This window comes from Vicugna pacos, chromosome 7 (assembly GCF_048564905.1).
Source record: "Vicugna pacos chromosome 7, VicPac4, whole genome shotgun sequence".
Lineage (NCBI taxonomy): Eukaryota > Metazoa > Chordata > Mammalia > Artiodactyla > Camelidae > Vicugna > Vicugna pacos.
Genome location: NC_132993.1, coordinates 5,968,821 through 6,109,603, shown reverse-complemented (window position 1 = coordinate 6,109,603; position 140,783 = coordinate 5,968,821). Strand labels below are relative to the sequence as shown.

Below are 140,783 nucleotides of genomic sequence, written 5' to 3'. Positions count from 1 at the left end.
GGTTAGGAATTCAGGAGTGGCTTAGCTGACTGGTTCTGGCTTAGAGTCTCATGAAATTGTAGTCAAGCTGTTGACTGGGGCTTCAGTCATTTGAAGGCTTGACTGAGGCTGGAGGATTGGCTTCCAATATGCTCACTCACCTGCGTCGGGAGGAAGCCTTAGTTAGTTCCTCACAATTTGGACAGTGAGGGTGCTTGTTCATCATCACAGCAGGGCAGCTGGCTTCCCCCAGGGTGAGTGATCCAGGAAAGACAGACCAGGGTGGAAGATGCAGTGCCTTTTACTATCTAGTCTCCGAAGTTGTACCCCATCAGTCCTTTACTTATTTGTTAAGAGCGAGTCACTAAATCCTGCCCACACTCGAGGGGAATTAGGTTCTATTTTTTAAAGTAATTAATTAATTTTAATTTAAAAAAAATTTTATTTTTTATTCAAGTGTAGTCGATTTACAATGTTAGTTTCAGGTGTACAGCATAGGCTGTATTTTTTGAAGGGACTGTCGAAGAATTTGTGGACACGTTTTAAAACCTCCACAACCTCAGAGCTTCATGAGAATGTGAATTAATGTTGCTGGCAAGGGTTTCAATTCATCGTGGGCTCTTGGGCTTGCCAGATGCATTCTCTTCACCAGATTCAAGAAAGGCTCTTCTCTCAGCTCCTCTGTGCCTCTTGGGTCCTAGTAATCAGTAAGTTGCTTATGGACAATTCACGGGTAGTCTTTCTGTCCAGCTCGGCTGCAGGCTCTTGGCAGTCTCGAGCCGTGTCTCAGGCTCCTGCTGCGTCCCAGCACAGTGAGGTTTTTACAAAGGCTGTCTGTTTCCGCCTGCAAGAGTATCATTCTGGAGTTCTGACCCTCTGCAGAAATGGTAATGGGAGGCGGAGGAGTTGGTGTGTTGGAAGAGATAAACCTAGTTTGGGAGACCTTTAGTTTGAGGTACTTAAAAGTTGAGTAAATGAAGCCACTTAGAAGGCTGTTGAAATGTGAACTTAGAAGGGAGCAAGGAAAGTATCATCAGCGAAGAGGTGACCACTGAGGTTGTGAAGGGAATGAAATTGCCAAGGGAAAGGTGAGGGCAGAGCCTTGGTCTCGGCGGAGGGAGAGGGAGCAGTGAAGGATGCGCGAGCCGGCCAGGCAGGAGGCAGCACCGTTGTGGAAACCACAGGAAATGATTCCAGGAAGGTGGTCTGACCTTTCCAAGAGGTCCGAAAGGGTGAGGGTTAACAGCAGGGAGCCACCGATGACCTTCCAGGGTGTGGATCCAGAGAGCAGGGGTCAGACAGATTGGGGGTAGGCTGCGTGGATCGTGAAGAAGAAAACACAGAGCCTGTCTTGGGATGTTTCAGTGAAGGAGGAGAGTCAAGTCGCTCGAGGGGGCAGAGTTGAGTAGGTCTCCTCTCGGGTCGGGGTCCCTGAAGGGAGAGCCAGTGGAGAGACTCACGGTGTCAAAGATAGAAGGTGGTCTGGGTTGAGTGTCCCAGGCAGGAGGAGGAGAGGTGAAGGCCCAGGCAGGGGGTTTGGCTCAGCAGGAAGAAGGCCCTGCCAGCGAGGGGAGGCCGGAGAAGGTGGGGGAAGGCCCGGTGAGGGAGAGGGAGATGGAGAGGGGAGGGTTTGAAAAAAGCCTCCCAGGAAGCACAGTGAGATGCCAACCAGATCACCAGGAAGCTTCCTTGAGACAAGACGCAGGAGCACGTGGCGGGTGTCAGCAGCAGAATTTTGTGACTTTTATCCAGCAGTGGGGAGTTGAAATGAAGAAAGTGGTCTGTGTCAGTTTTCCCAGGTTGTGGACTTGCCCAAGTCTGGTGGCAGGTCCAGGAAATCAGAAGTTCTAGCTGTGTTTCTGCAGATGAGTGGTAAGCTGTCAGTCCGTACGCGGTGCGCAGGTGTGACAGGGCACCTGCCTGGATGCACTTGGTGTTACAAGCACCTGAGGTGGCGCTGGCACTTGTCATCTGTGTCCCGGCGCTGCCCACTCTCCAGGCAGGCCACCAGTGGGCCTGACACCGAACGGGCCACCTTTTCTAAGTCACACCAAGGTGCCAGGTGTGCGGGTAGAAAGGCGGTTGGACTAGGATTAGGGCCGTGGGGAAAGCTGAGGATTGGATGTCAGAGTGAGGGAAAGGCTGGTTCAGTTGGGATGTGAAAGTGGGGGCGGTGAAGCAGCGTGGGGAGAAGGGAAGTTCAGTTATTAAAGTTGTGGAAGTGAAACCTTGGATTTCACGATTCTGTCCAAGATGAGGCCATGCCCATGAGTGACTGAAATGAGTACAGACCAGCATCCTTGTCAAACTGAAATAACAGCTTTGGAGAGCGGATTAGAGCGCCCTGAGTAACTGGTGACCGACATTAGAGGATGGGTGACTCAGCCTGCAGTGGGAACTTCCTGGTGTCGGCAACGACTGTTCAACACATTCAGCAACTATTTATTGACTCCAGACTGTGCTTCTAGGTGCTTGGGATCTGGCAGTGAACAAAGCAGATCAAGATTCCGGAGCCATAGCACGTGCGGGTTTTAGGGACGAGAATGTAACTGTGTACGTAGGGGTGACCTGACCGGAAATACAAGTTTTATAACAGGGTTTTATTGTACTTGGCTCACTGAGACCCACCCATTCCACCTGCCGCATCTCTGTCACCTTGAACGCCAGAAGCTTTACCTTCAGGTACTAAGTTTCCCTAAAAGTGAAATTACAGAGGATGTGGTTAAATGTTTAATTTTAAAAAGGTAGTGGTGACCATCATTGTAACTGGAAGCACACGTAGGTGAGGGATCAAGTAGCCTAGCTCCACTGGAATGGGCCGGGCGGGGACATGGAGGTGGGGAGCCACGGAGAGCCGAGGCTGGGCTCGGGTGGACTGGCCCTGGGGCTCCTGACGGGGAGCCGGTGGGGAGGAGCATACAGGAGGTGCCAGATTAAAGCTCCTCTTGCCCCAGGTTCCAGTGACTTTTGTCGACATCGCTGTTTACTTCTCTGAGGACGAATGGAAGAACCTGGACGAATGGCAGAAGGAGCTTTACAACAACCTTGTTAAGGAGAACTACAAAACCCTGATGTCCCTGGGTAAGGGCGCCTTCCCTCCCTGGTGGGCGTCTCGGGAGAGGGGAGTGAAATGCTTCTCAACCCACATTGCAACCCCTGGGCAAGGTGTTTCATGTTGATAACCTCATGGAAACGCAAGAAATGATTTGCTTGTAATGCTAGCAAGTTAGAATGATTTATAACAGGATGAAAAGTAAAGCCCAGAAGCAGGGCTTGCCACTGTAGGATCGAACACTGTGCAGTTACCACTTCGGAATACAGTCAGGTGGCATCATTTGTACCTGCTACACCCTGCATCCCAGCAGACTCGGGTACGCCACAGTTCATCCACTGTTGGCTTTCAGGGACCAGCTATTTCTACACCAGAAGCTGGAGAATATTGACTTGTTTTCAGTTCCTCATAAGACATGATGTGGCACTCACATAACGGCCACCACCTAGAGGGGCCCTTGGGTGGGCGGGGGAGTTGGGGAAGGGGAGGGCTTTGCATCCCCCCTGATTGGGACTCACTGATGGGCTCCACTCAGTCCTTCCTTCCCTTCCACCTCATTCCAGACGCAGAGGGTCCGGTGCCCAAGCCAGATGCTCCATCCCAGGCTGAGCCCCGGGAAGAGCCTTGCGTGTGGGAGCAGAGGGACCCAGAGGAGAGAGAAGTCCTGCTGGATCCAGACACAGGTGATGGCAGCGGCAGGGAGCCCCAGGGCCAGGGCGGGGCAGGAGAGAGGCCCCGCCACCCCTGCAGAGGGTCAGGGCCAGAAAGTGCAGGGTGCACGTTTGACTTTTGGATTAGAGCCATGCAGCTGGAGACGCCAAGGTAAGCTGGAGAAAAGAGGAAGGGTGGCCTTGCAGCCTCCCAGGTCCGACGGGGGCCTGCAATGAGGGACCCTAGACATAAGAGCAGCCCTGGCCCAGGCAAGTGGGCATCTGCATGGATGTGTGAATGCATGGTTTGTGTGGCCTCTTGCTTCTTGCTTGGCTGCCATCTCCAGCACCCTCACCCCATTCTCACAGACACCCTATCACAGGCAGACTTACCCTTCAAGGCTTTCTCCTCATCTGAGAAGCATCTTACATTCCGAGGAAATCCAGTTCCTGGTAATGGAACCACCTGGTAATGGAAGGGGCCAGGGTTCTAGTCCCAGCTCTGCCCTCGAGGTCTCCTCTCGGGGCCTCAGCTCTCCTGAGCACCATCAGACCAGGTGAAACCTGGTACTTGCACTGCAGTCTCTGCCTTTTCACTTGAGCCTTCACCCGCTGGTGCCCTCTCCCCTTCCTCCTTTTCAAGTGGAGAGCACGTTCACTGAAACTTCCCTGAGGAGGTAGTTCGAAGGCAGCCCCCTCTTTCCCAATCTGTTTTCTTTACTGAGATATAATTCACATGCCGTAAATCCACTCTTGAAGTGTATCATTCAGTGGTTTGCAAAGGTGTGCAACCATCATCACTATCTAATTCCAGAACATTTTCATCATAGGAAACCCCACACCCAGCAGCAGTCACTCCCGTTCTCCATGACCCCCAGCCCATATGGATTTGCCTGTTCTGGACATTTCGTCTACATGGCTCCCTCCTCCTCTTCAAGCACCACAAGTGTTTGAGGCCAGCAGCTGTGCTAACCTCTCACATTTAAAACAATGTGACCTCAACTGAGTTATCGGCCATCTCTGTGCGAGACAGAACAGGGAACTCTATGCCCATTCTGTGGAAGGACTGAGCAGACTGAGAGCCAGAGAGGTCAAGCGACTCGTGCTGGGCTCAGGGCAGAGTTGAAACCAGGATCCGCGTCTTCTGATTCCTCATCTAGTCTCTCCTGCTGCCTGAGTTGTCTCCTGCCAGGGCTGTATTGTTCATCACACCACAGACCCTCCTAAGAGGACAGTGCCCCGTCGGCCATGTCCCGGGGTCTACCAGGAGGATGTGTTACTGTCTTTCATGCATGAGGGTGCTGCACGTTATCCATCCAGGAGTGGGGCTGGGTTGCTTCTCTTTGCCCAGTCTAACTCCCTGCTAATCGTGTGTGCGGGTGTGTGTGTGTCTGTGAGCACGAATGTGTCTGTGTCTGGCTCACTCTTTCCATCTCGGGTATAGAACAGGGACGAATGTTCTGCCACACAGAGCTAGACCGACGGCCTGTCCTGATCAGCACCCACCCATGGTGGGCTGTTTCCAGACCTCTCCCGGCCCTGTCACACCTCATTTTGTGGCTTGTCTTACCCCTTTGTGCTAAACATGGGTTGCCTCTCCACTCCAGGACATCCTGCTTCTCGGGGTTCCCCGGAGTGGCCCACAGGAACCCAAGCCCCCTGTGCTCTTCCCTGGCAAGTGCTGTCTGCGTGCTCCTGACCCCGAGAACGTCCAGGTGGCAGTCATTCAGAAAAAGGCTCTGAATGACGTGATTCTCTGTCCCCAGGCGCAGAGCCCCTGGTGTCCACGCAGGACGCATCCTCGCAGGTGAAGCGGGAGGAGGCCCTGTGTGTCCGGGGCCAGCGGGGCCTGGAGGAGAGAGCCATCCCCACAGAGTCCATTTCTGGTGCGTGAGCCGGCGGGGAGGGGAGGGCTGGCGTGCGCTGTGGGCGCCCAGCGTGGCCTGCCGTGGCCGGGGCCCGAGCTGAAAGCGGGTGGAGGGACAGGGCCTCCCTTGGGGCGCAGACCTGGCACACGCCCTGGATGGTTTGCCAGGGCTGAGCTGTTCTATTTTCTCTTCTTCATGATATCAGTTTTTAACTGTTCCTTTCTCCCCTTGGGAAGCAGCTTCTGCAGAAGTACTGAGTGTGAGGCACTTTGCAGGCTCCGTGGTTTGGGGGCTATGCTCCCCACTGCGAAGAGCTCCAGTTGTTTTAAACGAGCACGTGGAGGGGCTGCCTGTGGGCCTGACCCTGCCCGCTGCAGTCCCGTGGGTGGTCTGGGTGCTTCCTCTTACGTGGCATTCCAGCTGGCGCCCTGCTTGAGAACCCTGTTACAGAAGAGACGTATCAGTCAGAGTTCTCCGAAGAATCAACAGGGTGCATGTGTGCGCACCTGTGTAAGGAGAGGTTGATTGGTTGGATTTAATGAAATGGCTTCTGTGATTGTGGAGATTGGCGGGTCAGGAGTCTGCGGGGGGCCGGCAGGGTGGGGACCCAGGGCAGTCTGCTGGCAGAGCTCCCTCTTCCTCAGGGGATGTCAGTCTTCTAAGGCCATCAGCTGGTGGGATGAGGCCCACCCCACATCATGGAAGATAATCTGCTTTACCCAAAGTCTACTGATTCAAATGTTAAACTCCTCAAAAATACAAAACCAAAAAAAAAAAAAAAAAAACCCCACAAAACAACAAAACACGGAAACATCACAAATAACATTTGGCCCCATGTCTGGGTCCCGTGGCCTTGGTGAGTGGACACCTAAAATGCGCCATCACAAGAGATGTTAACGTACTGCAGCTCTTTACTTGTCCCCAGGTTAGAGCTCTGCAAACCTTATCCCCCTTAGTCAGAGCCTCATGCTCCTGGGTAAGTGACAATAGCCTCTGAGCAGAGGAAAGCTGGTTCCCAGTTCATCTGGCACCGTCCTCGAAAGCATTATGGTATTACTGTCTTCAGAGGGACCTTTAGAGATAAGGAGGCGCTAAAGGGTAAATGAGGTTTAATAGACTCTGCAGAGGAAAGAAAATGTAGGATAAACTTAGAAAAATCCCATTAAAATGGTGAAGGTGAAAGGCTCCTGGAAGGCGTCACTTTCCTGGAAAACCCCGCATGAGAAACACCTCCTTCCACAAGGTGCTCAGGCCTCGTGCACGAACCCTGCTCGAAGGGGCTGTTCCTGAAGGACAGAACAGCTCTTCTAAAGTCACTGCTCTGTCACTTCCCTGTAGCATCGCTTACTGGCAGCAAAAGCTCCATGAGCTGGGGCCCAACTGACTCAAAGCTGTAATTACCTGGAAGAATTATTCCTGACTTTTAGGGAAAAGAAATAATTGCATGACGTCAGAGACTTAAAGCACAATCTTGCAGGCGTTTTTGTGTCCTCTGACACCTCTGCTTTGTTCCCACAAGCAGACTCACCAGCTTCAGCCCAGGACCTCCTGTCCCGGATCAAACAGGAGGAGCACCCGTGCGTGTGGGATCAGCAGGATTTGGCGGAGAGGGATATTCCAACGGACCCCAACTCAGGTGAGCAGCTGCCAGAATGCATTTTAGAAAAAATTTTATTTAATGGAGGTACTGGGAACTGAACCCAGGACCTCGTGCACACCAAGCATGCGCGCTACCACTGAGGCATGCCCTCCCTCCCAGAAGGCATATTGAGGATGACTTTTGTAGCTGCTGGGGAATCAATCTGACCAAGTCACTTTTGGTCAAAAGCCAGTGAAAGGCTCAGGGGATAAAATACAGCATGTTCCTTTGTCCACATTTTGGCATATAACTGTTAGGAACATGGGGAGGGTTTTTCCAAAGAAATCATTAAATTGATAAATTACCATGTTGATGTAACCGATACTAAAATTACTTCACTGATTCCTGAAATAGAACCAAAAAGCCTTTTAAAAGTTGTGTATATTTCTGTAACAGAAAGAAAGTAATTTACATGTTCTGGAATTTTCCGTGAGTGAATACCAGTTATATGTCTCCCAGGAAACTTCTGGGGAGGGTCCAGGTGTAAAGGGAAGCCTAAAAGAACAATAGGAAAACTCCTCCCACGCAGATGGATTGCGCGCGAGCGTGTGTGTATGTTCGTTCACGTATGCTTGCAGAGCTGGAGAAGGCCAGTGTCATCTTGTTTGGTAGTTATGACCCCAAAGTCTGATCCCACCCCCCCATACCAGGAAGAGAAGCAGGTGTAAAATGTAGGATTCCTTGTAGTTTGTCAACTCTACAAGTTTACAGTGGGGAGGCTGAAAGGGTCTAGGACAGTTCTTATAAATGACCTTTGTTCACTGCTTCCCTGGTTGCTGGTCTTTAAACCCTACCCCTCCTTCCTCGGTCCTGTGTGCCATCAGAGACCAGGCTTCCACCCCGGAGACCTGGGTTCTGACCCTGGCTCTGCTGCCACACAGACTTTGAAAGACGGCCCCTTGCCCACATCGAATGCATTGAGCACCCCTGAGATCACATTTAGAGAGCTGTTGAGAAGGCAGGGTGACTGGTAAGAAATGAAACACAGGTACCAAAGCGGCCACATGCTCTCTGAGCAGAGCAGCAGCCTCTGCATGTGACGGTTTTTGAACCTTGGTGGGAAGCTCGGTGGAAACGAACAGGATCTAAGACTGCCTTCTTTTCATAAACAGAGTCTCTGATCTCCGCACATGACATTTTGTCGTGGATCAAGCAGGAGGAGCAGCCGTACCCGTGGGGCCCACGTGACTCCATGGAAGGAGAGCTCGGGTTAGATTCTGGCCCCGGTGAGTGGTGCGCCCAGCAGGACCCCTGGGTGTTTTGTCCAGAGGGATGGTTGCTCACCCAGCCTGCCCTTTACAGGGCGACGTTCTGTCATGCAGCCTTTCAAAGGCCTGTACCAAAGCACTGTCACCCTTCCTTCTGGAGGATAGCAGGTGTGTGAGTTTCCTAGGGCTGTCTTAACAAAATACCACAAACCGGCTTGCAACAACAGAAGTTTATTCTCCCATAGTTCTGAAGGACTGAAGTTTGAAATCAAAGGGTTGGCACGGCCATGCTCCCTCTGAAAGCTGTAGGAGAACACTGTCTCTCCCCTCCCTAGCTTCTGGTGCTTGCTGGCAGTCTTTGGTGTTTCTTGGCCTGTGGATGCATCACCCCGGTCTTCTGTCTCCACACGGTCTGTGTGTCTGCGTCTTCAGCTGGTGTCATTTCACTGACACCAGTCCGGGGCCTCCCCTACTCCAGTACATTTAGTTAAGTGACATCTGCAAAGAGCCTATTTCCAACTAAGGTCACATTCTGAAGTACTGGGGGTCCAGATTTCAACATATGTTTTGGTGGGGGATAGAATTCAACCCATAGCAATAGGGAATGTAGAGGCGGCTGGGAGAAAGCTGAGCCAGTGAGGCTGAACAGGAGTTGATGGCAGCAGGGGGCTTACTTACTAGAAAACACCAGCCAGGGTACCCGAGGCAGCCCCGAGCTGACATCCCAGAGAAACTGGGAAGATCCTAAAGCTCAAATAGGAAGAGGGGATTTCTTTCTCCCAACAAGTATGAGTCCAAACATCGCACCTGACTTGGGACTCTTGGGTCTTTTTTTGAAGCCCCACTTATTGGCCAATGACCTTGGGCCTGTGTTCGTGGACATGTGACACTTAGCATCAGACTATGTTCCGTGGCAGAAATGGTACCATTGAATCAGCTACCGCAGTGTCTTCTGGGTGATTGGAGTGGTGAAGGGACAGCTAATCATGTGTTCCTTGTTCATAGTCCTGACACCCTCTAAGAGCTTGAAACCCATGTAAGAGCTGAGGACATAGGTTATTTCTGAATCTGAAAGGACATTTTAAACTCGGGTGAACAGATCTCACTCCCTGTGGGACAAACTTAGTTCAGTCTGGAAGAGCAGGCTAGGGCTGGCGCAGTGGGCAGGGAATGGCAGAGGAACAGTGTATGCCCTTGTCTAAAATGAATTTAAACTGTCCTCTTTCAAACCTGCTGGTGGTGTGGGATGCAACACAGAAATCCCGGGGCTGCCTGTGAGGACCGGAAAAAGTCATAGCAGTTGATTCTACTTCTTTCTCTGCACTGCTAGCCCTGGGCCCAAAGGCAGGGATACCAGTTCATCAACTATTATGCCAGGAAGCCCTGCCCAAACCTTTGTCCCTCAGTGCTACCTTCTGATTTTTCCAAAGTGGCTGAGGGTCTATGGGCTTCGAGGAGCCTTTTCTGGGACCCGTGTGGTTGTGAAAACAGATTGTGGAAAGCCTGTGCAGAAATTGCAAGGTTTTGAAAATGACTTTACTTCTTTAGTTTGGATATGCCGAGCCAATGAGTCATAGAACAGTTTGCCTCATATTGTTTTGTCTCTGGGAGGCCTTAGAAACTTTGCCTTTGGGAAGAAATGCCCAGAATTTGGGAGATAGGAGTAGCTAGAAATGCTTCTCCTGCCCACCCAATTACTAAAGCCTCTTGTCTTTCTCCCAAAGTGAGCCTGCCTTCCACTCATTAATGTTAGAATGTGAAATTAGTATCTCACCTGCGATTTCCTTGAGGTTTAAAACCACCTAGTGTTGTGGCTGCCAAGGAAAACCAGCTGGACTTTTGGTAAGACATGGCATCACCTGGCAGTCTTCTGGAGAGGGCTTAGAAAAGGGAAGGGAGTGGGGTAGAGAGTAAAATGCAGAAATATATGACACCTGTTCCTGCCAGCTGCCTTCTCTGGTCCTGCGATGTACGAGAAAGACCTGTGTCCTGTTTGACTCAAAGTCAGATGTCAGCCTAAGTGGACATTACATTTTTAGAAAAAGGATTCCTGGATTTACATATTAATAAGTGTGTTTTACTCTCTGACCTCTGACAGTGTAAGACAGGAAAAAAATCTATTCACTCAAAGGTAATATGCGTGAGGCTCCACTGAAGCAGAAAGATGTTGGGAGTTTAGTGGTTACCAGGTGCTTCTGGAGAAAGTGGAGAGCCTCAGGCCAGACCACTGTACCCGGGGGCCAATGACTCAACACTCAGACTCAAACCCAGAAGAACATGGCATCACAGAGGCTAGGAGAAGGGTCCTTCAAGGGAGAGCAGGGCTTAACTATGTTCAGTGTGAGGAAGGGTTGAGTATGCAGGACCAGGAAGAGGCTCATTGAATTTGGCAGTTTGTAGGTTGTTGGTGACCTTGACCAAAGTTGTTTCGGGGCATGCTGGGACACATGCCTGATTGTGATAGTCTGAAAGAGAATGGAGGTGAATAAGTAGTAAAAATAAGTATAGCTAACTCTTAAAGAATTCTGCTATGAAAAGGAGCAGAGAAGTGAGCGAGACGGCAGCTGGAGGGGGGGAGCACATGGGTCAAGGGAGTGTTCTTTTTAAGTTGGCTGATGCTGCACCGTTGCGTCTGGTAGGATGCTCTCGCTGCTCTAGAACCCTGATTCAAACTCCTTAAAGAATAAAGGCATTTATTCTCTTATGTAACTAAGAGATAATTCAGTTTCAGCCTTGGTTGATTCAAGGATGCAGCTATATTGCCAAGGATCTAGGTTCTTAACTCTGCTCTGCCATTCTTGGTGTGGATGGAGCATGTGGCCTCAGCTGTTCCAGGTATCACCTCCAGAGCCAGAGGGAAAGGAAAGGCCATCTTTTTCCTGCACTCTCTCTAAGGAGTAAGGAAGCTTTCCCAGAAGCCTCCTGGCAAACACATCTCATCGGCCAGAACGATGTCATGTGCTTGTATCTGAGTCAGTTACTTGCCAGTGAGTTCTGGAGCGAAAGTCCTCATGTTAGAGGCTGGAGGAGGAGATGTGACATAATCCCCATGGAGAGTGGAAAAGTGGGACATGCTGGGCCATGAGCTGAGGTGCCAGGCTTTTGAGATAAGTGATTTTCTCCAGCAATCTTCAGCTGCTTGAATGCAATTACTGCATGGGGGTCCCCCAGGCAAGCCCAACAGAGGAGAGAGGGGCAGAGGGACCACAGGAGCTAAGCTGGGTCAGGAGGGGAGAACAAAGGTGGGGGGCAGGAGGGAGCAGGGCAGGACAGTGACAAAAGTGGACAGGCGCTCATGTTGTGTTTGAATTGTCAGCGTAGGATTATGACTGTTTGGGGTTCGATTTCTTGGGAAACAGACCCCCAGATGGAGGTGCACATGCACGTGGTTTCCTTGGGGGTCCTTTAGAGAATAGCACCTATAAAGGACTGAGAAGAGCAGGTCGGGGAGAGGGCAAAGCAAGGCCCACAGCGCAGCTGCGACAGAGGCCATGGCTGATCACACACGATTGAAGGCATGACATCCTGAATCGAGGCCAGGAGAGCTAATTTGGTCTCTACCCCTGGCCAGTGTCCTCTGTAGATGATTCTCTGCCTGGTCAGTGTTGACTGGGATAGAGGTGGGTGGGCCCAGACTGTTAAGGAGTGTCACATAAGGAGCACAGGCTTAGGTCACGCACTGGCCAGCATGAAGGATTGGGTGGCATATATGGCCTGAGAAGTGGCCTCCAGGAAGCAGACAGGTCCTGGGCAGAGGAGAGAAGGGATGTGACAAGAGGTGGGGGACAGAGCACAGCTTCGCTTCTTTGCTATGGGCTTCCATGGGCTGCCCCCCAAGTGGGGAGGGACTCCTCCAGGGAGAAAGACTGAACTGGGGATGGGGAGGTGATGGAGGGTGAAGGGAGAAAGATGACCCCTAAATATAGTCAGCAAGCCCAGTAGTTCCTCCATCAGAAGTCTGAGTCGTGGGCCTAAGATCACAGCTCTGATGCTCAGAGCTTGGACCTTGTGCCTCTCTGACCCTCAAGGCAATGGGAAACTGGACTGGGGATACTCAGGGGTGCAACGAAAGGGCATCATTGCAAGAGCAAGTAGGTGCTTCTTGGGGAGGCTGGCTGGGCAGGCACTTCTACACGAGGGTATGGAGAGCCAGTTACATGCGGTGGGAGTCCAGATGGGGTCAGGCACCAGGGTGGGATTCAACAAACCCAGCTGACCCCGCCGCTGTACCAGACTGAAGGCCACCCGCTTAGTGGAGAAACAACTGCAAACTGGAGGGTGGTGATGGTCCCAGCTCCCTGCGTTCTATTCCTGTAGGCCTTTAGACAGGCTTCTCACCTGGGAAAGGTTCTGGCAATTTCTTTCCCTCCAGTCAAGAGATTCTCCTTAGATTAATTAGCATTGAACATCAGACTACAATTAAGTCATTATTTGCAGGCAGTTCTGCCTTCCAAGGAGACTTACACAGGGTACCCAGTGCCCAGCATCTGGGGATGTTTCCTATCCTAACTGGGCACCACCTGCTTCACCGGCTTCTGGTGCTCTCCAGCTGGTAGCTTTGGTCAGGTCCGAAGGTCAGGAAGCCCGAGAGCCATATAGGACGTGACCATTTGCCTTGTTCAATCCGCGCATCCTTTAGAGAAACTGAGGCCCAGCTAGCCTGAGACTCGCAGGAAACTACCGAGGAAATAGTGAAGGACCCGGGCCCCCTTGCAGGGACGGTGTGGGTCCCGGACCGAGCAGTGTCAGCATGTCACTTCTTCGTGTCTCCTCCCCAGGTGACAGCCTGCTGATGGTGAAGAACCCGCCCCCGGCCCCACCGCCGCCCCAGCCCGCTCCGCAGAGCCTGCCCCCACTGCCGGCGGCCCCCGAGAGCGCGGGCGGCCCCCCGAGCCGCGGCGGGGGCGGGCTGCTGGACGACGGCTTCCCCGCACTGGCCGGGGAGCGCGGCGCGGGCGGGGCGCAGCTGGGCGGCGAGGGCGGCGGCGGGGGCGCAGGCGGTGGTGGCGGGGGTGCGGGGGGCGCGGGCGGGGGCCCGGGGGGCGGCGGGGGCGGCGGCAGCCGCTGCCCGGGCGGCCTCCGCCGGAGCCTCCTCCTGCACGGCGCGCGCAGCAAGCCCTACTCGTGCCCCGAATGCGGCAAGAGCTTCGGTGCGCTCAGGAGCCTCATCATCCACCACCGCAGCCACACCAAGGAGCGGCCGTACGAGTGCACCGAGTGCGAGAAGACCTTCAACTGCCACTCGGGCCTCATCCGCCACCAGATGACGCACCGCGGCGAGCGGCCCTACAAGTGCTCCGAGTGCGAGAAGACCTACAGCCGCAAGGAGCACCTGCAGAACCACCAGCGGCTGCACACGGGCGAGCGGCCCTTCCAGTGCGCGCTCTGCGGCAAGAGCTTCATCCGCAAGCAGAACCTGCTCAAGCACCAGCGCATCCACACGGGCGAGCGGCCCTACACGTGCGGCGAGTGCAGCAAGAGCTTCCGCTACAAGGAGTCGCTCAAGGACCACCTGCGTGTGCACAGCGGCGGCCCGAGCCTCGGCGCCCCGCGGCCCCTCCAGGCGCCGCCAGAGCGAGACTAGGGCTGGGCCAGGGCTGGGCCGGGGGAGGGGAGGGCCCGGCCACAGGAGCAGGGGGTGGGAGGGGCGAGCCTGGGGGCGTCCTGAGGACCCAACGATCCTGCCCTTGGTTCTCAGGCTCCTTCCCTCCCTCTACCCACGACCTGCTGGAAATCGGGAACAGGAATTGCACTCCAGACAGGGTCCCCTAGTGTCGGGCAGGGGTCGCCTAGACCTATCCGGCCGGGATGGACAGCCCAGCTCTTCTCATAGGGTGGACCAAGGAGCCGGCTGAGTGGCTTCCCGCAGGGAAGGTGCCAGAAGGACGGGGAGGAGGCGAGCACCCCTCTGTGGGCACCCCCCTTATCACCTAGCGTGCCCATTTGGCCTCTGGGATCACCGATTGTGATCCAGGGAAGCCATCAGCGTGTCTCGGAACTCTTCTGAGATAAATATGGTCCTAAGGTTAAGAGACCCTAAAAAAAGGAAGCAAAGGTGTGACAGTGAGAGGAGGGATGTGCTAAGGGATGGCATCTCTGTGATGACAACACTGCCTCGCGTTTGAATAGCGCTTTATACTTTTTTAAAACATGTTTTCTATCCGTTATCTATTTTTGCCCTTAGCCTATTCCTCTGAGGTAGGCGGGATAGGATTTTCCTGACTTGATAGCTGAGGAAAGTGAGACACAGGTGAGATGGTTTCCCCAAGATCACACAAGAAGAGAGTGGCAGGGCGGGGACCAGGGCCCCTGACCCCAGGGCAGTGTCCCCCACCACACACACTGCCTACCTCTGGTATTTGAGAGACCTCTCTGGCCTGACCTCCCCTGGTCTCTCTCCTCACTCTTTCCCCTGACTCTCTAAAAATAATCAGAAGCAACAGGGGGCCAACTCATGGAGCTACTGGGAATGGGGAACAGATTAACAACAAAATGCCCGGGGTTGTGCTTCCAGAAGTCTCTTCCTGGGAGCATACTCCTGGCAACCCCCCACCCCCACCCCCCGGCCCCCATTCCTCAATCTGGTGCAGCAGCCTTTTTCCACTGCACAGCAGAGACCTGGCCCTCCAGAGGCAGGTGGTGCCCTGGGTCATACCTCATCCTGATGATTGATTGGTTTACCAGGGCGAAGGGGTGAGAGAGAGGCTCGAGCTGCAAGAGCAGTCACGGAGGAAGTGGGTCTCTTCCCCGGAGGGCCGGGGGGTGCTAGCGTCTGAAAGCGTCAGTCTCTCTCCTGCCCTGAGCCTCCCAACTGGTGCTATCTGTTAACCAACCATGCTCGTGGACATGGACACAGACCCTACTCTGCTCCAGACCCTGCGGGCGCCTCCGGAGGCACCCAGAGGACTCTCCGTATCGGTGCATCGGCTCCATGGTCCTGACGGGCCGCGGTCTCCGTTTCTGCGTCTTGCATGGCCAGGCACTGGGGCGGGTGCATGCCCCAGGACCCTTGTTTGTGTCAAGAATGACTTATGCTTCTCCCATCGATTCCACGTTTCTCCCGGCCAGGGAGCACGTTTGTGAGCGCTCTGCTTCCGCCCCTCCCCCATCTGTGCCGCTCTGCTTTCCTCAGACCCCTTTCTGCTATGCAAAGGGGATCTTGACATTCAATAAAAGGTGTCCAGGTTGCAGACTGCATGTTCACAAGGCCAGAGGGCTCTCCAGCGTGGCTTCATACAGTAAACCCTTGAACTGGAATCCAACGAATCAGGATTTTTTTCTTCTGCTTTTTGGAGGAGGCAAATCTCAAGGAAATGAGATGAGAAATTAGACATAAACAAGCTCAGTGGAGTTTTGTTAGAGCAGAAGGGGGCCCTCTAGTCCATTATTTTGGTTGGGAGGTGGCAGTTTTCTGCTTTTCAAAAGCACATGCAGAAAATCAATTTTTTCTTAACCTAAATCATGGGAAGTAAGACCAACAAAGTTTGTTATTTGTGGGTTTTTTTTTTTTTTTTTGGCTGTTGAGCATATGAAAAATGGGAAGAAATCCCTGTTGAGATGGGTTTCAAACATATGAGCACATAGCTCGAGTCTGTCCGTTTATTTTACCTTCAAGGAGCTGACTCCCAAAGAGATTTAGTGACCGAGCTAGTGAGGGAGCTAAGACTGAGTTTCTGGCTTCTTGCGTCCTAGCCTGGCAGATCCCACTGCACCACGTGCCCCTCAGTTACACCATGAATCTCCCGGAGAGAGTCCTCAAGGGAGCCCTCCACCCAGAGCTAACCAAAGGTGGTGACACTCAATGTGGACCTCCCCCAGGCAGCAAGGATCTTGGGGTGGACCCTGCAGTCCATTTACTGAAGCAGGACGGTGGTCCTGCATTGGGGGTGGACTTGTCTTTTACTTCTGATAATGTATTAATTAAAAGTAACTATTTTAATTAAAAGATTAATGCATGCAGTAAAAAATCGTCTTTAAAAAAACGTAATGAAGAGGAAAACTTTCCTGCCAGATTCCCACTGAGAAGCATCCTTATATGTCCTTCTCCAGAACTGGAGGAATCAAGGCTTAAAGGATGAGTTGAATAGCGCAGGGGAAGAAAGAAGAGGCAATCTGGTATGAGGATGAACTGTGTCAGGGCGACAGGAACTGGGGTCATAAGGCAGGAGACTGGCCTGGCTAGAGCCAAGGTGCGTGAAGTTAAAGTGACGTAGATGCCAAGTGAGTCATGGCCAGGCCATAGGGGGCTTTCAAGGCCAAGACTGTTCCATAGACAGGCTGCCAAATGGTCTGCAATCTGCTGTGCCACAGGCTCCCTCCTGGCCCCTTTAGAACTCCTTAGAAACAAAAGTCCGTAGCTCTGAAAGGAGATCAGAGAGGATGAAACTGGAAATCTTGAGACAGCAAGTTTCAGCTAGACGCCACTGAAAATGAAGAGCCACAGGTGAACAAAGTTATCTCACGATCAAGGATTTGGCACTATACCTGGCTATCTGAGATCTGGTTCTGGAATATTGGAGAATGGCAGAGAGTAGGGGATAAAAGAGGAAACTACATGCCAGGTGCAAGATGAACCAGCCTGTGACTATGTTTTGTAATATTGGTGCATCCAATTGTTACTGTCAGAAAAACACGTAACAGCATTTTATCATCCTGGGGCCCTGACAGATTGAGGGAGGTTGTGGCTGTCATTCCATCCAACACCAACTCCTTAGGGAGCCACCACGGAAGGATATCTCTAAAAGGGTAATTCTTGAGAAGAGAGGACCTGGTATCAGACAGAATCTCACACCCTACCCCCACCCCACCCCACCCTACGAGGTTCCTGTAGGTCTGTAAGAATCATTCTTCTAGTGAGATGCTGGCTCTGTGTCCTAAAGGCTGAGAAACCTCTGCTCAAAACTCTTTAGACGTATTTTAAACCCATATCATCCCTCAGCGTGATCATCTCTGTAGCTTTACTATCTCCTTCATAAAAAAAAAGAAGACTCATTTAAGGGTCAAAAGGGATCCTATATCCAGTCTTAGAAGTGTAAGCCAGTGTTGGTTACCTGGGTTAGTCCCCATGCCTTCCATCCCTATGGGATCAATATCCTTTAATCATAAGGTGGCTTGAGCCCCCACCCCACATATACTGTCAAAACCAGCAGCCCCCGCCCCCCCTCAAGGATTTGGGGGCGAGGAGAGGTAGCTCATGCTTTCTGGGTTCTCCAGTTCACAAATATCTGCCTTCATACTGCTGGTCTCACCCCTCAGCTCCGCACTAACCCAGACAGCGGAGCTCTGTGTCTTCTTTGTTTTCCCCGATAAGACGCTTAAGTGCAGTAGACTTTTATACTTTGGAGGTTGCAGAGAGGGTCTCATCTCAGCCTAGCACAGCGAACGACCCCAAATTAGGCCCCAAACACCCACCATCTCCATTCTTAAAAGACCTTGAACTGTTCTCAACAGGAATTTCTTGGAGTTGACCATCTCCCCTTCTCCATTTTGTCTTTCCAGCCTCTAAAGAATAGCGCCCCTCCCCCTTCTGTGCCCCCTCACTCCCTGTCTCCCAGGATACTCAGAGAAACCCCCAAATCCTAATTTACTATGGAGAGCAATTTAGTTTTGTCTTTGCTCACCTTCTGCCTTCCAAGCCTTGCCTGGGGGCCTATTTTTCCACAATTAAAATAGCCAGTAAAACTGTCTTGTTAAACAAAACACTATTTTCTCCCTAGAAGGAATTCTGCACCAGTTTTTAATCAATCAAGTGATGAAGTTTTGAAAAGATTTTACATTCATACATTCAAAATTCAAAATGAATAAAAGGACGTGCAATAAAAAACTCTCCAGGTCACCCAGACACTCACTTCCCCTACCTGAGGCTGACTGGCCAACCACGGAGAAAGGGGAAGTTTCTGAAAGGAACCTGGAATCATTCACAGACTCCAAGGAACAGTTGAACAACCAATCTGGACAGAGACAAAAATGTGTCATCTCTGTTCCTTTCAGTGTGTTGGGATCATCCTTTTAAACTAACTTACTCCAAAAAATGGGGGACAAGACTATTCCTGACTCATATTTAGAGCTTCACCAGAGGGGAAATTAACCTGTACCCTCAGCTCTGGTTAGAAGGATCCCAGGGAAGAGCTCTGATTGGTCCAGCTTAAGTCATGTGTCTACCTGAGTCTCAATAATTATGCCAGGAGGCTAGGGCGCTATAATTGGGCTGGATTGAGTCAGATGCCTGCCCTTCAAACAGGCAGTATAACCAGGCATGGAACAAGATGGCAGCACCCATTTGAATTCCATGACTAGAACCCAGGAGGAGCCATTCCCCAAAGGGAAGGAGGTGCATATATGCCCTGAGGAGGGGAGAAGTGCTAAGCTGATGAAGTTAGCAGATGTTCACTACACACATATATACAGTGCTGGTAGGGGAGAGCTTGAGCCAAGGAGTGTTGATTATGGAGTTCTCGCTGACATGGAAGCTGAGTGGGCATGCTCCCCAGGGGGTTATTGCCAGGAGAGGAACACAAAAGACATGGTCTCTGTCATCTAGACACTTTCTGGATAGTAAGGGGAACAGAACAGAAAGAGTCTCAAAGCTGTGGCCTATAAATTTTCTTGAGTTAAAAAATGTTTGGGTGTACATATATGCTAATATCTATGCTATAAATCATATGGTAGAAGATTTAAGGGACAAGGTAAATATTTTAAAGCATTATTTTAAACTTAATTTATATTATTTGTGATGCAAAAAATACTTTTTTTCTCTGTCACTAAAAATGAGAATTTGGGTAAGATAATGTCTAAAGTCACTTTCAGCTCTCCATGTCACGTTCATGTTCTACAGATGTAGATACAACAGGATATAGGTACTAAGAGTATATTTTATTGTTTCCTCTAATACCCCCTGCCAACAATGGGAATAACTGTGAGCTTCATTTTAAAGTTTATTTAAAGACATGTGTCAAGATCTGAGTATCACTGGGAAAGGACAAATGAGTGGCTTCTAAGAGATGCAAAAATGTGACCTTTGGTGAATTCATTGCCGTTCAAGGCTTGGATCTTGCCAAGGCAAAGATATGAAATTGGGACTATCGTGGATTTTCCAAGGCATGTGATTGGTACAATTGATAGGCTTCAGTGAGTTGGCCTGGGCAACTCACCCACTGTTGAAATGAGAAGTGTGTTTCTGTGAAGGAAAAGCCGGGCTGGGCTAACAAGATGACTCACAAGTCTAAGAATGTGAAAGAAAAGCCGGGCTGGGCTAACAAGAAAAGCTGGGCTGGGCTAACAAGATAACTCACAAATCTAAGTACTGGAATACTGACCTGAGTTCTGCTGGACTAACTCATAAATCTAAGTTAATCAGTGTTGGTTTGCGGATTCCCTGTTTATGTTTTTTTTGCTAGCCAGCTGGATTTTCAAAGAGATATATCTGGCTTTGGAATGTTGGTTTGCTGCCTCCCTGCCTCCACTTTTGTGATACTGATGCTGCTAAAGCTGTTCCATGCCTATTGGCCAATACCCCAAGCTTGTACTTAACCCTGTAAAACCTCATGCGCACGTCTTGGAGGTGCTCAGAGCTTCGGAGCAGAAGCCCCTCTGAGCCCGCCGGCGTAATACATCTGAGTACTCCAACCCTCCGAGTGGTGCTTGTTTCTTGGCTGGCCTGTCGTTTCCGTAACATTTCTAGTTTCTAAAAAGCGAAATAACAGGTATACTTTTGGAATAAAAGCACTTGGCATTTGGAACCGTATCTCTTTCCCCCAACTAGATTACACGTTCTTCCCTCAGAGCAAAGTCTGGGTTTTATACATTTTTGAAGCCCCGAAAACACCTATCAGAGGGCCGGGCACGCAGGAGACAAAGGCCCTTGAATTCCGAACCTGCACTTGCCTTGGGAGGACGGAATTCTCCCGTCTCGTGGCAGCCCGGAGTGCTGAGCTGCTGTTCACCCTCCTGCCTCACGGGGGCGCAGGGAAATCCCGCGCGGTGAGGACGAGCGGCCGGCGCCTGTCTTGGCCTGAGAGGGCCGCACTCCCACAATGCACCTTGTATCAACACGGTGTTGCTGGCGGCTCTGAGGAGGGGCCGGGGGCGCCCAGCGGACCCGCGCGCAGCCCGAGGCATATCAGGCGGGGCCCGGGTGTTGAGGGGCGACTGGCAGCCATGGCGGAGTCGGCGCCTGCTCGGGTAAGAATCCTCCTGACACGGACCCGCGGGCGCGTTCGGGATGGCGGACCCCTGCCGGGGCGGGGCTTCGAGGTGCTGACCCCGGACGGGCAGGGTGTCCTCGGCTGCCGCTGGCGCGGGTGAAGACCGACCTCCCCCCGCGACCCCTGCGCTCTGCCCTCCCCCATCCGACTCTTTCTGCGTGCGGCCGGAGCCCCAGCGCCACGCGCCTTCGCCGAGAAACTTCTCGGAGGCTTGTTTCATGTTTTTGGATTTGCTACTGTCCCGACACGTTTTCGTCGAGCCCAAAGAGAGCCCGTTTCCAGGACGGCGAGGTGGTGCGGATTGGAAACCCTGGGTCCCCATCACTGCCAGCGAGCTCGCCCGGTGCTCCGGGGACCCCAGGACTCTGCCTCTTCGCGATCAGCTCGTTCTCGGCCTGATGGGTTTCCCTCGTTCCTTCTGCGATGCTCTCCTGCTAGACTTCAGTCCTGGGTTGCACCCACCGGTTGAAGTCTGGCTGGGCTTCCTCTCCTTAAGGACAGGTGTGACCTCACGGTGTAGTTGCTGGGATTTTTCTGTGAAGCTACCAGATCTCTTTCTCTCTAACTGTCCCCATTCACGGAATGGCGAGACGCGGAGCTTGGGGTAAGGAAAATCTTGGGCATGAAGTCAGGAAGCTTGGTTTCAGCCATAACTCAGCTCTTAGCTGTCCAGTTTAGTGATTTTAGGCAACTGTGTTCACTCTGGGTATCTGTTTCCTTACCTGTAAATTGAGTGTTGGACTAGTTACTAGATGATCTCTATGGTTCCTGCAAGGTTCCTCATATTAATCCAAAATTGTGGTTACTTTGATAGTAAAAGAGGATTTGCTAAGGAAAGGGCAGATGGAACTTCATTGTTTTTTAGTACCTCATTTCTTGATCTAGAGACACTTTCAGAATCATGTGAAATCTTTGTGAGAGGTAAGAGCTAAGGAGATCCTTTAGTGAAAACTTGACCATAAGCAGGGTGCATTGTATTTGATTTTTGTAGAAAGTGGTTAAGAACTAAGAGGGGAAGAATTAAAAGACTTAAAGAACACAGTGTTTGCTTTCAAAGAAGTTACAGTTGAATTATGAAGTCAAGATACAAGTGTTCATGGTGTTAATCTCATCTGACTCCTTTAAGCTAATGTGATGCAGTGAAAGACTTGCCTTTTCCTCAAGACCAAATTAGTAGTACTGAAGTTGGGCAAAAGGACAAGTTACTAACTCCCAGAGTGCTTCTTCCTGCTGGTCAGTGCAGTTACCTACATGTCTTCAACAGACATTGTTAAAAGGAAGTCTTAAAGATCCTTCAAAATCCCCAGCTGTGCTTTAATAATTTATGGATCTGTCCTTGCAGAATGTATTTAAATCATCCTTGAGCATATTTCTATATTCATCTTTAGATGAGGATTCTGTACGTCTTAGTTGATAGTATGGCTAAGTAGGTGCCCTGATGAAAGCAACTAAAAATGCTGGGGGGAAACACAAATAAGTGGAAATGTAGTTAGTAAAGAATACTTGGAGCCCAAAGACTAAGTGAAAGAGAGAACTCTTAAGAGGTAAACAGAGTTCTGAACCTGACTTTGAGGGCATGTGCTGAACGTTCATCTGTGGTGTTTATGACTTCAAGGGGCCTGGAAAATAGAAGACAAAACTCAGAGCCTAAGGTGGGGAGTATAAGACGCCTCCTACCTCAATCCTATAAAGCTGAGACTTCAAAGGGCAACATTCAGTGTGAATTGGAAGTTAAGCTCTTACCCCAGGGAGTGCTTGCAGAGAAAATCATGTCAAACCTTGGTGCTGAGAGATAGGTGCAAGGTGCCCCTTGAGAATTCATGGTGACCTTCAAGTGGGTTTATTGCCTGAATTCATATGATCTAGGTGTCTGGGAAACCTTAAGCTAAGAGTTTAGTTTAAAGTAGGGCCTCTGGCTATCTATCAGAAATAAATACACATCTTCTCTGAAGGAGTCTACACCCAACTCAGACTTCAAGTAATTCTCATAGATAAAATTCCAAGAAAAATGAATTTACAATAGAAATTTACCAAACAGGCAATGGAAAAGTACGAGAAAAAGCCAGTAAAATTAATGAGCAGCAAAATTAATCCTCAGAGATTTCAGATATCGCAATTCCAGAAGAAAAACATACTGGAATTCCAGTGGGAATACACACACAGTCTACGCTGGAGGCCGTTTGATGACTAGCTAATGGCAGAGGGTGTTGTAGGAATGATGCAAGTACTAATACCTAGAAACCCAGTAAATCCCAATCAGGATAAACACAGAGAAATCTTTATGTAGACACATAATAGTGAAGTACAGAATACGAGGCAAAGAGAATTCTTAAAAGCAGCCAAAGAAAGAGACCTTCAAATGAACCATTGTAAGACTAATGGGATTCAGCTTCTCACCAAAAACAGTGGAAGCCAGACAATGGTAGAATGATATCATTAATGGACTAAAAGAAAATAACTATGCAATCTCAGATTTTTATACTCAGCAAAAGTATCTTTCAAAAACAACAGTAAAATAAAAGTATTTTCAGACAATTTAAAACTGACAGTTTGTTACCAATACACTCTCCTTAAAGGGAATTCTAAAGGATATATTTCAGGTACAAGGAGAATTATCTTAAGTGGAAAGTGAAAATGTAAGAAAATATGTTGAGCCATGGAAATGGATAAACCTAAACAAATATTGAGTGAATAAATGTTAATCTCTTGTGGGGTTAAAAACAAAGGCAGAATTAAAATACATGGCAGCATTGATTTAAAAGTTAGGAAGAGATGGTCAGAATTCAGATGTTTAAAGATCTTTCTTTGTAAGTATGCTTCCTGTAATTTCTAGGGTAGTTGCTAAAAGACTAGAACTTGGCTGTATAACTTAGAATTTAAAAGAGGGATAATAGAATAAGAAAAAAATAATCTAAAAGAAGGCAAGAAAGAAGATGAAAGATGGGATATATAGCACAAAAAGTTAAAGTAAATAAAAATAAATCACAATTAAAATAAATGTAAATGGACTAAATGTCCTAGTTAAACAGCAAAGATTGTCAGAATGGATTAAAGTCCAACAAAAGGTTTGTTAGAGGTATAACTAAAATATAAAGCTATAGAAATGGCTGAATATAAAAGGATATGAAAACATATCAAGCTAATACTAATCAAAAGAAAATTGACTTAACTATATTAATATTGCTAGAGATAGAAGGCTGCTACTACTTTTAAAATGTAAGAGACTCAATTTACCAGCCTGATAGGACATTTCCAATCTTATGTGCACCCAATCATATGGCCTTAAAATATATAAACAAAAATTGATAGAACTACAAGGAAAATTCACTCTTATAGTAGAGATTTTAACACAAGCAGAAGAAAATTAGTAAGGGTGTAGTGCATCCAATAGAACTTTCTGAGATGATGGAAATATTCTCTCTGCCCTGTTCAGCATAGTAGCCACAAGTTACACATGGCTGTTGAGTACTTGCAATGTAGCTATTTTGACTGAGCATCTGAAATTTTAGTTTAATTTTAATCAATTTAAATTTAAGCATCCACGAGTTTCTAGTGGCTGTTATATTGGACAGTACAGTTATAAAGGATAATATTATTTTTTATTCACATATCTATCAACATGTGATTTCAATGTTTAGAGAGATTAATGAAGAAAAAAGAAAAAAGGCAAAAATACTCTGTTAGAAATGAAAGTGTATTCCGGTGGTTGATGCTGACTATATACTGGGACCTTAGGTAGGGTTGTTGAACAGATCACCATGCACCCTCTCCATGTGTCTTGGGCTTCTTCAGGTGACTCCAGCACCTGCCTGCCTATGGTTTGTTCCACTTGCCACAGACTTACTGTCAAACACCCTCCTATAATTGCGGATTCATAAGCAAAATGGACGTTGACTTAAGTGACTGAATTTTGGAATTATTTGTTATACAGCAATTGATGATTGGAACAGGTACCTATAAAAATGTTTAAATACTGAAAGATATTAAAAATACCTTAGAAAAGGAGTGTGTACCGTGTGTATGGATTGAAACATTTTATCCTAAAGATATCACTTCTCAAATTTATCTATGGATTTGATGCAGTTCCAGACAAAAATCTCTGAAGACATTTTTGTGAAACCTTTCAAGTTTGTAGACTGTCAACAGGCCAAAAGTAGTTGAGATAGTTCTGTAAAACAAGGAGGTGGAACTTGTCTTACCAGATACCAATAATTATCAAAAAGCTATGGTCATTGAGACAGTAATGTTGGTAAAGCAGTAGAAAAATTGACCTGTAGAACAGAATAGAGATGCTAGAGACAGATTGATAAGTATGAAAACTTGATTTATGACAGAGATTACAGATCAGTGAATAAATGATGGATTTTTCATTGTATAGTGTTAGATCTGTTGATTTCCCATATGAAAATTAGGGCTTGCCCCATACACAAATATTGTCTCAATTCTAGTTGAGATAAATACTTGTGTGAAAGGCTAAACTATCAAGTGTTTAGAAGACAGTATTGTGGGATTATAGATATTTTTTACACCTGCCATGAAAGTTCAAACCAAAAAAGAATTAATACTAAAAAAACTACATTAAAACTAAGGACTGTTTATCAAATGATAGTAAAGAGAATTTTAAAATGAGGCACAAATAAGGGAGGTTATTTGTAACACAGTTAACTGATAAAGATTAGTTTCCAGAATTTATAGAGAAATCTCATAAATCCTAAAAGAGGTGAGAGAACCCAAAGGATAAATGAATGAAAGACTTCAGCACTGAAGGGCAAATTTGAATGGCCAATAAACATAAGAAAGATGCTTATCCCTTGTTAGTAACCAAGGAAAATGCAGATGAAAACCATGATGAGGTATCATTTCAGATCTACTAGAGGGACACAGATTTTAGTTTGACAGTAACAAATGTTGATGAAGTTGTGGAACAACCAGGATACTTAAGAGTGAAATTGGTACAACTGCTTTGGAAAACATTTTGCATTAGCTGTCTAAGTTTAGGATGTGTATATACCCAATGAGCCAGCAATTCTCTTGTACCCTTGGGAAACTTGCCTATGTCCACTAGGAGCCAAGTACAGTTCTGTTCATCATAGCACTGTCATAATGACAAAGATGGGGAAATATCAGTAGTGGAATGGAAAAATAAATTGTGGTATAGTCAAGCGGTGGAGTATTATACAGCAGTGAAAATGAATTAATTACAGACACCTGCAACAACAGGCTATTCCCAGGAGTTGTGGAAGACTGACGGTTCATTTATACAAAATCCCCTAAAACATGCAAAATTAAAAGAACATATTCTTGAAACAAACCTGGTATAACATATGAAAAAAGGCAGTTAATCATGAAAAACCAAATTCAGGATAGTAGTTTCTTCAGCGAATTGCACAAAGGACTGCAAGGGTGATATTTATAAAACAAACACACAAATACAGGCAGGCCTTCTTGTATTGTGCTTTGTTTTATTGCACTGTGCAGTTACTGTGTTTCTTATAGGTTGCAGGTTTGTGGCAGTTTCTGTATTGAGTAAGTCTGTTGGCATCATTTTTCTAACAGCATTTGCTCCCTTTGTGTCTCTGTGTCACATTTTGGTATTTCTCAAAACATTTTGAATGTTTTCATTATTGTTATATTTATGATGGTGATCAATGACCTTTGATGTTACTACTACAAAAAGATTATGGCTCACTGAAGGCTCAGATGATGGTTAACACTTTTTAGCAAAAAAGAGTTTTTTAATTAAGGAATATGCTTTTTAAAGATACAATGTGCACACTTAATAGACTACAGAATAGTGTAAACATAATATTTATATGCACTAGAAAACAAAAAAATTCATATGACTTGCTTTAATGTGATATTTGCTTTGTTGTGGAGGTTTGGAACTGAACCCACAATATCTCGGAGGTATGCTGTGTGTGTGTACATATATATATTTAATTTTAATTAATGTTTTTAACTGGTGGTTACATGGAGATTTGTTAACTTGATTACCTCAGTAAAGAGTATCTCCATGTAAGATCACATTCTGAAGTCCTGGGATTAGGACTTCCACATATTTTTTGGGGGAGGCATAATTCAACCTATTATATATGAATGGACTATAATTTGTTTATCCATTCACCAGCTGATGGGCATTTGAATTATTTCTGTCATGATAGATAATTTAAAACAGAAGAAAAGAAGAAACTTGACTTAATACTCTTTTCAGACTTTGACTGTGTGGAAGAGGAGAGATGTTATTTCTCTGCTCAGATCCCAGCCCACCTTCCTGTTTGGAAAAAGTCCCAACATTAGCAGCAAAATGCTGGGCCGCAGAGAGGAAAGAGGAGACTCCCGAAGGCTGGAGACGTAGAGACTTAAAATTAAAAGTAGAACACGTGATGCAATGAATTTATCCTCCAAGCTCATATTTTCTTTTGTTCCATTTGCATTTTTCCCTTACATTAAACTTTTCTTTAAATCTTTTTTAAGAGGGGATATTTAAGTTTTTGACTCATATGCCCAATAATGAACCGAGTTGGTTAACTGGAGTAGTTGGCCAGACTTAGGTGTTCAGTTCTGTGCCCATTGGTTTCATTTTGTCCCCTGTTTCTCTAGATCATAAGCTCCAGCCCTAGCAGTTCTTTGAAAGATATTTCCTTTCAATGTCTGTGTCTCAGTGTCCTCCTTGTGGTTAGAGAAGCAGCCCTGAATGAAGTGTGTGCTGTATAAGAGAATACAAAGCTTTGTGGGTTTAGGACTGAAATGAACATGCCGTGGGACAGTGGGGGCAAGATGACAGCTTCAGGAAGACTTTACAAATCTTGGTTTAGTCATTTTGAGCTTCAATGAGAGTGATTTTTCTACTGTCAGGGACACACCATAAAAAATATGAAGTGTAAGGGAAATGTCAGAGGACTCAGTCAAATCATTTTAGAAAGTTAAAAGATGAAAAAACCTGATAGGAAATAGATCAAAATTCTAAAGCTTATTTCTGGATGGTGGTGTTTTGCATAATTTTTTCTTTCTTTCTGTTTTTCAGTATTTTCTTATTATAGTGTATGTGTATAATTTGCAGTATCAGAATACAAAAGCATGTGCTTTTTAAATTTACAAAAAGAAGTAGAAACTAGGTGGCTGTAAGTGCTGGTGGACCCACTGGACGCATTGTGTTTGTTTACCTGTTATTGGAAATGACACTGACTCTGACCCTGAGTCTGATTCTTCAGCACAGAAGGAAGCGCCACCCCTCCCCTTTGAATTCCTCCACGCTGCCCCCACAAGCGACAGAGAAGAGCTCCTATTTGCAGACCTCAGAGATCTCACTCTGGACCGTGGTGGCTGCCATCCAGGCCGTGGAGAAGAAGATGGAGTCCCAGGCCGCCCGGCTGCAGAGCTTGGAGGGGCGAACGGGTACAGCCGAGAAGAAGCTGGCCGACTGCGAGAAGACGGCCATGGAGTTCGGGAACCAGCTGGAGGGCAAGTGGGCCATGCTGGGCACCCTGCTGCAGGAGTACGGGCTGCTGCAAAGGCGGCTGGAGAACATGGAGAACCTGCTGCGGAACAGGAACTTCTGGATCCTGCGGCTGCCCCCGGGCAGCAAGGGGGAGGCCCCCAAGGTAACCCTTGAGGGTTGAGGGTGAGCCCAGAGAGGGTGGGGGGCAGCCCGTGTTAGTGAAGATTCTCAGTGTCTGGCTTGTCCTTCACGGCTGTGACTGGAGGGCTCACTGTGTGACATTTGTGATTTCAGGTGTCCAGGTCCCTTGAAAATGATGGAGTCTGTTTTTCAGAGCAGGAGTGGGAGAATCTGGAGGACTGGCAGAAGGAGCTGTACACAAATGTGATGAAGAGCAACTATGAGACTCTGGTCTCTCTGAGTAAGTGGCAGTTTTCTCTCTAAAATTCTCTCAGACATCCTGCAGTTCCTGGCCAGGTAGCTTGTGACCCAGGCTACACCTGGATCCTCTCCTGGCCTTAGCCAACTTGAGAAATAGGAGTCTCCAGGCCCTCAATTTATGAAGTCTTTGGAAAGGTCTCAGTGTTGTGTGTTTTGTCTTTCTGCTGTCTGGTCACATTGCTGGTAATACTTACTGACAGGTAAGATGTCATCGTATGCGTTAGAGTGTAACACGGCAAGGGTTCCTCATGCTGTTTTTAACACTTGAGACTGTTTGACAAGAAATCTTCTGTTACCTGGGATGAGGCGGGCAGCACAGACTAACCGAACAGTGTTTTTTGGCATTTAGCTAGAATTGCAGCCAGTCCTTGTTCATTTTGTGTTGAGTAGAAGTGTGCTTGATACACATCCTTATATGTAAAATACAGGCTATTACACAATAAATGCATTTCATTTAGTTGACAAAATCTTTTGAAATCTAGGTCCGTGGAGGATTGCCGAGAAGGCCAGTATGACTGGATGGAGCAGGGTGGAGGGGGAGGGACGTGACAAATGGGTTGAGAGGTGACTGTGGCTGGGTCACATGTTCTGCTAGTGGCTCTTCCCTTGTCTGTCACAGTGGGGCATAGCGGTGCCCACCTCCCCTTGCAGTGTGTAGCCCAGATGAAATTAGATGCCCTGCAAGGGGACCTTGTCCGTGTGAGGCGGGGCTGCCGATGGGAGCCTGACCGCCCACACCACAAGTGGCTCAGAAGGAGCGTCAGAGGCAGCAGGTAGCTGAATGGATCATTCGAATTGGCCATAATTTTCTAATTGTCCCAAACTGCTAGGGGAAAGTGACTGAATTTTTGAAGTTTTAATATCAACTCCTTGACATTGGTCACCGTATTCATCAGCAAATGACCCATACTCTCTCCTGGGCTCACACGGTGCTGTTTCCAACCCAGAGGTGCTTGGCCAGCCAGAAGGAGACTCGGAGTTGGGTACAGAGATGCTGGGTGACTTGGAGGAGGAAGGCCCTGGTCGGGTCCACCCAGGTGAGTGGCTCCAGAATATTCCATCCCAGTCCCTGCTCCTTGCAGCCTGTAGTGAGCTCTCCCACTGCTAAACTACCAAACACTGCTTGTCCGTGTCCTCATCTGGCATTTATTTACTATAGACTACTATTTACTTATTACAGACTCTTTTATGATTATTACAGACTCTTTTATGATTATCATTAGTTCACCTATTATATGTGTATCTTACTTCCTTAACTACTGTGGGGAGTCCTTAAGATTCATAGCCCCATCATCCTTCTTCATGCCCTGCAGAGCAGGGTGCCTGATAAGCGTTAGTCAAAACCCACTGGAGACTGAGAAGAGGTTGGTCAGATCTTCAGGAGTGAAGCTGACTGGGTAAGAGGCAGGAGAAGCATTTGTAAACCAGGCAGTTTGAGGAGAATATGCAGGAAGAACAGAGCTGATGCTGAACTTCTAAGCTATAGGTTTACTTAGTATTTTGGTTTTTTTAGATTATTTACATGTATCGTTTTAACACTGTGTAACACTTAAATTAGCATAGGTGTTACAGTTTATTTTGTCATTTTTCACAGAGATTGAATGCAAATTTGTGGACAGGCTTGGAGAATTTATAACATTGTTCTGTAAGAATAACATATTCACATTTCCAATCAGTATGTCTCCATCTGAATACAGGTTTAGTGTTTTAGGTCTTAGAACCCAGTCAGTCTCATCCTCTTCCAAATTGTCCTAATTCTTTTGATCCTGGGGTACTTTGATTTGAGCCCTTCTGAAGTTCACAAATGTTTGTTAAGCTCTGAAAAAACTGAAGGTGCTAGAATGTGATCTTTTTTTGTGGCACTTCTTTCTCTTGGCAGCAGGAGCAGCTATGATCAAGCAGGAGATACAGCACTCGCAGGAAGGCTCTGTGGATCTCGCTGGAGAGTTCTCAGACATTGCTGAAGAGCATGCTCTCCTGAGCCCAGAGCCGGCTGGGCTCTGGGATGGTGAGGGCGCTTCTGTCCTCTTGGAATCAGGTCCTGGGGATGCTAATCCAGAAGGGCCCATTGAGGGAAATAGAGATCCCAGTGGTGGCAGAACCCTGGGATGCCCCCTGAAGCAGAAGTCGAATAGGCAGCTGCACCTGGGTCAGGAGTGTGGGCAGGGCTTGAAGCTGCAAGGGGATACTTCTGGGCCCTACAGATGTTCTGAGTGTGAGATCAACTTCGGCTGTAAGCAGCAGCTGGCCACACATCTGCGGACCCACTCGGGGTGGGAGTCTTATCCAGCCTCGGAGCCAGAGGAGAGTGTTCGGCCCAGGCCCCGGCTGAAGCCCCCGTCCAGGAAGGCGAAGCTGCATCAGTGTGACGTGTGCATGAGGACGTTCAGCTGCAGGGTGAGCCTGGTGACTCACCAGCGCTGCCACTTGCAGCAGGGGCCCAGTGCTGGGCACTGTGTCCAGGAGCGGTTCTCACCCAACAGCCTGGTCGCCTTGCCTGGCCACATCCCTTGGAGGAAAAGCCGGAGTTCCCTCATCTGTGGTTACTGTGGCAAGAGCTTCAGCCACCCGTCTGATCTCGTGCGGCACCAGCGCATCCACACGGGTGAGCGGCCCTACAGTTGCAGCGAGTGTGAGAAGAGCTTTGTCCAGAAGCAGCACCTCCTGCAGCACCAGAAGATCCACCAGCGGGAGCGCGGCGGGCCGGCCCTGGAGCCTGGAAGGCCCAATGGCCTGCTTTAAGGGTGCCAGCCCCTCGCCCGTCTAGGGGGGGCAGAGGGGAGTGGCATTGGTCCCCCTAAAGAGACACTGCGGAGTCAGGGACTGACTGCTTCCTGAGGGGAGTTGCTTTGATTTGCTTTCCCTTGACCAGGCACCAGGCCCAGCAGCGCTCCTGAAGACTGGGGAAGAGGAGGCGTCTGGGGCCAGTCCTCTCCTGCTGTCTTCATTCTGCTGCCAAGTTTGCCGTCTCTTTGGCACCTTTGAGTCTGGTTTGCCCATCTGAGCAGATAGTCATGGTTGGGGTTGGCTCTCTGATCCCGTGGGCCCTGGTGTCTGGTTCTGGGGCCTGTCCCAGCATTCAGGTCTTCACAGGGGTTGAGTTGGGCCCAAGGAGTGAGCAGATGTGTAGAAGGGCTCTGGGAAGCAGCCCCTCTGTTTCCTCTTTTGTAGTCTCTTTGTTAATAACAAGTAGAAGAAATAATTTAAATGAACTGATTACCTTGCTCTGAAGAACTTTTTTTTTTTTTGGAATTAGATTTTAGTTGATTTAAAAAGTCTGACACTTTTTAAATTTCCAGAGTTGTAGGAGTCGTTCCTAACATGGGGACTGGGCCTACCCTCTAGGAGGGGATCATTTGTGGGGCTCTTTCAGCCCGCCTACAGTTAGCTGGGCCAGAAACTGGGGGCGTGGTGCTGGGCTCCCTCTCATTGGGGTCCTTGGCAGTTTTGAATGGGGCTAACTGGCCAGGAGGAAGAGAGTAGTGGGGTGGGCCCCAAAGACCCCTTCTGGGAATGAGGAGTCCTGGAAAGGAGCTGAGAGCTTGGGTTTCTCCCCACAGCCGCTCTGCTCTTCCATCCCGTCCTCACTGTGCTCTGCAGCCGCCCGGGGTACCAGACCACTTTGTTACTTAAGGTTGTTGGGCTTGTACCAGTGATTATTTGACTTGGTTCCTGTTACACCAGTCGTTTCTTGAGGTTGTTCAGATTACACACTTCGCAGGTTAGTTCCGGGCTTGACTCTTCCTGAGATGATACAGATGTCTCTCAGGAGTGTTGAATACCTGCCCCATTGATGTTGAGGAGAGGGGAGTGGGCTCGTGGGTCCTATGTGAGTGTCCCCTTGGATGATTTGCAGTTGCCTAGAATAAAACTTGCTACTAGCAAAGTTAAAAAAAAAAAAAAACACAGAACAGTGCTACTGTTTAATGTTTTTCTCCATTTGTTAAGAATACCCTCCTGAAGCCAAGGTGGCGGGGGTGCCTGACCTGGAGCAGTAGTGCCAGAGGGCCGATGGCACAGCCTTACCTGTGACCGCCCTTAGACCTAGAAAGATGGGAGAGAGCACGTATGGGGATAGTCACAGAACTGCATCTGTGGTGGTCGTGGGTTGCAGGCAGTCTGGGAATCATTGTTGGGAGGTGGGAGGTAGAGAGGACAGGGGAGATATGGTGGGTGCACCAGGAGATCTGGGGTGCAGTTAAAAAGACAGGCTTAGATATGCATGTAGCCTTATGGGTGGACCTTAAACATACGGTGCTGAATGAGAAATGTAAGGAACTGAATGAGATCTATAACAGTGCCATTTATGTAAATTTAAAATGCATGTACACAGAAATCATTTTGTAAGAACACACAGAAGTGAAAAGTTATATATAGGCATTACAGTTGCCCACAGGAGGAGTGAGTGGGATGGAAGGATAAAAAGGAACAAATTAAACAGATACAAATGAACTCGGTGGCTGTAAGGTATGGGATGCCCTTCGTGTAGAAACTGAACACACAGGGCAGTGGTCATAGGGCAGCGCTGCGAGAGGTGCTGAGCTTCACGACATGGGGTAAGCCTCGCGCATCTCTCCCAAATCCATTCTTCAGTCTCCTCCTGCCCCCAGGCTTTTTTGTGTTAGATACCCCTGTATCCCAGCCTTGAGTATTCTTACCTCCTCGTGAGTGTTTTCGTTTGAGCAGCCTTTGCCTTACATTACAGGAGGAAAGCAGAGTAGGGTCCTATTTCTCCAGCAAAGTTAGGTTCTTGAGGCAGGGAAATGATTGTATTAAGCAATCAGACTAGTGTAAAAATGACTAAGATCTACTGAGCACTCACGTGATAGTCACTGTCCTTCATGTAGAAATGAACTTAGTCTTCACAAGACCCTGTGTGGTGGGTATTAATTACCCCATTTTACACATAAGATGTGAGAAGAGACCTGAGCGGTGAGGCAGAGGTGGCTGTGACCCAGGCCATCTTGCTTCAGAGCCCACACACTTGACCATAGGCTCTGTTGCTTCTGGTTAACCACAAATAAGCACCTCGTGCCTGGATTGGATTCTAAGTCCTTGTTACCCAAAGTGTGGTCTCTGCACCTGCAGCATCGACGTCCCTGGGAGCTTGGTAGAAATGCAGACTCTGAGGCTCACCGGACCGGAATCTGCATTCTAACAAGATCTCCAGGCCATTCTCTGCACGCACAGAATGCACATTTTAAGTGATAAAAGAAATCTTGCCTGTTTCACCTGTCCTTCACTGAAGGTTTGCTCTGTTAGCCGATGAGAAGAAAATGGGCAATGCAGCTGTCTGGAGGACAGGAGTGAACAAGTTAGATTTAAATCAACACAGAGTGAAGAATGATATGCCAAACCTTACTGACTAATCTGTTGCTAATCTGTCTTATCTTCTGCCTGTTCCTACAGGTAAGGTCCTAATCATCACCTACCTAGTTTCTACTCAGTAACCCAACTGGTTTCCTACCCCTAATCACATCCTTTTTTGCTACCAGAGTTACTGTCCTGGAACACAGATTGGACCTGGCTTTCCTCAAAGCCTTGCGATGCATTTGGCTTCTGAGAACGAGTAAGCTCTGTAGTGCAGAACTCAAGACTTGGACAACCTAACCTCCTCCCAGTTTCTTCATCTTTCACACTAAATTCTGGATGCTGCTGCCACAGTGGTATTTCCTGCCATTTATCAATAAGCCGTATTTTCCCACCACCACATCTAGCTTATGCTTCCCCTCTCCCAAGAGTGCCCTCTTTGGGACAAATACTATTTATTTTTCACTGCTCAGTCTGTAAGCCTCCTTTTGTGACTGCTGCCCTCATCCATTTCTTTTATTCAACAAGTACATACTGAGCACTGATTATCTAGGCACTGTTTTAAATACTTGGGATGCATCTGTCCGAAACAACCATCTTTGCTCTAGTTGAGTTTTCATTCTATCAAAATGTTTCCTTTTTTAAATTATTTTTTAATTGAAGTATAGATGATGTACAATATTATATGTTACAGGTATATAGTAGAGTGATTCACAATTTTTAAAGGTTATATTCTATTGATAGTTACTATAAATATTGGCTACGTCACCTATATTGTACAATATATCCTTATAGCTTATTTTATACACGATAGTTTGTACCTTTTAATCCCCTACCCTTATTTTGCCCCTTCCCCTTTCCCTCTCTCCACTGGTAACCACTAGTTTGTTCTGTGAGTCTGTTTCTTTTTTGTTATATTCACTAGTTGTATTTTTTAGATTCCACGTATGTGATATCATACAGTATTTGTCTTTCTCTGACTTATTTCACTTAGCATAATGCCTTCCAAGTCCATCCATGTTGCTGCAAATGGCAAAATTTCATTCTTTTTTATAGCTGAGTAGTAGTCCATTGTATGTACATGCACACCACATTTTCTTAATCCACTTATCTGTTGGTGGATACTTGGGTTGCTTCCATATCTTGGGAATTGTAAATAATGTCACTGTGAACATTGGGGTGAAAATCTATTTTCTTCCTGTACTGCTCGTTTGCATAGCCTTAGATTTGGTTCACTCATGACTATCTGGGTAGCTTCCATGTGCAGAGTCTACAGAGGGAAGGATGAAATGTTAAATAAGAGATTTTGTTCTTGGGCTTACAGGCTGTCAAGGAAATCTAATAGAAGATAGAAAATTATTTGTCCTAAGTGAGGCTAAAAGTCTGCAAGAATTCAGAGAACAATTACATTCAGTTGTGGGACATTGGGGAAGGCTTTATGAGAGATGACTTTTGAAGTAGATCTTTAATGATGGGACAAAAGACATTCTAAAAAGGAACAACATGACCAAAATAGACATTACAGGGCATGTACAACTAAACACCAATTCATTCGACTTGGATGGAGGGTGGGATGTGAGGAGGGGAGTAGAAGGGGAGATAGTTGGAAAGAGGGGTTGGGGTCAGATTAAGGAGTTTGGATTTTACTGAGCTATGTGTTGCTGAGAGTTTTGAGCAGAAAGGGTGAACTGAATCTAGCTGTGATTTGGGAATATTAACCTGATAAGACTCATAACAGGCTTTTGTTGTTGGGGTGGGGGACATGTTAGTAGATTTTTGGGTGAGATCAACAAGAGCCAGTGAGGATCTGACTGGGCAGAGCTGCAGTGGGAAGAGAGCAATGAACAAGGAGAGATGGATAAGGTCACTGAGGTACAGTTAACAGGATGTGATGCTTTTTGAAGGTAGGGACTGTGTCTTAATTATATCTGGACTCCACAGCTCTGAGCACAGGGGCTTCCCACATAGGCGCTCACTGCACATTTTTTTGATTGAACAGATACAATGGGAATTCACAGAATAGGGAGCTCAGTGGTGTCTGAACTAGGGATGGCTTTGTGGAAGAAGGGGGATTTGGTTATACTTCTGGTCTCCCTCTGCTAATACTTCCCCTTCTAATGCTTCGTGATTAAGTTGGACGTCCACTTCCAAATCTAAATTACATGCCTGGGCATAATGTATACCCAAACCAATAGTCAATTTGGGTCCGTTAGAGGCGGTTAAAACGGCAAATCTGCATACACTTAGAGTTTATCCAGCAATGACTGCCCTTCTTCCTCCAAAGCTTCGAAGTTCCCTGCGGGTGTCCTTCATCAGCTCCCTGTCCAGATTCCCCGGTGTGCGACGCTGGGGTCCCTCAGCCCCAGAGCCCTGGAGAGGGGTTAGGGTCCCCGTCTGGGCCCACCTATCCGCCCCTGCGTGTGGCCCCCGCCCTCCTGGCCCGAGGGTCGCCGCCACCCGACGGGAGCCCGACCGGGGTGGGAGCCGCGGCGCGTCCCGCCCCGGCGTCGACTCCTGCGGCCCAGGAGAGGGAGGGCGGCTGGCTCCGCCCGCGAGACCTCCGTGGCCGCCGGGGCGGGTGGGCACGGAAGGCCGCGGGCCGCGGGCATGCGGTCCTTCGGGCTGCAGGGGGCGCTGTGCGCGCCCTCGGGCCCGGCCGCCAGCGCAGCTCTTGTTTAAAGGGCCGGCGGGGCACGTGGCTCGGACGCAGCTCGCGGCCGCCCGGCAGGAGCTCCGAGGCTGGGCGGCTCCGCTCCGCCTCCGCCGCCGCGCCGCGCCGCGCCGGGCCCGACAGGCCGGGTCGGAGAAGAGCCTCTGAGAGAGGGACGCGGGCAGCCATGGCCGAAGCGGCGCCCGCCCCGGTAAGCGCCTGGCGCGCGGACGCCCAGCCCGGCCGGGCCGCCGCACGCCGCGTGGGCCCGCGAGTGTCTGGGCGGGGCGGCTCGGGCGGCCCGGGCGGCCCCACAGCGCGGCCTCCTCGCGCGCCGCCTCCGCCCAGGCCCGCGCCCGCGCCCGCGCGTCGGGCCCGCTCGGTCCGCTTCCAGGCCGAGTGGCCGGGCGGCCCAAACGCCAGGCCGGCTGGGCGGGCGGCCCCGACGTCGGGGGACAGGCCGGGATTTCTAGTCACACTTAAGATGACAAGCCCTCGCATTTGAACCAAGTACCTGGTACCCCCGTCCATTGTCTCGCTGGAGGTCCGGCGGCCCCGGAGGCCGGCGGGGAGGGCTGGGGCGCCGGCCCCGTTCGGTTCTCACAACCGAAGTCTGAGGCTCTGGGTGGCGACCGGTCCAGGGTCGCCCATCTAGTCGAGGCCAGAGCCTGACGCCCAGGCCAGGACTCTGGAATTACAGCCACTTTAAAGTACCTAAGTATTCTATTTTTACCTAAGAGAAGATGTTTACTGGAGGGTTTGTAGGTGTTTGTTTTTTGTTTTTTAAAAGACTAGTTTGATAGATTTCTTAGAATGTTACCTGATAATGTGCAATATGTCCAATTTGGAGAAAATCTTTTGGCCTTTTTTTGACATACTGGAAGAACATTTGTAAAAAGCTCAATAAATGGTATCGACTATAATATATGTAATACATGTAATAAAGTTTTTGAAGCTTTGATTTTTCTGGATGCTTTTTAAGGAGGAACTTCTCTCTCTTCTTTAATTAGCCAGTTTGGTGTGTGCCTTTTTTAGGTTCTCTGAGTGCAAGGGAAAAAAAGAGGGTGGGAGTTCTTGGGGTTTATGGCCTTGCTCCCTGGGGGAAGCCCCCAGGAAGGCCTTTCTGTAGGGGTACACCTGACATCTTGGCCCAGGACCCCTTTCTCAGCACTCTTTCTGACCATTCTTGTCCAGTTGCTCCTTGCCCTCTGCTGGCCTGCAGCACGTGAGCTCCCAAGAAGCTCTCCAAACAGGACAGATATGCCCTCAACTTTTGTTAGCCCTTGGTATCACACTTATTTATTATGATTATTACCGTACGTAATTTTTCTCCAAGAGAAGGAAGAACCACAAAATTTTTTCTGTATCTGCATTGTGCCTTTACTATAATAGCTGTTCAGCAATTGTCCTTGAATGAATATGTTGTTTAATTGTTGAGTCATTCATTCAATAGGTACTTATTGAGCATCTGCTGTGAGTGGGGGGTTCTTTCAGAAGCTGGGAATGCAACAGCGAATAACACATACCATCATGGAGCTTATGTTCTTGTAGCAGAAACAAACCATAACATAGGCAGACACATAGCACGATCATAGATTACTAGTGCTGTGAGGGAAGGGACTGGCAGGGGGCCTATTTTAGATGTGTCAGCCAGTGAAAGTCTCCATGAGGCAATGGTTAAGCTGGAGCCTTCTATGACAGGGAGCCAAGCATACAGAGAGGTGCAGGAAGAGCTAACACAGAGGTAGAGGAGGGGGAAGGGTATAGCTCAGCGGTAGAGCACATGCTTAGCTTGCAGGAGGCCCTGGGTTCAATCTCCAGTAACTCCATCAAAAAAAAAAAAAAAACAAAACCTAATTACCTCCCCCAACTTAAAAAAAAAAAAGATAGAGGAGAGAGCTGGGTGCATCATAGGAATCCAAGGAGGTTAACACCCAGAAGAATATAAGGTCAGGGAGGTAGGCTGGGATACGATTAGTCATTCAGATTTTATTCTGGGCACACTAGGAAGCTATCAAAGCGTTTTAAGGAGAAGACTAACATGATCTAGTCTGTGTATTTAAAAGGTTACTGACCACCCTGTGGAAGGTGTACTGTGGGAGTGAGGAGGGAGGAGAGGAGTAGGGTGAACTGGAGAAACTGACTAGGCAGAGTGGCAGTGGTTCAAGGGAAAGGTGACTGGGACTTGGACCAGTGACAGCAGTGGAGAAGGAGGAAAGAGGATGGATTTGAGAAAGTATCAGAAGTCCACAGATAGGAGTTGATGGTGATTTGACCATGAGAATAAGAGCAGTGAGGGGATGAAATATTAATTCATCTTTCCAGCAAGGCTTCTAGCAAGATGGACTGGGACTGAGGCTTTGTTGTCAGGCACCAAGGTAAGCTGAGGACGTCACAAGCTCTTTTCCAAGATGCTGAAGGACAGTGTAATGAAAGAGATGGAGAAGAAAGGCCATATGAACTACTGCATCTCTGAGCCAGAACCATCACCATCATTAGCATCCTCATCATTATCATCTGAGCTGTAACAACATAGGGCTCACGGGTATTGGGTATTTGCCACGCGCTGGGCATCGTGTTAAGTGCTGTGTACAAAGATTGTGTCATTAATTCTCACATCCTATCATGTAGGTACTGTTGTTGCCCCCATTTTCTAGATGTGGGATTGAAGTTGAAATGTTTAACAAACCTCACTGAAGTTAGCCAGCTCGTGAGTTGAGGGGTTGCTAGTTGCTCTCGGGCTGTGTGACTGCAGAGCTCATGTTCTCGGGATTTCAGAGGCAGAGGCAGAGGCCTAGGAAGGGAGGTCATCTGTGAGACCACAGACACTTTCCATCTTTGGCCATGTTTTTCCTCCTGTTTCCCACTTGCTAACGTCTTGGTCCAGCCAGTGTCTCTGTGCTTGAGGCTAGATGTCCTCCCCTCCACGGCTGCCTGACTGGTCCTCAGAATCAAAGATGGGGCTTCACCTGGGCAGGTGCCATTCTCAGGTTTCGTTTTGAGGTGGACATTTTGACTGTAATTCTGATAACCTCTCTCCTTTCTCCTGTGGCCAGGCTCCTGAGAGGGACAAGCAAGCAGGGGGCGAAAGACCTTCGACGCCTTCCCCATCCCCGCAGCCGACTGCCGAGAAGAACTCATACCTCTACTCCACGGAGATCACGCTGTGGACAGTGGTGGCCGCCATCCAGGCCTTGGAGAAAAAGGTGGATTCCTGCCTGGCCCGTTTGCTGACTTTGGAGGGGCGGACGGGGACAACCGAGAAGAAGCTGGCCGACTGCGAGAAGACGGCCGTGGAGTTCGGGAACCAGCTGGAGGGCAAGTGGGCCGTGCTGGGCACCCTGCTGCAGGAGTACGGGCTGCTGCAAAGGCGGCTGGAGAACATGGAGAACCTGCTGCGGAACAGGAACTTCTGGATCCTGCGGCTGCCCCCGGGCAGCAAGGGGGAGGCCCCCAAGGTAACCCCAAGGCACCTGGGGTGGGACAGCCTGAGGCCGCGCCTTTAAGCGAGTGGGTGAGCTTGCATGACCCTGTGGTTCCAGGTGCCAGTGACCTTTGATGATGTGGCCGTGTATTTCTCTGAGCCGGAGTGGGGGAAGCTGGATGAGTGGCAGAAGGAGCTGTACAAGCATGTGATGCGGGGCAACTACGAGATGCTGGTCTCCCTGGGTAAGGCTCCTGTCCGCGAATTGGCCTCCAGTGGTCTGTGTCTTTGCTCTGGATTCTGTTCCTCTTGGTATGTCTGTGTCTCCCTGGGCAGGTGGCTGGAGTTGACCCAGCTCTCTTTTCTGTACGTAGATTATGCCATCTCCAAACCAGACATCCTCACCCGGATGGAGAGGGGAGAGGAGCCTTGTCCTGAAGGCCCATGGGGCCAGGAGGAGGGAAATGAGAGAGAGGAAGCACGTCCGAGGAGGCCGGGTGCTGGTGAGTGGCAGCAAGATGGCAGAGTGGCCACACAATAAGTCTAGTTAACATCCATCACCATACAGTTACAGAATTATTTTCTTGTGATGAGAACTTTTAAGATTTCCTTTCTTAGTAACTTTCAGATATGCAATACAGTATTATTAGCTATAGTCACATTCTGTACATTACACTCCCATGACTTATTTATTTTATAAGTGGAAGTTTGTATCTTTTGACCCTCTTCACCCATTTCACCTACCTCCACCCCTCACCTCTGGCGACCACCAGTTTGTTCTCTGCATCTATGATCTCGTTTTTGTTTGTTTTTAATAGATTCCACTTGTTAAGGTGAGATCATATGGTACTTGTCTTTCTCTGACATATTTCATTTAGCTTAATGTCCTCATGGTTATTGCAAATGACAAGATTTCATATTTTTAATGGCTGAAGAATATTCCATCATACGTATAAACACCACATTTTCTTTATCCATTCATCTATCAGTGGACATTCAAGTTGTTTCTGTATCTTGGCTTTTGTAAATTATGCTGCAGTGAACATCAGGGTGCAGATATCTTTTTGAGTTAGTGTTTTTATTTTCTTTGGAAAAATACCCAGACGTGGGATTGCTGGATCATATGTTAGTTCTATTTTTAATTTTTTGAGGAACTCCTATACTGTTTTCCATTGTGGCTGCACCAATTTACATTCCCACCTCCGGGCATGAGGGTTCCCTTTTCTCCACATCCTTGTTATTTCTTGTCACACATTCTAACAGGTGTGAGGTGATGTCTTACTGTGGTTTTGATTTGCACTTCCCTGATGATTTGTGATGTTGAGTATCTTTCCACGTGCCTGTTGGCCATCTGTGTGTCTTCTTTGGAAAAATGTCTATTCAGATCTTCTGCCCATTTTTTAAATTGGATTTTTTTTTTTTTTTGCTATTGAGTTGTATAATGGGGATGTTGTATAAGGGGATGTTACCCCCTTATCAGATACATGATTTGCAAGTATTTCCTCGCATTCAGTAGGTTGCCTTTTCATTTTGTTGATGATTTCCTTTGCTGTGCAGATGCTTTTTAGTTTGATGTATTCCCCCTTGTTTATTTTTGCTTTTGGTGTCAAATCCAAAAACCATTGCTGAGATTGATGTCAAGGAGCTTACCGCCTTTGTTTTCTGCTAGGAGTCTTCTGGTTTCAGTCTTAACCCGATTGCCTTTTTGTGACTGTCAGCCTTATCCTTCTATCATAAATTTCCTCATCAACTTTCCACCTAATGATTTTAATAGCCATTGAATTGTTACCCAGATTCATTATTTTATTAGGGGTTGCAAAATGATGAAATTCTGTCATTACTTCTATATTTAATAGCTGAAGTTATGTTATAAACAATAATTTCCCTAATCAGCTCTTTCAGTTCCTTTGAAATACACTCTGTACAGAAAAGGCAAGATAGATGCGTAATTCTTTCCCTTCATTAGTTTTCAGAATGAAGGGCTGCTGCTTTAGAAGCCTCCAGAGGTGACTGATACTTGGGCTTGTCTTTTCTTTTTTATTCCTACTATGATTTCACAGATTGTTGAATATTTCATACAGGCGGTTCTTGCAGCCATTATTTTCATACTTAAACTGTCCCATTTTTAGCTCTTGGGAACCCCTTCAAGTTGACCTATAGGTCATTTTGATGTGACTTCGATGGTGTTCAGACACCATAAGATGTTCTAGGTTCATCTTGTGTATTTCCTTCCCCAGATCTGGAATAAGAGTTTCTCCAAGGATTTTTGATTTCTTTCATTGAGGAATGATATTCAGAGACTACAGTGTGAGTGCCAGTAATTGCTAATTTTTGGTATTACTTCTAGGCCTTTTAAGAAAATGTGTATTTTTGAGAAGAAAAAACCATGAGTTCATATGATATTTCTAATTCCAACTTAATGTTCTTTTATTTTATAGCTGTATGTCACTTTTACATGGAAATCTTAAATTCCTAACTATATTAGCATAATTACTCATCTACATTATCTTATACCCAAATCCTAATATTTCATTATCCTATAATATCTTACATCTTGAAATAATTTGAAATAGTTGAGTCAATATTACTAACAGTTACATTTTTAATTGAAATTTGAGATTTCATTGCAGCTATTTTTGTCATCTGAATGCATTTCATTCAGGACTTAATAGACAAAATAATGCCTTTTAAAGTCACTTGGAGTAATTATTTTCTCCATGTGGTTATGCCAGCCACCAACTTGATATACAGTTAAGTTTATTTGTTTCTGCTTATTTTTAGATTTTTAGGGTCGGCTCTTTTTACTCTTTTATGTAGTTTAACTTTTTGAACATATAAGCCATGTTTACAAAGTCAGAATGATTTAACAGGTTACATTCAGCGAAGTCTCATTTCTGTCCTTGTCCCCACCCTCTCCCTGTAGATAACTATTTTTATTTCTTTCTCGTTTATATTTCCAATGTTTCCATTTGAAAATATCAGTAGCACATAGATACCTTTGTATTCCCCCATACTATGTGTCTTGGAGATACTTCACAGCACTATATATAGAGATCTTCCTCATTTCTTCCGAGAGTGTGGCATGTTCTATGCTGTGATATACCATTCTTTATTTAACCAGTCACCACTGATGGATTATTTGGGGAATAGCCAGTATTCTGCTGATATAAATAATTCTGTAGGGAATATTTTGTGCATAACTCAGTTCATATTTTTGCCAGTGTATTTTTGGGCTAGAGTCTTAGAAGCTGGACTGCTAGGTCAAAGGTGAATGAATATGTAATTTTTCAAGAATTTATCACCAGATTCCCCTTCATGGTGGCTGTATCATTTACGCTCCCATCAGCATTGTGAAAGAAGGCCTCTTTCCCCACAGCCTTGCCACCAGAGAACATGTTCAGACTTGAAGGATTTTGGTCTGCTTAGTAGATAAGAAGTATTTCAGTAGACTGGGAGGGTATACCTCAAGTGATAGAGCACATGCTTAGCATGCATGAGGTCCTAGGTTCAACCCCTGGTACCTCCTCTAAAAATAAGTAAATAAATAGACCTTCCCCTACAAAAAAAAAAATTAAAAATAAACAAAGAAATAAATAAAATAATTTTAAAAAGAAGTATTTCAGTGTAGTTAAAAAAATAGCTTTATGAGATGTAATTCATATACCACACAATTCACTCATTTAAAGTATACAATTCAGTGGTTTCTAGCATATTTATAGGTAAGTGCAACCAACACCATGGTCAGTTTTATAACATTTTCATCACCTCAAAAACAAGCCCTGTATCTTTCATTTGTCGCCCCAAACCCCCTCCCAACCCCCCTGCACTAAGCAACAACAGATCTGCTTTCTGACTCTATAGATTTGCCTATTCTGGACATTTCACATAAATGGAATCATATGTGGCTTTTTGTGTCTTCTTTCACTTGGCACAATATTTTCAAAGTTCTTCTCTGTTATACTGTGTATTAATTAGTATTACTGTTTTTTCTAGCTGTAGTCAAATACATATAACATAAAATTTACCATCCTCACTATTTTTAAGTTACAGCTTATTGGTATTAAATACATTCATAATGTTATGCAGCCATCACCACATCCATCTTCATAGCTCTTTTCATTTACTTGTCAAACTGAAATTCTATATCAATCAAACAGTAACCTCCCCCATTTTGCCCCCTTTCCCAGCCCCTGGCAACCACAGTTCTACTTTATGTTTCTATTATTTTGAGTGCTCTAAGGACCTCATATAAGTGAAATCATACAATATTTGTCTTTTTTGTGACTGACAGGCTTATCTCAGCATAGTGTCATCAAGGCTTATGTCTGTTGTAGCATATATCAGAATTTCCTTCCTTATTAAGGCTTTGTTATATTGAAGTAGTTTCCTTCTAGCCTTAGTTTGTTGAGTGGTTTTTTTCATGAAAGGATGTTGAATTTTGTCAAATGCTTTTTGTGCATCAACCAAGATGATCATGTGGGTTTTTCCCCCCCTCAGTGTATTCTGTTGATCTAGTTTCATATGTTGAACTATCCTTGCATTCCAGGAATAAATTCCACTTGGTCATGGGGTTTAATCTTTTTCATATGCTGCTGACTTCAGCTGGCTAGTATTTTGTTGAGGATTTTTGCATCCGTGTTCATAAGGGATATTGGTCTGTAGTTTTCTTGTAGTGTCTGGCTATGGTAAGTGTCATTTTAATGGTACCTCTCATTATGAGTATGGTTGAGTATCTTTTATTTGTTTATGAGCCATTCTAGTTTTTTATTCTGGGAAATATTCATGTCTTTTTCCCTGGGAAGCTGTTTAAAAATGTGTACTTCCTAGGCCCACCCAGAGCTACTGATAAGAACCTTGAGGGGGGTGCCCCCCAGGGGATCTTTATACATCAGCCTGTTGGAGGACTTGGGATTGGGAGCTACCCTTGTACTGTTCTGAGCTGGGAGTCCCTAAAAAGCCAGCTCCTTGGTCCTGCTGTGTCATGACCTGTCTGGTGCTATCAGATAACTTACCATGCTCTATATACTGTTTCCTTTTCTCAGACCTGGAAGCTTTAGTCTAGACTTTAGTCACTAGATGATCAGCAAAGTCCACTTAATTTTCATTCCCTTTATTTGACCTGGTGCCCCAGGTGACTGCATTTAGCCATTCCCCAGAGGCTCCTGGCCACCTGGGGACCTCTGTGTTTTCCTCAGTGTCACTGATTTGCCTTTCCCAGGTCTTCCTCCTCATCCAGAGCACATCGCCATCCCCGTCAGCCCTGCCCAGGAGGAACCAAAAGATGGTCAGGTCTGCAAGCAGCAGCAAGACCTGGAAACAAGAGTAGCCCCTCCTGGAACAAGCACCGGTGAGTGAGGGCCGCCACGCAGCCATGTGGACAGTGTCCCAGCAGCAGTACCAGGCGTGTGGTGCTGAGAGTAAGCGCTGAAGCTGGAGTGTGAGAGAGATGGCTGGGGGCTGGGCTGGGCTCACAGGCTTCCTGGAAAGGGACCACTGAGACAGGCCTTAGAGGTAGATTTTGCTGGGAACATAGGATATTTTCAGCAGGAAGAGACAGTCTGAGCAAAGGTGTGGGTTCCTCATATGTGTCTGGCTGGAGTGAGGGGACAGGCACAGGAGGTGGGTATGGGCCTTCTCAGGGTTCTTAGGACGGTTGCGTTAACGGGCAGTGTGTGTTGTGCGGCTGGCATGTGCCAGCATGTGTATTCCTCTGGGGACGAGGGCCCTGTGGCTTCAGTCACTGCTTCCAGTGTTCTCTGTCTGCTTTTGTTTAAGGGACATTTCTGCCTATCCTATAACTCAGAGGGCATTTAGCATAGCATTTGGTAGATAACGCAGAGCCTCGTTTTCTGTCTCTAGGCTGCACTTTGCTGGCGTGGCTTCCCCCTCTTGCCGACCTGACCCTTCAGTCTCTGGGTTGCTTTCTCTCCAGTTATTTCTGTGCACCTCCCCCACTGAACATGGGCCTCTGCAGTTGCGGTGACACCCCTCCCTTCCCTGTGTCCATCCTATAAGAGGTCCTTCTCGTTGTCCCTGCTCTGTTGCAGACCTGGCGCTGTGCCCTGGGCCTCCCCAAGCACCCTGTCCTTTTGAGGCCCTTCAGGGTGACACCCAGATGCTGAGGGGCCAATTGTTAGCACCACCCACATGGGGATGGCGGTGTGGCCTTCACCCATCTCCTCCCCTCTCTGAGGCAGAGGCTGTGCGTTAGGCACCAGTAGTCCTTGGACAGAACCCCATGCTCCCTCTTCCTCGCGGACAGGCGCTTGAGCCTATCCAGGGCCTGCTAGAGAGTGGCTGTGTCTCTGGGCAGGACCCGCTGTTGGGAAAGGCCCTCACGGGACTCTCTCTCACAGGGCCCCCAGCCAGCACCAGCATTCTGTCTTCGGTTAAACAGGAGGAAGAATCTTCAGGTGGGGAGTCACCAACCTCCCCGCCCAGGGACACCCTGCCCAGCATGGGACCAGGTGAGTGAAGGGAGGAGGCCTTGTGGCCACAGCAGAGCCTCAGAGGAGCGTGGGGGCCCTTTGGGAGTGGGGTGGGGGTTGCATGAAGGGACCCATTGAGGGGATCCATCCCTCACCCCCAGGTGGTGCTTCCCTGGGGCTCTGGGGACCCAAATCACCTATGGTTCTATTCTTCCCTCATTGTGGTCTGGTCTGGCTGGAAAGGTGCTGCTTGAAAACAAGCTGCGTGCTGCCAGGTGTGTAAGTCTGGTGACAAAAAGGCTTCCTCACAGCTGCCCTGTGAAGTGGCCCAGGCTCACAGCCTCTCTCTTTTACAGTTTGAATGTGGTGGCCTGCAATTTAAATTTAGCTCTTCCTGCTTAGAGTCTGTGTATTTTCTGTAAACTGGCCTTACACCCTGATGAACAGGGAAGAAAAAAAGAGTGAATGTTGCCTATTCCAGGCCAATAGGAAGGAATCCAGCTCTCCGCACCCCCCTCCCCATTCCATCCTGGTTCCTGCATCAGTGGGAGGCAGACGTGCGGTCTGGGTCTACCTCCAGCTTGGGACGTGGCTGCAGAAGGGCTTCAAATGGAGAGATCTAGGAGCCTTGGCCTTTACAAAGAAGGCCTGACGCCTTCAGTGATTCCTAGGCCCAGGAATACCATGGCGGCCTACTAAATACAGCAGGGTTTCACCTCAGTTTAGATAAGTCTTACAGATTCTTAATGGTTCTGTAGCTGGAGGACTAAATTAAAAACAGTGGGTCATTTCTAACAGAAGTGAAGTTCTGCCGTGAGTGATTTGTGAGGACTACTGGGTGAGCGGTGAGCAGAGAACCTCAGGTCTGGCCATCAGGTGCTGTCCTGGAGGTTCACCAGTTAAGGGCTCTCCTCCGCAGCGGCCTCCTGGCTGGTGGTTTAAGTTCATGCGTCAGCAAAAATAGGAATCACTCCTGTCCTGGACCTTGGAAGTTGTCTGTAGCGGGCTGAAGGTTTCCGTTCTGAAAGGGAGAGGGCGAGGTTCGCTGTCACCTGTGGAGGAGACTGTGGTCTGATAGCTGGGGCTGCCGGGGGCTGAGGGAGATCAGAGGAGAGAGTGGTTGGGGGCTGAGCAGCAGCTGGAGGATTTGGGAGACTGCACAGTGTTCCTGGCAGGGCTCCGAGGCCAGGAGCTGCCTTCCCAGCCTTAGGGACCCCTGGGAGCTACTGCTGAGACCAGCCTTTGCTGCCTCAGTCCCACCTCAGAGTCAAGTGTGACCCACACTGAGGCCCAGCCAGGAAACTCAGGTCCTCATGCCTGCTTTCTGTCACCTGAGAGCATGGGACTAGGCAGGTGGTGGATGCTCAGTGTGGATTTGTTATGTGGCTGGGTAAGCTCTGAGCTGGTGGAGTCACCCATCACCCCCAGGCCTGACACCTCTTACCTAGTCTGGGGGCAGTCAGAGTCCTCAGGGCTCATTGCCATTCATAGATCGGAACTAAATCTGAGGGTCCTGCATGGCCAGTGTGTCTCAGGCCAGGATATAGGCCTCACTTTGTCTCCCCTGGTCTGCCCCCTGCCCCCCAGCTCCCTGGCTCCTGGTTGAGCAGAGCTGTTTCCTCTCTCTTGACGGCCTTAGCTGCCTCCGAGAGTGGGCCATCAGAGCCTCTGGGCTGTGTGACAGCGTGAGACCGGATGTGTTAGGAGGCAGTGCCTGCTAGGTGGGGCGAGTGAGCAGGACCCGTACCCAGCGCTGGAGCACTCAGGGGAGAAAGGGGTCTGTGAAGGCAGGGGCAGGCGGGACTGGTGTGGCTGGAGCCCTGCCTGGAGGCCAGGACTGGCTCTGTGGCCCTGCAGGGGCGGTGAGGCCCGCTGGAAATCAATGCAGATTCTTTTCGCCAGGTGACAGCGGTGATGTGATCGTCAAGACAGAGGCACCATCTGAGGGCCAGATGGTGTCTGGGCAGCTCTTCCTAGGAGAGACCCCAAGCCAGACCGAGTGCAGAATCCCCAAAGGGCCCAGGAGCAGGACTGGGGGTTCCGGCCGGCTCCACGCTGGGGGAGTGCCCAGGGTGCGGGCAGGGGACCCTCGGCCACCAGGGGCGGTGGGTGAGCCGCCCCGCATCCTCCCTCGCCGGCGAGAGCGGGCCTTCCCCTGTCCCGATTGCGGCCAGAGCTTCCGCTTGAAGATTAACCTGACCATCCACCAGCGGACCCACGTGGAGGAGGAGCACCGGGAGGCCCGGGTCGGCTCGCCGACCGGGTGGGGGGAAGCCCACTCGGCACTGGAGCCGGGGGAGGTGGTGGTGCCCGGGCCGGTCATCCGCTGGCTCCCCGAGGAGCCCGAGGGCCGCCATGCCTTCCTGGGGCGGAGGCCGGCGGCCGCCAAGGTCTACCACTGCAGCGAGTGCCTGCGCTTCTTCCCGCAGCGGAAGAGCCTGCTGCTGCACCAGCGCCAGCACACGGGCAACAGCCAGGGCTGGCCCGCCTGCCCCTACTGCGGCAAAGCCTTCCGCCGGCCCTCGGACCTCTTCCGGCACCAGCGCATCCACACCGGCGAGCGGCCCTACCAGTGCCCTCAGTGCGGCCGGGCCTTCAACCGGAACCACCACCTGGCTGTCCACATGCAGACTCACGCCCGAGGCCATGTGGGCCCGCACTTTCCTGCTCTCTCCGCCCGACCCGGGAGCCCACCCCTGCCCCGGCCCAGCCGCTCCGAGGAGGGCTGACCAGGCCGGGGCCAGCGGGGGCCACCCTCCAGCTCTCCTGGGGCACCGGGTCAGGGCCTCCTCTACACCTGCAGGGCTTTCCACTTGTGCCTGATGCTGGTTCCTCATTCTGGGATGGCTTTAGAGAGATTTTTTTTTTCCATTCAAATGGGAAGCAGTGGCCTTTTTGGTGACAAGTGTGTGTGTATGTGACCAGATGCCTCAATTTCCTGTTTCCTAAGCTTGTCACTCTTTGCTGCCTTTTCTACATTCCTGACTTATAAAGGATCCATTAAAGCTTAGAGGATGCCAAGCTTTGGTGGGGGCCTTTGTCAGGCACCACAGACAGGCAAGAGGACCAGAGGCTGTGGCCTTTCCAGTAGAGGGTGAGAGAGACATCCAGGGTCTGGGGCTTGATTTTGTAGACGGAGGTCTTCGCTTCTGTCAACATGAGAAATAAGAGTGGACAGACAGCCTGCAGAATAGGTACTGGAAATCTGAAACTGTTATTTTGAAACTTTTTTTTCTTTTAATGGAGCTTTTCTAAATGCTTTTGTAAGTATTGTGTGTGGTTGCAAAGGGGACCAAGAACTGTGGGGGGCGGGAGGGTATTATCCTGCCACCTCCTTGTGTGTGGGGATGGCAGAGCGGCTGTCCAGACCAGCCTGGTGTTGATGGGGATGCCTTGGCTGCCGCCCTGGAAACCAGGTGTCTTCCCAGGCATATTCCTTGGCCCAGAGTGATTCCCAATATTTCTAGTCATTCCCCCAGTGGGAATTCACATCCATAATTGACTGGATATCAGCTGAAGTGGCAGGGGGACTGAAGCCTGGAGTGGGTGACATTTCCCACAAGGTCGCAGTGTTCCTGGGTGTGCATGCTCCATGGACTGGACCCCATCTGACACCTGGAGGGCAGAGGGGATCAGAAGCACAGCAGGCCCAGGACATTCCTCCCTAAGAGGAAGGTCCTGGTGTAGGGGAAGCTGGTCAGCCAACCTGGACTGTGGGGTTGCCAGGCCAGATTTGTCACATTAAAGGAGGGGGCTGTCTTCAAGAACTTGGGGCTCATGGCAGAGTTAGGCCAGGAGATCTAGGTGAATCTTTTAACCACCTCCAGCCTCACACTCCTTGTCTTTCAGAGGTGGTAATGATCCCAGTGCTTTCTACCTCACCTTAGCTTTGTTAGGGTCATGCTAGATTTAGAGGCAATGGACAAACAGGAAGCCTGGTTTTGTCCTTCCTTCCAAGTTCAGTGCCCCCTTTCTCTTCCATGTTGATCTCCAGCCCCTTTCCCAGTCAGAACCACTCGGGAAGGACTTTTATTTTCTGGAGGAGTGGAAGGTCCCGGGGGTGCAGAGAGAGGTAAGACTTTCCCTTTGGGCCGGATCCCCCAGGAGCCCTTTGTACCTCAGTGGAAAAGATTCTTACCAAAGCAGTGAGGCTTGAACTGTGGACCTTCGGGCAATAGCATCAGGTCTCACGGAGAGTCCTGAGGGCAGCTAGCTTCTTGTGCCTCTTAAGTCATTCCACTTTGGGTGCTACCTACAGACCAGCCCTTGGTTTGGGTGATTTTGATGCTGGAGTGGTGGGTCCTCAGCTATTCTGATTGTTGTCGTATTTGCCTGGCACCATGTGAAGTGGCAGCATTCAGGCCTGCTTCCAGTTGCCTGGGTTCCTGGTTGTGCCACTTCCCCCTGCCCCCTCTGATCCTCATACCTCTCCTCAAGTCATGAACAGAGTTAGGGCAGATGGAAACATTGCCATCATCTCGGGGGTGAGAATGAGTGTATACACGTCAGTGACAGCTCAGCCAAGCTCCCTTGGGCATGGGAGCAGTGCCACCCTTCCCTTCTGTGGATTCTGCTTGTCTGCTCTGCCATCCCCAACCCTTCCAGGGGCCCCACAAGCCAGGGCTGAGCTGTCAGCAGGAGCTCAGACAGGATGTGGTGCTAGTGTCACTGCTGAGAGCTTAACCCTCAGCTGCAAGTGCTAGTTTCAGGTGTTTCCTTGGGGATGCCTCAGGGCTGAGTTTCTAGGCCTTTCTAATGCTAAACGCCCTGTGTAAATACCGGTAACAGAAGGAGCAATCGCTGTGCACTGGCGTTTCTTTTCTTCAAAAGCATTCAATGTGCCAGGTTCCTGGCTGGGCTTTGTGGGTTTCCCTGGCACTCAATAGGTGTTCAAAGAACGTTCTTTAACCTAAAATGAGTCAGAGGAGGCTACGTGGTGCAAGAACAGAGCAGTGCTCCCGAACCTGGGAGGCTGGAGCCTGGTTTGGCCCCAGCTTTGGGTCTCGGCTTCCTCATTTGTAAAACAATGTTGGGGTTCTGGTGTTAAAAGGCCCTTACGAATTGTGACGGTGGAGGATCCTTGGCCCCATCAATGCTCAATAAAAATATGCTGGACTCAGTGCGTACATGTGACCTGGTTCCTGCTCTCTGGGAGTCAGCGGCGGTAGGGGGAGTCTCCGCCCACCACGCCGGTGGGCTGCTCCGCACCGGCCCGGGGCTACATTCGCGCAGAACGCTCTCGGCTCACAGGGGCCCACACCTGCCCCGCGTTCGCGGGGCTCCGGGGCACGCCGTGGAGGCGGGGCCTCCGAGCGGACCAATAGGGAGCGGGCTCCAGGCCGCCAGGATCACTAGCGAGCAGGGCGAGGGCGAAGCTTCCTGATCTGGCCAATGGGGAGCCGCCTGCGGGGCGGGGCCCAGCTTGCGGGCACCAGCCTGCGCAGCTGCTCCCGCGGTTCCGACGCTGATGCGCGCAGTGAGCAGCCCTCCCCGACGGCCGCCAGATGCCTGAAGAGCCAGCAGAGAGGCTGCGGGCCGGCCTGCGTGGGGTCCCCCCGGAGGCGGCGGCGGCTGCCGCGGTGGCAGCGGCGACTCCCACGCCCCGCCGTACGGTGCAGGGCCATGGCCGAGGCAGCCCGGCTCTGGTGAGGACGTTCCTCATGGAGGATGTGCCGCCTCCCAACCCTCCTGGAATTGGGGAGACTCAGCCTACTAGAGGGATGAGGAAAAGGATGCTTGAGGCCGAAGGGCCTGGGAGAGCAGTCTGAAGTCACACGATAAAATGCCATCTTTCTTGGCCGCAGCTTGCTCACCAATAGACTTAACCACATTTCCGAGGTTCCCGCCAGCCCTCACGTTTCTGTGACCCAGCTCGGGGTCGGGGTGTGGGGCGGAGGGACTGTGAGCATCCTCACGCCAGAGACACCCCAGCGCCTCCTTCCTGGACCTGTCCTTAAGCCCTCATCCCCTAAACTGATGGTCTCAGGGAGACTGTCACTCCATTCTCATCCCCTTGGCAAGTTAAGATCAGTGCCGTTGATTGGGGAGGTTATTTTCACTCCAGTCTAGGCCCTTGGCTTCCTTTCTCTGTCAGCAGTCTTGCCTCTGGCTCTGAGGGTCCCATAAAGCTCTTCCTTGTCTGAACTCTGATTTCCATCAGAATGTATTTGGGTACCTGCTCACTCTTTTCTGTAATTCCCCAGGATATCCCTCCTACTGCTGTCAGGAGGGGGTCTGCAGGTGACCTGTACTTCCAGGTGCAGGAAGATGGGGACGTTTGTTTCTCAGAGCAGGAGGCGGGCAGCCTGGGAGACAGGAGGGGGAACTCTGCAAGTGAAGGAGCCCTGGGAAGAAGCTGACCCTGGGGGGTTCCAAGTCCTTGGTTTTATTCCTTATTGAATCAAATAAGCCTCTTGGATCAGAGAGCTGGAAGCACATTGAGATAAATTTGATTAATCCTTCTGTCTTCAGATATGTATGAAGTATCCTTAATTCTCATTCTTAGGTTTTATGAAATGACATGCAGAAAGTTAGATGTCCTGCCCAAGGTCTCATGGAGACTAAACATGAACTGGCATCTGCTCCTCACTGTACTGCCCTGCAGGTGGCCACAGGCAGCTCTTACACACACACATCTCCTCACTTGCCGGTCTGTTTATTTCTGGTGAGCTATGGCCCCATCCTAATCTGTATCTGCAGCCCTAGGTCTCCCTGAGCTGTGCTCTGCCCACTGAGAGTTCTCCAGAACAACTAGCGAATGAAGGATTCATTGTGGGCATACTTTTAAAGGTGCCCCAGGCACAGAAAATGAGGTTCAGTCTTAGAATGTTAAGTTCTTCAGTCTGTGGATAGAGAGTAGGTGTGTGTGAGCACGCATGCTCACGTAAGGCATACTTAGATCTTAGTGTTCGTAGCTGCCCCACCCCCATCCTGTCCCAGCGCACACACCCAAATTCTCCCACTGCTTTGAGCAGGCAAGCAGCTGGCTTTTGTCCACTCTCCCCTCCAAGGGAGGCCGAGAACCAGAACAAATGTGCTACTTCCCTTCCCCTGGCCACAAAAGTTCCTCTTCCAGAAGGGTGTCCAGTGGGCTGGGAGGAAGGGTGCAGGCCTCGGGAGGCAGGGGAGCGCATGGGAAGGAGGGCAGCGGGAGGCCTTGCTGCAGAGTGGGCGATGCACCAAGCTGACTTCCAGGTGTGACTGACTCCTCATCCTGGGCCTCAGTTTCCCCATCTGTCAAATGAGGTGGCAGGACCGTGACTTTGGGTGCCTCTTGGGTTTCTTGGATTCCACTTCTTCCCCTGTGTGGTCAGCAGGATGAGAGCCTGCTTTCGGGCCTCGTCACCTGCACTGCCATCTGAGGACACCTCGCCACCATGCCCGCCGCACATCTGGAAGGGGGGCAGAGCCTGCTCCAGACCCCCGGCAGGCAGGGTGCCCTCTCCCTCCAAGGCCTGCAGACAGGAGCCCCAACATTTCCCTTAGAGTAGACGGGACCCCTTTCCTCCCTCGTAGACTGTGACCCCATGAAGCCAGAGCCCCTGCGGGGGGTGGGGAGGAGGCGACAGCTGGAGACTCAGGATGAGGACAGGCCTGGCCTCCCACCTTCGCTTGCTGAGGGCTGTCTGGTGTCAGGAGTCCATGTTTCTGGAAACAGGCAGAGGAGGATGGGACGAGCTGCTTGATATCACACAGCTGACTGTTTGGGCAGGGCCTGGGGTTCTGGTGCCCAGGGAACGCCTGTGCCACTTCTGCACGCACGTCAGTCTGGCCTGAGACGGTCCTGGGAGCTTGAGGTAAGGGCAGAGGGCAGACCAGACCCCGGAGCCCCAGATGAAAGAGCTGCTGTAGAGCAGGCTGGGTCCTGACAGCAGACGTGGACTGGAGGGTGGCCTCCTTCTGAGACTTCTGACCCGCCTGTGTCCCCGTCTCTGTCCCCATGTCCCACAACACCTGCTCTCAAGTCCTCCTCACTCTGAGCTCCAATTCCTGCTTCCTTCTGTTCCTTCTGTTCTCTCCTCAGCCTCATGCTCCTGGTGGGAAGGAACTGAGTCTTTCTGGAATGTCCCCAGCACCTAACACAGTGCTTGGCACATATGTGGGTAATAAATAAAGAGCGATTATTAAATAAATGGTGAACCAAATGGAACTTAGTTTTCTCTATCTCTCAAATAATAGTGTTGGATCTGATACGCAGTTTTCAAGGCTTTTTTTTTTTTATAATTTTTTTTAAGGTGAGGAACCTTTTATTCAAGCGACAGCTAGAAACAACCCAGGGCAGGAGCCCTGTTCTCTCAGGATACAGGATCATGCCAAGACACCTGTGCCTTGCTTTCTAGACGCTGACATTTCACTGGGGGAGAAGGTCTCACCTTTAAAGCAGGTTCTTTTTGTAGATAAATTAAGTCATAGTGAGCTCAGAGCTGGGAAGAAGGCGGGTACTGACCAGGATACTGAGTGGCTGGCATGTAAGGCTGATGCAGAAGTGGCATTTTCAGACTCCTGCGGGGGCGGGGCACAGCGGGGGGTCCATGTGCCCAGCACAAAGGAAACAGGCCGGCTAGCAGTGCGGCTTTTGTGGTTTCTGGCCTGATTCTGTGAAGGCTGGCCCTGCAGCAGCCTGGGAGGCGCTTCCTCCCCTGTAGGGCAGGGAGTGAGCTGGGCCCAGCACTGCAGTCAGCCTGCAGCCATGCGGCCTGGGCCCCAACAGCAGATGTGGCAGGGCTGGGCTGTTTGGAGGCTCCCAGGGAGATGCGGAGCAGACAGGGCCTGGTCGAAGTGCCCTGGGGCCAGAAGCCCCCATCCGGGGTTGGCTCCCCAGTGGGCTCGAGTGAGCGTCGGAAGGTGGAGGAGTGAGGTCCTCGGGGGACCTGGAGTCCACCCTGTGGTCTGCCAGGCCCTCGATGTTTCAGCAGTTACCTTCTTGCATTGCACCCTCTCTGTCAGCGTTTCCAGATTTATCAGGAGAGAGCTCTGCTTCCTGCCCTACCACCAGGACAGGACCTGCTCCTGGGAGCTGTTTCCACACCCTCTGCAGCCAACCTGCAGGCTCGGCCAACAGTCTGTGCAGGTTGCTTTATTTACTCCTGTTGCTACCGGCAGGCTTCTTCTACAGGAATTCTAGGAGAGGTGTAGACTGCGTTTTCCTTCAGGAGGTCTGGGCATCAACGTTTTAACATGTTCCTCAGGGCATTCAGTTCCTGCTGGTCCACATTTGAGAACCAAGGTTGAGCATCCCCTGAACAGAGACTCACCAGTCTCTAACCTTTGAAAGTGTTTGCTTTTTGACTCTGCAAATGCATTCTTACAAGAATACCTTCTTACCAAGCAATGAAGGCAGATGCAGCTGGAGGGCTCTCTGTGCTGGCCACCTCCCACCCCCTCAACCCCTCTCCGTGGCCCCCACCGCTGTCATTCTGGTGTGTGGCCTTTCAGGCTCCTTCCTCATGCATTTTCATACCCGGCGGTACTGCAGAAAAACACAGGGTTTAAAAAACACGCACACCGTACTGTGTGTATCATTCTGCAACTTGCTCTTTTCATTTCAGAATATGTCTTAGGGACCTTTTGTTGTTGGCACATTTTGATTGGCTGTGCTGTCTGAGAGCCTGGGCTTCACTGCGTGATAGGAGCTTGGTTTCCAGGGCCCCTGATTAAGCATGGCAGCTGGGAGCAGGTGGCTGAGCTGGCTGTCCCCCAGTGTGACAGTGTCAAAGTTGCCTCCATGCAACACAAAGAGAGAAGAGCTGTACCCTGTAGTCCTGGGGATAAAATCTGGCACAGTGTTGTGAGATGTGGGTAGCCATTGGGTATAGGTGGCCGAGAATGGTCTCCATTCATGCATTTATTTAACAAAAATTGTGCCTACCCTGTGTCGAACCCGGGCCAAAGAAAGGACCAGTAACTATTCCCTATTCTTAAGCTGAGTCTTAGAGATCGCTGCAGATTGGTGGAGTCACCCCTCCCACCAGCCTTGCCATCTTAGAATGTCACTGTTAGATAGCAAACAAACAAACAAGCAAACAAAAAACCCCAAACAACAACAAAATTGCCTTACTGATCAAGAGACGTTTTGGAAGGCAATGGTGTGACCAGATTAATTTTGTAGATGTTATGGGCTGAACTGTGTGTCCCCCATCAAAATTCATAGGTCCTAACCCTCAGTACCTCAGAATGCGGTTGTATTCGGAGATAAGACCTTTAAACAGGTGATTGGGTTCAATGAGGCCATTCAGGTGGGCCTGGATCCGCTAGGACTGGTGTCCTTACAAGAAGAGGAAGAGGCGTGGTGAGGCACAGGCCGAGGAAACATCACATGGGGACACAGCTAGAAGGTCGTCATCTGTAAGCTGAGGAGGGGATCTCGGAAGAAACCAACCCTGCCGACACCTAGACCTTGGACTTCCGGCCTCCAGGAGTCTGAGAAAGTAAACTTCGTTGTTTCCGCGCCCCCAGGACGCATGCGCAAGCCTGTTCCTGCGCGTCCACACCGCCTCAGCTCCCACCGAGAAGGGCGACAAGGGCGACAAGGGCGACGAGGGCGTCCTGGAGACCGAGACCCGGGAGGGAGAGGGAGCTGGAGTCATGATGCTCCAAAGTAAGGACACCGGAGACTCCAGACTCCAGGGAACCGTGTTCGCTCTAGGCCGTAAGAATACCGGCAGTAGCTACTATTTTATTAAGCATTTGCTATTCATGCGGCAGACCTCTATAAAGGCTTGAAGTCAGGAGTCAGCACTTACTTTTTTTTTTTTCTTGAAAAGTACATATTTTTAGTTTTGCGGACTGTAGGATTCCTGTGGCGACCACTCAGCCCTGCCCTTGAGGGGGAAAGCAGCCACAGATGGGTGGGAGCCGCGGTGCTCGGGTATGACTATTCATGGATTCTGAAATTTGAATTTCATATCATTTTCACGTGCCATGGTAGATTATTTTTAGAAATAACAGCTAATATTTACTCAGCACTTGCTCTGTACCATTTCCCACGAGCCACTTGAAAAGGCCAAGCCCATTCTTTGCTCCTGGGGCTGGACCCTGGCGGTGGGCTATAGTTTGCTGATTCCTGCTCTAAAGGATCTCATTGAATCCACACAATTGTAGGGCCTTTTATAATTCCCATTTAACAGATGAGGAAACAGAGGCACAGAAAGGTTAAAGATCTTGTCTGCCAAGTGGGCTATGATGTGAATAAAAGGAGAGGACGTTCAGATGTGAAAGCCCAAATTGGGAGATGGTATCTGGACTTGAACCCCAACCTCTTGACCTGCCATCAAACGCTCTAAACTCCAGTCTCAACATGTTGGTGGGTCTGATGATGACTTCTCTCCCCTTGGAGTTACACCCAGGGCCCACATGGCTTATCAGTTCCCCTGGGGGTCCTGCTGCTACAAACTGCCCTGGGATGGCGCCACTCCTCTCCAGGGCCCTCTCCCACCTCAACCATCACGGCAGGACACAGGCATCCTTGAACTGCGTCAAGAACTTCCCGAAGTCCTTTGTTGTTAGTGCCATTTTCACCCGGAATTCCTTCCCTGTCTCCCCCTGTTTATTAAATAAGCTCCTCAGAATGCACAACCCATTTCAAATAGGGAGCATGTCACCACCCCAGCCTCTGGTCAGGCTTCTAATTAGTGCTCTCTCTCTTTCTCTGTCTCTGTTCCCATGGCACCCAATTCACACCGTGTTATTATCCCTTGTTGCCGTGTCAGGCATCACCACTAGGCTGTCAGCTCCTGAGGCCAGGAACTGGGCGGTTGTTAGGGTCAGACACACAACAGGCACATACGACGTACTTGGATGAATGAATGAAAACCATCAAGGAATCTGTGGCTGTGTAGGGCTTCTGATGACTCAGTGCTGCAGAAGCCATAGGTTGCTCTCCTCTGTAAGATGGTAGACTCAACTGGTGAAGCCTAGAGCTGCAGTCATGGCCCCCTGGGACCACATCTTGGCTCCCCCTGACTTCTTTTGGAGGATCACCCTCCCTCCCTGCACTGTAGACCTGGATTCTGAGTGGGAGCAGATACATTCTTACATGACCTCACTCCTCAAGTGATTATATCACTCGAGCACCCTGTCCGCTGGCTGCAGTAGTTGGTCATGGATAAGCACAGAACCCAAGCCAGGCCAATTAGAGTCCTTCTCTAGGATTTTGCAGAATTAAGCCCTTTTCCCTTTGGCAACCAAGGTGTGGAGATGTGAGCTTAGAGATGTTGGAGGTGGGGGTCGCAGCTGCAATGGAGAGATTGGTTGGAGAAATTAAAGCCAATTTGAGAGGGAAGAAAAGAAGAAAGCTGGAGGGAGAGTCCTCAAGTGATAACACTTGAATCTCTGGAAGTCAGCCCCTTCTGTGATCTAAATTCCTTTTAAAATGTTGTATCAGTTGAAATTTAGCCTCTACCAGTGACTGCCAGCGTTACTGCAACATGATTCTTGACATGAAATAATATTAGCAGAGAACTAATTACAGCTGGGGGTATAGCTCAGTGGTAGAGCATTTGACTGCAGATCAAGAGGTCTCTGGTTCAAATCCAGGTGCCCCCTTATTTATTTATTTTCACACGCAGAACCAATCTTAGAGCTCACCTTTGAGGAGAGAGTATTTGGGGGAAAAGGTAAAGAAATGGGAGATTATTAAGGAGATAGAGATGGAGGCTGGCTAAACAGACTAAACAGATGTCCACTAGAGGGAGTGATCAGATTGAAACTTGAAACAACAAAACCTTGTCTGGCCCTGTGCTGTTTGGGTCGGAGGAGGACCAGACAGGGAGGAGAGACATGCTGCTGTAATGACATGATGAGCTGGGCTGAACATTGCTCCCCCTCAGCAATCTACCTCGCCAGGTCTCATCCCCCAGCCCGTGAGAGCTTCTCTTTCCCCTCCCTCTTGCTGTGCACAAAGGCATTTGCAAGGAAATCATTTCTCTTTGTTGGTCTGCACTTGCAGCTCAAGCCACAAAGGACCCTTGACCTTGGGTGCAGAGACTAACCCTGGTGGCCTGAAACCAGGACGGTGATCACGTTGTCCGTTGGCAGACATATCTGTAGTGGGGACAGTCCTCTGGACCATGAGCTCCTTGGGTGCCAAGATGAAGTCTTAATCAGCCAGGGGTCTTTAGCACCTGGCACAGATGGAAACATGGTAGGGGCTCAATAAATGTCTGTTGAAGGCATGACCTAGCCCTGGGCCCCTCTCCACTCTCCACTCTCCTTGTCTGGTCTCCACAGTCCCTTATATATCCTCTCCTGCCTCCCCCCGGCCTCCATCCCCCACCTTCTCCAGGTGCAGCTGTGAGAAGGTGGCCCTTGTGGAAGCAGCTCAGCGAGAGGGTGGGCACATGGAGACAGTCTAGTGTGTCAGCATCAGGCTCTGAGGAAAAAAAGCTTCTAGAAAAACACTTCACTTTAAAGGAGGTACCTGGAATTTTTTACTTACAGTCCGACCACTTGGCCTGGGCTCTGTCCTTTGTTCTGTCCTAAATTCAGATGAATTCCTATCCCACTTTGAGGTGGTAGGTGCCCTTAGCACAGCTGTTCATATAGGATTTATTTCCTTTTCATTCATTCAACAAATATCTATTAAATACTATTAAATATTTACTATGAACTAGATTCAGGCTCAGGGCTGAGCATCCCTAAGAAAAGTGAGGGGGGATCCCTGTTCTCAAGGGCTCCTGAACCAGTGCGTGGTAAGCGGCCCCAGACTCAGCACTGTGGTCTATAAAGTAAGTATCTGGCATGCACGCCTTGTGATAATCAGTGGTGCTTCCGCCTTGGAAGACTTGATTTCAAACTCAGTATCTGAGCGTCACCGCTATCCCCTATCCCCTGACCTCATCAGGTCCTCTTTCCAGAGCCCATACGGCATTCCATCCCCCTGCTCCCCTTCCTGTCCTCTCCTCCCGCCCACACAGCTTGGATTCCATGGCCCAGGGCATCAACCGCTCTCAAAAATCTCTTCCCTGCCTGGCCTTCTCTCCCTGTATTGAACCTACCTCGTAAAATCACACCCCAAGTATTTGTTTAATCCAGGTCCACATCCAAGGAGCCGGACACTGCTGGGGAAAATCACAAAACTGTGCTGCCGTGATTCACCTGTGACCCAAATCTCAAGTCAGCACTGAATGTAGCTGAACAGGCCCAACAGTCGTGTATCTACTTGCTTTCTCACTTTCTGAGACGGTGACTTCACCTCTTTTCAGCTCTTTTCAAATCCTCAACACTCCCTCCCCATCTCCTCTTGTAGTCGGACACCTTAAGTATTGGGGAAATGGATGCAAACTGATGAGAACCATCCCCACCTATCTTCCATCAGTTCCAACCAACCAGTCTCTGCCTGCATTCACATCCTCTGCCTTCCCCTCTGTTAGGAAGAAGTATTTTCATTCTCAGCTCTCAAGGCTGATCTATCACTTGTGAATTAAATTCGCTTCTTGCTTTCTCAAGGACTCCAGTGCAATTATATTTTCTCTTTCCTGCATCAACATTTTCTTCCTCTCTGCAGGATTATTGTCACAGGCACACAACATGCCTTGATATCGCCCACCTTTTAAAAAGCCTCTCTTGGGCGCATGACCCCTCTAGTTCCTGCCTAGTTTCTCTGCTCACATTTCCCAGCATAACTACTCAGAAGAATTGTCTGTACTCACCGACTCCACATCCTCACCTCCCACTCCCAGGCTTTCATATTACTTGGTCCATAGAAACAGCCTTTGTCAAGGTCATCAGTGACCTATCTTTGGTCAATATTTTGCTGATGCCAGAGGCCAGCTCTCTCTCTTCTCTTTACTTGGCCTCTCGCACTTTTGCAAGGATGACGTCCTCCCTGAAACTCATGAAGACCAAGCTTTCCAGACACCGCACCTCGCTGTCATTCCTACCCACAGGATGTGTTTCTCAACCTTTTTATCCAGCTCCCTTTCTCCACCAGCCTTGAAATGTTAGAGCACCCAGGGTGGCATCCTGGCATCACTTCTCATCTCTGACTCTTGGTCCCATGGCTTCCAATTCCTGTTACACGCTGATGACTCCTGGTCTGACATCCCTAGCCCGGACCACCCCTTACCCTCCAGACTTAAGAGCTACCTCACCTTGGATACCTAATGGGAATCTCTATCTTAATTTATCCAACAGAACTACTCATTTCCCACCCTCACCTTAATCTACTTTTCCTAATCCTACTCCGGCTCAGCAAAGGGGCCACCATCCACCCAGCTGCTCAGGCCAAAAGCCCAGAGCAGCTCCGGACTCTCCTCACCTTTCATGTCCGGTCTGTCAGTAACTCCTACCTGCTCTACCTTCTAAATGCTTCACGTGCCCAACCATTTCTTATCAGCGCCATGGTTCACCAACCATCTCCAGCGTCATCTCCTGGCCTGCACTCTTCTCCCCTCTCATCGGTTCTCCCTGCTGTGGCCAGAGTGATGTTCTAACAACGTGGATCCCATCATGTCCCTCTCCTGCTCCGAAGCTCCAGCAGCTTCTCCTCCCACAAACAGAAATAGGAATTTACCAGGAGGGGCTTGACTGCTAACCGGGCATCCTGCAGGGTGAGCAGCCGCCTGAGTGTCCAGCTGCCTGAGCAGGAGTGATTTTCATGTTTCTTAGCTGTTGACACAGATATCCTGGGACACGGGAGAGGGACAGGTAGAGACTGGTCCATAGACAAGGAAGAACCATGACCTTTAGATCTATGAGGAGGGTCTGAAAGCTCTGATGATGACATTGTGGGGGGCAGAGGTTTTATTGCATTTCTGCTCCCCCAGTGTCTTCTCAGGTGTCCTCAAGGCCAAGGCTTTGTTTATGCATATTGGCTCTATTTTGAAATGGACCCAAGATTTTGTTTTTATTCAGACTTAGTGGGGCCAGCAGATCAGGAGATGACTGCCATTGGAAGACAGTTTGCCACTCAGTTTCCAGGAGAAGGGGGCAGGCCACACCATACAGGGCCACTTGGGAAAGCACCAGGGTCGGGCAGGAGGCAGAAGGAGTGAAGGGAATGCATGAGGCAGAGTCTTGATTGTAGTTTTCATGGTATAGAAAAGGCAAGGCAAGGTAAGCAGGCTTGGAATTGTCAAACTCTGTCAAGCTCTGGGCTGTAGAGGTGGAGCTTAGTTTGGGTTGTTTGTTTTCTTATGATTGAGTTATGAGGGCTCTTTATATATTATGGTGCAAGTCCTGTATCAGATATATGGCTTGCAAATACTCTCTCCCATACAGTGGCTTTTCTTCATTCTCTTAACAGTGTCTTTCAAACAGCAAAAGTTCTTAATGACTAAGCCCAATTTATAGATTGAGTTCTTGGCGTTATATCTAAGAAATTTTTGCCCAACTAAAAGCCACATCACCTGCACTCAGTCTCAGAAAGAAACCAGTTTTCTTTAACTGTTGAAAATATGACATAGCAATAAGACAGTCTATGAAATTCGCTATGTAAAAGCCAAAAGATTTCTGCTTAATGGTATTGACAGTGTAAACATTGCCAGTTTTTCCTCAACACAACACAGCAGCAACAGCATCCTTGAACATTTTGTGCAACAAATGGGTAGAGGACCCTCCAGCCCCATTCTCTCCCACCTCTCCCATCACCCGAGCAGCTCCTGTGCTTATGGCTCAGTGAGAGCTCTCTCCGTCTGGCTGAAAAGGCATACGCTGCTTAGAACCCACATTTCTTGCTTTACTGAGTAATTGAAAATTTTGGCTCTGCTTAGTTATGGCCTTTTCCTTGGTAACCACAATTAACTAAAGCGTGTGGAGGAGCTGTCCCTTCCCCACCCCCAGTGTCTCAGTGGCTTGGCCTCTCCCACAGACTGTCCTCAGAGTATTTTCTCTTGGGGTCCTTTCTGCCCTACCTCCAAGGGCCAAGCCCAAGTGGAGGCATATCTCCCCTAGGGCCTGTCCCTCTGAGCCCAGTGGACACACCCTTGGCTACTTTAGCCCCTCAGGCCTGTTTCCTAGTAGAGCTGCTCAAATGAGTCCCCTTCCCAGGGGTATCTGGAGTGGCAGCTGGGGTCATGGGATGCAAGGGATAATGGCCAGGAGCCTGAGGGCTGGGGGTCCAATATGGAGCAGGGGCCGCCAGCGGCCTCACTGCCAGCTTTCTGCCAGGGAAGCTGCCCAGTGGGCAGGGCTGGGCTGACCTGGGTTCGCCTGATGAGGGAGAGGTTCTATATAGGTAGGTGTTGGGCCCCAGGACGCCCAGTTAGGGACCAATTCCAGCTCCAGCTGATGTGCTAGGGGGCTGATGGCCACCGTCTTCCCCTGCAGTGGATGAAACTGAAAATGTCATCCCCTTGGATCAATGGAGGAAGAAGGCATTGACCAGCAAGAGAAGTGTGCGATCAATTTCAGTGCCAGGAAAACTTGTCACAAATCAGCCCATGGAGTCTAGGACCCTCCTCAGTATTTCTGGACACAATAGCTACTTCCCTAAAGCCCCACGAGCATCGCAGGCTTTACTGGAGTCTGTTCCTCTGGAGAGAGAGGATGGGGTCCTGGGGAGGATTGACGGGGACTTGAAGCCTTTATTGGCGTCTCCATTAGTGGCTGGGGATGGCGCACTCCGGTGCTGTCCTGCACCAGCACCCAGCCTTCTGGATTAGAGGACAGCCTCCTCCCTGGCTGCCTCCCTGTTCTCGCTGCCCATGCAGAGCTGCCTGCCCTCTGCTGTGAAGCTTGCAAGCCATTGTCTTCCATGCCCAGGGGACTCACAGGCAAGTTACCATGGTGTTCCACCCCCTCCCCAAATCAGTTTTCTCCTTAAGAAGGAATCTGGAATGGATTCACTCTGTTTCTCTACAATATCTGCAGGTTGAGTGGGTGAAGGGAGTTGAGTGAATGCAGCCTATGGGAAAGGGAGAAGGGGTTCTCTGCGTCTTGGGGGGTGTTGCCCTTGCTAGGTTCTTGTCCCTGCTCCCCTGTCTGTGCAGAGCCCTCTCTGCTCCTCAGCGCCCTAGTGCAGGAGGGGAGGAAGGGACCAGGGCTTTGTTAGGCTGGGAAGGCCAATGATTACCCACTGCAGGGCAGATGGAAAGGGAATGACAGAGGTAGGCGGAGCCAGAGAGGAAGAGGAAATGGAAGGAGATGGAAGGATGTCTGGCACATAGAAGCTGGTTAGCAGGTGTTTATAGGTGGGTGAGTGAGTGGTGAGGCAGTGAGAGCCGTGCTGGCACGGGGCAGGCTGCCTGCTCCCGAGAGCTGGGCTGTAAGAGTCCAGAAACAGCAGACAGGTGCCCAGACCAAGAAGTGCAATTAGCCATTAGAGTAGGCCTCGGGGTATAGCTCAGGGGTGGAGCATTGACTGCAGATCAACAGGTCCCTGGTTCAAATCTGGTTGCCCACTTGCTAAGGCTACTTTTAACTGTGAAAATAAATATAAGCAAGAAATCAAATAAGGAGGCAATTTTCACCTTCAGCCCTGGTGGCGCTCCAGTGCTGGGGGACACGTGTTATAGTAAACACCATGTTCTGATGTTATCTGGACAAACCTGGATCCTCCAAATGTCTAGAATTAGACAACTGTGGGGTTTTAATTAATTGAGATTATGTGGTGTGTGTGTGAGAGAGAGAGAGACAGTCCCATTTGTTGCATTAGCAGGAATCCAGTCTTCCAAATTGTCTCCTGGGTTGATAAGCACCCTTTCTGTGTGATGGGATCAGTCTCAGGCCTCACTAAGTTCAGACACACCTGACCCCCTTATTTACCTGTGTTCTTATTGCTCCCTTGGCCGGAAAGCCTCCCCAGACTCCTCCTTGCCCATCGCCTCCAGAAGCCCCTCTTAGCTTCCCAGACACGGTAACTCCTTACTCCCTGCTCCCACAGCTCTCTGCCTGGGCTTCCGCCACTCTTTGGAAATACTTTATTCGTGGGCCAAAGACTTTGAGGAAGAGGGACAATGGATGATGGGGCCCAGCACCTAACATGCTGCATGAGTGTTTGTTGAGTGGATGAATGAGTGAAAAATGAGTACCTTCCCTGAGGCCTTAGAATGTGGAGGAGGCTCTCCCTGCCCCGAGTGTGAGGTTCACTAACCACCCGGAACCAACTGCTCTTGTCGTGATAATTATACACTGGCTTAGGCAGAAACACTAGTACAGACTCAAATGACCTTTCCAGATGTAAAGGGTGGTGTCATGACCATGACCTGAGGAGGAGGAGGGCTGGGGAGGGGAGATGGGGGAGTGGACTCTAGTGGAGAAGACTTGCTACCACCCGGGACACGCAGAAAGAGCTGAATAGACACGGAGTGAGCCGGGCACAAGACCCTGGGTGAAAAGGCACTGATGAAAGACTGGGCACAGGTTGGGGTGTAGCTCAGCGGTAGAGCATTTGACTGCAGATCAAGAGGTCCCCCGTTCAAATCTGGGTGCCCCCTCCTTCGCTCACATTTTCAATTAATGAAGCAGGGGCTGAAATTACAGCCCTTTACCCACTTCCTTTGAACACTAAATTAATGTGCTATGTCTTGTTATAAAAATTGAGGGTCCACACTAGAACCTTCTCCAAGGAGCCTCCCTTGACCATCCTGCTGACAACAGGTACTGGGGTTACCTTTCTGTGAAGAGGCTGATGACATTATCCCACCCCCACCTCCTCCTGGGGACTCGCCCTTCATGGCTAATGTGGAGACTTCACTTTCTCTTTCTCATTCCCTCACCCTCCCTGTAATCTCCAGAAAGGAGGCTCTCTTTTTGCTCTTGCTGCTACGATAGTGAAGGGTGTACATACATCTTCCTGATTTCCAGAGGTGACTGTAATGATTTGAAAACCATGTCAGAAGCAAAACCTCTTTCCCCTCTCCGGGAATTCCTTGGGGGTGTTGCCTCTACAACAGGTTTAACCAGCTGCTGATCAAAAATATTTGGAAAAAAAATTCCACATAGTTCCTCAAAGCAAAACTTGAGTTTGCCAAATGCTGACAACTATTTATATAGAATTTACATTGTATAAGGTATTATAAGTAATCTAGAGATGATTTAAAGTATATGGGAGGATGTTCATGGGTTATATGCAAATTCTATGTCATTTTATATAAGAGACTTGAGCATTCACGGATTTTCGTACTGTGGTGAGGGATCCTGGAACCAATCTCCCATGGATACTGAGGGACCACTGTACTGAAACACTGGAACTGTTAACATAAAATTTGGTACTCAGGTAACATATCCTTCATGAGTGAAGTAAAATAAAGACAATTTCAGACAAACAAAAACTGAAAGAATTCATCAACACTAGGCAGGCACTAAAAGGTATATTCTAATTAGCAGGGAAATGATCTGGGTGGAAGGACAGAGATGTAGGAAGGAAGAAAGGGGCAAAGGAATAGTAAACATATGAATAAACCTGAGTGAACATTGTATAAAACAATAACAACAATGAGGTTAAACAATACATGGAATAATGTAAGAAACAGAAACTGCATATAAATTGGGAGGAAAGTAAGTGGAGTTAAAGTGTCCTAAGATGCTTGTGATTACCTAAGAGGGGGGTAACGTTATAGATTAACCACAGACTTTGAGAAATAACTATGCATATTGACTTTCTAGCATAACCACTAAAATAGAAGATATAGCATTTATATTTTTCAGACTAATAGTGGAAATAATGGCATTACAAAAATCTCAATCAATCAAACAAAAAAAGAAAGGAGAGAAAAACATAAGTGATACACACCAAGGCACAAAATAAGGTGGTAACTGTGAACACAAATATGTCAGCAATTACATTAAAAGTAACAAAATGAAGGTTAAAGGACAAAGATGATCGCATTGAGTTAAAACAACCAGCTGACTATATTCTATTTACAAAAGACACATCTAAAACTTGGCATACAGAAAACTTGAAAGTAAAAGAATGGAAAACTATATGACTTGCAGAACATTAACAAAAAGAAAGTGAGTGTATATTATTATCAGGCAAAACAGACTTGAAGACAGGAGACATTACTGGAGATGAGGAGATCACTAATTAATGATAAAAGGCTGAATTTACCAGGAAGATATAAGAATTCCTAATTTTTATGTTTCTAATAACATAGCTATAAAATATGTATGGCAAAAACTTGAGAGAATAGCAGAGAAAACAAATCTAGATTCAGAGCAGGAAATTTTTACATACTTTTCTCATTAACTAACAGAATAAGACAAAAACATTTTGAATAATTTAGAATTTTGCCCCCTCAGATATACTGAGGTGCAGTTGACAAATAAAACTATAATCTATTTAAAACACATTCATCACCTCACACAGTTACCTTTTCTTTTAGGAGGATGGGAGAATGCTTAAGATTTGCTCTCATGGCAACTTTCAAGTGTACAATATGATATCCTTAACCACAGGCACCACGCTGTAACAGATTCTCAGAACTTATTTATCTTATAACTGAAAATTTGTATCCTTTGATCAGTATCTCCCCATTTTCCCCTCCCCCAAGCCCCTGGCAACCACCAATCTACTCTGTTTCTATGAGTTTGGTTTTTTTTTTTTCCCTGTCTGGCTGATTTCACTTAGCACAATGTCCTCCAATTCCATTCACCCTGTCACCAATGGCAAGGTTTCCTTCTTTCTCATGGCTGAATAATATTCCAGTGTGTGTGTGTGTGTGTGTGTATACACCATGTTTTTTTATCCATTCATCCACTGATGGACACTAAGTCAGCATTTAGAGGAATACTTATAGCTTTAAGCAATATATTAGAAAAGAAACATAAACATAAACAAAGAATCCATCTCAAGAAGTTAGAAAAAAACTGGATAAAAGAACACTAGGAGAAACAAAGGAAATAAAAGGAAGAGAAGAAATGAATGAAATGGAAAACAAATGAACAACCGAAAGGTTAACAAGATGGGAAGTTGACCTTTGAAAAGCAAAATAAGTTTGATTAACTTTTGGTGAAACTGATAAGAAAAATAAGAGAGCAGACAAAAATAACAACATCAGGAATTTTTTAAAAACTGCAGATTCTTTAGACTTTAATAATCATAGAATATTATGAAAAATAATCTACAAAAAATTTAAATCTATTTAACAAACCTATACAAGGAACTTACCATGTGGCAGGCACTATTCTATATACTTTTAAAATATTAATTTATTTTTCCTCACAACAACTCCACAAACGAGGCACTATTATTTTGCTCATTTCTATTATCATGCCCATTTTATATACAGCAAAACTAAGGCTGAGAAAATTATGAATCTTTGCCAAAGTCACTCAGATAAGATCCAGAATTTGAATCCATCATAATGTTTTAAGAGTCCAAGGACTTTACCACTATGTTAAGTGGAAATTGAGCAAGAACTTTAAAAACACTACAACTTGCCAAAGCTGGCAGGGGAAGAAATAGAAGAGATGAATAGTCCTGTAAGTTTTAATTGTTATTTTATTAAAACAGGTATTTGAAACTTTTTCACAAAAAATTCAGCTAAGATGGCTTCACTGGTGAGTTTTATCACACACTTAATGAAAAAAACTCAATCTTTACATAAAAATCTTAGGATAGAAAAAAATGTATACATTCTACAAATTCTTTTGTGAGGCTAGCACAACCTTGACACCAAAACCCAATGAAGACAGTATTAAAAAAAAAAAGTGTAGGCCAATCTCACTCATAATAATAGGTACAAAAAATTAAATAAATTATTATCTAAATAAATTCACAAATATATGAAAGTGATAGAACTTCATGACCAAGCTGGGTTTCTATCTGGAGTGCAAAGTGTGTGTAGCTCACCATGTTAATAGACTAAAGGAGAAAAATTGTATGATTATCTCAACAGGTGCAAAAAAGGGAGGTTTTGAGAAAATTCTACACTGATCGAGGATAAATTTTTCTTGCAAACTAGAAATAGAAGGAAAATTCCTTAATTTGATAAAGACCATTTACAAAAAGTATAGTCCTCAACATATACTTAATGGTGAAATTTGAAAGCAAAATGAGACAAATTATCTACCAGCAACACCTTTATTCAACATGATGCTGGAGGTCCCAGCCAAGAAAAAGAGCTCAAACAAGGATTGGAAAGAAGGAAATACAAATTCCAAATTTCTTAGATGACAAGGTCATCTACGTAGATATCTAACAGAATCAACAAATAAATTGTTAGAATTAATGAGTGTTTACCAAGACCACTAGCATACACCCTCCACTCTCTTACTCCCTTTTGCTTGGCAAAAGTACAGCTTTTAGAATGGTACACTGGAAACTTCTGCATGTAAATTTAAAAACTGAATTTAATCAACATCTTTGTCCTCTTCCCAAACTACATAAAGACATCAGCCCTTTTCCTAAAATGTTGTTAACCTGTATTTTAATTCTATCTTTAAAAAACTTTATAAATTTGACATAGTATTGTGTTATATTAGATCTACTTGCATATCTATCAATTTCTTCGTTCAATATTCCTTCTCGAATCTCAGACCTTCTACACGGGATCATTTTACTTTTCCCTAAAGTATCTATTTTAGGATTTTCTTTAGTGAGCATCTGTTGGCTGTAAACTCTCTGAGCTTGTGTCTGTTCTCAAAGAATGGTTTGGCTGGGAATAGAATCCTGAGCTGGCTGCTATTGCCTCTTACATATTGAATGTGTTACTGCACTGTCTTCTAGCTTCCTTTGCTACTGCTGAGAATTATTATTCCTCTGTAGGTGATCTTAGATTTCTCTCTGGCTGCCTCCAAGGAAAAAGTCCTCGTCCTCAGCCAGGAGATCAAAGTCCACGTTTGACAGCGTGGTAGACCAGGGGAGGGGAGGGTGAGGGGATCAGAGGAGTGGGACAAGCACGTCATTGGAGCAGAGCTGCCTTGTTTGGGTCAGAAGCATCTCCTCTGACCCTTCACCCGCTGCTGAAGCCACCATCAGTGACTAAAAGACTAGGGGGCACCCAGATTTGAACTGGGGACCTCTTGATCTGCAGTCAAATGCTCTACCCCTGAGCTATACCCCCTGGTGTGCCAGTTAGATCTAATTAACACCTTTCCCTGTGCTGCCATACCCAGCGCTTCTGCCCCAGCTGCCCCTGCAGGATGAGTTGGCTGAGTTGCCAGACCTGCTTTACTGCAAACTCATCTCCCTGCCTGAGTAGAAGGAACAGGGTCCCACCTCTCACAGCTCCACAAACTCTCCACTGTCAATCCTGGAGGAGGGCATAGCCCCGGGAGTAGTCCCCTGACAGCTGGAAGGATCTATAATGACATCTCCATTGTGGTTTTTGTGCTTAGCACTCGAGACTCAAAATGCCCAACAGCCCAGCCAAACACACAACGCTTCAAAGATAGAACACACATTAACTGGATATGGTCAGAGCTCTCCACACAATGCCGCACCCCAGGATGCAGGTTGACCTCTCTGCCGTTGCCCCAAATCTCCCTAAGCTCCCGGTCCACCTTTCTGCGCTCCGCTCTGTGCTGCGGGGCCTAGGACTCCATCAACCACACTCGTCCTTTGTCAGGTGGCTTCCTGGGCGGTCCTGTCAATAGGGCTCCAGAGGGGAACTGTTGGGAAGAGCAGGAGGAAGCACCTGTCCTTCCTGCCTGCTGGGTTCTGGTCCGTGTTGCCCGGCAGTGACGGTCCATCCTAGGTGGTTGCCGCCTGCAGTTTGGTGCTCACAGGGCCAGCTTTGTCATGTCTCCTCAGGGACACTAACACCACCTTAGGGGTCTGGGTCCCATACACACAGAGCCCCTCCGCAAGCTTGTAGGATGTAACAAGGTCATCCTCCTCCCTTTGCTCCCACAGCCCCGGTGTGGGAGCCACGTCTCGCAGGTACTGCCTCCATGATACTTAGTCTTCCCACTCGTGCTTTCTGATTTCTGTTTGTTGTGGGTTAAATTGTGTTCCCCACAAAAGATATGTTGAATCTCAGCTGCCAGTAGCTCAGAATGAGACCTTATTTGGAGGGGGATGTCAAAGATGTAATTTGTTGAGATGAGACCACAATGGAGTCGGGCAGGCCCTTAATCCAACATGACCGGAGTAAGAGAGGGACACACACAGGGACGTGGCCATGTGAACACAGAGGCAGAGCCTGGAATGAATCATCTACAAGGCAAGGGATGCTGAGTGTTGCCAACAAACGCCAGAAGCTGGGAAGAGACCAGAAAGGACCGTCCCCTAGAGCCTTCAGAGGGAGCCTGGCCCTGCCCACACCCTGGATTTCAGACTTCTAGCCTCCAGAACTGTGAGACAATAAATGTCTGTTGTCTTAAGTCGTCTATTTTGTGGCGCTTGGTTACAGCAGCCCTAGGAAATTGACTCACAGATTAATAATTATTTATATTAAATTCTCTCTGTTAAAATAACCAGCACAATTTTTGCCTTGGACTGGACCCTAGACAACACAGAAGTTGGACCATTGGGGTCTCCGGAAACAGACCCTCAAAGAGGATACTAAGTATGGATTTGGTCCTGTGCTTGATCTCCAGGACAGTGCTGAGTGCCTGACTGGACTGTGAGTCATGAGGGGTGGCCATCTGGGTGCTGTTTCACAGGTTTCAGCCAGCCTCCTTTATTTTTATACTCCTCACCCCCAGCCTCCTGCTTTTGAGGGGAGTCTCTGTAATAAACTCCATATTGTCAATTCAGCTCAATGAGGGAAAAAAGGACTTGAAAAGAGGGAACCTGGACTTGAACCAGGGACCTCTTGATCTGCAGTCAAATGCTCTACCACTGAGCTATACCCCCACCTGCTACTAATGGTTGTAATTAATGAACATCTTTACACTTCCACACACACAGACTGCCCATTCTGACTCAGTGGAGAGCTGTTAGTCCCATTCAATTGTAACGCTCCCCCTTTATGCCTTAACTATCTTCCTTTTCCAAAAAGGACCGTCGTTCTTGATGCCAGCTTGGAAGGTCATTGGAGGTTCCATCGGAGATAACAATGTCTGTGCCGGGCTTGACATCCAGGCAGAAGATGAAGCTCAGAGGTTCACCCGCAGCTTTTCAGTTGAGATCACGTCAAAACAGCCTACAGCGTGGGGCCGAGATGACGTTCTCTCCCACCTCACCTCCAGATTCTCCACCTGCTTAAGGCACTTGAACTTTCAAGTTGTTACTTTAGTCTGCCTCACATATCATTTCCTGCACTGCTCACTTCTTCCTGTCTTTCCTCTAGCCATCCCCTGCCATCCATGCTGACGTCTAAACTAAACTTTTCTAAACTTTTTGTTTCTTTGAATTTCTCTCCCAAAAGACAAAAAAAAAAAATCACTGTCTTTGGTATCATTTCCCAAAGTGGTCCAAAGGCTTGGCTGATTCTAGGGGAGGTGTCAGACTGATGACAGAAGGACTCTGCATTCGTTAGGTATTGTATAACATACTCCCAAACTTAGCAGCTTAAAACAACACATCTTCATTATATCATGCAGTTTCAGAGATTCCAGGATTTGGGGGTAGCGTAGTTGGGTGGTTCTGGTTCAGGGTCTCTCATGAGGTTGTGAATAAGATGTCAGCTGGGGCGGGAGGAGCCCCTCTAGGCTGGCTCACTCACACAGCTGTTGGAAAGAGGACTCAGTTCCTCACAGGCTGTTGGCAGGAGGCCTCAGTTCCTTGCTTGATGTATCCCCACATCATGGCAGCTGGGTTCCCCCCAGTGCTAATCTCATCCAAAAACACCCTCACAGACCCACCCAGAGTAAGGTTTGACCGAACATCTGGGCACCCTGTGGCCCGGTCAAGTTGATGCACAAAATTAACCATCATATGTACTAAGCACATACTTAGTTTTGTAAGAACGTACTAAACTGTTTCCCAGAGTGGTTGTACCATTTTACATTCCTACCTGCAATATATGAGTGGGCCAGATTTCCTGTATCCTCACCAGCACTTGACGTTGTTTTAGTTACGCCGATAGATGTGTAGTGACATTCCATTGTTGTTTTAATGTGACTTCCCTAATGGTTAGTGATGCTGACATCCTCTCAAGTGCTCATTTGCCATCTGTATATTCTTCACTGAAATGTCTGTTCATATATTTTTGCCCATTTTCTAATTGGGATTTTTTTTGAATTTTGACAACTTTATATAATCTAGATTCAAGTCCCATTTTAATACTTTTACATTCTGTAACAATATTTATTATTGTTCTGTGTATCTTTTTTAAAATCCAAGTGGCATAATGCGGAATGTATAGTTCTGTATCTTAAATTCTTTTGCACATGACAATATATTTTTTTCCATTTTTTAACTGAAGTATAGTCAGTTTACAATGTTGTGTCAATTTCTGGTGTACAGCATAATGTTTCAGTCATACATATACATGTATATATTCCTTTCCATGTTCTTTCTCATTATAGGTCACTACTAGGTATTGAATATAGTTCACTGTGCTATACAGTAGGAGCTTGTTTATCTAATTTATATATAGTAGTCACTATCTGCCAAATCTCGAACTCCCAATTTATCCCTTCCCACCACTTTTCCCCCCTGGTAACCATAAGTTGTTTTCTATATCTGTGAGCCTGTTTCTGTTATGACATATATTTTTGAGAGCTATCTATATCACTCTTATATTTGGTACATTGAATTTGTAGGACTCAAGAGGTAATAATAAAAGCAACTTCACTTTTGCCTTTCACTGTCCCTTTAAACTTTCTCAGTGAAATATTCTTCTTGCCCAAGTGACTTAAATGATCATTCTTAGGTAACAGAAAGTCCTGTGGTTGCAGTCTGAATTTGTAATTCAAATGTCCAGTTCCATGTAGTACTCAATACTCTGAAACTGACTTCCACTTCTCTCCACCCCTAGAAGGCGGACATGGTCCCTCCTCTTTCTCCTCCACCTAGCATTCATTCCTAGCGCTTAGGGTGGGGAGGAGGAAGGGAGGGAGGAGAAGATGGGAATAAGAAACCTCCTACTTGGTCAGTACTGTAGTAAGATGGATTTGCCTTCTCTGAGCCTTGTAAATGTTTGCAATTACATTTCAGGCATTTCCATGGGATTCCTCCGAAGCCTCCATTGGGAACATTTGACTGCTCCCATGATCTGGGAAAGCATTTTTCTCCTGGCTTTCTGGAATCTGTGTCACACAGACTCTCTCTGTTGGGGTCCATGACCCATCCTCTTGTGTAGAGTTTGATGTTACTCCACAATGGTGCTCTCCGGTGTGGCCTGCAGGGAATACTCATGTGCCTTCCGTTCCCACCCGCTCTGGTAGGACAGGCTGATTCCAAAGAGCCGCGGCTCCTTCCCACCTGCGGGGCAGGTGCCTCAGCTCAGCTTCATGCTGGACACACCTCGCTGCAAACCTCAGCTCCAGGTCCCCAGCCCTCTAGTGACTCTGTGAAGCCCCTCCGCTACACTTTAGGGGAGGATACCCCCAGCTCTTCTTCTCAAAAAGAACAATCCACCCCCTTCTCTCCAGAAAAGTCCTCCTCATCAATACTCTGATCTCCAACAAACTGACCCTCTTATACCTGACTTTCAAATATCTGCAGGGCACTGTTGCCCTCCTGCCTTTGGTACCTGATACCTATTTTATCTTGGACTCTCAGTTAAGACTTCCTTTGAACTATTTTATTACATTATAGGAATCCAGGAAGTTTTATTTATAGTCTACTATTAATGGACATACTAAAAACGTTTCCTGCTTTTTGCACATTAACAATACTGCTGCAGTGAACATCTTTGTATGTATCTCCTGATGCACTTATGCTAGAATTTCTCAAGGGAATATGCCCAGAAATGAAATTTCTGGATTGTATGCACACTTATAATTCTACAATTATAGTTTTATATTATTTTAATATTTGTTTTGACTATTTTTATTGCCAAATTTTTCTCCATAGGTGAGTGGGTCCGTCATACTCCCATCTTCAACAAATGAAAATACCATTTTCTCTCTCTTCAACTTGTGATCTAGTTAAATCTCAACTTATCCTAACTTTTGAGACAGAGGTAAAAATGGTGCCTCTATACTGTTTTAATTGATCTTCATTTCTTTGATTTCTAGCAAAGTTGAGCATCTTTTCATATGTTTATTTAACATCTTCTGTAAATTGTTTATTCTGTCTTTGTCAATTTTCCTGTTGGGGTAACTTTTTTCTGATTACTCTCTAGGAATTATCTTTTTAAATAATTAAAAAATTTTAAATTGTGGTTGAAAACATATAATATAAAATTTACCATCTTAGCCATTTTAAGTGGACTGTTCAATAGTGTTAAGTATATTCATGATGTTTTGCAACAGAGCTCCAGAAACTTTTCATCTTGCTTATATTCTGGTCCAAATATATTCTGCATCATATGCGTTGTGAAAATTCAGCATCTCTTGTTTAAGGAATTTTTTGTCATATAAAAATTTAAATCTTGGTGCAATCAAAGTTATCTTTTATAGTTTGTGATTTGGGAGCTGTGTTTAAGAAAGCTTTCCCTGAATTATACATATTTTATAAACAACGTTTGTGGTACGCCTCTTTCCCAAATTCATACACCAAAACTTAATCCCTAATGTGATGATATATGGAGGTGGGGCCATTGGAAAGTGATTGGGTCGAGGGTGGAGCCCTCCTGAAATGAATTAGTGCCCTTATGAAAGAGACCCCAGAGAGCTCTCTTGTCCCTTCTACCACATGAGAACACAGAAGACAGAAGATATGTTTGTGTGTGTAGCACAGTTAATATATATATTTTTTTTTAGTAAAGGGGATAAAATTTTGCCAATATCTAGGGTCACTATGTTGCATAACTCCAGGGATAATGTAACTGGTGGAGTTGTGTGATACACAACCCATGTGACTGTATTTGGCTGCCTTGGCACTAGCCATCATCTCTCTAATATTCTATCTATTAAGACTTATCATATGAATGCCTGCTGTTTTTCAGAGCTAATAAAATATTTTACTCGGTTGATGAATCGGTATGTTTTCACTGCCAGTTGATTACCAGGATGTGCAGAAATACATTTTGTGTTCAGCAGCAGTAGCTTCTCCTAACCTGGGCTCTTACGAATAATTATTTACATCCTCTCCCAAACGTTTAAATTCTTGTGCTTTTTTCCCCTTCAATTTTAAAAATTGTGGTAAAATACACATAGCATAAAATGTATTATTTTAACCACATTTAAGAGTACAGTTCAATGGTACTAAGTACATTCATAATGTTATACAACTATCACCACCATCCATCTCCAGAGCTTTTTCATCTTGCCAAACTGAAACTCTGCCTGCATTAATCGGTAACTCCCCATTCCACCCACCCTCCTCAGCCCCTGGTACCTACCAGTCTCCTTTCTGTCTCTATGATTTTGACTGCCTCATATAAGTCAGCCCTTGCCTTTTTAAACTTGCTGGATTGGTGGACTTTTATTGTATCTTTTATTGCAAGCTGCTTCAGATCCTATCTTTTTGAAGCAAGCTTGGTATAAACAAATAAAATCAGGATGGTGATAATTAGGCACAAGGGAAACACAGAGGAAGCTTAGGGCAGACTTCCTCTACCCCTCCAGGAAATGAAGATGGCTGAGGAGATAAAAATGTAACGTGTGAGAAATGTCACAGGAGGAACGCTTAGGTCTTTACCACTCGTTGGAAATTTAGATTCCATGCATAAGGAAAAGGTGTAACTTCCTCCGGAGTAAAGAAAAAAGAAAGCCTCATAATAGAGGGGGCACCTGGAGTTGAACCAGGGACCTCTTGATCTGCAGTCAAATGCTCTACCACTGAGCTATACCCCCACTTGTCTATATGCTCTTCATAAAATACTTTCATAATTGCAGGCTTTCCCAACCTGTGTTCTCACCATCTTGTGTCTCCCCGGGGAGCTGCCTGAGCTGCTTCTCTGGGCATCCACCCATCTGTCCCACTTGCTCTCCTTCCTGAGTCTGCACACCTGTGCCCACCCAACCACCCCTCTTCCCAGAGCACTTCTCACCCCTCCCTCATTAGTATTGTTATTGTTGTTGCTGCTATTATTACGGAGTACAGGAGGACCTCCACCCAGCCCCTTAGTATCCAAGATGCTTCATTTCTTTTTTCTTTTTCCCCATCTCCTGCTCTGTTTTGGTTTCCTTTCCCAGGGACCAGGGCATGGGACCTATCGGAGGCTGTCAGGGCCCTGGCTAACCCCAGGAGAGGCACCTGGCCAGGAAAGTTGCAGCCTCAGATTTCTAGGGGAAGAGGAGTGGGCAGGGCTAAACCTAGATGTCGGCACAGCGACAGGACCTGGGACTGGGCTCTGGACCTACTTCTTCTGGAACCCAAAAAGCCCGTGCTGTAGAGTTGTACGTTTTCTAGTACTGTGCCATCATTGCATTTCTGTTTTAGACTTTCTTGGTTATGTTGTGCTATACAATTGGATATGATTTCCTACTGTTTTATTTAAATTATTCTGAAGTGAAACTGGCCTTCCCCAGTAAAGGAGGATGGTTCTTTGGTCAAGAGTCTGGGAGTAGCTGAGCCCAGGCTAGAACCTTCAAACAAGCACTCGAGGTCCAACTGTAGGAGAATGTAGGCTAGTCAAGCGGCCAAGACTCCAGACACAAATGAGGCGCTGCATTCCGCAATCTGCCTTTCTTTGAAAAAAAAAAAAAAAGAGTTAAGAGTATTGGCAAGTGAATGATTTTTTCCCAGGATTATCAAACAACACTGGATGAACAGGAACACACATCTTGGCCCACTCCTCAGACGATTTCCCTAGGACCGACTCCTGAAAGAGAAGACGTCACTCTTGGAGGAACGGGCTCCTTACTGCGGCTCACAGCTGCCAGCAACATCACCGTCCCTGGGGTGCTCTGCGCCCCGCCCTTCACTTCCCAGTCCCCGCGGTGCTGCGGGCTTGTGGCGTGCACTCTGCGGGGCACTGAATCCTGAGCAGGCAGAACCTCGGTGTGGTCATCGATGTATGGACCTTGGCTTCCAGACTTGCAGACCAGACTCCTGACTTTGTGGATGCGACCCTTTCTGACCTAGCTCTGAAGACCTCCCTAGTCAAGCTCTGGAAGAAAGATGCGTAATAAGCCAGAATGGCCTCAATGTTACCCGGGAAACCAAATTAGCTCTCAGAAGGTTGCTTGCTGAGGCTGCAATCGGAGCTCTTGAGGGTATCTTCTCAGGCCACGGAAAATTATTACAAATTATTCCTGTTCCAAAGTACCGTCCTGTCTCTAGAGGCCAGAATCACAGCTACCATACTGGGAACCTCGGCGTGTCCCCATGCGCCCCTCCTGGGTCACTGAGCCGGGTCATTCCGCCTCCTGAACACGCATGCCCCTGCTCCATCGAGTCTCTGGGCTCCGGAATCTGCTCAGTGTGGACAGATCTTAGTCCCCAGATTGAAGGGTGGAAGATACTTAACTTTTTTCTACAAAACAGCTTAATCTTTATTTTGCGTCCCATCCTATTGAGTGGCAGAAATTTAATGAGATAACCTCGGGGCTCCCCCAAACCCTCCCCCACCCTGTATCACACCTAAGTTCTAAAAGCGCTTTCCGAGTACCACAGTGTTAGGGGTGGGCATGTGGTCCTCCATGTGGTCTTGACCACATTGTTGAGCGGGGACCTTTTGAGCCCACGCGGGTCGCGAGGCATCTCCTCCCGGCCACGCCCGCGCCGCGCCCCCTGCTGGCGCAGAGTGGGTGCTAATCGTTATTCCTCCGAATGAATAATTCCCTTCCCTATGTTGTTAAAGGCACAAGACCTACCCGCCGGAGGGGTGGGGGAAGAGCAGCCATGGGGGGCGGGGGACAGGAAACCATGGTCACCAACTCCAGTAAGACTCGCTGCACCTGAACTGTAGGAAGACCCAGCTTCCTAACTGGTCTCTGAGTCTCCCCTCCGGGACCCCTTTGACTCCATTACTTACTCTCCATCCTTCCAAGACATCTCTTAGAGACCTTCCTAGGACATGGTACTAAGCACTGTCCCTGAATTGTCACCTCTTCTCTTCATATCAGCCCTCTGAGATAGGTACGATTATTATCCCTGGTTTGGAGATAAAGGCACCAAAGCTTAGAGAAATCCAGTAACCCAGACAGTCTAACTCCAGAACTAAAACTGGTGACCATATTGCAAGAATTCTTTCTAAAACACAGACTGAATTGGGTCTCTGTCTGCCTGGCAGTGCTGGATAAAACAGCAGCCAATTCTTTACTGTCTGGTTTCTTTCTAAAATATTCGGGAGATAACAGCTCATCACCCATTGCTTTAGGCTGTGAAGTTGTGATACCCCTTGATTAGGTCAGAGCTCACTTTTAGTGATACACTGATCTGAAGAAGTCACTTTAAACCTCCTTGTAGACGCGCCTCCCAGGGGCAGCCCTGCTGATGGCCAGTCCCACCCATTGTCCGCTCACTCTGCTTTCCCTTTCACGGGGTGATGTTATGCTCAAGTTTCAGGGATCTCACCATCCGGAATATAAAGGAAAGGGGGGCATTCTAGAGGCTGGAGGGAGGCACGTTCCTCCCCTAAACCCAGAGCGAAATGAGCCGTGAAGCCAACCCCTGGGACAGGGACCCACCTGGCCTGACAGCTGAGTAGCGCGCTCTCTCTCTCTCTCTCTCTCTCTCTGATGTATATATGTAAGAGAGAGAGAGAGAGAGAGAGAGAGAGAGAGAGAGAGAGAGAGAGAGAGAGAGAGAGAGAGAGAGAGAGAGAGAGAGAGAGAGAACCATAACCCCCATAGAGACAGAGAAAGAGATTTATTTTAAGGAATTGGCTCACGTATCTGTGGAGGCTGAGAAGTCCCGTGATCTGCACCTGCAAGCTTCAGACCCGGGAAAGCTGGGACTGTAGGTCCAGACTGAGCCTGAAGGCCTGAGAGGCAGAGCTGATCGTGGAGGTTCTAGTCTGGCCAGGAGCGCAGTGCTCCAGCCCTGTAGTCAGGCAGAGGAATCCTCCCTTCTCCCACCCTTTAGTTCTGTTCAGCCCTCAGTGGTTTGGGTGGGGCCCACCAGCACTGGGGAGGACCATCTGCTTTACTTAGCTTTTTACCAATTCAAATGCTAATCTCATCTGTAAATACTCTCACAAACACCCCCCCCCAAAATTATGTTTAACCAAATATCTGTGTGCCCTGTGACCCAGTCAACTTGACATGCGAAATTAACCATCACATTTCCTGGAACATTTTCAACATGCCCAATTTGGTTATGTCTAGAGGCTTGGTCAGATCCATGTTCCATGCTTTTGCCAAGAAGACATCACTGGAAATTCTTCCTTTGTGTAAGGACACTCATCCAGTCTGTTTGTCTCTCTTTTTGTGAAATTAAGATTAACTGGTGTGTTGAGGTGTTGTTAACGTCGTTATAAAAGTCCCCATCAAATATTCATCTCATAGTTTTTTGGCAGGTAAGCAAGGTGATATTTGCTTAGGTCCATTATTTCATTAAGAGTTGTGAATGGCTTTATTCAAATTCTCTACATTTATTAGCTCAAATTCTTTTATAAGGAAGAATTTTCTTTCTTTTGAAGTACTCAGTTTATTTTATTCATAATATTTTGCTACGAGTCACAGTGTGCTTAGTAAAAGTCCAATATCATTTTTCTTTTCTATTTTTTAATTGACGTATAGTCAGTTTATAATGTTGCATTAATTTCTGGTGCACAGTGTAGTAATTCAGTTATATATATATATAAAAGAATATGAAAAGGAATATATATATATATTCTTTCTCATTATAGGCTTTTACAAGGTATTGATTATAGTTCCCTGTGCTATACAGTAGGACTTTGTTGGTTAGCTCTTTTATATATAGTAGTTAGTACCTGCAAATCCCAAACTCACACGTTATCCCTCCATCCTGCCCTTCCCCTTCTGGTAACTATAAGTTTGTTTTCTACATCTGTGAGTCTGTTTCTGTTTTATAAATAAGTTCATTTGTGTCATTTTTTTAGATTCCACATATAAGTGATATCATATGGTATTTCTCTTTCTCTTTCTGACTTCCTTCACTAAGTATGACAATCTCCAGGTCCATCCATGTTGCTGCAAATGCCATTATTTTATTCTTTTTCATGGCTGAGTAGTATTCCTTCATATATATGTACCACACCTTTATCCAATCATCTGTCATTAGAAATTTACATTGCTTCCATATCTTGGCCATTGTAAATAATGAGGAAGAGTTTTCTGTATCAAATATTTTGTTCTGTTGGAATATAATTAATATAGAAGATGTAGAACAAATGCTTGATTCTTTCCTTTCACTTATAAGTTTTCAGAATAATGAATTGATTCCTTAGCAACCTCCAAATTCAACAGTGAGGGCTCCAGTAGTCTTTGTGAATTTCCTTGTTTTCTGTATGGGTGAGTGTGAACATGTGTGTGTGGGGGGGGCACAGGCAAAAGAAATCACCAGGCTGGGTGGGCTCCCAGGAGATGCCTTTAAATAGACATCAAGGCCATTCCTGGAGAGTGACTTGTAGTTATGTGTAAGGTGGGAAGGATCAAAGGCTTGATTTGCAGTGCAGGGAGGTGGGCCTCAGGGGAGGACGGTTCACTGGAGCTGCCCAGGAAGGGGAGGGATGGCAGCAGGAGGCTGACTCCCAGCAGCACACAGAGCCTTTGAGGAGAACTCCTGCAGAACCAGGAAGGGCCTTGGCAAAGGTCCTGGGCTCAGTCCTGAGGGAGTGGGGCCCCAGGGGAGCTGCTTGCCTCCAAATGGCCTGAGCAGACCTGGGCTCGGAGTGGGTCTCTGCGCCCAGCAGCAGACTGCCCAGACCCTGGATTCTGGCAAAACACAGCAGAAAAGGCAAAGACATTCAAATTACTCATGCTGGATTCCCCACCAATCTTGGTGGGTGAGACCTCATTTAATTTGATTATTTATTTAAATTTACAACATTATATTAGTTTCTGGTGTATAGCATGGTGATTCAGGCCAGTCCTGTGTGTGTGTGTGTGTGTGTGTGTGTATGTATATATATACACACACATATATATATATACTTTTTCATTTTAGGGTATTACAAGCTACTGAACATAATTCCCTTAATCTGATTATTTTAAATTTTAAATTGTATTTTAAAAAGGTAAATACTGAACTCACAGAATTCATGTGATATAGTGTTCAAAGTTACAAAAAAGTATGCAGCTGGAAGCATCCAAGATGTCCTTCAGCAGGTGGATGGATAAATAAATTGTGGTCCATCAGACAAGGGAATATTATTTGACACTAAAAAGAAAGGCACTATCAAGTGAAGAAAAGACATGAAGGAAATTTCAATGCGTATTCCTAAGTAAAAGAAGCCAGTCTGAAAAGGCAAAACTATGTCATTCTAGAAAAGGCAAAACTATGGTGAGAGTGAAAAGATCAGTGGTTTCAGGGGCTTGGGGGACAGAGAGATAGCTATACAGGCAGAGCACAGAGGATTTTTAGGGTAGTGAAAATACTCTGTATGAGACTGTAATGAGGGAGACATGTCATTATACATTTGTCCAAACCCATAGAATGTACAACACAAGAGTGAACCCTGATGTTAACTGTGGACTTTGGTGACTATGTGTCACTGCATGTTCATCCATTGTAGCAACAGTACCACTCCAGTTGGGGATGTTGATATGGGGGAAGTTATGCAAATGCAGGGACAGGGGATACATGGGAAATCTCTGTATCTTCCTCTCAATTTTGCTGTGAACCTAAAACTCTAAAAAAAACCTTAATAAATACATAAATTTAAAGAATAAAGTGAAGAAAAGAAGTATGCAGTGAACAGTCTCCCTCTCTCATCTAACGAGACTGCCAGCGTCCCTGGAGGAGCGCATGTCAAGTTTCTTACGTAGTCTTCCACAGATAGTCTGCACATGTCGCTAATGAATGCAGTTTCTCCCTGACTTTATTTATAAACACAAATGGTAGAACAAACATACATATGTGACTGCTTTTTTCATCTAATTTAATTTTGTATAAATAGTGGCATTGCTTACCTGAGCCATTTCTTTTTATAGGACTCAATTGGCTTGAGTCCCTGGATGCCTTCGAGGCAGAAATGAGGGAAAGTTTCCAGCTGAAACATCACTCACACATATCTTCATCCTGGTGTATCACCAGGCAGTCTTCTGAGGGAAAGGGAAATTTGGGATAACTAAAGGGGGCACCTGGATTTGAACCAGGGACCTCTTGATCTGCAATCAAATGCTCTACCCCTGAGCTATACCCACTACTAGAATAGTTGCTCTGTCTCCTCAGGACTTCTTACTTCGTTAGTCACACAGAAGACACGAGGTAATTTAAAGATCTACTGCTTATTGAACACTTACACGTGCTAGATAAAATGTTCTGAGACCTTCATATACTGTATACAGTTTTGAAAATGATTTTTGGTAGGGCTATTTCCACCACCATCACCACCACACTCATCATGGGTGACAGTGACATTTGTCATTTAAGCAACGTGCCCCAATCATGAAGCATAAGTGACAGAATCAAGACTCTGAGGACCACTGCTCTATCCTGCCTCAACTCAGCTGCCCTTGGAGGGTGGCCTTCAGGGCCAACCCTGCGACACCCAGCAGTCCCTCTCCCCCCATCTCCCTGCAGACTCTCCCCCTTTTATGATGGGGTTGCCAGGGAAGCAGGGTGGTCACCTAACCTAGTGCTTTGAGAGGACCCACCAGAGGCCTCTGGAAGTCAGGTGCTTGAACTGAGGTTTCCTAAATTTTTGAGTGAATTAGCCTTTGTATGAGGAACACTTTCACATGGCACAGAATTGAAAACATACGAAACAGCATGCAGAGAAAAATTAAGACTTCATTCCATCCCTGTCACCCACCCACCATGTAACTTCTTACTGGTTTCTTGTTGTGTAGACACCTTTGAAAGGGACTGTTTTTCTCTTAGAGCCCAGGGTAGCTTAATTTTAGTTTATTGTAGTGCTTACTTCTGTATACACAGAAGTACACAAAACTAGATCCAAATGTTTTGTACTCACAGTTTTATACACTATTAAGGCAAAACAATTTTAGAAATGAATACAAACAAAATCACAAACCCAATAACATTCAAGTTAATAGCAACTCAAATGAACTAGTTTTGCTAGAAGAGGCTCTTGGCAATGGGCTTGCAAAGCTGACCATACCTGGAGACCCTGCTGGCCCCCAGCTCATCTCTGAAACTGCCTCTGCTAATGATACAGGAAAACGGGGCATCAGAGGAGGGCCGTGTCCCAGGTCTTGGGCGAGTCCCTGGGATGCACCCCATCAAGCGAGGGTCCTTGGCTTTGCACAGGAAAGAATTCAAGAGCGAGCCATAGCTGAGTAAAGGTAGATTTATTCAGAGAGATACACACTTCATAGACAGAGCGCGGGCTGTCTCAGAAGGCAAGAGAAAGGCCACAAGGTGCAGGCTTGTTAGTTTTTATGGGCTCAGTAACTTCATAAGCTAGTAAGTGGTAGGATTATTCCAACTACTTTGGGGAAGGGCTGGGCTTTCCAGGAATTGGGCCACCACCCACTTTTTGACCTTTTATGGTCTGCCTTGAAACTGCCATGGCACCTGTGGGAGCGCCATTTAGCAGCTATTGTGTTACGATGAGCGTATAATGAAGCCCAAGGTCCACTGGGAGTTGACTCTCCCACCATCTTGGTGCTAATGGCTATGTCATTCCCTGGAGGGTTGTGCCTGCCCCCTTCCCTCCTGTTTCACTAGCGCACCCAGTGATGGCCTCTCACAGCGCAAATTCATCTCTCATAGGCTGAAGTCGGCCCCTGTTCTCCTGTCACCTGAAGTGTCAGCACAGTGTGGTGCCAACGTGGTCATAAACAGGGCACACTCCAGCCCTGGCATCAGATTACAAGATGGCCTTGAAAAGAAGCCATAGTGTGACTTGATCTAAATGGTTGAGATTGTTATTAAAATATGAATAGAAACTTTTAAAGATTCTTAGGCAAACTCAAGAACCACTGAGAAGCACTGATCTAGCTGCCCCCTTCGTGCCCAGGCACGTTTGGGCTGCAGACAAGGGTCAGGACCAGGCCTCAACGGTTTTGATTTCTACTCCAGAATCTAAACCCAGGTCTCCCTCCTTTCACTTTCTTCTGCCCCCTCCTTTCCCACCCAACCCCCTTCACATCCACCCTCTCCCCAGCCAGGGAGAGGAGCCTTTCCAAGTAAAAACCCCATCCCAGGGAATGTGAGGAGATCAACTGAAGAACTACGAAGTCTTTGTTTAGTAAGACCCCCTAAACCTGTCCCTGGGACAGTCCTACTTTCAGATCTGCTGTCCTGGCATCTGGTTCATGGAGTCAAAGTGAAGCTTTGGACGTTCATTTTGTCAAAGGTGAAACATCTGACCTTACCAGGAATGCTGCTATAAACTCCATTAAAAAATTCAGTAGAAGACAGAACTCTTCGTTTCTGCAGTCATAAGACAAGAATGCAATTTTTGGAGCACAGCGTTGTGATATAAACAATGTTCTTAGCGAGGGAGTCTTCGGTAAGTTCTAAGCAAATTAAATAGCAATGTCGTTGGATCCGTGGTACACATGCAATTTCCAAGTGCATCCAGACAAGCTGTGAGAGTCTACCAATTCACATAAAAGCAGAATGTGTTTTTAAAAAAGTTTTCCAAAAAGTAAATTATTTTTGTGACAGAGCTGATTTAATACAAGAAAATATTTCATGATGGCAATATGTATAAGACAGTACAAATAGCTACTGAATAGGACTTTTCTGTAGGTCCACCAGTATAATCCGTTACTTAGACACATCTTCCCTAATGCCAATAAGATTTTAGAAACGTTCAAGCCATTGAAGAACTACTTTGTGAACTAATCTAAGTGTCCTGCAATGGTATTGGTATTAAACATTTTTTTGTAAATATGTGTACCAAAAATTGTTGTTGCATTTTGCACAGATCTGTTGGAAATCTTTAACCAAAGCAAGAGAGAAACTGAACAAATTAAACAATGAATGTTCAAAAATGGTGTACCAGATTGAATTCTGAAATTCTAAAATTTCGCCTGCAACTCAGAAGACTCTTTGGCTGGAGCTCCTCATTTAAATTGGATACATTTACATTCTGTACTCGAAGGGAATTAAATTGTCAAAGCTTATGATTCTGCAGCATCTAAATTTGGTGAGTTAGTCAAAAGAATCATACTCATTTCAAGAGCTTTGCCTTATAAATGTTTTTTGTGGAAGAAACATACCTTGAATGGAAACAAAAAGACAATATCTGTGAAAATTCTGAGTCTAAAATAATTACACGTTGCTATATATAAAATAGACAAACAGCAGGTTTCTACTGTACAGCACAGGGAACTATAGCCAATGTCTTGTGGTGACCTGCAATGAAAAAGAATCTGAAAAGGGATATACGTATGTTCATGTAAGACTGAAACATGCTGTACACCAGAAATTGACACATTGTAAGCTGTACTTCAATAAATAAATAAATAAATAAATAAATAAATAAATAAATAAATAATAAATCTGCCTTAAAAAAAAAACAAAGAAGGCAAAAAAAATTTATCCATGACAATACACTTTTACAACCTAGAATTCTCTTCATTTAGCATCCTTTGTTCTGAGTTACTGCAGCACACATCAAAAGTATTTTCATTAAGCACACTTTGGTCTGCAGAGAAAAATCAATTGAAAGTGGTCGTCCAGGGGTCTGGAAGTCTGTAGGTCTTCAGCGCCTTCTCAGAGTTATCTGTGACCCCGTCTCACTCTGTCCTGGGAGAACAGCCCTCCTTCTTCTGGCTAATGCCCCTTGTGCTGATGTGGAAGGTGGGGTGGTGGCAGTGCTGGGTCCCGAACCCTGACTTCTGACTCCTCCCTGGCGCTCTCCCTCCACTGCACTCCGCGGAGCAAGAGGAGCCTCTTCCCTGGACCCTGACCAGCCCAACCCCCAATCCCACCCCATTTCCTTGAAAACTGAGGGAAGCCAGTGAGGCTTCCCACGCGGTGGCGCTGTCCGCCGCCCACTGGCGGCTGGTCTGGATGGACAGGTGCCTTAAGAGGAAACTGCACTCCAGATTTCAAAGACTTAGTCCCCAAATCCCACAAAATGTGTGTATCTCATTTATAAATTTTTATATTGATCACACGTTAAAATGATAATGTTTTGGATGTACTAGGTTTAAAAATATGGAAATTAGTTTCACTGGTATCTTTTTACCTTATTTTTATTGAAGCATTTTTCCAGTTTTAATGAGATAGAATTGATGTACAGCATTGTATTAAAGGTGTACAACTTAATGATTTGTACATGCATATATTGAGAAATAATCACCACAATAAATCTAGTCAATATCCATCACCTCACATACTTACATTTTTCCCTCTTGTAATGAGAACTTTTAAGATCTAGGTTCTTAGCAACTTTCAAATACACAGTACGGTATCGTTAACTCATCACCATGCTGTACGTGACACCTCAGGACTTACTTATTTTATAGTTGGAAGTTTGCACCTTTTGACCTCCTTCATCCATCTCTCCCTTTTTACTTTAAATATTTAACATGGATACTAGAAAATGTAAACTCAGATGTGTAGCTAGCATTCTATTTCTGGGGGGAGTGCTGGTGTAGACGACGCTGGTGTAGACCTTGGCCTTGGCTAGACTGACCTCGCTGGTATTTCTGAAGGGTTGCCTGTGACCCCAGAGCCCTCTGCTCGGGCAGCATGGCCTGTGTCCCCAGGCTCTGCAGAGGAGAGGAGCCTCCGTGTTTTCCTTTCTGGTCTTGATTCTTGGGATCCTGCTCTCTTGAAGGGGCAGTGGCGTTCATCAGACCCTTCGGGGGCTGTCAGGCACGTGAGCTGAGCTCCCTCTGCCTCTTTTGGTAAAGTCTGGACCGCCCTTGAAATCCCTTACCTTGCAAGACAGGAAGATACCGCTCAACAGATAGTGGAGTCGGGTGGCAGCCACCCTGGAGCTGCAGGACAGGAGTGGGTGCCGTTTTCAGTAGTGAAAACATTGCAACTACTGGGACCGTCTAAGACTACAGTGTCCAGGTTGCTTGAACCTGGAAACTCCAAAAGGGAGCGCCGGTAGGGGGCACCCGGATTTGAACCGGGGACCTCTTGATCTGCAGTCAAATGCTCTACCCCTGAGCTATACCCCCTGGCGAAAGGAGCCTATCATCAATCACACCTTTATACTCACATAGCCACACCCAGGCCCTGCAAACTGCCGCAGCCTCTGCTGTTGGCTTTGCGGCCCATTCTCAATCCAGGATGGCCTTTCTGCTCTGAACTTCATCCTGCTTTCCTCCCCAGATATGGTGGAGTAGTTGATTCGGTCATAGTCGTCTGCCCAAAGCAGGAGGCGGCAGAGGCTCAGGGCCCCTCTTGTTACCTGGAGAAAACCCAGGCGGCGTGGAGCTCTCACCACTCCAAGCTCAGGCCCGCGAGCCTTGCCGCCTCGTTCATTTACTCCCTCAGCGCTCAGCTTTGTTCTCTGCCCTTTCCAGTCCCTGTGTCTTCCTGTCCTCCTGCTCCTCTTGGATTTCCCGCCGGTCCTTCCTCTTGACCTCTTCCCCACCGGCTCTCTTTGTCTCACCGCCCAGACCTCCCCTAGTCCTCCACCTAAATCAGACAGTGTCCTTTTCAAATTCCCTACCTGAGATGTAAACGGAAGATCAGGCCTAGTAAGTAAAAGGTAGACCATTTATTTCCAAAATATAATATGATAAAAACTAAGAAAAGTGTGAAAATAATAGGAGCAACCCTGGAGGGTTTTTCCATTGTAAATATTAGAAAATCTACTAAAACAGCGCCAGGACAGAACACGTCCAGACCTGGGACTGCACCGTAGTACATACACAAACATAATGGAAGATGATCACAAATGCTTACTGAGCAGTGATGATGTTCACAACAACCCTGTGAGACAGGTGCTGTGATTGGTACCCTAGTTTCACAGCCGAGGAAACCGAGGTGCTGGGATGTTAAGTAAGTCGTCCAAGGAGAGCTGATTAGTTAGCGGGGGCTGCAAACGCAGGCAGCCTGGCACTGGAGCCCACGCACTTAACCACGGTGTTTCGCTGCCGAGAGTTAGAGCAGTCACAAATTCACAGGGGAAAGGAAAGGTTATTTATGTAAATTATGCTGGGAAGTTGGCCATCTGGGAAAAATAAAGTAGCAACCTAACTTCTTTTTGTATGTCAAAACACAGTCCAAGTGGATTAAAGCATTGTGTCTAAAAGGTCAAACATAAATAAAAGTATAAGAGAATATAAATGAGTATCTAATTTCTGAACAGCAGGGGAGGCATTTCGATGGGAGAAATCCCAACAGAAAATACTAATAGATTTGACGGCATAATCATTAAGAATTTAGGAATATGAACAAAATTAAAAGGTGAACAGCAAGTTGGGAAAACAGTCCTATCATTTACAACAGACAAAATGCTACAAATAATTATCCTTAATATGAAAATATCCTTAATATGAAATATGAAATATTTATTAGGCCTTCAAGGATGTGCTCATTCTCAGTAAATCTTAGTAAAACCAAAGAAAGGCAAACTAAAACATTACAACATTTTTCACCTATCAAATTAGAAAAAATTTAAATAGTAATTATCATGCCAGTACTGTAAATGGGGACTGTAAATTAGTATACTCTTTCTTGAGGGGAAGGGCAATATAAAACCAGAGATTCGTTAAAATGATCAATTCCCTTTGACCTGGTAGTAATTGTATTTCTGAATCCACCCTTAGAAAAAGCATGAAATGTGAACAAATGTTGGCTCAAAGATATGTAAGTCCTCTTAAATGTTATTTAGAACATTTAAACGGCTAGAAACGATGTCTAATATTAGAAAGGTAGTTAAGTGAAGTAAGGTATAGTCCCTCGATTAAAAACTATGTAGCTATTTAAATGCTTCATAAATTCACAAGAAAATGTGACTTGAATGTTAAGTTATGGTTCTCGATTCTGACTGCACATTAGAATCTTCTAGGGAGGTTTGCAAAGCACTAACGCAGGGAGGAGGGGCAGGTCAGTTAAATGAGTGACAAGGTCACATATTTTCTAAAACCAGGGGATTCCGTGTGCAGTCATGGTTGGGAATCACTGTGTTAAATGACAGAGAGCATTTTGTCTCAAATGTGAAAATAAATAGAAACAAACAAAAAATGAAAAGGAAATATTTTCAAATCCTAACAGCTCTTATTTCCATGGTGACATTGTTGATTATTTCTTCCTTATATTTTTCTGTATTTTCAGTAATGTATTATTTTAATAAATTACTTAGAAATGTTAAAAAAAAAGTTGAGGACCTGAGAAAAGCACCTCTGAATTCAAGACTCTTAATCTGTAGTCAAATGCCCTCCTCAGGCTGCACTCCTGTATCCCCTCCCGGCCACTCCCAGGACTCCCTCAAGCAGGTACTTTCCATGGCCTTTCAGGAAGCAGACCTACCTGTTGGGCTGCCCAGGTCTTTGGACCTGCTGGCATCACTGCTCCTCTTGCCAACACATTTGAATTTGCATTGTTTGCTCAATAGCATAAAGTGAGGACTAAAAAAAAATGAGGGATTATGGGTTATTTTATTTTATTTTATTTCATCTCATTTCATCTCATTTATTTTATTTTATTTCATTTTTTGTTTGGGTAGACTATTTTATTCACATTTAAATTTCACCAAACACTGAGCTCAAGTATGTGCTAGACTTCAGTACAGATTTTTGAGATAATGGACAGCTTTTAAGTGTTCAGTGTATTAAACATTGCACAATATATTCAACAATTAGAAGAAAATCTAGGTGGTCTTACAACTCTATATACCGTTATACATTTAGTAAACATGTTTAGGGACAAGCCCTGCAATCTGAGGAAAAACCCGTTCAGGACAGAGAGGCCCTTGGTTGCTGCCGGAATCTTCCCTTGATGTCAGACTTGAGACAAACCAAGGAGGCTGTCAGTGTACAAAAACCACTGAATTCAGGACGAACAGTAGCAAGAGTATATTAAAGAACTGTCTGTTGTCAGTTGGGATTGCGGGGGCCCGTCTGCAGTGAGCAGGGCTGGCTGGAGGCAGGAAATGGCGCAGCCCAAGCCCAGGACCTGCAGGTTAGGACAGCAGTCCAGGAACAGAATGCCTAGCGCTCTCCTCAAAAATCCCTGGGTTTTCCAAACAAGTTCCTAGGATGCTTTCCCCAAACAGGGTATGGGTGACTTTAAAACTTTCTCCTTCAGTGGGGAGGGTATAGCTCAGAGGCAGAACGCATGCCCAGTATGCACAAGGTCCTGGGTTCCATCCCCAGCACCTCCACTAAAAATAAATAATTACCCTCCCCCAAATAAATAAACAAACAAACAAAACCAAACAAACAAACAAACAAAAAAAGGACCATGAGTCACCTAATCCTCAGTGCTTGGGTTAAAAACTAGAGGTGGAAACAAAAACATTAAACACAAACAAAAAAAAACTTTCTTCCTCATATTGTCTATATTCTCCAAATTTTCTGCCATGAAAAATATTCTTCTCAAAATCAGAGAAAAACAATAAATATTACAAATTTAAGCATCTTTCCTGCTAGTAATTGCAAGCAATATCATTTCCCATAATATAATTAATAAATAATTTCTTTAAGACAAAATGAATCAGTGGAATACCACTTTGAGAAATATGCATTATAATTTACACATAACCCATTTAAGCTATGTTTGTTGTTTTGTTTTAGGGGAAGGTAATTAGGTTTGTTTATTTACTTTCTTATTTTAATGGAGGTACTGGGGATGGAACCCAGGACCTCCTGCATGCTAAGCACACACTCTACCACTGAGCTCTACCCTACCCTCCATTTAAACTTGTAAAGGAATAATTATTTCCTTTTTGCAAATGAGGACACAGCCTTGGAAAGTTTCCAAGAGACTCAATTTCAAAACCTCTTGGTTCAAGTCCAGGGCTGTTATAGTACAACTCTTTCATCCTTTTGTGGTAAAGGTGATGAAGGTTGAATCACTGGGGATATATAAGAATTATCACCTCATCTGTCATCTCGTCCCCCTCCACATTAGGATGTGTGGTAACAAAAATATTGATAATGGCTCAGATAAGCTGAGTGTTTACTACGTTGGAGGCATTGCAAATACCTTTTCTCATTTAATCCTCCCTCTGAAGTCGATACAATTATTACTGCCTATAAAGTAGCTAAGGTTACTCCTATTTTATAGATGAAGAAACAGAGATAAGAGGGGTTAACTTTAATTCAGTCATTCAACAAACAGGTATGATGCACCCACTGTATACCAGGTGCTAGTCTGGCACTGAGAGCTCAGCAGTGAACAGGCAAACCAATAAGGTCCTTGCCCTCATGGAGCTTATATTCTGAGCGTTAGTGACAAACAGGAAAACAAACATATGAACAAGATCATCACAGGTACTGAAAACACTGTAGGAAGATAAAGTAGGGCAATGTGATGGAAGATGGCCGGGGTGAGATGGGCTGGTCAGGACAGTGACAACCAGAGCTGAAGTCTAAATGGTAAGAAGCCGGTATGTAAAAATTTACATGCAGAGCACTGCGGGCCGTGGGTAGAGACCATCAGGGCCCTGGGGAGGCACTGGCTTGGCAGGATCGAGGATCGTGAATAGTGCCAACGATCAGCACAGGACAGAGATTCCAGCAGAGGTCAGCGAGGTGGGGTGGGGGCAGCTTAGAGAGGGCCTTGTAAGTCATGGTCAGAGGCTAGGGTGGAGCCTGCACTGAACCAGGTCTGTTGCCTCCAGTGTCCACAGGCCGCCATCTCGGAGACTTCCTGATGGGCTTTGCAATGGACTCGACACAGAGCCTGTCTCTCTGGCCTGTCCTATCACGATAGGTGTCCCGAGTCCGTCTGTAAGCCCCTGTGGCCATGCATTTGGTTTATTCTTGTTCACCCACTCAGCCTGGCCCCTGCCCTCGTGGGGGTGACTTTCCAGCAAAGAAGGCACAGGTAACAGTGACACACTGTGACTCAGGTGCTTCTTTAGACACAATTGTGATGAGTGTCATGAGACATAAAACAGGGCAGGGTTATCGTCATCTGTAGGGTTCAGGAGAGCTTCTTGGAAGCAGCACCATTTCCGTAGCACCTCACCAGAGGAAGGGAAATGAGGTGGAGATGGTGATGGTGGCCCAGGAGGACTGGGCAGTGTGGGCGGAGGCTGAGCCAGAAGGACGAGAGAAGGCTGGGCACTGGGGTCGGAGGAGACAGCTTCCTGTGGGCTGAACAGTGTCCTCTCAAACCCATATCCTTCCAGAAACTTCAGAATGTGGCATTATTTGGAAGTAGGGTCATTGCAGATAGTTAAATTCAGATGAAGTCATATTTGAATTAGGGTAAGTCCTTAATCTAACTACTGTCCTTTTAAAAAGAGAAGAGACACACAGAGAGAACGGTATAAGAAGAACGTGGAGACACATATACAAGGAAAATGCCAGGTGAGGATGGAAGCAGACATCGGAGTGATGTGTCTATAAGCCAAGGGACACACAGGATTGCCAGCAACCACCAGAAACGAGGAGAGGAGAGAGGCCTGGAACATATTCTCCCTCTGAGTCTCCAATAAGAACTAACCCTAATGCCACCTTGACTTTAGAGTTTTTGAGCCAATAGATTTCTGCTGCCTGAAGCTACCCGGTGTGGGGTACTTTGTTATGCAGCCCTAGGAAACTGACACACAGCCCAAGATAGGGCTGGAGAGGCAGGCAGGGCCTGAGGGGCCTGATGGAACTTTGAATTTTACCCTCAGAGCAAGGGAGGACCATGTGCAGACCTGCGTCTTCAAAGGATCCCTCTGGCTGCCCAATGTTCCGGAAGCCTTGACATCCACTGAGTCAGGCCCCACAGTATGGCCCAGCGTACGGTGGCAAAGCCGCTGCCTGTCCCGTCATCACTCACGGGGAACCACGTGTTGCTCCGCAAATGCCAGGTGGTTCTCAATCTCCACCCCTCCCCACAAGAGACCACCTTCCCAGTTCCCAGCTCTGCCTGCTGGTACCCGACCTACATCCCACGGAGAACAAGGTAAAAGCAGTGGCCCTTCTGGAGAACGGTTCGGCAACAGGCATCAAAAGCCTTAAAAAAAGAAAAAGAGAAAAAGAGAGAGAGGTTGAGAGAGAAAGAAAAGGAAGGAAGGAAGAGAAGGAAGGAAGGAAGAAAAGGAAGGAAGGAAGGAAGGAAGGAAGGAAGGAAGGAAGGAAGGAAGGAAGGAAGGAAGGAAGGAAGGAAGGAGGGAAGGAAGGAAGGAAGGAAGAGAAGAAAGCCCACACCCTTTGACAGGGCAACTCTATCTCTTGGAAATAACCAAGTATTTGAAAATGTGTCAAGAAACAAACAAGTCCAGCCCATCGTCAGAGCGCTTCTCAAGGGCCGCCTCCGCGTGGTGCAAACACATCTGCCACTAGCTTAACTGACTTGAGTTGAGAAAAGTGGGTGAAATGAAGCGTCGCGCGGGAAAGGGTGTGTATCCCTAAAGCTCGGGTAAATGCCAGGGGCCAGCCCTGCCTTCTCGGTCCCCGCGGCTCGCCGGGATTTCCTTTTCGCTCCTCTCTTCTAAGCGCTTTGAGCCTTCGGGGCGGGGCACGTCTCGGCTCTCCCGCCTCCGCAGAGCCCTGAGGCCTCCCCTTTGCACCCGCGGGTGCCCAGCACCGGGATCTGCACAAAGAACGTGCCCCGCGAAGCGTGGAGGACTGGGCGGGCCAGGCGTGCACGAAATCAAGGAAGCCAGAGCGACTTCGGCCCCAGAGGGCGCGTCTCAGGGCGCTCAAGGACGGCTCCGGGGAGCCCGTGGGGCGAGGCCGCCCGCTCGGCAGAGGCCCGGCGTGCCCTGCAGCGCGGCCCGCGCCGCGGACCCCGGCCTTCGGGGACAGCCCCTTCCTGGGCGCGCGACGGCGGCCCCGCGCCACCACCGAGAGGCCCGGCGTTCCTAGAGCGGCCGCGGGCCGCCAGGTGCGGCACGGGGGCCTCCGAGCCTCCGAGCTCCGGCCAGCAGGGGGCAGCACCGCCCGGCCGCGGCCCCACGTGGCGGGGACGCCCAAGCCAGGCCGATGGCCGGGCGTCCAGCCAGCGGTCGCTCGGCGGGTTCCGCCGGTTGGTGAGCGGAGACTCGGCCGAGGAATTTTTAAAATTAAATTTAAAAGTCATTAAAAATTAAATTCACAAAATGCATATACGTTTACTTAAAGCATAAATATATGCATCTATAGAAATCCAATGTTTAAATTAAAAAGTCTCAAGTGGTTTTTTTGTTTTTGTTTTTCTTTTTATTAAGGCCTGGCAGCATCGCTTACAGACCTCCTGGGAGACGGACGTTGTATGGGCCAGTTCACAGGTGCTGGCTTGAGGCCCAGATTTTTGAGGGAGTCGATGAGTCTCAAGAAGTGATGGAGCTGAGAGGCCGGCGAGGGAGGCTGAGGACGGGCACGGCTGCTCCCCGGGAGCCTGGAGCGGCCTCTGACGGTCCCCAGGGAAGTCTCCAAGGGGCTGGGGGCCTGGGATGGGAGAGGACCCTGCCCAGGGGGGTCCCGACGCCTCTCTGTCGTGCTGTGTGCCCCTGCTCTAGAGGGCAGGAAGGCACAGCAGAACAAGGCAATTTACAATGAGAGGAAGCCACGGCGTCGCTGCTGTCCTCTGCAAACAGTCTGACAGCTCAGCCGGTAGAGGAAGGGTGGGAGGGCTCCCTGGATGCCAGGGAGATGCCAGCTGCTCCATCGCCCTGCAGTCTCGCTCTGCTGCCTGCCTGCCTTGGACTCCTTGTCGGGGAGCTGGGTGACCTTCCTTCAAAGGGCAGGGCAACTCGGAAGGATTTTTGTCATCACTGAGCCACCCTGAGACTGTGGTAAGGGGATCTGGTAGTGACCTGGAGACTCCATCTAAAATCTGGGCTGAAATATTGGAGGGAATGATAAAATACATTTTCTATGCTGTCTTTTAAAGGTTTTGGATTAGCTTTAATGAAGAAAATCATCTGCATCCCAACTGGACAGAGATTGAGGGTTTTACTGGTGTCTCTTTCCTGTGCATTTTCACCTGTGGCTTATTTGCCGTTCATTTAATGGTTATTGAGTACCTCGCCTGGGCCAGACTCTGGTGCCAGATACTGGAGCAGGCACGCACATGACCGGAAGCCTGCCCTTGAGAATATAAAGCACATGTGCCACCCAGGGCCCAAGCCAGAAGAAATTCCTTTTATTTACCACCCAGTATAAGAGTTTTGACCATCCTCCACACCCACAGGGCTCAGGAAAGCCTAGACGAGGGTGACCCTGAAAGCTCCCCACAGCCAGGTTGTGTGGCCAAGGGTCCCGCGGGGCTATCACTTGTGTCTGATTGCCCCTTGCCTCCACAGTGTAAGCGTTTGCTGTAAAAATAACTCCAGGGATCCTTGCAGCTTCTGACAGGGCTTTTCTGGACATCTGTGCTGCTATTTCCTTCTGCCTTCCAGGGATTCTTGGTGGATGTCAGCTTGATAGATTTCACTGGTGAGATTAGAGGGACTCGCCGTATAACCTGATATGAACATCTGCCCGGTAATGTAGAGGTTATAGAGAATAGAAACGCATGTGTACCCCAAAAGGAGGAAATAAACTTAAACCCTGTGGCCTATCAAAGAAGTAAGCATGGAATGTGTCACCGGATAAATTAAACATTTGGAGTTTGGATGGAGACTGGGAAAAATTGAACCAAGGGAGAAGGGCCAGCAGGATTGGCCCAGGGCAGGGTGTGTTGGAGGCAGTTTCTACCTCAGAGACCCCCCAGGGCTGGGGGAGCCCAGCAGGTGGGTTTAGCAGCTCTCTCCCACTCCCCCTCTGCCTCCAATGATTTGACATATTTAGCTTCTGAAAATGGTTTTATTTAAACAAGGGATTCCAAAAACAAAAGCTTGAAAACACTGACAGATGAAGTGCAGAAAATCTGGCTGATGGTTATAAATTTGGTGAAGATTTTTTGTCCTAACTCTTGAAAGAGATGCTAAAATATACTGTTATAGATTTCGTTTCTACAGCGAGGGAGTGAACTTTTCCAAGCAATCCACTTAATTTTACAGGTGTGGAGATGGTCAAAAGTCCTCATACTGGGTGGTAAATAAAAGGAATTTCTTCTGGTACATTTACAGATGAGACTTACCTTCTCTTGGAGAAAAAAGGGGTTCATTCAATTCTGAGAGAAGTTTTTATTCTTTGAAACTTTCTTTACAGTAAGAAAGAAACAACAATGCTGTTTTCATTTGGGGGAAAAGGGTTTTAAATTCTGAAACTCAGTTATGTGACAATAACATAGTAATGTGAGTTAATTTTTTCAGTAAAATGAACACACAAGCCTGTTTGTATGCAGTTTAGTTTATGTTTGTTCCAAGACTCTGAAGAGCTGGCACAAATCTGGGCCAGAAAAATGTGTCTATTTCTTCTCAACATGTGTACCGTTTGAATGAAATATACTGGAGATTGGTGCTGTTCGGATATGCCTTGCTTTTTTAGTAATACTGAAACATTTGAGGTTTATTTTTTTCCAAACTTATTTCAAAACGTATCACAAACGAGGGCTTGGTAAGGTATTGATTAGTTCAGGATAAGCTAAAGTGGGAAATGAATAATAATCATTTTAGCTGGACATTTGTTATTATTACATTGTTTAGGGGTAGCTATGTAAACCAACTTACTGCCTTTACTTCTGGGCAAACTTACTGTGGCGATTTTCAGTGATGACAATCAATCCATGACAGGATCCAAATCATACATAAAAGTTTTATCTTCAAGTTTAGAATTTGTATAATTTACCTGCAGAAAATTTGATCATGGAACCATGTGGTTCTGGGATCATACCTCCAGTGGAAGAACGTCACACTGTTTAATTTTCATAACTGAATTTAGCTTAAATCCAATCAATTTCAATCCTTTGAGGGCATAACTATAGTATTTGTGTATCCTGTAAATAAATAATGGATTGAATGTAGTTCTTAAAAAGCGTTTATACTTATTAGACTATACTGATTCTAAAAGGAAACAGTATTTGTTGTCCTGATATTCATTATTTCAATAAAATTACTAGGCGGGATGGAAATTTTCCTTGGTACATTTTGTCATTAAAATTCTGCTTTATGTTACCCTAGTTAATAGTGGTGATGATCCTATCGTAGCATCCTCATGTTAGTTTGAGAACTTGTTTATTATTTAATAAAGAAAAGCAGTGAGTTTCATTCTTTGGTAGTGGTGGAAGGAATGGTGAGGACCCAAGAGGCACAAGTCCGAAAGACTCGAGTCAGGCTGTGAGCGCTGTTTTCTTGGGGAGCAGGTGCATTTTCCTAGTGATAATCTCCTCCCCCCAACTCCTTCTCTGACTGTTAAACAAATGGCTTCTTAGGCCCCAGCATAGAAACGAACACAGAAAAGGAGCCCCCTTCCCTTGACAGCTTTTTCCCAAGGTCCCCACAGAAGAGAGGGGCTCAGTCTAAAATGGACCCTGCCACCGAGGCACCCAATATCTGTTCTGCCCTGTTTTGGTGAGCCGGGCTGGGGACGCAGGGTCGCAGGCTGGGCTGGCCAGCCACCGAGCTGTCTGCTTCCGGCCAGGTCCAGAACTTACATGCAGTGTCCACGTGACTGATAGTCAGAACTGCAATTGGAAAAGAAGTACTGGTTTGCTTTCTTTATTAAGGATCCTCGTAGAAGAAATTGGGAGGCAGTCCACAATAGCAGTTACCGGCACACTTTGGGTCCCACACGTTACATTTAAATTCCAGTCATGTGACTTTGGGCCGATTGCTTAACCTCTCCAAACTTCATCTGTGAAAGGGGACATGAATACTGATTTCACAGGTTGTCAAAAGATAAAATGTGCCTGGAACTTGGTAAGACCCAATGAATCACAGTGATAATTATTATCATCCCTAATACAAGGCTAGGTCTGATTCCTGCCTGGAAGTTCCCATGTAAGGCCACTTACTATCAATAGGACTCGGTTTAATTTTTCTTTTCTTTTTTCTCCTCCCTCCTTTCCTTCCTCCCTTCCTTTCTTTTCTTGCTTTGAAAAACTATTTTAGCCTGGAGTTACCTTTTGTAGAAAATAGAAATAGAAGGGCTAGCTTCTATTATGTTTTCACTAAAAATACCCATTTCAAGGAACCCAACTAGAAATGGTACATGCAGAGTTGATTTATTAAAAATTTAAATTTAGAAGTTTCCCACTCTGCCTGAGAAGCAGTAAGAGGCTTCAGCAGCCGAAAACGCTTTCCAGAAAGCTGGAGGAGAGGCCTTGGCCTGACTCACTGTTGCCCTGGCAACAGTAGGGCCTGGAGGCCTCCGTCCGGATCCCTTAATCTGAGGAGCCGCCACAACATTGCCTCAGGAAAGGTCCCCACAGACACCTGGCTGGTTAAAGCTACACAGTCCGAAAGGAGGGTCAGGGAGAATATGGCGGTGGGGCTCTTCTGCCCAAGACAGCTGCCGAAAGGTCTCCGTCCGCTTTCCAGACCCCAAAGCCTCAGTCCAGAGAATTAGGCTGCAGTCCCCACCAGATTCTAAGTGCTGTCAAGGCAGCGAGGGTTTCCTAATCCTTTTGTGTTTCTCCATGGAGCCCAGTACAATGCTTTGCACACAAGGGGTGCCGGATACATACCAATGTCTGTGTGGCGATGAGCATCCCCTAAGGTGCCAGACCCTCGCCCGCTCCATGTGCCGCCCCTCCTGCGTGAACGACCCCACACAGACGATCCACTCCTTCTGTCTTAATTTCTGCAGCTGCAAACACAGGCTCCACAAAGCTAGGGCCTTTCTTGCCTCTAAAATTCTGTTTTTATTCTTTTACTATGGATTTTGCCGAATGTATGGCACAGAGCACGATCTGCTCAATATAGTGATTCCCCTAATTTTGTCTTACATTTTAAAATCTGAGAGTAAAATGGAATAATATGAAAGAGGCTCTGACGTCTCTTTTTTCAATAACCATTTGAGTTATTTGGTTATGTGGCCAAAAACACAGGCTTTGGAGTCAAAAAGACTTGAGTTCAAACCTTGGCTGTACCAGGTGGTTGCTGTGTGACTCTGGGCTGACTCACCCTCTCTGTGCCTCAAATTCTTCACCTATAAAATGAGCGTCATGGAGCACATGGCTGAGCCAGGAGGTAATGGACGGACACAAAGCCTTCACAAGTCAGAAGCATTCAACAGATGGTAATTCCTTTTGGCTTACGTCTCCACGGGGCCAATGCAACCAACAATTCAGGAACTTGAAAGTCTGATTTTCTAATTAAATTAAGGGCACCCTAGGATAGCAGTGTGAGCAAGGGATACCCAGGAAGTAGGGGTACCACCCATGGCAAACTCTGGCATGTGGTTGAGAGGGGAGTTTAAAGCCCTGTCTGCTCCAACTTCAAGACCAAGGTATTAGTTGCCTGTGTGGTTGGACTTGAACTTCCTTACCCCAAAGTCATTTTCTGCTTCTGGCTGTTTGGGAAATTTCCTTCTCAGAAATTCATTCTTTAGGATCCAACACTAGCCCACGACCAACCCAAGCTTCTGCTCTCAGTAAGCTGTCTTTAGTCATAAGCTGATCATGAAATTAGCAAGTTTTTATTCAGACCTGAGGAGGTGGCAACATCATTGCTATGTATTTACGCCTTACATTATTCACCCTGAGAACAATGGGAACTTTACTGTCCCTGGCTAGCAGACGAGGACATGGATGCTCTGTTAATAAGCTTGTTCAAGGCCACACGACTATGGTGTTTAAATCCACATCTGTTCGACTCCAGCGTCTGTTACACCCTAGTGACCACCCTCTGTTTGATGCTGGCCTGTGACCGCTGTGGGAGTTTATGGCAGATGGAAAGTGAGAATCACAATGGTGTTGAGGAGTCAGGACAAGAAGAGGGACTACCTGGAGCCCAGGGCACTGGACCCTGAGAAGGAAAGGGTGTGAAGAGGGGATTAGAGCCAAGGAAGGGGAGCTCGGTGCACAGAGGACCTCTGACAGCCCAGCTCTGCGTTAAGAAGTACTAGTCTTTGACTATATGAATCCTTTATAAACCAGATTTCCTACAAAAAGGAAGGCTCACAGGCCTGATTCCTACCGACTCCACAGTGCTTTGAGGATGTCCTGGTAACAAAGGAAGTTACTCTGTGAGTTTCTACTTGGATTTCACCCGAAACCACCATGGTCTCCTGCTCAGGTCCGAATATCTCCGGCACCCTCCGATTTTCAACTTCCAGGACCAGGACAGATTTTGAACAGCAGTGGCCTTCCGCTAAACATCTCCAAAATACCTCTGCTAACATCCTGGTGCTCAAAGGAGCCATCTCCTCTGTCAGGCCTTCAGCCTCCAGGCACCAGGTACATCATCTGTGAACCTGTGCCCTGCACACGCCAGCTCTCCCGGACGTCTGATTACAGAACGTTTCCGTCCCCATCTGGTGAAGCCTCCTGATACCTGCTTGCATCGCATCTCTCTCCTGCTCATTAGCCTTCAATGGTGTCTCCTACAAAATCAAACTCAAACTCCATAGTCTCGAAGTCTTAGATCCAAGGCTCCCTCTGCACCCTAGTCTACTTGCAGCCAGCCTTGTTTGACCCTGTTTTCTCTCCACAAGCCCTTTCTCCAGTTCAGTAGGTTTAATCAGTCACTGATTCCGAACTCAGCTGGGCCTACTTTCCACACTTTGGCCTTAGAGAACACCCACAGCTGGAAGGTCTTCCTCATTTTTCTCCTCTGTGAAACCCTCCCCAGCCCACGGGACCAGCTGGATTCCACCTCCGCAAGGAAGCTGTCCTGTCTCTCGGCCGCCTCCTCCCGTGGTTGCCAGTGCATGGATCACATGCTTGGCACTTCAGTGTTCCCTGCACACGAACATAACTACTTGCTCCTGGATCTGACTTGACTCCCTGGCCAGTTCTGCAGGTCAGGGCCCAGACCTGCCCCCTTCCAGCACTTCACACCAGCCCTTCCTCTGCCCCTTCCTCTGGCTGCTGGGCCTGATGTCCTTCCACACTTTTAGAAAATTTCAGTTCCGATGAACAAGTCATATCCTTTCAAATATGAGCTCTTGGGCCATGAAATCTCCCCTCTGGGCCTTACTTCATGCATCTTTATAAAGGAGGGGGGTTGATGACCTCTATGGCCCCTTCCAAGTCAATAATGTAGCAACTTTGCCCTCCAGGTTCCCTTTTCTCAACACCCTTCAAGTATCTTGTCCTTCCCTCTCTGTCCCCAGACTCATGACTTCACCTGCCTGCCTTCAGCATTTCTCCTCTGGCAGGCCAGCCTCCCTGCCTCCCATAGGAGTCTGGTCTCCACAGCTCACATGGCTGAGCTGGGCACTCCTCTGGCCTCCATGAATTGTCCCTTCAAATTGCCCGAATTCTCTCTGGGTCACTGCCGAGCCCAGGAGCAGAGCAAGAGTAAATCATTCTGTGGGCAACGTAATACACCTGCAGTTTCTCTTTCTGGGCCTCACCGAGGGTGACTGGAAATGAATGAATACCTAGCAAAATGAGGGTGCACTGGTGCATTTAACAAGTGGAAAGAGAGTAGTTTTGGTGCAACATACAAACAAAAATTGTTCTGACTGGTGCCTTTTGTGGTTTCCCCATAGATTGGCACCAGTGGCCTCTGCACCAGCCCCGTTTCAAGACAAGCAGGATGGCTGCCTGGTCTTCAGGGAAGCGCCCAGCTTCTGTTGTAGAACCATTTTTCCAGCCCCTTCCAAACCTGTCACTCTGCCGGCCTCTCTCCTGAACCCCACTGTCCCCTTGACACAGGGGCATAGGGACTGCCTGCAGCAGGAGCTCCACCCTCTCTTAGGCTCACTTCAATCTGAAGGTTGTCAGTCCCGTCTCTCCTCTTCGACTTTACAATCTGGTGGCATCTGCTCCCCTTCACCGCCAACACGGAATGAGCACAGAAAGAGGACTCAACGGAACCTGTCAACTGACACTAGGCACATGTCCCTCGGCCATCTTCTCAACCCCTCCCCTTCAAAACCAAACAAAAACGGCAAACAGGAAACGCTCGTCTTTTAAAAATTACTCTATTATTATCAAATAGAACCACAGTATCCAAAATGTAATTATAAAGTTCTATCCCCAACTAAGTGGCCCTGCCCCGCTCCTCCGAGTGGCCGGCAGCCAAATCACTCCCCCCGTGCTGATTGGTTTCATCCATTTTATTGTCAACGAAATTAACAGCCCGAAGGGGTTCCCCAGGTCCGCGCTCTCCCCTCCCTGGGGCCCCGGGTGGACACGGCAGCCAGCGACCCGGTCTCACTACCCCACGTGTCCTGGGGAGGAGGGATGAAGGGAGGGGGGCTCACAGCAGGGGGCCCGGGGCGCCCCGGGGTGGGCTGGGCCGCGCTCACTCGCCCGTGTGGGTCCGCAGGTGGTACTTGAGCGACTGCTTGTAGCGGAAGCACTTAGCGCAGTGCGTGCAGGGGTAGGGCCGCTCGCCCGTGTGCGCGCGCTGGTGCTCCAGCAGGTGATGCTTCTGCGTGAAGCGCTTGCCGCACTCAGCGCAGTGGTAGGGCCGCTCGCCCGTGTGGATGCGCCGATGCTCCAGCAGGTGGTGCTTGCGGATGAAGCTCTTGCCGCACTCGGGGCAGGCGTGAGGCCGCTCACGCGAGTGCACGCGGCAGTGGTTGGTGAGCTTGGACTTCTCGCTGAAGCTCTTCTCGCACTCGGGGCACTTGAAGGGCCGCTCGCCCGTGTGAGTCCGCTGGTGGCGCAGCAGGTGCGACGGGCGGCTGAAGCTCTTGCCGCACAGGCTGCAGATGAAGGAGACTTCGTGCTTGCCGGCGTGCACGCGCTGGTGGATGACCAGGCTGATGTGCAGGCGGAAGCTCTTCTTGCACTCGGGGCACGTGTAGGGCCGCTCGCCCGTGTGCGTGATCTGGTGCTTGGTCAGGCTCGACTTGTGGCTGAAGCTGCTGTCGCACTCGGGGCACTTGTAGGGCTTGGGGCCGCCGCCACCACTGCCCGAGCTGGGCGACTTGGGGCGCGGCTTAAGCGCGTGCTTGGGGGCGAAGCCGGGCCCGCGCTCGGGCGACGCGTAGCCGCCGCGGACGCGGTGGATGCGCTGGTGCAGCGTGAGCTGCTGCTTGTGCCGGAAGCTGATCTCGCACTCCGCGCACTCGTAGGGCCCCTCCTTGATGTGGTTGCGCTGGTGGATGATGAGGTTGATCTTCAGCCGGAAGCTCTTGCCGCACTCCATGCAGGTGAAGGGCCGCTCCCCGCGCCGGTTCCGCTGCTGCTGGCTGCCCCCGCCCCGGTTCTCGCCCAGGTGCCGCTCCCCGTGGGCCGGGGGAGCCAGCCTCTTCACTGCCGGGTTGCTCAGCTGCAGGGGCGGGGGGCTCTCCTCGCCCTCGGGGGACAGCTCCCCTGGCAGCGGGGTCTGGTACATACTGGCCTCGTACCTCCCGGACAGCTGCCCGAGGGACTGCAAGTGCTGCGGCAGCTCGTCCTCCTCCTCTTCTTCCTCCTCGTCCTCCTGCTCCTCTGTTTTGATCACGATCCCCTCTGATCCAGGGTCAGGGAGAGAGAGAGACAAAGACGATGTTAGCTGCTGCCCGGGCCCCTCACCTGCATCTAGGTAAGCGCCGCTTCCCCCTCACCAGCACTGTGCGTTTATTGTCGGCCCCAATTCCCTCTTTCGGGAAAATGCTTCTTTCCGCTCGCTGCGGCCCAGGGAACCCGGGCTGGCCCCGGGGGTAGGTTCAGGAATGGGCTCCGACCTAAAGTGGGCCAGTCGGAGGCCTCTCTTGGAATTTTATGACGAGGAGGCTGGGATGATGGCTTCGTTGGGGTTGGGAAGCTGGCACTGCGTGTGCCGGTCTCCCCGGGCTGTGGGCGCAGGAACCAACAGAAAAGAAGGAAACCCGCACACAGAACCCTCCTGGGAGGCACCCGGACCCAGGGGCCTGAGGTTGGTATACTCGCGGACATACCAATTATTCAAGCCGATAAACACCCTTTTTTTATTTAAGCTGCTTGAGGGTTGGGTGTCTACTGCCTGATCAAGTTCTCAACCTCTTCTCTGTGGTCTCCTCTCCCTCAGCTCTGCTTAGCCTCCTCACTGGTCTCCTTTCCTGAACTCACCTGGCGATTTCTCCTCAGGTGCCTTTACTGACCCTTCTCTGGCAAATTTCCCCTCCTCTGTGTCTCCAAATCCTGCCCATTAACACCCAGCTCCAGTCCCATGTTCTCCCTGAAACCTTCCTTGACCAACCGAAACTGCATTCCCCCAACCCCTCCTGAGCCCACAGCACCGGCTGATGTGCCTCCCCAGGACTTAGGAACCCCACCTTCTCACACAGCACCTCACCTGCACAGGTGGATGACTCACCTGTACAGACTCTACCAGCCCTGAAGCCAGGGTCGAGGGTTTCCCCTTTCCCACAAACTCTGGTGTGCAGTGCCCCACACATTAGTGTTCCATGAACACTCCAACTGAGGATGTCCTCCTCCTCCCAGGCCCTCCACCCTCTAGCCTGGCCCTTTAGAACCTAGGGTGTGAGCTGTTCTAGAGTCCCTTGAGAATCTAAGTCCTAGAGAAAAGAGAGGCCTCCAACACCTGTTTGGATTTTCTCAAATGCACTTTCTCAAATGCCTTGTACTTACTTGGTGCTCCTTAAACACTTAATTGGGGAGCTCTTTAGTCACTGACCTTGTGGGACATGAGAAAGTCACTCATTTTTGAGTCCACCTGTGACACAGAAGAGCAATACTAGTCTGCATTTGCGGAATTCTTAAAAGCAAACAAATGAGGACTTTTTTTCTCTCATATTCACAATATCATGATAGGATGAGTCAAGATTATCCCCATTTCACAGACATGGGGCAGCCAAGCTTGGAGGCATCAAGTATTGTTTCCAAATAAAGTAAATAAAGTCAGACTTTTTTGCAACTTTCAATTTAGGGACCAGCTGGCAGCGTTCGTAACCTGGCCACAGTCTTGTAAGTTTGTTAGTGACCGCAAGGCCATAGTGCTTTCAGCTACTCCTCTGAACCCAGTAAATGGCAGTGTTAAAATTAGAACACAGGTGTGCTGAGTCCCAGCTCAGGACTCTCATCATAAGACAATACTGCCTCAGTACCGTCAGGATTCTCAGCAGGAAGTGACCCAGAACGTCCCTGGAACACGATGCTTAAAAGATCAGGAAGGAGGAAGCAGCTTCAGAGGCTGGTAACTCGTTGCCCTGGTGTTTATCCTGAAAATAGGGTTGTTGATGAAAGGCAGAGGAGGAAATATGGGCCTTGGAAGATTTAAACTCTCCTTGAGTCTCAAAGGTGTCTTTCCTCAACGAAGTAAGAATGAAAATGTTGGCCCTAAAATTCAAGTCTCAAAATCCCACAAAGAACCTTAGAATATTACTAAATGGTACTACTGGAGTTAATGAGAACACTCAAAGGGCGATCTGGAATTGCTGTTAGGAAGCTCCAGTGCAGCAGATACTCACAATTTGCCTTGTCTCTTTCACTATTCTCTAATGAAAAACAACACGTTATATTAGCAAGATTTCTCAAATGTCATGCAATTATTTAAAAATAAGGAGTTAGATCCCCATCTTTTGACCACGTCTGTGACGTGACCAGTGTCCATGCTATTTTTGTTATTTGAAGTGCAAAAGGCAAATTGCAAAGGAACAAAATAAAATGAAAAAAAATTTTAAATCATCAAAATAATACTTTGAAAAACCAAAATAAAATGGATGTGGATACATTTCTAAATATAAGTAATATGTTAATTGATCTGATGTCTAGTGACTCTTTTGCACATAAATAAAACATCCAGACAAAATCCAAAACCCAAGTGAGTTCTACCAAATTGTCAAGGAGCACACATAATTCCCCTCTTTTACATTATTTTCAGGATATAGAAAAAAGCAAAAGCTTCCCAGTCCATTTGATAAGTCTAGTAGAATCTTAGCGATGATTCAAGAAAAGTTCAGGTTCATTTCATTTATGAACAGAGTTGTAAAATCTTGAATAAAAGAGTAGCTAAGTCTAATAGTGTATTTAAAAAATACACCAGGATGACTAATGAGGGCTTTCCTCAGACCTGCAAGGACAGTTCAGCATCAGAAAATTGACCACAAAAGATGTCCTGGCCACTGTGAGCCCACTTCCTCACCGTCCTCCTGTTTGCAAGGAGCAAGAGTGTGCAGAATGGTGACCCTGAGGTTTTATGATTAAACAAACAAGGTGCCTAGATTCTACCAGAAAAAGACTGCACAGTCTTGGTCATTTGAAAAGACGTGTGATCAAAGGTAGAAATCAAGTCAGTCGAGGCGTCTAGTGTGACCTGGGAGTGGTCAGGGATACGTCAGGAGACAGACGTTACAGCGTTGCCGCTATTGAGTGACCTTGGCAATTTCTCTGACCTTCTCTGCCCGTAGAGGGAGGGGCTAGAGAGATGATCTCCGCCACCCTTTCAGGTCCTCGTCTGACTTGGTCTTTGGCTGTAATACCTTCTTTCCTTGCCCAGAGTCGGATTATTCTAAATCCCCAGGCAGGGAACCTGTCCCTAAGGCCATATGGGGTTCTGCCACACCTGCTGGCCCCTGTGTCAAACTACCTCTCTGGAGGAGACCACGGCGCTCCCATGGCCAGGGCTCCCTCCCCCACCGCGGGCCGAAGGGCACCAGCTGCCCAGACTCACCCGCGCAGCTCCTCTGCTGCACCAGCATCTGCTTGAGCTCGCTGAACTCGCTGGAGCCCTCCGTGGACTCCTCCAGCGTGTTCTCCTGCTCTTGCATGTCCAGGTCTGGCTGCTCTGCGCACGGGTCGCCTAGCTCCGAGTCCTGGAAGCCGTGCTCCTCCACCTGTCCCATCAGGGGCTCCGGCGTCTCCAGACTCTCTGAGCCCTCGTCGTTGGTCTGCACCTCGATCTTGATCACGATCCCGTCGTGTGCTGGGGGTGGGAGGAAGAATCCAGAACATGTTCATTCCACCTGCCCAGAATTCTGCAGCCCTAGAATTTATATTTTGGAAATCCTTTTTTTTTTTTTAAATGAAGGTACTAGGGATGGAAACCAGGACCTCGCTCATGCTAAGTGCATGCTCCACCACTGAGCTATACTCATCTCCAGAACCCCATTTCAAAAATTCTTATTTTAGAGACCCTGAAGAAATATCCTGAGTTGGCAGTGGGTAGACATAGACTTTTCTGGACATTTTGTAGCCCTGCACGTTAATATAAACTGGAATCAAGTTAAAATAGATTTGGTTTGTTTCCATGCACCCTACAATTTTAAAGTAATATCATCAGGTTTTCTCTTAAAAAGAGATCCTAATTCCCTTTGCCAGGTTAGGCTGGCCAAAGCCCACCGTTTCTCTCTCTCAACCATCTCACCTCACACATCCTTCCAACACCTCCCAACCAAGGTGTCCTACATCCACAGACCAGACCCCCTTCCGCCCTCAGCCGCCTCCTTGTCCACATTTCCAAGCACCCATACTGCACAGTAGGGGCTGTGGGGGTTGTTTTTAGTTATACAGCATCCGATTACATGTTAATGTAAAAAAATGGTCTTGATACATTTTTTAAAAACTTGCCTATAGATCTGTAGGTTAGTTTCAAATGTCGTTAGTACACATAGGCGTCATTTGACACAAATGGGGTTATGGCACACATTTTTCTTTTTTAGTGCAGTGTTTTTTTTTTCTTTTAATCTGCTTCCTCTTCTCCTTACTCCCCACTTGACAGATACGCCTTTCCCAGGTAAGTCAGGTAACTGAACGCGCCCTCTCTGCGCTTCTGCAGTGAGCTATCACAGCACGCTCATATTTACATTTTTATTTTCTGGTCATTATAGTTTTAAAAAAAATAAAACTGCCTTATACATAGTCCTCTATGTTCCTTTTCTCAAGAGAAATATCTTGTAGAAATGCCTTCCCACCAATCTCTATAGGCTAATGCGTTCCTTTTAAAAGCTACATGCATTCCACAGTGAGGATAATACAGCAACGCGTTCACCCAGTTCATCGACAAGAACATTCATTTTTTGCTCCCAGTCCTTTGCCATGATGAACAGCACTGCAATAAACATTGGTTTATTTGTATCTTTAGCCATAAAATCGTGCTTTTATTTTTTATGAGAGTCCCAGGAGTGGGACTGCAGGGTCAAAAATTTTAAGTGTTTTTAGTTCTGATAGATGTCATCAGGCGGCTTTTCGACAAGGCTGTGACAGTTCACATTTCTGCCAGCCCTGCGTGAGAACAGTCTTCCCCGCACATCCCTGCCGGCAACAGACATCACTGCTCTTTTCAACTTTCCTCAGTCAGATGGGTATACAGTGGTAACTTTCTGAAACTTTAATTCCACTTCCTTGAGCAGCATAGTCTGAATATCATTTCTTTTATTTATTGGCCTTTTAGAGTTGACTGTGTGAACTGTATTCTGTTCTCAATTGGTAAAAGTCCCTCGATTCCTGTATTAAAGATAACCCACTTCCTCTTACTGGCATTTCAAATATTCCCCCCAAATCTATCATTTGTCTTTGACTTCATGTTACCTTTTATCATATAACTTTCCTAAAGTTTTCATCTTGTCAATATGCCCCTCTTTCTTTTTTTTTTCTTTTTATGGCTTCTGGGTTTTCTGTCTTAGTTAAGAGGGTCTCCTCTCTGGTCTCCTAGGTTTTATTCCCAGGTTTTTATCATTTATATTTAGCTCTTTACTCCACCTGAAGTTGATTTTTCACTCGTGTGTAGTGTGAGGTAGGGGTTCAACTTTATTTTCTTGCCTATGGGGAGAGCTGTGCCAGCATTAACCCCCTGACAGGTTGAAAATCACTTTAAGGAAATCATAAATGTACAATGCATAAACATCATCATTTATCCTTTGAATGTTTACTCATTGGCTATTTATGGAGCATCAACTACATGTCACGTGGTATTCTACCGGCGTGGGACGCATCCGTTACAAGACAGAGCTCCCACCCTCCTACATCTTACATGAGGCAATAAACATAATTAATAAATTATAGGACATGTTGGAAGGTGATAAGTGCAGTGGAAAAAAGGAACCAGGAACCCAGTGGACAGAGGGGCCATCCCTGCCTTTGAGAAGCCTACTCATGGTCCTTCACCAGGTCCACTTCTCACACCCAAACTCAAGTGGACCACATCGCCAGGAAAGCAGACGGACCAGTCGTGCTAGCAAGTGATTCCATCTGACCTAAAACTGCGTTCTTTCCGATGCATGGCAATCCTTTAATTCCTCTCTGATCAGTCAATTAATCAATTCCCAACCTTTGGAGAGGGGGCAGCATTTAAGCAGCCCGAATGTCCCCAGGCTGCATGCCCCATGGCCTCCCATGCAGACCACGCCTACTCTCCCTCAGAGCTGAGTCTCCAAAGATGTCCTCATCCTATTCTGTCTCACAAAAAAGACAGTGTCATCCACACTTACATCCAGGACTTCCTCCTGCTCTAGTCGACGTCATCATCCTGCCCCCCCCCCCACTCCAGGGTCCCTCCTGCATCCTCTGTTTGCTTCCTTCGCCCCGCCCTGTCCTGCCTGTGTTTCTCCCTGGAATTCGGCTCCGTAGGTTGGGCCCCTTTCTTGGCTCTGTATTAGATCCTCTACTATGACTATGAAAAACATCTTCCCTGACTTCAGAAACTCCTGAAGGTATTTTGCTTGCCTCCTCCCTAAAATAATTTTTTAAAAACCATGTACACCTTGGCCCCCTTTTGAAGAAATATAGAAAAGGCTTCAACAACTGCAAAAGATGTAATTTCTGGAGTATTGCAAATATTGATATTTTAAAATAAACTCTTCCATCGCCATTGAATGTTGCCAATGGAATCTAAGAACCCTAGTGATTTTAAACTCACCATTATTCACTTACAAAATACACGAACAAGTTCTTCTTTGATTCTTGAAATTTTAGTATCATTCCTTTTCACCATGAACTTCTATTTCCATTCCCACTTTACCCACAGAATTTTACCCTAATAGAACTTATTTTTATGCTTAGATGCCTTTTACCAATCACCTCATCTACCACTCTGCCACAGAAATGTGTATGTAAATTGAAAGATTAATTTTGCTTTCACTCCTAATAACCACAGGGCCCTAAGTGTTACTTTTTTGGCTGGCTTAAGTTACCCTTAGTTATGATTATTGTGGAATGAAAAACAATTCATTCTAGATAGGAAACAAAAAACCTGGTGGAAATGCACCACTTACCAGGATGGATGGGGACTTTTTTCCCAATTACCTCGCTTATCTGGGAATGAATATTCTTCTTGCTTGAACGAGACAGAGTTCAGAATAAAATCTATTTCTCTTTTTCACTTTTGTAACTGTAAGCATTGGGAAAGCTCATTTACATAGATGTGGAGATGTGCTGGTGGGAGCTTTGTTATGGAATCCTCTCTCCATTCTTTGAATTTCTGATTATAACGCTGCGAAAGCGTCTGGTTAACATATCATCAAAAATTGTTTTTAATGACCTATTAGCTGACAACTTAATTAGGTTCTCTTTCAATTTTGTTGAAAGCTAACTATTGCAAACGATCTAACTTCCAGAAGACTTCACCATCCAGGCCCCAGAGCGATGCACTTCTGGTCCTGTCCCCCAGCATTCTGGATTGGCTCTTTGTTTCGTGACCCAGAGGGCCTTTCATACACCAGAGAAGCAGCCCATAATGAGGCACGATGTGCGGGAGGTGCCTGTTCTTTTTTCCAGTAGTGGGAGATGCAGGAGATGAGGACAGAGCTGCGGGGACCTCGTGCGCCATGTGCCTCCTGATGCGTTTTTACGAAGGAGAACAGATGGACTAAGACTTGGAAATTGAACCCTGGAAGCCATCTGTGTTGTGCCCCCCCTGGACGGGCTCCTGTACCCTCAGGGCACTGCCTCCCCATCCCTGCCCCTCCTCCCAGACCCCACTCCCCAAAACGTACGCTCTCCGCTCACGGGGAGGTGCTCTTCCCTAAACCCCAAGCACTCTGCTGCTCCTCTCTACGACTTTTAGTTCTTTTTCCCTCAAAATGTGCAGCAGTTACACATTTTTGTGCCGCTCTACCATTTGCTAGACAGCAGGGAAGCCAGTGTTTCCCAGCAAAAAGGTCTCTCCACCCCAAACAATGTTTGAGAGTCCTGACCATCAGACCGCATGCATAAGCAGTCACTTGTTCTCCCATTAAAAAAATTAATCAAAGACACATACATTGGGGGAATACCATTTATGAACAAAGATAGCATTTCAAACCAGTGGCGATGGTTTAGGTAAATGAAGTGCAGACAACTGGTTTCCTGAGTAGAAGAAAAAAACCCAATACTACCCAAAAAATATCTCACTTCTAAATAAACTACTGGTGAATCAAAACTTTAGACATAAATAATGAAGTCACACTAGGATTAGAAAAAAGCACAGCTTTTCTTCCTTCCTTCCTTCCTTTTTCTTTCCTTCTCTCTCTCCTTCCCTCTCCCCTGACTCCCTCTTTTTTTAAGCAACTTTGACCTGAGGGACAGGCTACCCCTAGACACTCTGGGACTCCAGAGAGTCCTTCTGGAGGCTGTCTGGTTAGTCACACCAAACATATTGAATATCAACTATATCAACACATATCAACTATAATATTTTGGTGCAGATTTTTTTGTAAAGAATTTTTGTGGCTTTGCCTTGATATTGTTTGGTGATAAGAAACAATGTGTGATTGTTTTTTTAAACTCTATAATCATAGTTCTTCATAAGAACTCTTCTGAGATGCGAAAAAAATCTACCCTACACATTGTTTTCTAATGTATTAAATGTTTGTGAACACTAAAGTTAATAATTAATGAAGCTGATATAATGTTATATTGGTAGACATTTAAACATTTAATTATTTACATTTTATAATTCTTGTTTTCTGAAGCAAAAGGTATTTTATTTCAGCTTTTAAACATTTTTATAGGTTTCTGAGAAGCTCATAGGTCCAAGGCCTGTGATCATGTTTCCTGAAAAAAACAGGCCGAGTCAGTATTTCTACACTTGATATGAAACCCACCCACCATAAAGAAAACTTCTGGTAATTTTGAATTCATAAAAACTTCAAGCTGATAAATTTGAACACATGAAAATTTAAAACAGCTGTATCACACATACAAAGGTAAACCATGAATTCGGAAATATATCTGTATACATAATACAGATAAGAGCTAATAGCCTTAATATTTAAAAAGCTTTTATAAACCGATAATAAAAAGATGAATAATCCAAAAGAACAATGGGCAAAAGATAATTTTCTTAAGACATACTGGGGACCAATAAAAACAGGAAATATGCTCACCATCACTCTTAGGAAGGTTGCATGAAAACATCAAAATATTATTTTTACCCATCACTGGCAAATTATTAAAAGATACATAATACCTACTATTGGCATGGGTGTGGGGTAACAGCCTCATGACAGATGAAGGTGTATAAATTGGCACAATTGTTTTGAAGGGCATTTGCTAATATTCATTAAATTTTTAAATGGTGTATCTTCTGACTACTTCTAAATAAGTTTCGGACAAGTGCACAAAGATTTATTTATAAAAAATCTTAAAGCACGGGAACTTGTAAGCAGTCTAAATGTACATCAATGGGAGTTTATTTAAATAAATTATGAAATCAATACACAAAATACTATAGCCTGCTATCTAAAAAAAGAGATTTCTATGTTCTGGCATGTAAAGATGTCCAAGATATATTATTGGAAAAAGCAAATTGCTAAACAATGTACTTTGTTGCTTGAAAAAATTTTAACAATGAGAAAGTAAGTATTATATAATTAAGGGTGTGTGTGTGTGTTACTATATGCACATAAACTGGATGGAATAAACTTTTGACTCTTGAGAGAGAATTATGTGGGACTTTCATTCTCTTTGCATTTTTTCTTTTTGAATTATGTTGATGAAACTTCAGAGTTTCGTTGGAAAGTGAAAATCAGCGTTGCTGTATTAACTTTCTCTACCAGCTCAAAGCAAAAACATGATGGTTGACACTGGCTTTCCAACCTTCTTATGGCTACATTTTCTGTTACATTTTTTAAAGTTTGGTTTATTAATTTTAAAAATCTTCTTAAAAAATTTATTTAGACACACAGGCAAGAGGGCTGAAGAGTTCTTCAAAACTTATTTTTAAAAAGCTCTCCTCCACCCCCAACCCCTTATTTTCTGCTCCCCAGAGGCAATCACTTGCAGTTCTTCTAGCTGATTCTTTTGCCATTTACCTTCATAACTCTGCGTAACATAATGACACTGCTACTCCTTGATTTTCCCATTTTAAGCATCATCTATTGACTTCCAAGGGCTGGAGGTGAGGACTGTCTCTTCTCCATCCACCCACAACTCTTCCAAATCCCTGATTCTTCCAGTCTGTAATCCTGACTGGATTAATATTGGGTGTTTACATGACTGGATTATGTAAATGTTTTTAAAATTGAACCATGTAGTAAACTCTTAAGTATTTCTCTATGTGTGTAAACCTTTCTGCTTTCCCTAGAGTTAAGTTCTTTTTTGCTTACTAATATTACCAAGTCAGCTCCAAATTCTCCTTGACCCTGCTCTATAACCCTCCTCTCAAAACATCCAAACATAATGGCTATTTCTGTTTCATATACTTGGAGAAAATTTTTCTGGAACCTCTGATGTGCTCCAGTCTGGACTGGGTGCTTCCAGATGCACAGTTGTCTTTTGGGGAACCCCTGGGCCACAACCCAGGGATCCTCTCTCGTGTTGGAGCTCCTGACCCCTCTTTCTCGATGTACTTCCTCGCTTTGGCCAAGGACCTGCCCCAGCTTGAGAAAGAGCCCCTGGCAGACCTTGAACATCTCAATGTCTCGATTTCACTCTCATAATATTTAATTGGATTGGTCTGGCTAGACATCAAATTCTAGGATATTGGAAAATAGGGTACAATTTTAAAATTTAAAGAATTTTAAAGGCATAGCTCTATTGTGTGGTAGCTTCCACTACTGTTGAAAAGCCCAAATACATTCTAATTCAAGTTCCTTAGTATGAACCTTTTCTTTCTCCCAGAAGTTTGTCGGATCTCCTGGGTCCTCAGTTGCTCTGAAATTTCTTGTTGATGTATCTAAGGTGGGGTCTGCTTTTATCTGTTGCTCTGGACGGTTGGTGGGCTCTTTAATCTGGAAAACTGTTTTCTTAGGTGCTGGGAATTTTTCTTGAATTCTTTCACTGCTAATTCCTTCCTCCCTGTTTTTACTATTCTTTTTTCCTGATAGTTCTATTATCTGGACATTGGACTTTCATCTTTTAATTTTCTTATTCTTTCCCAGATTTTCTTTTTTGTCTTTTTGCTCTGTTTTCTGGGATGGGCTCAACTTTATTTTCTAATACTGCTCCTGAGTTTTTAATTTATATTATTTTTAATTTCCAAGAGTTCCTTTCTATTTTTTTTAAAAAAATTATACTTTTGTCATGGATGCACTCACTTCTTTTATGTCTCTGAGGAATATTAGGAAATGTATATTTTAAATGTATAAACATATATATGTATTTAAACATACATTTTCCCTTCTCTTGGATGGTCTTTGTTTCCTTGAAATTTAATTTTTTCTGCTTTTTTCCCCCCTCTTTGTCTCTGTGTATTAGAGGCTTTTCCCAAGTGTCTCATGGTTCCTGGCTGTCCATTTATATACTTAAAGGTGGAATACTCAAAAGAAAATTGAAAGTTTGGTGCATTCAGGTAGGGCTTGGGTTTCCCAGTAGGATGACGTGGCTAGGTCATTTCACTGGGAAGTCTCTTGGGCTGGTCCCAAAGTCTCCAGATGAGACTCTTCCAATATCGTGCCCTGAGAGTTTAACCCTGGATCATTTGGGGAGCCAGATTAGGGAAGAAGGCTGGAGATCTCAACATCTGTATGTCAAGCTTCACTTATTTCCTTGTTTTCAACATGGTACCCCACCCTCAAGTGTGTCTGGTGTCCATGCCCAGAGAGCCTCTTGTTCACACTTTCCAGAGAATAAGCCTTCTTCATCTACCAGGGTTGGGGAGGCAATGGAGGGAAATGGTAGTGTTTAAAAGCCCCTTTAAAAGATGTTTGACCGATGCTGTTTTTAGCCTCACCTGACCCCCTTTTACCCGGAAGCTCCAGTACTGCTAGTTCCTGAGCCTTGGGTAGGGGTGCCGGTGGAGTGCAAACTGGGTTTCTTCTCAGCGCTCACCAATACCAATTTTGGATTCAGCTTTTTAAATCAGTGGTTACCCAGCCATCTGCTCTCAGCCTTCCAACACTCAGCTGCCCTTGTCTCCTTGTCCATTCCTTTGAAAAGTCCCTTGGCTCTTATTTTAGAAGGATTTCGGGAGGTAGGAGTAAACACATGCTTCATCTGCCGTCTTTAACTTGGAGTCTTTCTTCATTGTTTTTTTAAAAAAATTATTCTTACTGAATAAGAAGTAATATAAGCTCACTTCAGAAAATTCTACAAAGCATAGAGAAACATGATTTTGGTATGTTTCCATCCAGTTGTTTCCCTGTCTTTTGTTAACACCGTTGACTGCCCATCGTATTTACATTCTCCACAGCTGTATCATTCACTTCCCCTATCAACCTGATCACTCCCACCTACATTTCAAACAGGCTGCAGCAGTCCCCATCTTCAGCAAGCAAGACTGCCCACCCCGCCCTGCCAGTATTTCTCCTGCCCACTCACAGCCTTCTCCACTTCCGCACTTCCTCCCTCCCATCCACTCCCCACCGGACTCTAACAGGCTTCCTCCCCGACCACACCACCACCATTTCTCTTGTTAAGGTCACTGACGTTGCCAATCTGCAAATCCAATGGACACTTTCCAGTCTTTGCCTTCCTAAACCACTCGGCGGAATTCGGCACTGTTAACCACACTCCCTCCTTCTGGAAACACTCTTCTCCTGAAGTACCTAACAATGCACTACCCTAATTTCTCTTCCTACCCTTCTGGCCGCTCCTCCTGTTTCCTTTGATTCCTCTGGTTCCTCCTTTTTCCAAATCCTACAACAGTGGTTTTCAACCCAGGCTGCACATGAGGATCATCTCAAAAGCTTAAAAACAACAACAACCCAGCGCCCGGGCCCCACTCAGACCAATGTCTTCTGCGTCCCCAGATGCACTCTAGAAGTCAGGGCTGCCAAGGGCAGCCTTCCTCTTGTCCCTCTAGACCCGGAAAACGAGTCCAGTCTGTGCTACCAAGGCCCAAATGCCTGTCTCTAGCTCCTGTCTCTCGTGAGCTCCTGGCTCCTCTGCTCGGCTGCTTTTTCAACGCCTCCTCCTTGACGTGTCATGGGGATCTCACACCTAACGCATTCCTGGCCTGCTGTCCTCCACCTACTCTCTCTCCGTCACAGCCCTGGGAGTCAGCCTCGGACCCCCCGTATTGAACATCCACCAGCTACCAGGTCCCTCCCAGCCTCCTGCCAAAAGAGACCTCACATACATCCACTTCTCTCCCTGGGCTACGCCAGGTCTCTTACCTGAGCTACGAAAGGAATCTCCGAGCTTCCAGTCTTTCCTCCCTCTAATGGGGGCTCCTCCGAGCAACCCGAACTTCCTTGTCCTTCCATGAAAAATCCCACTTTCTCTGTGAGGCCTTTGCTGATTGCCCAGTCTCAGTAAGGTCTTCCCCACTGTGTGTCTCAGAGGCCCGGACGCCTGTCCCCACAGCACCGTCATAGCTGGTGACTGTGTTTTTACATATGTGGGGTGTTTGGTTTGTTCACATCAGTCTCTTGACACAGTATCTGGAGGCAGTGGTTGGTATAGCTCAGCAGTAGAGCATGTGCTTAGCATACACGAGGTCCTGGGTTCACTCCCCAGTACCTCCATTAAAAAGAAAAAACAAAAACAACTCACAACACCATGGTACTTGGGACAAAAAAATATTGGATGAACTAAAAATAAAGCCACAAGTGAAAATACAATGTAAAAACTTCACTTCTGATTTTCGTGGCTGTAGAACTGTCTGTCATAATGTAAAGTAACATTTGTACAACTTAATCCATATTTTGGATTCTGTTCTAGGCTATCGACTCAGAAAGAAAATTATTAGGTTACGTAAATGCACATTTGAAATATTTAAAACATATTTTAAGAACAGAAAACAGCAAATTGCTTTTTAAAAACATGGAAATATGTACAATGTATGAGAGCTTGGACTTCAGCTCCGCCTCCTGGTTTGTTTACTCTGCTGACGTTAGGGGGAAATAGCACCTGGTCTCCCCAGCCTCCCTTCAGCCTCACGGGGCCAGGAATGGGAGCCCGGGCCGGAGTGTTTTGAGAGCAGGCTCGATATCCGAATCATCTTCTGATCTCCTGGCTCTCAGGGATCCGAACCATAAACAATAGTCTATTGAATGTATTTACTCAGCCAGTTCATAAAATTGTCATGTTCCATGTATTAGGAACTATACAAATTTTCAATTTTCTAGACATTTCCCCCTTGGTGTCACACCTTTGGGTCTCGCCCAGGGCTGGCTTTGTGGCTGCCCTTCTAAGGGAGAGGACACGGAGCTGACAAGTTACCACTGGCGTGTTTGGGGCTCTGATGACTGCGTGCTCGGGACAGCCCAGCTGCCCCAAGGCCAGGGCCTCTGCTTTCCCACAGAGGTGCGAGCTTAAGGCCAGCCCTGTGGGGCTGGGGTCCCCACGTCCTCTCCTGTCCTCCCTCTGGCCAGGCTCCAAGGGGCTGAGACAGTCAGATGAACAAATGGCACATTCCAGCCACACAAGGCAGCCTCTGTGAGGCCGCCACTGCCCACAGGAGCTGCGGCCGTGGATGTGCTCGGGCCAGACCAAACTCCACCCCAGACCCAGCCGGCTGGGGTTGTTTGCTCGATTCTGGCCCCACTCCGTGGGAGGCCCACCTGTGATGAGGGTGTGAACAGCAGACAGAGGAAGGGGTCCGTGGTCCCGTCCTGGTGCTTCTAAGAAGATGCTAGAAGAGCAGCACCTGGACCACAAGCCCCGTGGGGACATCAGGTGGGTTTTAGAATTCTACCACAAACCACCTCCCCCCATTCTCATTCTTTGCCTCCCAAGCCCTCTTTCTGATTTCTTCTACCTCAAATTTCTCTGTTCCTGCTGCCACTTGTTTTTCAATGCAGCCAAACTTTTTCCCATACAGACTTATGTTCCTCCAAACAAGAGACCGCTCTGCCACGTGCCACACCTCATCCCTGACCTGCATTCTCAGCTTATTTACTTTTAAATCCATCTTTTTTTCTCTGCCAGAATGAATTCGGAATCAGCCTCTTCCATCCACTTAAATCTCTCGGCTAATTTCTAGACAGTAATGATGCTTTAGGATTTCTCTGAAATGCTCCAGGACTTATTTTTCCCTCAAGGTTCTGCCTCTTCCACAAGTCACCTCCGGGCTCATTCCACAAGGCTGACATGACTCCATATGATTCTGGACCCCATCCTGGGAGCTGGTTTACAAGACCTTGAGTCATCGTGACTTCATACAAGACCTCGTAAGTTCTCCCGCTAGATTATCTTCCTTTTCCAAAGACAGGGTCACCAACGATGTTTGGCTACAAAGGACAAGGATCTGCTTCCACAGAAGACCTTCAGGACAAGTGATGCAGGCTCAAAGGCAATTCCAAAGCAGGGGCACCAAAATGAACTGCACCCTGAAAGCACCCGCATTACAAGTCGGGGGGACAGCACCCCACACAGACAGACAGCAGCTGGTGATTCCTGGGCCACTGCTTCCTGCCAGTTAGCACTCGGGGCCCGAGCTGTCAGTTCCAGTCATTTTACAGGATGAGGAGAGCAGGCCTCCAAAAGGCCGAGTAACCAAAACCACACAGTGAGGATGCAGAGAAGCCGGGATTCAAATGCAGGCAGCCTGACGCCGGCACCTGAGTCCACGGCCAGCGCTGCTTGTGCTTCTCTGCTGTCCCCATCTCACTGCCCTGTCTAGACACTGCCCTGCACGCTGTGGGACATTTCAGGTAATGCCTGTGTCTGTCCCTGTCCTCCCACAGCAGGACTAGGGGTGTGGCCCTTCTCTGGGGAGCTTGAGGCTGCATGAGCACCAGCATCCCTGACTAATAATTGCCTTTCTTTCAGTTCTAGTTCTGTTTCCTGCAAAGAGTGAAGTGACGCTGGGCCAGGTCAAAAACTCCCCTAGACAATGAACCAATGGCATTCCTACGTATGGGCTGCTAGGGTCACTGGTGATCGAGAAGGCCCCAAGCAGGTCCCAGCGCCTGCAGGCCGCCTTCCTGCACTCAGCCTTCTAATACACCCCTCTGGAGTCTACTGTGGGTTGCTGCCCCTCACGCTGGGCCTCCTGAGTGCTCGGAGGTCTAGAAGGCAGAGCTCTTGGCCACCCGGCAGCCACTCACCAGCACTGGGATCTGCAGGCGTCTCGCCTTCCTCAGAGTCCTCCTGCTCCTGCATGACCGGCCTCTCCCCGCGCTCCATCTGTGACATGAGGTCTGGTTTGGAAATTGCATAGTCTGGGCAGGAGAAAGAAAAGAAGATGTACTATGGGGTGATGTTGCACCGGATGCTACAAAGGTGTCACCTATGTGGGTGTGACCCTGGGAGCTGCTGACCTACCCAAGGCCTGCAATGTTGCAAAAGGAAGGGCCAAGTTTCCTGCCCTTCTCAGGGCCCACAGTGTGTGTGCGTGTGCCCACACGTGTGTGTGCTAACCATGACCTGTGTCCTCCTGTGCGGGACCAGCGGGACCCTGCTCACTGATGGAACCTGGCCCTCTGTCACCCGTGGCTCCCATGGCTCACAGGTGGCCAATGTCTGCTCAGGTCTTCACAACAAAGGCAGAAGATATTTGAGACTTTATAAATTAAAAAACTAATACTAAGAAAATTTAGAAGCCATGAAACAAAATACTGAGGTTCTCTTACATTAAAAAAAGTGTAAGGTTCTTGGGAAATAAGGTTAAAAGAAGAAGAAACTTAGAGGAAATAGTACCACACATACACATTTGTAAGATAGAAGGCAAAGAGTTGATGTCCATAATTACATATATATATAAAGAGCCTCTACAGTCAGTAAAAAATACAAAATCAAAGTTATGAATAGATGATTCATAGAACCTATGTAAATGGCCAAATAAAGTCTAAAAAGATGCACAAGTTCACTCATCATCAAAGAAATACACACGACAATAATAAGGTGTCGTTTTTCACCTACTAGAAAAGACAAACCTTTACAATCAGGTCAGGGGGTGGAGAACGGCACTGACTCACCCTGTTGCGTAAACACACGCTGCCCTCGGGAGGGCCCGGGGGCCGAGGCCATGACACTGTACCTGTGGACCCTCTTTCCTCGGCGAGCCCGCCTCCGGGAACCCACCCTACTGAACCACTCCCGTGAGTGTACAGACCCAGAGAGATGCTGATGGCAACCCTGCGGCAGCGAGAGGACGCGGTCAGGCTGCCTGAAGAGGCTGCTCATCAGGTGCTCGGTGTTGCAGCCTGCCGGCGCCTCAGGAGCACGGCCCTGTCCCTCAGGCGGGCCTGCGTACGCCGACACAGAAAGCCGTCCCTCACTGCCACTAGGTGAAAGAAGTGAACGACCCCATCTGTGCGAACCACAAACCGCATGTGCACAAAAATGATAATATATGCCCACGGGTTTATGGTGGTTACTTTGGTGGGTAATACTGCCGGGGGGATAGTTATGCAAATCTAAACTGTTGAATTTTCACAATGTATGTATTTATGTGTATACTTTAAAAAGAAAACAATTAACTTAAAAAGTCATCCTGCTGAGAGGTATATATGTATAAAATGAACAACTGCAGCAAGAATCTAAGTTTCTCTGCAACAGCACATTTAATGTTTTTCTAACTTTTTTTGTGCCTACAGAGTTCCCCATATCAGAGAAAGGGATACATATGAAATTAAAGCACATTTTCCCAACTTTTCACCCTCAAATACACTTATTAATGAAGACAACAAGAATCCACAGGCTTTGGGGAAGAGAGATGTCAGTGAAATTATGACTTCCTGGTGGGGACCTAGGACAGGCATCGAATCCCCAGGTCACACCTCATCTCTGCACAGTGGGGACGAGAACCTGGGGGACATGAGCCCTCAGTCAGGGAGGTGTTCGGCCACCTGGACGGTGGACCAGGAGTGCCAACACCTGTCCTAGCTCCCCCATGGGAAAGGTCTGAGGATTAAATGCGATTCCCATAAAGCACCTTACTTTCTGCTTAATAATAGTTTGCTGGACAAACTAACATATATATATGCGTATATTTTATATTTGCATGTATATACAGGCCACAAGGAAAATAATATAAAGGTGAGACTACTGATGTCTAAGTCTATCCCCTGGCCCCAGGGGCTTCTCCGCAGAGTGTCGACTCTGTTTACCAGCCTGCCCTGCTGATCTGCGCTGCCCTGGTGTCGGGGTTTATGAGGGTGTTTGTTCTAAACTGCTGTGTTCTCTAAAATAGTTTGGGGGAGTTCAGAACTCCTGAAGGTTCTGAACGGACCCCAAGCTAGCGCCCAGGAAGCCGCCGCGAGCAAGGCCCTCTCCTTACCCATGGAGACCAGAGACTCGTAGTTGCCCCGCATCACGTTCTTATACAGCTCCTTCTGCCACTCGGACAGGTTGCCCCACTCCTGCTCCGAGAAGTGGACAGCGACGTCATCGAATGTGACAGGGACCTGAAACCACACAACATGCTCAGCTCGGACAAACTAGAAGGCCATCACGGGCCCCCAGCTGCCAGATCCGATGGCCGTGGATGGCCCCGGCCCCCTGGGCCCGGCTCAAACACCTCTTCTTAGGACTGGAGCGGGAAAGGCCCAGAGCTCAGTTCTGGGTTTTCACCAAGGACCTCTCTAGAAATCAGGAGGCTTCAGCCACTAACCTGGCCCTACAGCTAAGGGTCCCGTCTTGTCCGGTCCTTTTTCTCTCGAACAGGACAATCCTTGCTGCTGTAAAGTGTGGTCTGCAGACCAGCAGCAATGGCACCCCCAAGGAACTTGCTAGAAATGTACACTCTCAGGTTCCACCTGGACCCACTAATTCAGATTTGGCATTTAGTAAGAGCCCCAGGTGACTCGTGTACACAATAAAATCTGAAAAGTGCTAGCCTAGAGAGTATGTCCACGTGTTTACTTCACATGAGGCTGTGGAAAAGGACAGGATCACAAAACAGAAAGAAAACCAGTCCATATTCAAGTTCTTTCCTCTGGGAAATAATATTAAAACCTAAGTGTTCTCTAGTTTTTTAGGATATTTCTGGAAATCACACTTTTACAGGCATTAACAGGATTTATAAGACAACTGATAAAAATGCTGAGCAGGACAGAGCCCTGTAACATCTCACCGAGGTCTCCCCAACCCTTACGGGGGACCACTGACTCATACTCGTGCACAGCTCAACCGCTGGGCCTCCAGTTTGCCTTCCAACCTCAGACATCATGGACTGAACGTCCCTCTCAACGGACGGCTCCTGATCACCAGGACGTCTCTGATCTACAACTTATGCTTTTACCAACAGGAGGAATTGTTCCGTCTCAGTGCGCCCTGTTCCTGGGGATGTGAAGTGGGTGACTAGGTAACATCATGTTGTTTTCTTTCTCAAGCACAGCTTTTCCTTTCTTTTCTATTAAATTCCTAAAATACATTCCTGCTCTGGGCTCGCGTCGGGAAGCCCCGGCTGGGATAAGGTTACCTTGGGGACTTCTCCATTGCTGCCCGGGGGCAGCCGCAGGATCCAGAAGTTCCTGTTCTTCAGCAGGTTCTCCATGTTCTCCAGCCGCCTCTGCAGCAGCCCGTACTCCTGCAGCAGGGTGCCCAGCACCACCCATTTGCTCTCCAGGTGGTTTGCGAACTCCACAGCCGTCTTCTCGCAGTCGGCTATCTTCTTCTCATTTGTCCCCGTCCGGCCCTCCAGGGTCAGGAGCCGCATGGCTTGGGCCTCCAGTTTCCTCTCCACCGCTTGGACGGCAGCCCACACGGCCAAGCGGGTGATCTCCGCTGTTGGGAGTGGTGTGTCCTTCTGGGCTGTAGAAGACATCTGGAAGGGGGCGTCCTTTTGGGAAACGGGGCTCTGGAGCAGGGAGTCCATGTCGGTCTCGGGAGCTGTAGGGGAAAGGGTCAGGGGGTCTCTTTCAGGAACTTCAGGGGAGTGGAGTCGGGCTTCTTGATGGTGGCTGGAGTGGGAGAGAAGCGAGATCTCTTGTTCAGCAGCAGCTGGGGTGGGGTACGGGGTCTCTTCCTGGGAAGTCAGGGGGCCCTGGAGATGAGTCTCTTGCTCAGAAGTGGCCGGATACAGGAGTGAGGGTCCCTTCTGGAGAACAGGCGGCATTCGGCCAGAAGTCTCTTGCTTGGGAGCACTGGGAGTCTGGGGTAGGGAGCCTTGCCGGGGAACAGCGGGAGTCAAAGAAGGAATTTCTTTCGGGGGGAGAACGTGGGGTTGGAACAGAGTTTCTTGAGGGAGTCCGGCCGGAGCCTGACGCAGGGTTTCTTCTTGCAGGACACTGGGGAATGACAGAGGTGATGAGCGTTGGGTCTCCATGTCCAGCTGCTGGACCTGTATTCCAGGAAAGAAAGAAAAGGACAGGATTGAAGACCAGAGTCTCCCGCTGGCAAATAAATTCCAAAGATAAGCACCTACATTAAAAGGGCTTCAGGTTTTGTAGCAATGAGATGTGTTCCACAGACCTGAATCTCTTCAGACCGTGGCATGGATCTACACATTCAACGTAAAACTATTGTTAACAACAAATAAAAGGTGGTAATGCCATCTTCTGCTTTTTTAAGCCATCTCCTTTCCACAAGGTACATTTCACAGGTGTCATCTCATGAGTAGTGGTGTGGGAGAAGAGAAAGGATACTGGCTTTGAATTCAAACACTTGGCTCTCAGTCCTGTCTACACCAATGCTGCCTGGGTTGCCCTGGCCCAGTTATTCAACTTCTCTGTTCTCAGGGTTCTCATCCATCCAGTGAGGGTAATGATACCTGACACATCTGCTACCTTGCGGAGTTCTTCAAGCACTGAGCATTAAATAAAAGAAAACTTTGAAAAACAATAGAGCAGAATTTTCCAATGCCAATACTGTTGCTATCCTAAGACTGCCAGCAAGGTGGGGTGTTCTGTTAATGGACTTACCGCGAAGGTGAACTTGACATTCAGCCCCACTGCCTCTACTTGTAATTAAAAGCAGTCATGGTCCCCATGGTCTTTCCCTCACTTTGTCCAACAGCGAGGACACACAATTACCTTAAGTTTTCCAGACGCTTGGATACAAGCTGAATAGCTGACTTATCAATAACATTTCTCAAAGAGTTGATACAGCATAGGTTTGCCTTTGAGACATGTTCTATGGACTCAGCCCCTACCGGAGAGGCTGAATGGGCTTCTGGGCATCCCGCACTGGCTCCTGCGATACGCAGAGAGAAGAGAGACGCTGAGACAGGTGTGGGCAGACTCTCCTGCAGGACCCAAGGTCCTCAAGCAGATGGTCCACCTGGTAGGTGTACCCTGGCCATCAGGGGTCCTCCCCATGGTTCGTGAGGTGGGGAATGAAAGGAAATGAGGTCCAGAAGGACTGGAAGCAGAGCTGAAGTCAGCCAGTTCTGTGACCCATGTCAAGACTGGTGGGGACTAGAACCACAGTAAAGTCCGATTTCTTTGGGGATTTCAATTGTTCATACTCTCCCTGGTCCCCAACTTGCCTCGTCCATGTTGAGAGAATGCTTGGTGAAGCCAAGGTCTTCTGAGTGACCAGCTCTGTATTTATCTATTCAGACAACTGCTATGTTTATTGGAACTGAACAGAAGTCCTTCTATATCAATATTTGTCCCTTTCCTCATAATCTTCCTTCAACAAATCTGCTGAATGGCCAATTACTGTGTGCCATATATAATTTATCTTTAAAGTAACTGAAATTCCCGTTTTCTTTGAAAGTTAGCATATCCTTGGTGTCCAGTCTGAAATATAGTCTATGCTTGACAAGTGTCTACTGAATGAATAAATGATTGGGTTACAAAAAAGTCACTAGCATAAATAATGAAGTTCCTTTAGTTCATTTATCAAAGACTCATCTGAACCTATGTATACCTTCCACTGCTTGCTTTCTTTTATTTGTTCATTCATTCACTCATGGGTGGCTTAGCTGAGACAGCATCACACTTTTAAGCCAAGGATTAAAGGTATAAGACCTTCTTCAGGCAAAAGGTTATAGAGGTAATATGACGCAACAGCTCTGCAGCTAACCAGATGTGAGGGTTAACTAGTCACGTGATAGCTAACAATTATTTGGTGCTTATTATGTGCCTTGAACTGTGTTAAGTGTTTTAAGGGTCATCTCCTTTAATTTTCACAAAGCCCTATGAAACAGGGACTACGAAGATTCTTCTCCACACTTAACACAGGAAGGCGCTGAGGCTTGGAGAGGCTAAGTGACCAGCCCAAGGTCACACAGCGGTCTGGATCCAGAGCCTAGGCTTCAGCCTGCCCAGCAGGTCCCCTCCAGGCCTCACCTGTCAACTGAGACGGTGGGTCAGTATATGTTCTGATTCTTTTTACCTCTAAAATGTGGAAGCTTAGAGATTAAACAAAGACCTGTGTGAAGACCCTGCCCATAGACATTTCCAGTTAATGCTGGGGTCAGGGGCTCCTTTGAGAAGCTACTGAAAACTATGGATTCTCCCCTTCAAAAAACATACATGGGCACATACACAAAATTCTGCAAACACTCTCAAGGGCTTTGTAGACCCCTGAACCTGAAGGCCCGTCAACAACTAAGCCACCTCTCAACTCTTTACAGGTGAGGGCAAGACTGGAGGTCCCTCTGGGATAGGAGCCTCAGACACAGAGAAAGTGACGAGTGAGAGAGCATCAGGCAACACAATAGGCACCTTTATGCCCCTGTCCTCAGAGGGGGATTAGGGTATTTGCCTACAACTAGTAGGAAGAAGGGAAAAATCCCCAGGGGCCAAGTTAGTCTCCCTGAGTAATGGAGGTTTAACCGAAACAATGAAGAAAAGCTTCAGGACAGTAAATAAAGCCATTAGAGCAAGACATCTTTACTAACTAGTCTCATCAGAGCTCAAAGGAAAATACCAGTTCTCCGCTTTCTATTATTAGACTGTCTCTATCCATTTCCGGATTTGGAGGACTGGAGAGGGATGAGGGGGCCCAGGAGCACATCCCCTCCACCACTCCCAAATAAAAGCCCCTTACTGTAATTTCATTAGTCCCAGTAAACCTGTGGCTTGATTTTACCCCGAGCAGAAAGAAATGGCCAAAGAGAGAAATGGAGCTGTAAATATAAGATGTAAGATTAATAAGCTTGCATTCTCAAACTGTTGGAGGCAGCGAGATAATTCTTCCATTAATTCATATTTCACAGGATTTAACCCACCCTCCCTATGCCATGTATCCTAAGCGGAGGGGGTCCCTAGCACTCATGCTATATAAGCAGAAAAATTAATAATCATACCTATCTGACTGATAAAGCAAGCTGTGCCATTTTCTTGTACTGACCCAGTGGGGTTCACCCAGAATTATATACCATCCAAGGGCCCTGGAGACCTAAGCATTTAAAAATCGTCTTATTTTATTTTTCCAAGAGTTATTTATCATCATCATCATCATCATTATTATTATTTTACGAACTGAGCAGCTCTTTAGAGAGCCGTGTATCCCGACCCCTTCCTGTACACAACAGGAAACTGAGGCTCAGAGGCACTGCCTGCCATGCAGCAATCCTCCTCCCAGCACGGCTACTGCATCTCAAAGAGCAGGTCTGCGGGGAGATTTTAAGACTGGTTTTAAAGAATGGCCCATTCTCTCTGAAGATGCGTCTGAAGAGACTCATCGGCCCCCAAGCCCTTAGTAGCTCGCTCCCCAGATCCCATCCGTCCAGACACGCAGGGTTCGGCAGTCCCCCCTCCCCCGACGCAGAGGCTGGAGGCCAAGGCGCCTGAGCCCGAGGGTCACCTGCTCCCCACGACCAAGACGCTCGGCTGGGCGCTGCCCGGCCTCCCACCCGGCTGTCACCCCATCTCCGCCCCGACGGGCAGCGTCCCCCGCGCGCCGGCCCCGGCCCCCGCCCCGGGGGAGGCCGCCGCCATGGCCGCCCCCTCCCCGTCCAGGCCCGCGGCCCGGGGGCAGGCATTTCTGGAGACGCGGGCACCGTGCCACGGATGACTCGCTACGTGACCTTGGGGCAGGCGGGGCCGGTCGCCGCCAGGTGTCCGGGCCTCAGTGTCTCCGCTCTGCGAAATGGGGAGAGCCGCGTCAGCGCCGCGCTCCGGCCGCGGGAGGCTCGGCGGGGCCGAGCTCTGCGGAAAACGTGCGGCGGCAACCCCGACGGACGCAGCGCCGGCTCCGCAGGGAGCGAGGCGCGCCGCCCGGGCGCCCGCCTCCGGGCCCGCGTGCGTGCCAGGCCCCAGGCGTCCCCGCAGCCGCGCCCGGACGGCCGCCCGCTCCCCGGCCCGGCTCCCCCGCCCGCAGCCCCCCCTCCCGTGCAGGGGCGCGCGAGCCCTCCGGGCCCCACGCCCCCACGTCGCGGCGTTTCTGTCCCTTACCGAGACCCCAGGCCGGGCCGCCGAGCCCGGGACGCGCAGGCCGTCCCCCGGGCCCCGAGTCCGCGCGTCCGTGCGCGCGCGGGCCGCCCTCACCGGAGCCGGGGCCGCCTCGGCCATGGCCCTGCGCTGTCCGGCCCCGGCCGGAGTCGCCGCCGCGGCCGCGCGGCCCCACGCAGGCCGGCCCCCGGCCTCCCCACAGGCGTCGCCGGCCCGGCCCGGTCTTCCCCGCCCGGGCTCTCTCGGCCGTCGGGCCCGGCCTGCTCGGGGCGCGAGGGGCGGGCGGGGACGGAGCGGCCGAGCCCGGCGGCGGCGTCGGAGCGGGGCGCGCGGCGGTGCGGGCGGCCCGGCGGGCTGCGCCCCGGCCGCGAGCTGGGCCCCGGCCCTCAGCACCAGCCCCCGGCCCGCGCGCGGCCCCTCTGCGGCCGCGGCTGCGACCCCGACTCCGGCCCCGGCTCCGGCTGCGAGCTGCGCTGCCGTCCCGGCGCCTCTTCAGCAGGGGAGCTGCACAGCAGCTGCCATGTTGATACAAACTGCATCCTGGGAGGCATGTCCCTCTCAGGCCGTTTAAAGAGAAACACTCCGAGGCTCGTCGGAGGCTGCAGGAACCCAGACAGCTCCATCTACAGCCGGTAGGAGCGAACAGTGTCGAGCGAGCAGCCAGGCGGCGACGGACACGCCCTGAGCCCCAGGCCAGCCCGTCGTGCCGCCCGGGCCACACCGCTCGGGCCTCCCACCCTCCGGGGCCCCCGGCCTCTCACCTGGGGTCCTCGCCTCCGCGGGCACCGTAGGGCGAGACCCGGAGGCGGGAGAGCGGAGGAGGAATAACAGCGCGCGGCCGAGGCGACGTGGTGGGGTCTGGAGGCGGCTTGATTGGCTCCGACAGCCTTCCTCCCGCCGGATCCCCCCGCTCCTCTCAAACCCAGAACCCGGGTCGTTCCCTTTCAAAACCTGCGCTCACAAAGGGATCTAAGAAACCCGTCACACCAAAGAAAGCCCGGAGTTCATGTGACCAGCTCTGTGCAGTCCGGGTTCCAGGGGAGCAAGGGGGTTGGGTGCTTTTGTGAAACGCCCGAGTGTTGTTTTCGACCTGAAAGGACAGAATGCTGAGAATCTGAGAGAGCTGGGGCTGGAGGGGGCCGACCCGGCGTTTGGGAGGAAACTGAGGCCGAGTGGGACGTGACTTGTTTACCCTATGTTGCTCTTTTGGTCCCCCGGAGAAATGCTCTTTCTAAGCGTGAGAGAGAGAGAGAGATCCCAAAAAGAATGGGAGAGCTAGAGTTGGCGACTCACTTTCCTAGACAGGTTCACTTACACACGTATTTATGGAGTACCTACAAGGTGGTGAGAACTGGAAATGAAAAAAGAAAGAAAGTATAGGCAGGCCTCCTGGTGACAACTGACAAAACCCAACTGCAACTAACTAAAGGGGAGAAAGAAGTAGAATGTATTTGTTCACCTAAAGGGACCCCAGGGGGCTCAGGGGTGGAGCTGCCCTGAGACACAACAGGAGAATGCATGCATGCTGTCAGCTCAGAGCTCTCTTTAAAAATGGAAAGTTATGGGTAGAGGTAAGGCTAGGGCCAGTGAACCCTTTCCCTTCCCTTCCCAATGGTTTTCCTCCCATGTATCAGTAAACAGTGCATGCCACTGGTTTTGGTATTTTAAATTTTTATGTGAATGATGTACTTCAGCCCATATCGTGTTGGAACTTGTTTTTTTTTTTTTTATGCATCATTATGCTTTTGAGATATAGTCAAGTTGAAACAAGCATGTCTGGTTCATTCATTTTAACCATTATATAGTATTTCATTGAATACATGTTTACTTTCCATTCCCCAGAGGGGAATCTGCATACATGTCTCATTGCCCACTGTGCAGAGTTTCTCTCAGGGACACGGAAACACAGAAACGTGGAATAGTAGGTGACAGGAGTGCTTTCATCTTCCCCCTACTCGTGCCTAAGTGCTCACCAAAGAGGGTACCCAGTAACATACCCGCCAGCAGTGCCTGGGCCCTGTTTTCACATCCTCGCCAATATTTACTGATAATGGACTTAAAATCTTTGCCACCTGGATGAGTGTGAAATGGCAGTTCATTACTTTGCTTTGTCTTTATATTTACATTTCCCTGATTATTAAGGAAGTTGAACATCTTTTCATATTTACTAGATATTTGGTTTCTTCCTCTGTGAATTTCCTCGTATGCTTTCCCAATATTTCTGTTGTGAAGTCTTTTTCTTATTGGTTTATAGGTGTTTTAAAAACATATTCTGGATATTAATTCTATCACCAAACACTTAAGGTGATTACTGATATGACTGCATTTAAGTCTCTTATCTTCCTACTTACTTCTGTTGTTTTCTGTGTTCCAGGCATTCAGTGATACTTTTTTTTCTTTCTTCCTTTTTGCCTGCTTTTAGATTGAGTATTTTTTTTTAGTAATTCTATTTTTATCATTAACTTATTAGTTATATCTCATTTTTAGGGTTCTGTATGTTTTTACAGTATATATCTTTAATTTTAAACAGCCTACATCACATACCACTCCGCCAGTGGTGCCTTAACCTTACAGCAGGTTGTCCACCACCCTTTGTGCTGTTGTAAGCATATATTTATGTGTCTAGATGTTATAATACACATAATACATTGTTGGTTGTACACATGGCAAGTATCTCATCCCAGTCTGTCTCTTGTCTTAATATTTTTCATGATGCAGCACAAATATTTATATTTAAATATAATCAAATTTAGTACTTTTATTTTTAGGGTTTGTGCTTTTTTATTTTCTGTTTGTCTTCTTCTCTATCCCACTGCTTTAAGGATATTCCTCAATTTTTTATTCTAATATGTTTACAGTTTAGCTTTTACACAGTTAGATCTTTAATCTAGAATTCATTGTTTTAGCTTTTAATATAAGTTGCATCTTTCCTGAGCTGTAATTCATATAGCATTAAATCCATCCCTTTAAAAACATGTACGATTCAGCGGTTTATTACGTTCATGGAGTTATGCAACCATCTCCATGACCTAAGTTTAGAATATCTTCAGCAGTCCAAAAAGAAACCCTGTACCCAGGAACAGTCATTCCCCATTTGCCCCTAACCACTCCCACTCAGCCCTAGGTGATGACTAATCCACTCCCAGTCTCTATAGATTTGCCTGTTCTGGACATTTCAAGTAAATAGCATCATATAATATGTGGTCAATTGTTACTGGCATCTTTTGCTCACAAAATGTTTTGAAGGTTCATCCATGTTGTAGCATGAATCAGTGTATCATTTCTTGTTATTGCCAAATAATATTGCATTGTATGGATAGACTCAATTTTATTTATCAGTTCATCGCTTGATAAGACATTTAGATTGTTTCCACTCTTTGTTGTCAAAAATGCTTCTGTGAACATTTGTGTACAGATTTGTGTGTGGATGGGTATTTTCATTTCTCTTGAGTATATATCTAAGAGTAGAATTGCTGGACGAAATATTTAATATTTTGAGGAGCTGAAAATTGTTTTCCAAATCCATTGTACCACTTTACATTCCCACCAGCAGTGTGAGAGGGTTCCGACTTCACCTCCTCACCAGCACTTGTTATTACTGTCTTTCTTATTAAAGCTGTCTATTGGGTGTGGAGTGGTATTTCACAATGGTTTTGGTTTACATTTCCTTAATAGCTAATGATGTTGAACATCTTTTTATGTGCATATCAGTCATTTATATGTCTTCTCTAGGGCAATGTGTATTCAGAACCTTTGCCCATTAAAATATTTTTTGATTGTGATAAAATACACATAACATAAAATCAACCATTTTAAAGTACACAGTTCAGAGTTCAATAGTATTGGGTTCATTCACATTATTGTATAACTGATCTCCAGAACTCTTTCATCCTGCAAAATTAAAACTCTATACCCATCAGACAATTACTCCCCATCTTCCCCAGCCCCAGCCCCTGGGCAACTACCATTCTCTCTTCTATCTCTATGAATCTGACTATTCTAGGTACCTCATATAAGGAGAATCATATACGATTTGTCTTTCTGTGACTGGCTTATTTTACTTAGCATAATGTCAGTCATCCAGGTTCATCCATGTTGTAGCCTGTGTCACAATTTCTTTCCATTTTAGGGGTGAATAATATTTCATGGTATGTACAGATCATACGTTGCTCATCCATTCATCCATGGAGGGAAACTTGGGTTGCTGCCACCTTATGGCTGCTGTGAGTAATGCTACTATGAACATGGCTGTACAAATACCTCCTTGAGACCTTGCTTTCTCTTCTTTTGGGTATATACTCAGAAGCTACATTGCTGGATCATAGGTGTTCTATTTTTAATTTTTTAGGAACCACCATACTGTTTTCCACAGCAGTTGCACCATTTCACTTTCCTTCCAACAGTGCACAAGGGCTCCAATTTCTCCACATCCTCACCAACACTTAATGTTTTCTTTTCTTTTTTTTTTTTTTTGACAGTAGCCATTCTAACAGGTGTAAGGTGGTATCTTGTGGTGGTTTTGATTTTCATTTTCCTAATGATCAGTGATGTTGAGAATTTTTTAATGTGCTTATTGGCCATTTGTATATCTTCTTTGGAGAAATGTGTATTCAAGTGCCCTGCTCATTTTTTTAAATCAGTTTTAAAAAATTGTTTGCTTTGCCCATTTAAAAATTGGGTTGTAAAAGTTCTATGTATATTCTAAATACAGGTCCTTCATCAAGTGTATTATTCACAAGTATTTTTTCCCATTCTTTGGGTTGTAGTTATACCTTCTTGATGGTGTCTTTTTTTTAATTGAATTATAGTCAGTTTACAATGTTGTGTCAATTTCCAGAGTAGAGCACAATTTTTCAGTTATGCATGAACATACATATATTCATTGTCACATTCTTTTTCATCAGGAGCTACCACAAGATCTTGCATGTATTTCCCTGTGCTACACAGTATAATCTTGTTTATCTATTCTACATATACCTGTCAGTATCTATAAGTTTCGAACTCCCAGTCCATCCCCTCCCACCCCCCCCCACCCTGGTAACCACAAGCTTATATTCTATGTCTATGAGTCTGTTTCTGTTTTATATTTATGTTCATTTGTCTTTTTTTTTTTTAGATTCCATGTATGAGCGATCTCATATGGCATTTTTCTTTCTCTTTCTGGCTTACTTCACTTAGAATGACATTCTCCAGGGACATCCATGTTGCTGCAAATGGTGCTATGTTGTCGTTTTATGGCTGAATAGTATTCCATTGTATAAATACACCACATCTTCTTTATCTAGTCATCTGTCGATGCACATTTAGGCTGTTCCCGTGTCTTGGCTACTGTAAATAGTGCTGCTATGAACATTGGGGTGCAAGTGTCTTTTTGAAGTAGGGTTCCTTCCGGATATATGCCAAGGAGCGGGATTGCTGGGTCATATGGTAAGTCTATTCCTAGTCTTTTGAGGAATCTCCATACTGTTTTCCACAATGGCTGCACCAAACTGCATTCCTACCAACAGTGTAGGAGGGTTCCCTTTTCTCCACAGCCTCTCTAGCACTTGTCATTTGTGGACTTCTGAGTGATGGCCATTCTGACTGGTGTGAGGTGATACCTCATTGTAGTTTTGATTTGCATGTCTCTGATAGTGATATTGAGCATTTTTTCATGTGCCTATTGATCATTCATATATCTTCATTGGAGAATTGCTTATTTAGGTTTGAAGGTGTCTTTTGAAGCACAAAATTTTTTAATTTTGAGGAGATCCAGTTTACCTATATTTTCTTTTGTTTGTATTTTTGGTGTCATATCTAAGAAACCATTGCCTGATCCAAGGACACGAAGGCTAATGCCCATTTTTCTTCTAAAAATTTGATAGTACTAGCTTTTACATTCAGGTCTGTGACTCATTTTGAGTTAATTTTTATATAAAATATGAGGCAAGGGTCCAACACCATTCCTTTGCATGTGGATGTCCAGTTGTCCCAGCTTTGTTAAAAAGACCATTTTTTTTACCCTCATTGAATTGTCTTCACATTTATGTCAAAAAAAATCAATTGACCATAAATGTGAGAGTTTATTTTAATTCTATTCCATTGATCTATATGTTATCTTTATGCCAGTATCACACTGTTTTGATTACTGTAATTTTGTGGTAAGTTTCAAAAGCAGGAAGTGTGAGTCCTTCAACTTTGTTCTTTTTTTTTTTTTCAAGATTATTCTGGGATATTCAGGATCCCTTGAACGTCTATGTGAATTTTAGAATCAATTATCCACAAATAAGACAGCTGGAATTTGGTGGAGCCCAGAAGTCAACTAATCAGATAATAGCCTACTAAGATGCTCCTAGGTTAACTAATCTATGATCATTCTTTTTGGATGAATCTAAGATGAGAAATTCAGTATTAATAAATTTGGATTTTCTTGTTACCAAAATAAAATGGATGACTTCAGTCACCAGAATGGTTAATTAACTGATTAGAATAGGGCAGGGTCTCTGTGGCTGCCCACATGCCCACATGATGGGTGCCTACCTGGGGGAAAACTTAGGGGCAGATTATCTCTAGTTACCCCTCTAGGAGTGGTTCTCATTGTCAGAGAGGGGCAGGGTAAAGCTGAACACTACCCTCAGATAACCTCACATAGTGCCTACCTGGAAACCACCATACCAGTAGAGGCCCACAGTCCCCGGAGGAACCCAGCAGAGGAAGGGTTTCAGTCAACAAACACAACCATGGTCTCCTTTACCTCCTCTTTGGACTCTCCATGCCTTGGCCAAAAGTGAGGTTTTGCAAAGACCTAAGTTAGAGTCTGGGTGAAGGAACCTGGTAAGACCAGAGAAGGAAAGGAGGAAGGGTTTGAAGAGCAGACCACACGCTCTCATCACTCTAAGCTGCTAGTGCTCCAGACAGATCTAGCCTGAACTGGAGTGGAGTGGACACCAGCTCTGACTGAGTTCAAGTATGGTTCAGGCTGAGGCTGGTATGAGACTTTCTGAAGCAGAAAGTGATGAAACATTTTGGAATTTTGAAAATATGTCATTATGGTACTTAGCCAGTAAGAAAAAAGTGTTGACATAACACAGTTATGGGGCAGTCATTGGTGAAAGGGTAACTGCTTTATGTTTCTGTCCCCAATGAATTAATATTTCTCATTAAACTTCAAAGCATAGAGCTGAATTTTTGTTTAATTTTATAATCTGACTATCTTTCAACTGGAGAGCTTATTTTCTTTATACTTACAGTAAATATAGATATGGTTGGATGTTATCTATCACCTTATTTTGTCATCTTTGTTTACCATAACTTTTCTTTGCTTCTTTTGCCCTTTCCCTGCCTTCTATTAGATTAATCAGATTTTCTTTATTCGCCTCTCCTCCCTCTGCTAGGAGCCATGCTATTTCTGTTCTTTTAGTGGCTACGATGAACATAGTAAATATGTATGTTTGACTTACAGAGTCTAAACGTAATTAGTATCTCTGCCCTTCTCTTGAAATCACAGGGACCATAGGATGCTTTCATTGAAGTCATGCTCCATCCGTCTTACAAGTTTGTCTAGTATTTTAGTTCCACTTGTTTTGTATCCTCCAAACTTGTCTTTATTATTGCCCTCTAAAGTCAATGCATGTTAAGATTTGTCCATGTTTACTAAATTTGTTTTGCTCACCATTCTCCTTATGTCCTTTTTCTTATTACTAAGTTCAAGTTTCCTCTTCCCAGGGATAGTCCTCAGTAGTTTTCAAGTGAGGGTTTATAAATGATACATTTCCAGTTTTTATTTTCTGAAAATGTCTTTGTTTGGTTTTGGTTATGTGTGATAATTGATCTGGGTATAAAATCCCAGTTGACAGTTATTTTCCCTCACCATTATGTGTTAGTCTACTGTCTTCTGACCTCTCCTTTTATCATAGAGGTGTCTATTGTCAATCTAATAGTTCTTTCTTTGATGTCAGTCTGTCTTTTACCCTGGTTGCTTTTAGGATTTCCTCTTTGTTTTTGGTATTCTAGTTTCACCACAATGTTTATACATGTGGATTTACATTTGTGCATCTTGAATTTGAGGATCTATGTATTTCATCCATTCTTTTAGCTATTCTTTCAAAAAATACTTATTTTCTCCTAATTTCCTAATTATCTCTTTCTAGATGAGAAAAATCTGATTTGATAGATGTATGGTAGGTGTTCCTAGTCTATGCTCTTAATGTACCATATATTTCCTCCCATCATGTTATCTGTCTTTCATTCTGGGTACTTTCCTCATTTATCTTTTATTTAACTCATTCTTCACAGCTGTGTCTAGGTTTTCTGTTTAACCTTAACCAGCCCACTGAGTTTTTAAATTTCAGTAGCTCTATTTTTTTCTCTTGCTTTCTTTTCCAAATGTTTCTTTTTAACAGTATCTTGATTTTTCTTAAGTTTTGCTGATTTCTATTTACCTTGATTTTTCCATGCTGCTTCTTCCATTTTTGCCCTTAGTTTTATAAATTGTAAAAATATTCATGTTATATGCTATTTTGGATTATTTTACCCGAATTCAAGTTCTTGAGTCTTTACTCCTGTTCTTTTGTTGTGTTCTCACTAATGGTGGACTGTTTCCCAATGGGTTTTGCAGTTTCTGATTGTGAGCTTATATTGAGCTGGGCTCATGGTCTGGATTGTAGGATAGTTCCTTCTGTTTTTGTTTCCTTCAGCCAGAAACCTGAAGTGCTATCATTGGCCAAGGTCCAATTTTTATGTCAATTTATCAGCCCCGAGGGTAATGTAAATTTGAACCCCAATCTTCATAAGATACTAGCTGTGGTTTTGGATTCTCAAGGAAGGTATCACCCCATCTACTACCATCACACAGAGCCCAGCCTGAGATAGATAAGTTTTTCATCATCTGTGGCAGCCATGGAGTTATGCCACTCAGATCTCTGTTCAAGGGCTTACCATTCAGCTATAAGAAGTGCAGTTAACTGATCAGTTACTAATACCTTCAGGAAATTCCTTGGCTTTCAAGGTAAAGCCACACTTTTCTTGGGCAGCCCCAGCCAATGAGTGAGCAGATGGCATCCTAGGACTGGTCATTTCTGCTCAATACAGGACTCCTGTAATGGGCAATATTTGCTCTAGAACCCTTTGTTCAGTTGGCTGAAACTTTGTCAGAGCTGCATCGTGCTCTGTTCCTGCTGCCCAAACCTGCTTTTTCTCCTTTTTCCTTTCTTGAATGTTGGATCTGTGTCCTGGTCTGAGACCTCGCCTGCAAAATCCTACATCCTCCTCCATTTACCTTTTCATAGGCATCATTCTCTAATAATCCTCTTGCATTTCAAACTATGCCTCAGCATCTGCTTCCTGAGGACCCAACTAACACATCATCTTTTGGCGTTAGGATGCATTTTTCTGAACCATGTGTTTTCTAAAGATGAGACCTTCAAGGGACTTTATCTGGAGGTGTTGGTTCCAACTTTGTACCTTCATGGGCCCAAGGCCTATATACTTTTCTCCTTATCCCCACTCCAGGTAGGTGAGGCAGCTGTCACGTGCTGGAATTCCAACGTGGGTGTTCAGTTTTGTGTTCATTTCTGGAACAATAGGATTTCCCTTTATTCCCTTCTATATTAGCTCTATATTTAAAATTATATTTATTATATCCCATCTGGAATTTCTAGGTGTTTGTATCAGGACTGTGTTCAGTCTTTTGTATTTATTACTTTTTGACCCCAAATTTTCTTAAGACAGAAATTATTTAAGTGTATATACTTAATGCCTAAATTGTACTTTTAATATTTTTAAGTAATCATGTATACATTGTACAATACTCTAGTGAAAAGAAACTTGACAGTTACACCAAATCAGGAATTTTGTTTTATAGCTGTCAGGGAATAAAGAGTTCCTTATGATTTGTAAGTCTATTGCTTCCTTTTTTTTTAAAAAATTGAGGTATAGTTGATTTACAATATTGTGTTAGTTTCAGGTATACAGAAAAGTGACACACACACACACACACACACACACACACACACACATATATATATATATATATATATATATATATATATATACATATTATCTCCAGATTATTTTCCATTATAGGTTATTACAAGATATTGAATATAGTTCCCTGTGCTATACAGTAAATCCTTGTTGCTTATGTCTTTTATGTATATAGTGTTTAACTGTTAATCCCATACTAATTTATCCTTCACCTCTCCTCCATTTCCCCCGTGGTAACCATAAGTTTGTTTTCTATGTCTATGAGTCTGTTTCTGCTTTGTAAATGAATTCATTTGTATTATTTTTTTAGATTACACCTATAAATGACATGATATAATATTTATCTTTCTCTGACTTACTTCACTTAGTATGATAATCTCTAGGTCCATCCATTTTGCTACAAATGGCAATATTTCATTCTTTTTTATGGCTGAGTAATATTCCATCGTATATATATATATTTTGTCAGAGCTTCATCATGCTCTGTTCCTGCTGCCCAAACCTGTTTTTTCTCCTTTTTCCTTTCTTGAATGTTGGATCCGTGTCCTGGTCTGAGACTTCGCCTTATTCCCTTCTATATTAGCTCATATTTAAAATTTTGCATATATATATATATATGTATATATATATATACACACCCAGTCTTCTTAAACCAATTGGGTTGTCTTGGCTATTGTAAATAGTGCTGTGAACATTGGGATGCATGTATCTTTTCAACTTAGAGTTTTCACCTTTTCTGGATTTATTCCTAGCAGTGGGATTTCTGGATCATATGGTATCTCTATTTTTAGTTTTTCAAAGAACCTCCATGCTGTTTTCCATAGTGGCTGCACCAATTTACATTCCTACTAACAGTGTAGGAGGGCTCCCTTTTCTCTGCAACCCCTCCAGCATTTATTATTTGTAGACTTTTTGATTATAGTCATTCTGACTGTATTGAGGTGATACCTCATTGTGGTTCTGATTTGCATTTCTCTGATGATTAGTGATATTGAACATCTTCTTGTCCCTGTTGGCCATTTGTATGTCTTCTTTGGAGAATTGTTTATTTAGGTCTTCTGCTCATTTTTTGATTGGATTGTTTGTTTTCTTGATATTGAGTTGTATGAGCTGTTTGTATATTTTGGAAATTAACCCCTGTTGGTCACATCATCTTATTGCTTCATTTTTATACATACACCTTTATACACATTTGAAGGAATACTGTGTACAAAGTAGGGGAGAGTCTAATGAGATGCTCAGGCAGATGGGGTCCAAGCAAATGTCTATGGAAAAACAGGGGAGGCATCAATTCCACCTGCAGAGACCAGGGAAGGCTGGGTGATGCTGAACCACGAGCTGAGGGGTAGAAGGAGCGCACCAGGTGAACAGGGGCAGTGGGGTGAAGGGAAGGACACTGTATGCAGCAAGAACAGCATGGCAGAGATGTGGAACAGCATGGTGCTCTGGGAAGGGCAGGTGGTTCAGTTCATCTAGAGGGTGAGATGAAGGAGCCACCTCATGAGGGGTGGGAAATGCTGTTCTAAAATTTAGATTTTCAGTACAGATGATGAAGTTACTGGTGGATTTTAAACTGGGGAGTGAGAGAGATCAGATCTTCCAGTTAGAAAGATCACCCTGGGTCTGTGTGAAGGAGGGAGTGGTGCAGGATGGGGTGGGAGTCACAGACTTGAGGCCCAGAAAGCATCTGGCAAGCCTTCACTGATGTGGAAGAAAGGCTGGTAAATGATGGAGAAAAAGAGAAGGTGACGGGAATCTCAGAGGAGGAGGAGCATCTTCCCCAGGATGGAGACGTAAGAGTAAGAATTACACGCAGCCAGCATAACCTTCAGGGGTCTTGATGCTGTTGAAATGGTTAAGGTGCTGTTGACCCACCTTGTCTCCAGCCTGCCTATAAACATGACAGTGATGTAGCATGCCACTTAGCAATGGAGAGTCAGAAGGGATGGGGACCACCTTTGGAAGCATCAGGAATGAGAACAAAATTATAAAAAGATGAAAGTCAAGAAAGATGTCAAGAGGAGGCAGGCAGCAGAGCGATACATTTTGATGGGCAACAGAGGGAGGCTGAGATGAAGAAATGGCTGGAAAGGATGAACCTCAGATGTTCTCATTCTGGCACATTTTTTCAGTGCCAGAACTTACACGACCAT

General features: G+C 47.0%; 4 protein-coding genes, 2 long non-coding RNA genes and 7 other non-coding genes across 21 annotated transcripts in view; 6 read left to right on the top strand and 7 right to left on the bottom strand.

Annotated features, from left to right (window-relative positions):
* Positions 1 to 16,347, top strand: part of ZNF282 (zinc finger protein 282) — a 23,074-nt gene extending 6,727 nt beyond the window's left edge. Inside the window, exons 3-8 of the mRNA XM_072964269.1 lie at positions 2,934 to 3,060; positions 3,595 to 3,714; positions 5,448 to 5,567; positions 7,072 to 7,185; positions 8,301 to 8,414; positions 13,175 to 16,347. Of these exons, the coding sequence (XP_072820370.1) occupies positions 2,934 to 3,060; positions 3,595 to 3,714; positions 5,448 to 5,567; positions 7,072 to 7,185; positions 8,301 to 8,414; positions 13,175 to 13,980 (1,401 nt within the window). The 3' untranslated portion in view covers positions 13,981 to 16,347. The remainder of the gene's footprint in view (positions 1 to 2,933; positions 3,061 to 3,594; positions 3,715 to 5,447; positions 5,568 to 7,071; positions 7,186 to 8,300; positions 8,415 to 13,174) is intronic.
* Positions 16,348 to 20,424: 4,077 nt separating this feature from the next.
* On the top strand, positions 20,425 to 32,394 carry ZNF212 (zinc finger protein 212). 7 transcript variants are annotated; one of them, XM_072964234.1, is made up of 5 exons: positions 20,425 to 20,576; positions 27,816 to 28,200; positions 28,372 to 28,458; positions 29,426 to 29,515; positions 30,358 to 32,394. In XM_072964234.1, exons 1-5 carry the CDS (start codon positions 20,553 to 20,555, stop codon positions 31,218 to 31,220), a joined length of 1,449 nt encoding a protein of 482 aa, XP_072820335.1. In that variant the 5' UTR covers positions 20,425 to 20,552; the 3' UTR covers positions 31,221 to 32,394. The 7 variants fall into 7 exon arrangements, with proteins under 7 accessions (XP_072820335.1, XP_072820334.1, XP_006217593.2 ...); XM_072964233.1 differs by having other exon boundaries at positions 27,811 to 28,200; positions 28,332 to 28,458; positions 30,361 to 32,394; XM_006217531.4 differs by having other exon boundaries at positions 27,811 to 28,200; positions 28,332 to 28,458.
* A 142-nt stretch (positions 32,395 to 32,536) lies between these two features.
* ZNF783 (zinc finger protein 783) lies at positions 32,537 to 51,416 on the top strand. Its single transcript, XM_072964254.1, has 7 exons — positions 32,537 to 36,649; positions 39,495 to 39,896; positions 39,981 to 40,107; positions 40,237 to 40,365; positions 45,081 to 45,209; positions 46,219 to 46,329; positions 48,193 to 51,416. Exons 1-7 carry the CDS (start codon positions 36,626 to 36,628, stop codon positions 49,017 to 49,019), a joined length of 1,749 nt encoding a protein of 582 aa, XP_072820355.1. The 5' UTR covers positions 32,537 to 36,625; the 3' UTR covers positions 49,020 to 51,416.
* Positions 51,417 to 58,761: 7,345 nt separating this feature from the next.
* On the top strand, positions 58,762 to 58,833 carry TRNAC-GCA (transfer RNA cysteine (anticodon GCA)). The gene has a single exon. It is a non-coding gene; the product is annotated as a tRNA-Cys (tRNA).
* Positions 58,834 to 65,591: 6,758 nt separating this feature from the next.
* On the top strand, positions 65,592 to 65,663 carry TRNAC-GCA (transfer RNA cysteine (anticodon GCA)). Its single transcript has one exon. It is a non-coding gene; the product is annotated as a tRNA-Cys (tRNA).
* Positions 65,664 to 70,163: 4,500 nt separating this feature from the next.
* Positions 70,164 to 70,235, bottom strand: TRNAC-GCA (transfer RNA cysteine (anticodon GCA)). Its single transcript has one exon. It is a non-coding gene; the product is annotated as a tRNA-Cys (tRNA).
* A 1,664-nt stretch (positions 70,236 to 71,899) lies between these two features.
* Positions 71,900 to 71,971, bottom strand: TRNAC-GCA (transfer RNA cysteine (anticodon GCA)). The gene has a single exon. It is a non-coding gene; the product is annotated as a tRNA-Cys (tRNA).
* A 4,922-nt stretch (positions 71,972 to 76,893) lies between these two features.
* TRNAC-GCA (transfer RNA cysteine (anticodon GCA)) lies at positions 76,894 to 76,965 on the bottom strand. Its single transcript has one exon. It is a non-coding gene; the product is annotated as a tRNA-Cys (tRNA).
* A 624-nt stretch (positions 76,966 to 77,589) lies between these two features.
* On the bottom strand, positions 77,590 to 78,177 carry LOC140697284 (uncharacterized). Its single transcript, XR_012074160.1, has 2 exons — positions 77,896 to 78,177; positions 77,590 to 77,798 (listed from the first exon to the last, which is right to left on the bottom strand). It is a non-coding gene; the product is annotated as an uncharacterized lncRNA (long non-coding RNA).
* A 5,139-nt stretch (positions 78,178 to 83,316) lies between these two features.
* On the bottom strand, positions 83,317 to 83,388 carry TRNAC-GCA (transfer RNA cysteine (anticodon GCA)). The gene has a single exon. It is a non-coding gene; the product is annotated as a tRNA-Cys (tRNA).
* A 4,836-nt stretch (positions 83,389 to 88,224) lies between these two features.
* On the bottom strand, positions 88,225 to 88,296 carry TRNAC-GCA (transfer RNA cysteine (anticodon GCA)). Its single transcript has one exon. It is a non-coding gene; the product is annotated as a tRNA-Cys (tRNA).
* Positions 88,297 to 94,492: 6,196 nt separating this feature from the next.
* On the top strand, positions 94,493 to 103,023 carry LOC140697283 (uncharacterized). The gene is made up of 3 exons (XR_012074159.1): positions 94,493 to 94,627; positions 95,439 to 96,005; positions 102,754 to 103,023. It is a non-coding gene; the product is annotated as an uncharacterized lncRNA (long non-coding RNA).
* Positions 103,024 to 103,172: 149 nt separating this feature from the next.
* ZNF777 (zinc finger protein 777) lies at positions 103,173 to 129,696 on the bottom strand. Of its 3 annotated transcripts, none has more exons than XM_031674574.2 (6): positions 129,429 to 129,696; positions 123,804 to 124,664; positions 122,661 to 122,787; positions 120,487 to 120,600; positions 107,811 to 108,062; positions 103,173 to 104,668 (listed from the first exon to the last, which is right to left on the bottom strand). In XM_031674574.2, exons 2-6 carry the CDS (start codon positions 124,647 to 124,649, stop codon positions 103,512 to 103,514), a joined length of 2,496 nt encoding a protein of 831 aa, XP_031530434.2. In that variant the 5' UTR covers positions 124,650 to 124,664; positions 129,429 to 129,696; the 3' UTR covers positions 103,173 to 103,511. The 3 variants fall into 3 exon arrangements, with proteins under 3 accessions (XP_031530434.2, XP_072820327.1, XP_072820329.1); XM_072964226.1 differs by lacking the exon at positions 129,429 to 129,696 and adding an exon at positions 128,671 to 129,373; XM_072964228.1 differs by lacking the exon at positions 129,429 to 129,696 and adding an exon at positions 125,356 to 125,500.
* Positions 129,697 to 140,783: the final 11,087 nt, after the last annotated feature.

What these genes read in the sequence shown, in the direction of transcription:
- ZNF777 (XM_072964226.1), bottom strand. Translation starts at nt 128,787, where the DNA reads ATGGCCGAGGCGGCCCCGGCTCCGGTGAGGGCGGCCCGCGCGCGCACG. An exon ending in CGGCCCGGCCTGGGGTCTCG is followed by an intron (nt 124,665 to 128,670) that starts GTAAGGGACAGA and finishes CCTGGAATACAG; the next exon opens with GTCCAGCAGCTGGACATGGA. An exon ending in GCAGCAGAGGAGCTGCGCGG is followed by an intron (nt 104,669 to 107,810) that starts GTGAGTCTGGGC and finishes ACCCTGGATCAG; the next exon opens with AGGGGATCGTGATCAAAACA.
- ZNF212 (XM_015250590.3), top strand. Translation starts at nt 20,818, where the DNA reads ATGTTTTTGGATTTGCTACTGTCCCGACACGTTTTCGTCGAGCCCAAA. An exon ending in GGCGAGACGCGGAGCTTGGG is followed by an intron (nt 21,204 to 27,815) that starts GTAAGGAAAATC and finishes TCTTCAGCACAG; the next exon opens with AAGGAAGCGCCACCCCTCCC. An exon ending in TGAGACTCTGGTCTCTCTGA is followed by an intron (nt 28,459 to 29,425) that starts GTAAGTGGCAGT and finishes TTTCCAACCCAG; the next exon opens with AGGTGCTTGGCCAGCCAGAA.
- ZNF783 (XM_072964254.1), top strand. Translation starts at nt 36,626, where the DNA reads ATGGCCGAAGCGGCGCCCGCCCCG. An exon ending in CGAGATGCTGGTCTCCCTGG is followed by an intron (nt 40,108 to 40,236) that starts GTAAGGCTCCTG and finishes TTCTGTACGTAG; the next exon opens with ATTATGCCATCTCCAAACCA. An exon ending in CCTGCCCAGCATGGGACCAG is followed by an intron (nt 46,330 to 48,192) that starts GTGAGTGAAGGG and finishes TCTTTTCGCCAG; the next exon opens with GTGACAGCGGTGATGTGATC.